Source organism: Hyperoodon ampullatus (genome assembly GCF_949752795.1).
Source record: "Hyperoodon ampullatus genome assembly, chromosome: 9".
NCBI lineage: Eukaryota > Metazoa > Chordata > Mammalia > Artiodactyla > Ziphiidae > Hyperoodon > Hyperoodon ampullatus.
The window spans coordinates 57,571,827-57,716,005 of record NC_136922.1 but is presented as its reverse complement, the minus strand read 5'-3'; the positions used below and the strand labels follow the sequence as shown (position 1 = coordinate 57,716,005).

At 39.9% G+C, this 144,179-nt stretch overlaps 2 protein-coding genes and 1 pseudogene across 4 annotated transcripts in view; 1 reads left to right on the top strand and 2 right to left on the bottom strand.

Moving 5' to 3' along the window:
* Window positions 1-49,788, top strand: part of GSDME (gasdermin E) — a gene marked incomplete at both ends in the record, with an annotated part of 60,783 nt that extends 10,995 nt beyond the window's left edge. The window contains 8 exons of the mRNA XM_079711113.1: window positions 5,433-5,625; window positions 27,512-27,683; window positions 29,282-29,402; window positions 35,461-35,625; window positions 37,593-37,720; window positions 38,438-38,633; window positions 46,199-46,272; window positions 49,558-49,788. Of these exons, the coding sequence (XP_079567239.1) occupies window positions 5,433-5,625; window positions 27,512-27,683; window positions 29,282-29,402; window positions 35,461-35,625; window positions 37,593-37,720; window positions 38,438-38,633; window positions 46,199-46,272; window positions 49,558-49,788 (1,280 nt within the window). The remainder of the gene's footprint in view (window positions 1-5,432; window positions 5,626-27,511; window positions 27,684-29,281; window positions 29,403-35,460; window positions 35,626-37,592; window positions 37,721-38,437; window positions 38,634-46,198; window positions 46,273-49,557) is intronic.
* LOC307057924 (telomerase RNA component interacting RNase-like) lies at window positions 15,508-22,023 on the bottom strand (annotated as a pseudogene). The gene is made up of 2 exons: window positions 21,788-22,023; window positions 15,508-16,069 (listed from the first exon to the last, which is right to left on the bottom strand). The product of its transcript is annotated as a telomerase RNA component interacting RNase-like (transcript).
* A 13,072-nt stretch (window positions 49,789-62,860) lies between the features above and the next one.
* On the bottom strand, window positions 62,861-112,133 carry PALS2 (protein associated with LIN7 2, MAGUK p55 family member; the record flags this gene model as incomplete). 2 transcript variants are annotated; one of them, XM_079711395.1, is made up of 12 exons in its annotated part: window positions 62,861-63,143; window positions 69,848-69,976; window positions 70,948-71,150; window positions 76,398-76,559; window positions 78,504-78,572; window positions 78,909-79,008; window positions 80,867-80,998; window positions 82,718-82,759; window positions 91,131-91,358; window positions 92,389-92,541; window positions 96,467-96,619; window positions 112,014-112,133. In XM_079711395.1, 12 exons carry the CDS (start codon window positions 112,128-112,130, stop codon window positions 62,967-62,969), a joined length of 1,665 nt encoding a protein of 554 aa, XP_079567521.1. In that variant the 3' UTR covers window positions 62,861-62,966. The 2 variants fall into 2 exon arrangements, with proteins under 2 accessions (XP_079567521.1, XP_079567520.1); XM_079711394.1 differs by lacking the exon at window positions 82,718-82,759 and having other exon boundaries at window positions 112,014-112,130.
* Window positions 112,134-144,179: the final 32,046 nt, after the last annotated feature.

Genomic DNA, 144,179 nt, shown 5'->3' with positions numbered 1-144,179 from the left:
TTTTGCTGTCTGCCCCCACAGGGTGAGGTTGGTTCAGTGGCTTGTGTAGGCTTCCTGGTGAAGGGGACTAGTGCCTGTGTTCTGGTGGGTAGGGTTGGATCTTGTCCTACTGTTGGGCAGGGCTGCATCCAGTGGTGTGTTTTGGGGTGTCTGTGAACTTAGTATGACTTTAGGCAGCCTCTCTGCTAATGGGTGGGGTTGTGTTTCTGTCTTGCTAGTTGTTTGGCATGGGACGTTCAGCATTGGAGCTTGCTGGCTGTTGGGTGGAGCTGGGTCTTAGTGTTGAGATGGAGATCTCTGGGAGAACTCTTGCCGATTGATATTACGTGCGGCCAGGAGGTTTCTGGTGGTCCAGTGTCCTGGACTTGGCCCTCCCACCTTGGAGCCTCAGGCTCAACATCCGGCTGGAGTACCAAGACCCTAACCCACACAGCTCAGAAGAAAAGGAAGAATGAAAAAGAAACAAAAAGACAAAAACAAAAAAACGGACAGAATCCTAGGACAAATGGTAGAAGCAAACCTACAGAGACAAAATCACACAAAGAAGCGTATACAAACACACTCACAAAAAGAGAAAGAGTAGAAAAAATATATATATATTAAAAAAAAAAGGAAGAGAGCAACCAAACCAATAAATAAATCCACCAATGATAATAAGCACTAAATATTAAACTAAGATAAACATAAAACCATCAACAAATCAGATGCAGAGAGCAAACCCCAAGTCTAGGGTTGCTCCCAAAGTCCACTGCCTCAGTTTTGGGAACATTCGTTTCTATTCAGGTATTCTTCAGATGCAGGGTTTATCAAGTTGATTGTGGGGATTTAATCTGCTGCACCTGAGTCTGCATGGAGAAATTTCCCTTTCTTTGTTCTCACAGTTCCTGGGGTTCAGGGTTGGTTTTGGCCTCGCCTCTGCGTGTATGTCACCCTCAGGAGTCTGTTACTCATCCTTACAGAAAGGGATTAAAGCAGCAGCTGATTAGGGCTCTCTTGCTCTCTCAGGCCGGGGGAGGGAGGGGTTTGGTAGTCATAATTGGAATGCGAGGTGAGCCTGTGGCGGCAGAGGTCGGCATGATGTTGCAACAGCCTTAGGCGCACCATGTGGTCTTCTGGGGAAGTTGTCCCTGGATCATGGGACCCTGGCAGTGGCGGTCTGCACAGGCTCCTGGGGGGTATGGATAGTGACCTGCAGTTGCACACAGAATTCTTGGTGGCAGTGGCAGCAGCATTAGCAGTTTATGCCTGTCTCTGGGGTACAAGCTGATAGTCGTGTCTCGTGCCCGTCTCTGGAGCTCTTTCAGGCGGTGCTCTGCCTTCTGTGGGCACACTGGGAAGGGATCCCCTCTCCTCATGCATCCCAAAACAAAGGTCTCGCCTCTCTGGCAGGTCCAGACTTTTTCCTGGATTCCCTCCTGGCTAGCTGTGGTGCACTAGCCCCCTTCAGGCTGTCTTCACGCAGCCAACCCCAATCCTCTCCCTGGGGTCTGACCTCTGAAGCTCGAGCCTCAGCTCCCAGCCCCCACCTGCCCTGGTGGTTGAGCAGACAAGCCTCTCAGGCTGGTGGGTGCTGGTCGGCACCAATCCTCTGTGCGGGAATCTCTCCGCTTTGCCCTCCGCACCCCTATTGCTGTGCTCTCCTCCGTGGCTCTGAGAATTCCCCCTGCCCACCCCCTGTCCCTGCCAGTGAAGGGGCTTCCTAGTGTGTGGAAACTTTTCCTCCTTCACGGCTCCCTCCCACTGGCGCAGGTCCCATCCCTATTCTTTTGTCTCTGTTTTTTTCTTTTTTCTTTTGCCCTACACAGGTACGTGCGGACTTTCTTGCCTTTTGGGAAGCCTGAGGTCTTCTGCCAGCGTTCAGTAGGTGTTCTGTAAGAGTTGTTCTACATGTAGATGTATTTCTGATGTATTTGTGGGGAGGAAGGTGATCTCCACATCCTACGCCTCTGCCATCTTGAAGGTCTCCCTTTTTTCTTATTGAGATATAGTTGATTTACAATATTATATTAGTTTCAGGTGTACAATATAGTGATGCAAAATTTTTATAGATTATACTCCATTCATAGTTATTAGAAACTATTGGCTATCTTCCCTGTGCTGTGTAATATATTCTTGTAGCTTATTTCGTTTGTACATAGCAGTTTGTACTTCTTAATCCTCTACCCCCGACTTACCCCTCCCCCACTTCCCTCTCCCCACTGGTAACCACTAGTTTGTTCTCTATATCTGTGAGTCTGTTTCTTTTTTATTATATTCACTAGTTTTATTTTTTAGATTGTACATGTTAGTGATAACATACAGTGTTTGTCTTTCTCTGATTTATTTCACTTGGCGTAATAGCCTCCAAGTCCATCCATATTGTTGCAAATGGCAAAATTTCATTCTTTTCTATGGCTGTGTAGTATTCCATTGTGTGTGTGTGTGTGTGTGTGTGTGTGTGTGTGTGTATGTATACCACATCTTCCTTATCCATTCTTCTGTTGATGGACACCTAGGTTGCTTCCATATCTTGGCAATTGTAAATAATGCTGCTATGAACATTGGGGTGGCATAGATTCGTGAAGATAGAATTACTGGACCAGAGGTTGGGAACTTTTCGAAGACTTTTGGTACTTATTCCTATGCTACTTTTTGGAACATGGTGATATATGAAAGCACCATCAGCTCTTAATTTTTGGACTAGATGATGTTTGAGTCTTCTTTCAGCCCTAAAGTTCTCTAATGTTGTGATTGCATCTCCCTTAAAGGGAAAAAGTGATAGAGGAGATAATATGAGTTGACAAATCCCCTAACTTTCTTCCAGCCCAGCATTCTAGCCAATACTTTCTTCAGCCAGGCTCATTATCAGAGCTGTCAAGCAATGGGCAAGTGAATTGATACTAATTTTATGTCATATTTTCCCCTGGATGTCTGGTAGAACTCTTATTGAGTAGTGTAATAACTAAATATAAGGAAAGGCAAGAGAAAAAAAAATCACAGAACAGACCATGGACCCCTGAGTAATTGTAATTTCACCGCTCTGTGCTGTTGAGGTGCTTCTTTGGTGGTGTCCTGAGAGCTGTTGTTAGATGGGTCAGGCCAGTTGCAGTCCCTGCAGATTAGGAAGTCCAACATATGCTCATCATCTGAGGCCAGAGCTCATGCCTGGTTCTGTGTCCTGTTGCTGTTAGGGCTGTGATGAGAGGTGCCCTCTACTTTGTCTTCTGAGCAGATTCATGATGCCTCACCTTTGTTATTCTTGCCCCTGGCAACAACACTGGAGTGTTATGTTGCCCAGGGGTGTGGAGGTTGGAGGGTGGTGACTTGGTTGTCCTACCGATGGCCTGTTGGCTTCCTCACTTTTCCCTTCCACCTGCAGCAGTGGATAACTCAATGCAGACGTGTGCACAAATGACGTCTGTTTCGGAGGTGTGTCTAGTGTGGCATTTTGCAGTACACAGACAGTCTTGATTGTCCTTACCTGCTGTGGGATCCAGTTTTGGGGTCAGAGTTTTCAGGAGGGGTAATAAGCCTGATTGGGACCGGAACTGGGATCTAAGGGTAGAATTTCTGTCTGTGTAGTACTTTATACAATCTAGGACTGTCCTGTTTATCAGGAAATGATGTTGCTTTGGCCCAAACCCAGTGGATAGATTGAGCACTTGCTATGTGCCAGGCTCTGTATTACATGCTTTACGTACATCAACTTCCAGTAGAACCCATCAGGTAGGTATTATTAATTATCTCCAAATTATATATGACAAACCTAAGGTTCAGGGTGATGGATGTTACCCAAGGTCTCCCAGCTAGGTATATTAGACTAGTGATAAAATCTTGAGCTCTTAACAGCTGCTATATGCTGCTTCCGAAAGCACTTCCCAGAGTGTTTGTGTTCTCAAGATGTGACTAGGAGAAGGCTGTGACTCGGGGGCATTTTCATAAGCTTCTTATTTTTCATGGAGATGATTCTCTACTTTGCAAATTTCACAGATAATGAATGGTGATTAATTCTCATTAACCCTGGTTGAGGTATAGGTTTTGTTGCCTGGGGTGAAAGAAATACAGGTGTTGGGGGCAGTGGCTGGATGGAAAGAAACGTTTCAGACTCCAGTTGGATTTGAATCCCTTATGAAGTACCGCCAGGAGCCCAGGAGAGCCTTGGGTCAGGAAAATGGAAAGGGCCAAGTATGAAGTTCCTAAGAGACTCTCAATGTAACCTTCCTGAATGATGGTGACTGAGACCATTTTTATGGTAGTATTTGGTTCAATTAAAAATGAGAACAGTAGGGCTTCCCTGGTGGCGCAGTGGTTGAGAGTCTGCCTGCTGATGCAGGGGACACGGGTTCATGCCCCGGTCCGGGAGGATCCCACATGCCGCGGAGCGGCTGGGCCCGTGAGCCATGGCCGCTGAGCCTGTGTGTCTGGAGCCTGTGCTCCACAATGGGAGAGGCCGCAACAGTGAGAGGCCCGCCTACCGCAAAAAAAAAAAAAAAAAAGAGAACAGTAGAAATCTGGAGACATGTGAAGGCTAGCAGTTCATGTCTGAGATCCTCAGATATTTATCTTTAGTGTTCAGACAAAAAAGGGCAGATCCTGAAGGCAATCTGATAGCAATCGCCTGGTATGACCAGATGAGGAGCGTGGCAGTTTCCAGGGGAGTTGATTGAAGCTGGGACACCAGCTGGGTGGGGGCATCTTTCTTAGTGTCTGGGAAGCCAGGAAGGAAGAATGGAGAGTCTGGAGCTTGTGTGTTCCAAGATGGTGTTTGAAGCAGGGAGGAAGGCCATGCCCACTGACTTTATCAGGAACACAGAGATAAGGAATTGCTTGATAAGGTATTGAAAGACTGGGTAGAGGTCAGATATAAACAGGTAAATATGGGGAGAACTGTTTCAATGGAGACGGTAATGAAGGCCAGGGGAGTGTTCTCCCAGGCCACCAGTGAGAAGGGAGGATGCCCAAGGACAGGTTCAGGCACCTGACCTGCCAGATACTGAATCAGGCAGGCCACTCCCTGGGTGGGTGGGCAGGGTGCTGGGCTGCTATCTTCTCTGTGCTTTGGTGTCATCCTCATCTAGTTCCTTCATCCTGGAAAAGCACATAGTTAACATGTCCTATTTCTTTACCTGGATAGTAGTTAAACAGATGTTTGCTTTAAAATTATTCATGAAACTCTATAGATACTTTTTGTGCACTTGTCTATATGTGTGTATATTGGAATTGAAGGATGAAAAAAAAAAAGTGCCCAGTAGAGTCCCTGGCCACCAGGGCATGCCATGCTCTTAGCACCCAGGTTCTTTTGCCCATACACACAGCGCGGCCACCGGCTTTCCATTTTGGGTGCAGACCTCGTGTTTCCCACAGGTTTCTGCAGGATTGGAAAGCTAGGTGACCCGAGGCACAGAGGTGGCCGTTTTGTCATTAGATTCCTCTGCATGTCTCATTCACTGTAGTGGTCGTGGAGTCGGACTTTGTGAAGTACGAGGGCAAGTTTGAAAACCATGTGAGTGGGACCCTGGAGACGGCACTGGGGAATGTCAAGCTGAACATTGGTGGCAAAGGCCTCGTGGAGAGTCAGTCCTCGTTTGGAACCCTGAGGAAGCAGGAGGTGGACTTGCAGCAGCTCATTGGAGCTGCCCAGGAGAGGTAATGGGAATTCTGCTTGGCATTTTGGATTTTGACATGTCTCTCATTGAAAGGTCGTTCTGTGGGGTGTTGGCTAGAAGGGTGACATTGGGATCTTGGCCAATCAGCAAACATTACCAAATGCCCACGTGCTGAAACTTGATGAGCAGTGCATCCTTTAGTCTGGACGTTGACTGTTCTTAGCCTGAGAGGGGAGACTTGGGAAGCATTTTAAAAGGATGTTACTTCAGACAAATGTGTACTTTAAGGAAATCATACGATTTATAAAATACCAACAGTGAGAACGCTCCGTCCTACATTTCTGAATATTAATATCAGAAGTAGAAAAATCCCCCTTCTGCCCTGGCTCTTTATGATTTTCTGATTAGGAAAAGGAGAAAGCAGGTGTGGGGGGCTTCAGGGGAAGAGCTGGTTTTTAACTCTGAAGTCTTAAAGAAAACCCCACGTTTATTCGTTGTTTAGATTTCAGTGAATACATTTTACCCCAGTAAAATGATAATACCTCATTATTTTTACCTTATGTTTATTCAACATTCCATAAGTAATTTTGCTGAGTGCCTACGATGTACCACATACTGTTCTACATGCTGGGGATGCTGCAGTGAACAGAATGCCAACATTTCTGCCCTGTATTCTAGGGGGGAGAGACACAAAACATGCAACTAAGTGAAATATGTAGTAGGTTGATGGTGCTCTCTGGAATGGAGAAAAATGTAGCAGAGACGGAGGATAGAACGTGCCAGGAATGGGGGCTATGATTTGAAAAGGTGACCAGAGAAAGCATCCTGGAGAAGATGGCATCAGAGCAAAGACCTGAAGCTGGGGATGGGAGCGAGCATAGGAGTGTCCTGGGCAAGAAGGCTGTAGGCAGAGGTGGTGTGATTGGGGCTGAGTAAATAGGTCAAGGGCAGGTGAGGTCAGAGGGGGTAAAGGAACGGTAGCAGGTCCCGTAGGACCTTGCAGGCCACTGGAAAGATGAACTCTTCCTCGGAGTGAGGTGGGAAGCCACTGGAAAACTTTGAGAAGGGAAGTGACAGGATCTGACTTATGTTTTAGAAGGATCCTTCTGGCCGCTGGGCTGAGGAGAGACTGGATGGGTGGGAGCTGGGAGTCCAATTGAGAGGTTATTGTAGTAATCCTGACAAGAGATGATATTTCCATTTGTACAGTAACATAGGTGCATTTTCATGTGCAATTTTATCACCCTTTTTCTTTTAAAATGGAAAATGTCAACCCAAATAAATTAAGAGAAAACTCACTTGTGTTAAGTATAGGTAGCTTATCTCCTCTTTTCCAATGTTCTTAGGATTATATGAAATATAAAATAGGTTTGCTCATTGAATAAAATAATGTTTAAAAATTAATGAGTAAAAAATACCATAAAACTCATGTATCAAGCATTTGGTGGGTGGATTTTGTACAGATATCGAGGATGCTTGGGCAACTGAAGTCTTCAAAACCCATTCACCTCTCCACTAAGCTGATGCTTAATGGAGTTGAAAGACCATGGTTGTTATTTGACTATTGCCTCCTGGCACTTTCTAGAACTCCAGGACTCTACTGAGTTAGGACTCAGGCAGGAATTCCCTTTCTCCGTCAGGGTCAGAGAACTTTAAGCTCTCTCTGGTGACACCAGGTGGAAGGGACAGCCACCTCTTTCTCTGATAGACATGACCTTAATTATCTTTTCTCTACTGCTCTTCTTTGCTAGAGAGGCATTTTCCTTCTCTACTACAACACTGGAAAGATATTTGTTGTTTGTCTGAAAATGAAATTTAACTGGAGGTCTTATATTTTTATTTGCTAAGTCTGGCAAATAAGGGGGAAGAGGGACAGGAGGGCTGGCTGTTCCCTCAGTCTTTAGACAGCCCTCTATAGCGTAATCCTATTCTGCAGTCTTGTTATTTCTGTTTGAAAAACCACAGTTTGGCAATGCTCTATAATCACGTTTCCCGTTATAGGTTTCTCAAACACTCTTCGTGATTCAGGTGTAGAAGATAGTGCCAATAGGAAGCATATGGGGAGAAGTCAGTGAGTAGAGATGGGAAAAAGTAGTCTCAGAGAAAGATGCTAGGGCCAGCAGTTATAAGGGGGAGAGAGGGAGGGGAAGGAGATAGGCATCTGCTGAGTACCTACTGTGTGCCAGGCACTTTGTAGACGTCATCTCATTTACTCTGCACAGCTGTCTCTTTTTAGGTTTGAGGATTTAAAGCTCAGGGAAGGAAGTGACTTGTTCTCAGTCCCGGAGCTCAATTTGGGTGCTGCAGCTGATATTCATCCCAGGATTTTCTGGCTCCCAAACTCCTGTTCTTTCCTCTACATGATTCTTGAAGTGACTGTGAAGCAAAGGAATTGGCTGAGATAAAAATAGTTAAAATTATAACAGGAGATATAAAGGCAGAGGCATGAATCTGGGCCCCCAGTGAGAGTACCTAGGGGGTGTACAGTGTTCCAGGCACTGTCCTGAGCAAGCACATGTGAATAGCTGGTCTGCCCACCTGGAGGTGCCCACACGAGGGCATGAGATCACTTGGGGAGAGTTTAGACATTCTGTTCTTTCTACAGGTGATTGGGAAAGGATGGCCTGGGTAGGGGAAGAGGGGTAGGGGCAACACCAGGAACATGGTAAAGAACAAATTTAAAGTCTAGAAATGGAAGAGGTATCTTATCACAGAGTCACCGCTTCCTTGTTTTGTTGCTAAGAGGTAAAGTTGAGCAACAGGGGAGAGAAGAGGAGGAAGACTTAACCATAGGATGGAGATCATGTAAAACTAACATTCTTGTTACTTCACACTGGAATAATAAATTCTAATCTACATGGTCTGCCTGTTTTTGGACTCCCACAACATCATCAGATTGATAAGGCTGGCTGTTTGACACGCGTAACCTTAGGGGTGGTGATTAGTAATGCTTAAGTACTGTCTTTCTCGAGGGCTTATCTGCCATCATTTTTTTTTTTACATCTTTATTGGAGTATAATTGCTTTACAATGGTGTGTTAATTTCTGCTTTATAACAAAGTGAATCAGTTATACATATACATATGTGTATGTATATCTGCTATCATTTTTATTTCAGGTCATTTAGATAAGTTGTCATCTGTATACAAGTTATTTTAGCCCTCGGAATTCAGAGTATTTGTTTTATTGTCAGTGAGACGTGTGCACATCTCAAAAACAAACTTCATCTGTCCTTGATAAACCAGGTGCGTTCATATATAACATTTACGTAGCATTGCTGAGCATGAAGGCAATCCATAGGACCACAGGACTTAACTTTCCAGGCATGTGGACGTGACCCCTTTGAATGAGAGCTCTATGTTTATCTTAAAACATTCTTGATGGAAAACAGGCTAAGACCTTTCCATAATGACTCAGGTTCACGTTTTATTCCTTAGATCCAGTATTATTCTGAGACAAACTCTTTAGTTTTTCCATCGTCAGCTGCCATTTGTCAGTGCTTTAAGTGTAACCGCCATACCCTCCCCATCTCTGCCACTGATTATTGCTTCTAATCTCCTAGTGTTTGAGGAAGTTTATTCCTGGAAAATAACTTCTGCAGACATGCTAGGTCGCTTCTGTCCCTGCTAGGTATAGGTGGAATAGTTGGACTAGAGGATCTTTGAGGGTTTTCTCTGGGCTAAATGTAGAAGTGAGTGGACTCCGAGTGCACACATCAGTTCCTTCCCCTTGAGTTCAGGGCCTTGGTTTCAGCTGATTTCCAGAGACGGTGCCATTTTGTGCTTTCCTGACTGTTTAGGGGTTAAGGGGGGGTGTTATGGTACAGGCAGATCCCACTTTCATTCTCTGGTTCATTGTAAGGCAAATTGTGGTAAAGAAAAGATTACATTTTTCTACGAATACATGATAATTAGAAGTTTGGTTCTTCATTAAGAATTCTAACTTATAAATTATATGAAACGAATATATCATGCAAGCAATGGTATGGCAATGATGAACCTTCATAATTATTTAAAGTATTTTAAAATTACACCCGCAAAGTCTTACTATATCTAAATATTTACAAATTGTACAAGTTTTACACACAAGAAAAAATTTTAAATGCTCCTATTTGTTATGGCCCACATTTGACCTCTAAAGTTACCACAATAGCTCTCCTGAGTGAAATTTCAATGTGCCATCAACTCTTTATTTAGGAGTATTTTGAGGGGAGGGATTTGGGGGCCTATCTCTTTCTTGAAAAAAAAAAAACCATGCGGGCTTCCCTGGTGGCGCAGTGGTTCAGAGTCCGCCTGCCGATGCAGGGGACACAGGTTCGTGCCCCGGTCCGGGAATGTCCCACATGCTGCGGAGTGGCTGGGCCCGTGAGACATGGCTGCTGAGCCTGCACGTCCGGAGACTGTGCTCCGCAACGGGAGAGGTCACAACAGTGAGAGGCCCACGTACCACAAAAAACAAAAACAAAACAAAACAAAAAAAACATGCAGCAAAGTTGGAACTGGTCTTTTCTACTTGATATCTTTCCCTGTGGCCAGCAGATGTTTTGTTTTTTAAAAAAATTTATTTGATTTATTTATTTTTGGCTGCATTGGGTGTTTGTTGCTGCATGTGGGCTTTCTCTAGTTGCGGCAAGTGGGGGCTACTCTTTGTTGCGGTGCACAGGCTTCTCATTGCAGTGGCTTCTCTTGTTGCAGAGCATGGACTCTAGGTGCATGGGCTTCAGTAGTTGTGGCCGGTGGGCTCAGTAGTTGTGGCTTGCAGGCTCTAGAGTGCAGGCTCGGTTGTTATGGTGCACGGTCTTAGTTGCTCCGTGGCATGTGGGATCTTCCCAGACCAGGGCTCAAACCCATGTGCCCTGCATTGGCAGGTGGATTCTTAACCACTGCGCCACCAGGGAAGTCCCCAGCAGATAGTTTGAAATGATTCTGTTTACCTTTGCACTCAATTCAGTGCTGGCACCATCTTTTAAAAAATTTTTATTTTGTATTGGAGTATAGTGGATTTACAATGTTGTGTTAGTCTCAGGTGTACAACAAAATGATTCACTTATATATATACATATATCTATTCTTTTTCAAATTCTTTTCCATTTAGATTACTACAGAATATTGAGTAGAGTTCCCTTTGCTCTACAGTGGTCCTTGTTGGTTACCTATTTTAAATATAGTGGAAGGTATATGTCAATCCTGAACACTCCCAGTTTATCACCCCCCCTTTCTCTTTGGTAACCATAAGTTTTCTAAGTCTGTGAGTCTGTTTCTGTTTTGTAAATAAGTTCATTTGTATCATTATCTTTAGCTTTCGTATATAAGCAATATCATATACTTGTCTTTCTCTGACTTACTTTACTTAATATGATAATCTCTAGTTGCATCCATGTTGCTGTAAATGGCATTATTTTGTTCTTTTTTATGGCTGAGTAATATTCCATTCTGTGTGTGTGTGTGTGTGTGTGTGTGTGTGTGTGTGTGTGTGTGTGTGTATATATATATATACACCACATCTTCTTTATCCATTCCTCTGTTGATGGACATTTAGGTTGCTTCCATGTCTTGGCTATCGCCAGTAGTGCCGCAATGAACATTGGGGTGCATATATCTTTTCGAATTATGGCTTTCTCTGGATATATGCCCAGGATGGATGCTGGATCATATTGTAGTTCTATTTTTAGTTTTTAAGGAACCTCCATACTGTTCTCCACAGTGGTTTTACCAATTTACCTTCCCACCAATAGTGTAGGAGGGTTCTCTTATCTCCACACCCCCTCCAGCATTTATTGTTTGTAGTCTTTTTGACGATGGCCATTCAGACTGTTGTGAGGTGGTACCTCTTTGTAGTTTTAATTTGAATTTCTCTAATAATTAGTGACATTGAGCATCTTTTCATGTGCCTCTTTGCCATCTGTATGTCTGCTTTGGAGAAAGGTCTATTTAGGTCTTCTCCCCATTTTTTTATTGGGTTGTTTGTTTTTTTAATATTGAACTGCATGAGCTGTGTGTATATTTTGGAGATTAATCCCTTGTCGGTCGCTTCATTTGCAAATATTTTCTCCCATTCTTAGGGTTGTCTTTTCGTTTTGTTTATAGATTCCTTTGCTGTGCAAAAGCTTTTGAGTTTAATTAGGTCCCATTTGTTTATTTTTGTGTTTATTTCCATTACTGTAGGAGATGGATCAAAAAAGATATTGATGTGATTTATTGTTGCTGCCCACTGGCTTTCTCTAGTTGTGGTCAGTGAGATTGTTTCCTTAATTTCTTTTTCTGATCTTTCAGTGTTAGTGATAGAAGTACAACAGATTTCTGTGTGTTAATTTTGTATCCTGCAGCTTTACTGAATTCATTGATGAGCTCTACCAGTTTTCTGGTAGCATCTTTAGGATTCTCTATGTATAGCATCATGTCATCTGCAAACAGTGACAGTTTTACTTCTTCCTTTCCAGTTTGGATTCCTTTTATTTCTTTTTCTTCTCTGATTCCTGTGGCTAGGACTTCCAAAACTTTGTTGAATAGAAGTGGCGAGAGTGGACATCCTTATCTTGTTCCTGATCTTACAGAAGTGCTTTCAGCTTTTCATCATTGAGAATGATGTTAGCTGTGGTTTTGTCATATGTGGCCTTTATTATGTCGAGCTAGGTTCCCTCTATACCCACTTTCTGGAGGGTTTTTTTTTTTTTATTGTAAATGGGTGTTGAATTTTGTCAAAAGCTTTTTCTGCATCTATTGAGATGATCATATCATTTTTATTTTTCAGTTTGTTAATATGGTCTATCACATTGATTCATTTGCATATATTGAAGAATCCTTGCATCCCTAGGATAAATCCCACTTGTTCATGGTGTATGATCCTTTTAATGTATTGTTGGATTTGGCTTGCTAGTATTTTGAGGATTTTTTAGTCTGTGTTCATTAGTGATATTGATCTGTAATTTCCTTTTTGTGTGGTAGCTTTTGTTTTGGTATCAGGGTGATGCTGGCCTCATAGAATGAGCCTGGGCATGTTCCTTCCTCTACAATTTTTTGGAAGGGTTTCAGAAAGATAGGTGTTAACTCTTCTCTAAATGTTTGATAGAATTCACCTGTGAAGCCATCTGGTCCTGGACTTTTGTTTGTTGGAAGTTTTAAAATCACAGTTTTGGTTTCAGTACTTGTAATTTGTCTGTTCCTATTTTGTACTTCTTCCTGTTTCAGTCTTGGAAGGTTTTGCTTTTCTAAGAATTTTCCATTTCTTCTTGGTTGTCCATTTTGTTGGCGTAGAGTTGCTTGTAGTAGTCTCTCATGATCCTTTGTATTTCTGTGGTGCCTGTTGTAACTTCTCCTTTATGATTTCCTTTTTTTCTTTCTTTTTTTTTGTTTTGGCTGCTTTGGGTCTTTGTTGCTGCCCACTGGCTTTCTCTAGTTGTGGCAAGCGGGGGCTACTCTTTGTTGTGGTGTGTGGGTTTCTCATTGTGGTGGCTTCTCTTGTTGCATAGTATGGGCTCTAGGAACGCGGGCTTCAGTAGTTGCAGCATTCGGGCTCAGTAGTTGTGGCATGTGGGCCCTGGAGCATGCAGGCGTCAGTTGTTGTGGAGTGTGGGCTCAGTAGTTGTGGCTCATGGGCTCTAGGGTGCATGGGCTTCAGTAGTTGTGGCACACGGGCTCAGTAGTTGTGGCTCATGGGCTCTAGAGCGCAGGCTCAGTAGTTGTGATGCATGGGCTTAGTTGCTCTGCGGCATGTGGGATCTTCCTGGATCAGGGATCGAACCCTTGTTCCCTGCATTGGCAGGTGGATTCTTAACCATGGTGCCACCAGGGAAATCCCTCCTTTTTCATTTCTAATTTTATTGAATTGAGCCCTCTCTCTTTTTTTTTTTTTCTTGATGAGTCTGGCTAAAGGTTTATCAATTTTATTTATCTTTTCAAAGAACGGGCTTTTAGGGCTTCCCTGGTGGCGCAGTGGTTGAGAGTTCGCCTGCCGATGCAGAGAACGAGGGTTCGTGCCCCGGTCTGGGAAGATCCCACATGCCGTGGAGTGGCTGGGCCCGTGAGCCATGGCCACTGAGCCTGCGCGTCCGGAGCCTGTGCTCCGCAACAGGAGAGGCCACAACAGTGAGAGGCCCACGTACCACAAAAAAAAAAAAAAAAAAAGGAACGGGCTTTTAGTTTCATTGATCTTTTGTATTGTTTTCTTTGTCTCTATTTCATTTATTTATGCTTTGATCTTTCTGATTTCTTTCCTTCTACTAACTTTGGGTTTTGTTTGTTCTTCTTTGTGTAGTTGCTTTAGGTGTAAGTTTAGGTTGTTTATTTTTAATTTTTCTTGTTTCCTGAGGTAAGATTGTATTGCTATAAACTTCCCTCTTAGGACTACTTTTGCTGCATCCCATCCATTTTGGATTGATGTGCTTTCGTTGTCATTTGTCTCTAGGTATTTTTTGATTTCCTCTTTGATTTCTTCAGTGATACATTGGTTGTTCAGTAACATTGTTTAGCCTCCATGTGTTTGTATTTTTCACAGTTTTTTTCCTGTAATTGATATCTAGTCTCATAGTGTTATGGTCAAAAAAGAGCTTGATGTGATTTCAGTTATCTTAAATTTACCGAAGCTTGATTTGTGGCCCAAGATGTGATCTATCCTGGAGAATGTTCCATTTGTACTTGAGAAGAAAGTGTATACTGCTGATTTTGGATGGAATGCTCTATAAATATCAGTTAAGTCCATCTGGTGTTATGTGTCATTTAAGGCCTGTTTCCTTATTGATCTTGTGTCTGGATGATCTGTCCATTGGTGTAAGTGATAAAGTCCCTCACTTTAACACCTGTTGATTTCTCCTTTTATGGTTGTTAGCATTTGGCTTATGTATTGACATGCTCCTATGTTGGGTTCATATATATTTACAATTGTTATATCTTCTTCTTGGATCGATCCCTTGATCATTATGTAGTGTCCTTCTTTGTGTCTTGTAATAGTCTTTATTTTAAAGTCTGTTTTGTCTGATATGAGAATTGCTGCTCCAGCTTTCTTTTGATTTCCATTTGCATGGAGTATCTTTTTCCATCCCCTCACTTTCTGTCTGTATGTGTCCCTATGTCTGAAGTGGGTCTCTTGTAGACAGCATGTATATGGGCTTGTTTTTGTATCCATTCAGCAAGCCTGTGTCTTTTGGTTGGAGCATTTAATCCATTAACATTTAAGGTAATTATTGATATGTATGTTCCTATGACCATTTTCTTAATTGTTTTGGGTTTGTTATTGTAGGTCTTTTCCTTCTCTTGTGTTTCCTGCCTAGAGAAGTTCCTCTAGCATTTGTTGTAAAGCTGGTTTGGTGGTGCTGAATTCTCTTAGCTTTTGCTTGTCTGTAAAGCTTTTGATTTCTCCATCAAATCTGAATGAGAGCTTTGCTGGGTAGAGTCTTCTTGGTTGTAGTTTCTTCCCTTTCATCACTTTAAGTATATCGTACCACTCCCTTCTTGCCTGCAGAGTTTGTGCTGAAAAATCAGCTGATAACCTTATGGGAATTCCCTTGTATGTTATTTGTTGCTTTTCCCTTGTTTCTTTTAATATTTTCTCTTTGTCTTTAATTTTTGTCAGTTTTATTACTATGTATCTCTCTCTGTTTTTTTATTTTTTTTACCAGCACTAAGTCAAGTTCTTTACTTCCCAGAAGTGATGGCTAAAGGGAGGGGAGGGTGATAAGAGGAAGACAGAAAGAATCAGAAAGAGGGAGGAGATGGGAAGAGAGGGGACAGTAGACCACTGTTCTGTGAAGTCTCAGGAGGCAAGTGCTCAAGGTAAAAAAGAGTCCTGGAAAATCATCCACAGCTGTGGGAAGCATCTCGGTTTCTTTCTGTATATAAGTCCTTGGGGGGAAGGCTGCTGTGCTGCTGCATTACATAGTTATGTACATTGCAGAGAGACCCAGGCCTTGGCCAGGTAGGGAGGGGGGATCATTTCATCAGGTGCCGAGTTTTATCATCATCTCTGCACTGGTGGGGCTTTGTAATTTTTCACCTCTGCCATGTACTTGGCCCATGCATCACCTTTACTTGTTAATACCTCATTCTCCATCTTCTTCTTGGCTGCTATTCCTGTCTTCAGGGCTAGTTTGTTCCCACCTCTGCACTTGCCCATGATGCTGAGCGTGGGGCCTGGGCTGCCCTTCCTCTTCAGATCCCCAGGACCTGTGGTCGCGGCAGTGGCCGGCTGGTTGGGTCACTGTGAGCCTGGGGGTGGCTCCTCCTGCCACTGCTGCTGCTCCTCTCCATCTTTCACTTGAACAGCTCCAGGAAGCTGCTGCTGTTGGTGAACAAGTTCACACTGTCCGACACTGGGCTCAAACCTCTGCCCGACACTTCATCATCCCCGCTCTCGGGTGACGTCCTGGGCCCTGACTCAGCCCATCGGCTCTCGCTGCCACCACTGCCTGCGGGGCCTGGTGCCTCCTGGCCTGGAGGCTCCACCCGTCTCCCTTGGGCAGCTATTTTTTCACCAGGTGCCGTGCAAAGGACTCTGGGGAGGCCACTCCGGCCCTGCGCTTGGAACCCGACTTGCCTCGTCCTGGGCAATGCATCTGATTACTTTGTGTCTTGGCATTTTCCTTCCTGGGTTTATGTTGCCTGGGATCCTGCGCTTCCTGGACTTGGACTGTTTTCTTTCCCATGTTATGGAAATTTGCAGCCATTATTTCTTCAAATATTTTCTTAGGCCCTTTCTCTCTCTCTTCTTCTGAGACCCCAATAATGGGAGTGTTGGTGCATTTAATGTTGTCCCAGAAGTCTCTTAGATTGTCTTCATTTCTTTTCTGTTTTTTAAAAAAAATATTTATTTATTTATTTGGCTGTGCTGGGTCTTAGCTGCTGCATGTGGGATCTTCATTGCTGTGTGCAAGGTCTTTTTAGTTGCTGCAAGCAGGATCTAGTTCCCTGACCAGGGATTGAACCCAGGCCCTCTGCATTGGGAGTGTGGAGTCTACCACTGGACCATGAGGGAAGTCCCTGTCTTCATTTCTTTTCATTCTTTTTTCTTTATTCTGTTCTGCAGCAGTGATTTCCACCATTCTGTCTTCCAGCTTACTTATCCATTCTTCTGCCTCATTTATTCTGCTATTGATTCCTTCTAGTGTATTTTTCATTTCAGTTATTGTATTATTCATCTCTGTTTGTTCACTAGATCTTCTAGCTCTTTTTTAAACATTTCTTGTATCTTCTTGGTTGGTACCTCCATTCTTTTTCCAAGATCTTGGATCATCTTTACTATCATTACTCTGAATTCTTTTTCGGGTAGATTGCAGCTGTTCCTCTGGGGTTTTATCTTTTTCCTTCACCTGGGACATATTCCTCTGCCATCTCATTTTGTCTAACTTTCTGTGATTGAGGTTTCTGTTCCACAGTCTGCAGGGTTGTAGTTCTTCTTGCTTCTGCTGTCTGACCCCTGGTGGATAAGGCTGGTCTAAGAGGCTTCTGCAGGCTTTCTGATGGGAGGGACTGGTTCCTGCCCACTGGTGGGTGGAACTGGGTCTTGTCTCTCAGGTGGGCAGGGCTGTTTCAAGGGGTGTGTTTAGTGGGCACCTGTGGGCTCAGGAAGACTTTAGGCAGCCTGTCTGCTGATGGGTGGGGCTGTGTTCCTCCCCTGTTGGTTGGTTGGCCTGAGGCATCCCAGTAGGCTGTTGGGTGGGGCTAGGTCTTGGTGAGAAAATGGCCACCTCCAGGAGGGCTCACGCCAGTGCTTCCCAGAACTACTGCCAACCAGTGCCTTTGTGCCTGCAGTGAGTCATAACTGCCCCCCACCTCTGCAGGAGACCATCCAATACCAGCAGGTAGATCCAGCCTAGGCTCCTATGAGGTCCCTGCTTTTCCCCTGGGTCCTGGTGCACACAAGATGTTGTGTGCACCCTCCAAGAGTGGAGTTGCTGTTTTCCCCAGTCATGTGGAATTCCTGCGATTAAACCCCTCTGGCCTTCAAAGCTAGATGCTCTGGGGGCTCCTCCTCCCAATGCCAGACCCCCAGGCTGGGGAGCCTGATGTGAGGCTCAGAACTTTCACTCCTTTGGGAGAACCTCTGCAATATAATTATTTTCCAGTTTGTGGATCGCCCACCCAGGAGGTGTGAGATTTGATTTTATCGCAGTTATGCCTCCCTTACTGTCTTGTTGTGGCTTCTTCTTTGTCTTTTGATGTAGGATATCTTTTTTGGTAGGTTCCAGTGGTTTTTTTGTCGATGGTTGTTCAGCAGTTTAGTTGTGATTTTGGTGTTTTCATGAGAGGAGGTGTGCTCATGTCCTTCTCTGACACCATTATTTTTATTTTTATTTTTTTAGCATCTTTAATGGAGTATAATTGCTTTACAGTGTTGTGTTAGTTTCTGCTTTATAACAAAGTGAATCAGCTATATGCATATGCATATCCCCATATCCCCTCCAACTTGCATCTCCCTCCACCCTCCTTATCCACCCCCCTAGGTGGTTGCAAAGCACTGAGCTGATCTCCCTGTGCCATGCAACTGCTTCCCACTAGCTATCTGTTTTACATTTGGTAGTGTATATATGTCAATGCTACTCTTTCACTTCATCCCAGCTTACCCTTCCCCCTCCCTGTGTCCTCAAGTCCATTCTCTGTCTGTGTCTTTATTCCTGTCTTGACCCTAGGTTCATCAGAACCATTTTTTTAAAAAAATTCCATATATATGTGTTAGCATATGGTATTTGTTTTTCTTTTTCTGACTTACTTCACTCTGTATGACAGACTCTAGGTCCATCCACCTCACTACAGATAACTCAGTTTCGTTTCTTTTTATGGCTGAGTAATATGCCATTGTATATATGTGCCACATCTTCTTTATCCATTCATCTGTTGATGGACACTTAGGTTGCTTCCATGTCCTGGCTATTGTAAATAGTGCTGCAATGAACATTGGTACATGACTCTTTGTTATTTATTTATTTATCTATCTATCTATCTATCTTTATTGGAGTATAATTGCTTTACAGTGGTTTATTAGTTTCTGCTTTGTAACAAAGTGAATCAGTTATACATATATCCCCATATCTCTTCTCTCTTGCGTCTCCCTCCCTCCCACCCTCCCTATCCCACCCCTCTAGGTGGTCACAAAGCACTGAGCTGATCTCCCTGTGCTATGCGGCTGCTTCCTACTAGCTATTAGTTTTACATTTGGTAGTGTATATATAAGTCCATGCCACTCTCTCTCTCACTTTGTCCCAGCTTACCCTTCCCCCTCCCCATGTCCTCAGGTCCATTCTCTAGTAGGTCTGCGTCTTTATTCCTGTCTTGCCCCTAGGTTCTTCATGACCTTTTTTTTTTTTTTTAGATTCCATATGTATGTGTTAGCCTACGGTATTTGTTTTTCTCTTTCTGACTTACTTCACTCTGTATGACAGACTCTAGGTCCATCCACCTCACTACAAATAACTCAATTTCAATTCTTTTTATGGCTGAGTAATATTCCATTGTATATATGTGCCACATCTTCTTTATCCATTCATCTATTGATGGACACTTAGGTTGCTTCCATCTCCTGGCTATTGTAAATAGTGCTGCAATGAACATTGTGGTACATGACTCTTTTTGAATTACGGTTTTCTCAGGGTATATGCCCAGGAATGGGATTGCTGGGTCGTATGGTAGTTCTATTTTTAGTTTTTTAAGGAACCTCCATACTGTTCTCCATAGTGGCTGTACCAATTTACATTCCCACCAACAGTGCAAGAGGGTTCCATTTTCTCCACACCATCTCCAGCATTTATTGTTTGTAGATTTTTTGATGATGGCCATTCTGACCAGTGACACCATTATTTTTAATAGATTTTGTGCCTAACAATTTAAAGACCCCTGGCCACATGTACTTGGAGAACAAGAGTTTCCTGAATCTTGGTCTTTTGCTTATTCTCTTATTTCTTTGTTTCTTAAAGGCAGCCTTTAAGTAGTCAAAATAAACTAGGTGAAGGCATCTCGGGGTCTGGGGGTATCAGTGTCAATCAGCACCTTTTCCTGCTCTTCTCTTGGTGTTAGTGTTGGTGGTATTTTTAGGCTGACTAGTAAACTTCAGGCTTAATATTTTTTTAATGAAAAAATTTGTTGTGGAAATATAGAAGTATATAACAAACACTAATAAACCACCCCCCAACTCCTGGCTTAAAAAAGATCTATTTTTTTAAAACCAAGATATAGGAACCATCTTTTTCTGCCTTCACCGCCCAGGATTTTGTTACTAAAATGGGATTCTTGTTCCCAAGGAGTTTATGTGAGAATTAAATGAGGGCATATAAACAAAGCATGGCACATGGCAGGTTCTCAAAAATTGTAGCTATTAGTGTGAACACTTCCATAATTATTGCTATTCTGACTAGCCCCCAATAGAGCCTGTTTACAGAAGCTGGGAAAGGTCAGAGCTGTGGGAAGGTAAGGGGTAACTTAGCATTTGGTGGTGGGGTGGGAGAGGCAGTTTCAGAAGAGAAATTAAGTGAAGCCCTTGGGGTTTCTGATGCTGACGTCTTGGAGCCCTTGTTTCGTTCGTCTGTGGAGGGGAGACAGGCAGCCGTGTGGTCTGCATCGTGAACCCCACCATGGAAGGACTCACTACCTTCAGTGAGTCAGAGAGGCTCTGGTTCCTGCATGTGGCAGCAGCCTGGCTTCCCCCCAAGTGAGAGTGGACCCAGGCATGTGCTGTGCCTCAGAAAAGTCTGGAAAGCACGTAGGCTGTTCTCTCAGAATGTTTCGTTTGTCACAGGAGATGCTTGTTCAGTTCTTGAATCAAGATGTAAGAAGCTCTTGAGCAATATCAGTAACATATTAATGGGCCCTGTCTCTCGTCATATTCTTTTTGGGAAGAGCAACAGTGAAGCTCTCAAGGCCCCACCGAATCCACTCTTTTTAAAAGATGTCTTTCCTGAGACCCCCAGGCCATACCCATCTCTGTGATGTCTGAAAGTCAGTCAGTTTACTGCTGCTTTAAAAATTTTTCCCCTAGATTATTCTGTCTCCTGGTTTGGGTTTTAGTTCTTAGGATTGGGAGCTTCTAAAAGGCTGCTTGACCTTCTATTGTTTTTATTTGAGCTGAACCCCTCCTGTGGGAGAGAGGGCATTCTGAGCATTCTTTCCAATATTCGATCCCAGGAGTAGTTTTTGTCTTTTTACAGAAATCATCCTGTCCTACGAGCTTTATTGTGAAAGGCTACTTCAGATCTTTTTGGAACTAGGTAGGATTTAAGTCATAAGGAGAGACATTCACGTACTATTTTCTTCTAAGGTTGATAGACATTATTTCGTCAAATCCAAGATTTCATCCATCGTAAGAAGCACCACTATTTTATGTACCACTAAGAAAGAACACTGCCAACTAAACCATGTCATTTGAAAAACATCCTGATTTCAGAGATGTGAAAAACATGTGTGTTTTAAAATTGACAAGATGTGATGTATTGATACAAAACTGTGTTGGCTGGACTGAGTCAGGAATTAGAGTTCAGGCGAGCAGATGTTTATTCCACCAGGGCTTTCACATCATGTCTGACGCCCATCACTGAGCTGCTCGTCTCTATACCCGCTTTGCTGCCCGACTCCCTCTGAGGTGCCGGTTGCTGCAGCATTAAGTCCAGTTATCTCAGCCAGAAATCTGAGCATCAGGCGGGGCTCATTCCCTCCTTTCCCTCCCATACCTAGTCTCCCGCTAGTTGATTCTGCCTCTTGAATATCTGTCCTGCCTGTTCCCAGTGTCCCAGCCTCACAACCAGTGCCCTGGTGCCGGTTTCCACCGTCTCTCACCTGGATGTCCCAGGAGTCTCCCGGCTGGTCCCTCTGCACTCACTTGATTCTCTGCACGGCAGCCCGTCGGGTGGTGTCCCTGCCTGGCATGTGCCCTTCTGTGCTCTTCACTGCCCTGGGATGACATCCACGCCCTCCTCCCCTCACACACTCCAGGCCAGTCGCCTGAACGTATTTCAATCGCGGGCGTCGACGCCCCAGGCTCTCTCTCACCTCCTAGCCCTGTCTGAAGGCTCCGTCACTCCCATCCGCACAGGCACACAGAGTCCACACGCAGACTCCGTCCCTCTGCTTCACCTGCCCAGCAACTCAGATGTGCTGTCATTTCCTTCAGCAGCCATGTCACGCCACGGTTTCCCTACGGGGGCACCAACCCCGTTGTGGGGTAACGCTTGTCATAACTGCCCGATTCCGTGTCTGTGTCCCTCCTGGAACATCCTCTTTTGCTCACCTTTGCACCCACATGGTGCCTGCAGTACAGTCAGCACCATTGGGTTGGAAGAATACTTGGTTCATCTTCATTTTGCATCTGAGATGCAGAGGATAATTAATTTGCCTGGACTCGAGATGGAAGCCCAGGTCCACAAAACACGTGATTTTTCCATCCAGCTGTGATGCACAGAGCTTGAAAGGCAAAACCTGGCCCACAGGCTCCCGCGTGAGCTCAACTCCCTGCATCAGCCTCATTCGCATTTATCATCTCTCAGACCTGCTGCATCTGCAGGTGGCAGTGAATTAGTTACTCCATCTGAAAGGCTGAAAGGCTGTAATGGCTTAGTCCTTTTCTCCTTTCTCTCCCTGGTTTTGAGTGAGTGAGATAAGGGATTGAATAGACGGCGGTGTGCACAGAGGTGAGGGTGACCCCGTCACTTTGCTAATAATGTGTGGTTAGCGTTGTGCCCTGATTTTGATTTTTTTCAGGCAGTTTACAGTCCTGAAGTCACAGCCCTGTGACACAGAGCAGGGTTTTCCTCACCATGTGGAAGTGGAGCCCCAGGGCAGAGCAGCTCAAGTTTCTAGAGACTTCCTGGCCCTGGCTCCAGCTCCAGGTCGATCATCTCTGGTGGGTGTGTGGGAAGTTCCTTTTATGGTTGAAACGGAGACTTTGTTGGCGGGAAGGAGCCAGCCGGTGGTGGCTGCTTGGGTTTCCCAGAGGATCTGCTGCTAGTCTCTGGGGAGCTTTCCCAGGAGGGTTGAGTAGAGAGGCTGCTTGTTCATTCTCGAGCACACGTGAAGCACCTTCTGTGTACAGGGCCCAGAGGAAGTCAAGGAGGGAGATGGAAGATGGAAAGACATAGGGCTTCGGGGTTGGATAGGCCCAGCTGCATTCTCCCTCTGGCCCTGGTCAGCTGTGTGCCTTTGGGTCACTGGCTTACGAGCTCTCTTTGCTTCTGTCCCTCTGTAAGATAAAGGTAACAGTAACTTCATGGACCAGTTAGAGTGTCTTTAGTTGTAAAGAAAATCTGTTATTACCTCACATAAGAAAACATCCCCAGGTAGGGTGGGTCACCTTCACCTGAGGTTCCCGGTGGCTGGTTAATCCAGTGGCCCCGTGGAACCCCTTTGTGGTAGTCTCCATGCATTTCTTGTCCCAGCTGCCCAGTTCACCTTTTGGTGCCCAAATGACTGCATTGCAGATGAAGCCAAGAGGCAGAAAAGTAGTCTGTTCCTTGTGCTTCTCTTTAAGAGAGAGAAAGAGCCTCCCAGGAACCCCCAGCAGACTTTTCCTCAAGTCTCAATGGCCAGAACTGCCACGGATGGCCCATCCTCCCCAATCCCTGACCAGAACAGCAGAGTTACCAGGAAGGGCCAAGACTCATCTGTGGGTCTGGGCTACCCCTTCCACGCCCTTGTACCAGGCTCCCAAACCTGAACAAAATCGGGGGAGGCAGCTAGTGGTTCATCACACTCAGGGGGTGTCAGAGCCCTCCAGGCCGCCGGTTCTCAGTGCGGTGCCTCTGCAGGAACAAAACGGACGTGGTGGAAGTGCTCCCCCTCCCCTGCCCACTCTGGGAGCGTACAGACTCCAACGGGGCAAGGACTGTCCCCCGGGGGATAAGCAGGCAGTGGAAGAAGCAGAGGCACGTGCTTCAGGGTTTGAGGAGGTGGTCACCGAAATTAAACTCTAGTCACGGCCTTGGTGGGGTGTTTTGCCAGGTCTCTAGACTAGAGGAGGCTGGCTATCAAAAGAGAAGCAGACTGGGCTTCCCTGGTGGCGCAGTGGTTGAGAGTCCACCTGCCGATACAGGGGACGCGGGTTCGTGCCCCGGTCCGGGAGGATCCCACATGCCGCGGAGCGGCTGGGCCCGTGAGCCATGGCCGCTGAGCCTGCGCGTCCGGAGCCTGTGCTCCGCAACGGGAGAGGCCACAACAGTGAGAGGCCCGCGTACCGCAAAAAAAAAAAAAAAAAAAAAAAAAAAAAGAGAGAAGCAGACTTTGCTGCTTAATGAAGTGTCAGAAGAGCAAAGCCAAGTTTACAAGCAACGTGCGTGGACCTAACCTCCACAGCCTTTCTAATTTTTCCACTGTACAGCTGGTCTGCGAACACACTTCTCCTTTAGTGTTAGCCAATAAATCAAAACCCTTTAGGAGAAATACCGAAATTGCTAAAGCCTTAATCGTCAGTACATAGCTGCATTTCTGTGGGTTAGTAATTCTTGCTTAATACTTTTGCAGTATCAGGCCAGCCACCATCTTTGGGCTCTTTATAATGTCCCAATCTCTGTTCCTGGAGAGATGGTGGAACAAACCCCCTGCAGTCTTGCACGGTTTCTTCAGAGTGCCTTTGTACCCTAGCCTCTTGCCGTCAGTTTTTAGAGCAGTGTAGTGGAAAGATCACTGGTCTGAGAGTCAGAAGATGTGTGCCGTGGGATCCAGGCCAGTCTGTGACCTCTGAGGGCCGCAGTCTCCCTTTCTGAGCACAGACACTGGATTAGATCCAGGTGATCAGGACCACGTCCCCTCCCAGGCCTGTGCAGACGTTGCGAGTCAGTCATGGCTTCCTCGCTGCTCACTGCCTCCTTGCCTAGACCCAGTCTTAGAATCCTTTCCCAGTAGCTAGGCAGCGATCATTGATGGATCCATCAGAGGTGGTATTCAAGATGAAACTGGTTTTCTACCTCAGAACTAGTCGTCCCCTGGGGCCCTTGTAGTTTCATAATTTCTCCACGGAAGACAGGTTAAGAGCTGATTGCCCCTACTCTGTCATGACGCACATTACTTTTTGAAGAGCCTTATCAGAACTCCATTTGAAGCCCTATTCCTCTAGGACATGTTATGATCAAGGGCTATTACACAGGAGGGTCATGGCAACAGTGATCACCTTGGTCTTGCTCACTGAGAATCTCCAGCATTTAGCCCAGAACATAATAGGACCCAGTTATCTGTGGAGTGAATGAGTTTGGGATGGGGGTCTGCTCGGAAAGCATGCCCTCCCCTTGTCTCTATGGGAGGGGTCCTGGGGGCTGCATTATGTGTTGGGAAAGAAAACCGTGTCCCTCCTTTTGGATATTGTTAGAGTTTTAAAAATCTTCTCTGGGTTTCTTCTGTCTGGTTTGCATTTGGCTTTCCAAGCCTTAGAAGTAAAGAGAATGGAAATTAAAGCTTCAGACTGGGAAGGAGGCAGCTTCATTAGGGCTGGGCCTGGGGAGCTTTCAGGTACCTTAGGAGAGGAGCCTCTGTTCCCGCTGGCGTCCCTGGCCCACAGCCTGGTCCCTGGCAGCCGTGACGGGCGTGGAGCCACGCTTCCTAGTGCATCCCCACCTGTTGCCTCCGGCAGCTCCTGCCTGCTCTCCTCCCCCAGGAGCTCCTGGCCTGTATCCGGGTAGCTGTTTTCTTAGCTGCTTGGAGGGTCTGCTCCCCGGCTGAAGGCTCCCCTGAAAACTGTGGCCATATCTCTGGCCAGCCTGGAGAGGGAACTTGATTTGGCCTCCCTGCCAATAGTGGAAGGAAAGAAACATTTTCACACGGGTACAGTGTGGGTCACCACAGGTAAGCCTCGTAGCCAGCCCTTACTTTACAGATGTGCAGACTGAGGCTCAGAGATGAGAGGCAGTGACCCAGCGAGGAGGAGATGAAGCTGGGACCCACCTGCACGTTGACTGCAGGTGTCTGTGTTGCACAGAACTGCGGGCACATGGGAGGCAGGTGATCTCATGGGAACGGGGTTGGGGGGAGCAGCAGTTCCGCTGGGTGAGGAAGGGGCGCTCTTCTCCCCCATTCAGTGTGTACTCCCCTGCCCTCGCCTCCAGATGTGTTCTTTTGGGTCCAGCCCTTTGGGAGCTGGCCGCAAAACCGCAGGATTGCTTCAGGCCCTACTCTGGTTCCGGGGGGCAGGCTGAGCCTTTGGTTAGTTCTTCTTCCTGATTGGAAATTAGAGTGACATGTGCCCGTCCAAACACCTAGAGCTAGTCTCTCATTGGTTCCCCCTCTTCCCGTTCATCCTCTGGACAAATTGCAAACTGTACGAAACAGGAGGTTAAAGGTGCTGATTCTCCTAAGTTGGGAGATTGTTAGTAAAGTGGCTGGAATGGCGAACCCGAGCACCAGGAGATGAAAAATGAGGTGCGTTTTAGAAACCTTTCCTGATCACACGTGTACTATCCTCTGGGTTTCCCATGCACGCATTTCTTTAAGTTTGTAGCCAGATTTCATTGTTGTTGTCAATTTATCTTTATGACTTATTCAATATGTGTGAAACATTGTTATAATTTGCATTTCTTTGACCACTGCTGAGATTGAAAAGTCTTTCCTGTCTTCACTTTTTTTTTATTGTGATAAAATATAAAATTTGCCATTTTAACCATTCTTAGGTGTACAGTTCAGTGGCATTAAGTACATTCACACTGTCATGCAGCCATCACCACTATCCATTTCTAGAACTTTTTCATCACCCTAAACAAAAACTCTGTAGCTGTCAAGCAAGAACCCCACATACTCTCTCCCTCAGCTCCTGGTAACCTCAAATCTACTTTCTGTGGCTCTAAATTTGCCTAGTCTAGTTATTTCATGTAAGTAAAATCATCCAATATTTGTCCTTTTGTGCCTGGCTTCTTTCACTCAACATAATGGCTTCAAGGTTCGTTTGTGTTATAGCATGTGTCAGCTTTATTCCATTCTGCGGTTGAATAAGGTCCCATTGTGTGTATGGACCACGTTGGCCTATCTGTTCATCTGTTTCTGGATACGGGTTGTTTCCACCCCAGGCAGCTTTTTACGTGGAGACAGGCCCTTTCCAGCTACTTGCTTCTGTTGTGGGGATGCTTGCTGAAGTCTGGAGAACCTGCGTCTGCCCGCGGGGCGGGGTGACCACCACTGTTGGGGATGGTGGTGAGCTTTCAAGGTAACTAACCTGGGATTGTTTAAAAAGCACAGGATGAACACTGTAATTGTTCTTGTGCTGACACTAACTCTAATTTGGTTTTCTTCGTGTCCACTCCATAGACTCACAGCATGGAACAAGACCTCCAGAGGGGGCACTTCATCGTTTGCTTCTAAGCAACAAATCATCTTCCGTAGATGGAAATTTACCTTGTTCTTGAAGTTCCCCAGAGGAGCCACCTGGGAGCCCCAAGTCTCTGCTGGGTGACCTGGGCAGGCCACGCCTAACTGGCCTCAGTTTCCCCATCTGTAAAATGATGTAAAATCCCTTCTAAGAGATTACATGTCCTTCCTGGACAGACAGATTAAAAAGTACCTTTTAAATTCAAGTCCAATTTTTTCCTTGCTGTTCGTGCTTCAAGCCTGTTCCCTTCTCCTCTGTGAAAAGCACTGGTCAGCATTCCCCCCAGAGTAATCCTGTATTTATTGCCCACACCTGTGATGTCTGTGGTCCCGCAGCCTCTGGTTAAATGACAGGGTGGAGTCCCCGGTGTGGGCCGATGGACCGCAGCTGCCATGCCCGCTGGGTTTCTTTCTTGCTCCTGTTTGACAGGTGCCTCCCCCGCCCCCCGGTGTCCAGCCTTTCTCCGGAGGCTTGGCAGCTCTGAGGTGGCCTTGGGAGACTTTGGTTTCTGCCTTTCCGGATGAACTGCCCCCTCTCTCATCACTGGAAAATAAACGATGCTGGTTGTCACCTGTTTGCTCCTCAGCCGCCAGCTGTGCGAGAGGCGAAAATTCACGCTGCATCAATCTCCCCTGAGGCACGAGGCCACTCACGGGCGTTTTTCTTTTTCAGAACAATAAATCTGAAGAATCCAGTGCTGCAGCAGGTGCTGGAGAGGAAGAATGAGGTCCTGTGTGTCCTGACACAGAAGATAGTGACGACGAGGAAGTGTGTGATATCCGAGCACGTCCAGATCGAGGAGAAGTGCGGTGGCATGGTGGGGTTCCAGACCAAGACCGTGCAGGTGCGCACCCAGCGGGTGGAGGTGCCGGGTCAGAGGCCACGGAGGCCTCGGTCAGGGGCCTCTTTGGGTGGGGTCTTCATTCGTCAGGATTCTTTCTGTAGTGAGTTAACAGAAATCCAACTCAAATTGGTTTAAACAAGAAAGAATTTATTGGCTTATGTAACTGAAACATTTGGGGTGATCTAGCTTCAGCCACCTCTGGATCCAGGACTCAAGAGAAGGTTGTGGCTGCTTTCCCTGGGGTAGATTCCCTCTCATATAAGCTTGTGGGGAGGCAGCTCCTGGCTTTCTTCCCACCTCATCCCCAGTGGAAAGAGTGCTTCAGGGCTGGCACTCACTGGACCATCCCGGTCCGTGCTCACTCCTGAAGTAAACCCAAGGCCGGGGTGATAGGACACTTGGATGGGCCATGCAGGGTTGGATCAGGTGCTTTCCCAAAAGAAAATGGGTCAAATGAGCATTGGCTAGGTTGATGCACAGATGACCCCTAGAGCCCCTCAGAGCCAAGGGTCTCAAAATGATTCCTTTGCTTTAGCTGCCTTAAATCCCTAATGGATTGAGTTAGGGAAGGTAAAGATCTGTACATATGTCTTTATATACATACACAGATGCTTCTGGATTAAGTTACAGACAGTCTTACCAAGCTGATCCCTGAGCTTCAGTGGAACGGAACTGGGACAGGAGGCTGCAACCCCAGACTGTCTCCCCTCCAGCTTGCCATGGTGCCCGATATTCTTTTCTTAGAGATTTACTTCTTGGGGTAACTTTCAAATTATACTAGAGGACCCAGAAAAGTTGTATGTAGGAGGTGGAGATACAGGTCTGGGGCTGGCCTCTCCCTGGGGTGGGCAGGCCGGACAGAGTGATGAGGCCTGATGGGAGATGGCTTCCGCTGGCCCTGCCGATGTTTCTATCCACGGTGACCCCCACCAAAGGCCTGGAGCCTGCCTGGGAGTCAGGAGACCAGCTGGCATCACACTGTGACCAGGATCAAGTTGCTAAAGATGTCTCTGATCTCCAGCACTTGGGCAACGACTAGCTTCTCATCTTCGTCTGCAGGCCATGGTGGGCAAGGGTCGTATTTGTGACAGGGTTGGAAGGAGAGAGCTTTGGTGCCCGACTCGGCGTTTCCTGCCCACCCTTCTCTCATCCCTGTGCGTCTCCCCTGGTTTTATCTGACTGCACAGTGTGCCATCCACGAGGTCCAGGAGGCAGTGCTCGGGGGTCTTGCTCTCAGCTAGGTTCTCCTAGTCAGGCTCTCTTACCACTGAGGATTTTCTGAGGATTTCAGAGTTGTTTCCATAATCCTCCATGAGGGAAATGGGAAGTTACCTTGTTTACTGTCTTCTTTATTCAGCACCATAGACCTAACTTCATTGTATCCCAAACTGGGATCTCACCTTTGTGCCACCAGGTTGGCCATTGACTTTGGAATACGTGTAGGACATCATGAGGCCGAGAAGGATTAAATCCTGACCCCTGCCGGCTGGTCCCTTTTTCTGCTCCGTTCTACGGGCATTTGCCTGGCACTCTCTGTGCACAGGCGCTAGGCTGGCCACATGGGGGCAGGAGAAGCCTGGGGGAGCCTGAGCGCACAGGTGTCAGCGGCGGAGGATGGGAACATCATCAGGGACAGCAATGTGGTGCTGGAAATCCCGGCTCCCACCACCATCGCCTGCGGCGTCATCGAGCTGTACGTGAGAGCAGACGGCCAGTTCGGTGAGTGCGCCTCAGCTCAGAGCTCTCTGGAGGCGGTTGAGCCATCGCGGAGGGACACCCCATCTTCTCCTGAGGCACACACTTGTAGAGGATCCCCCTCTGCTCTGGGGATTGAGAAGAAAGAGGGATCGGAAGAGTTTGGGGATGTCTCACGACAAGTGAGACGGAGGGCCGCGGTGGGAGGGTGTTGGTGAGGAATGCCCGGATGTCGGTGTGGGGCGTGCTTCACCGACAGAGCACAGGGCGAAGAACGTGGGCTCTGCAGTCGGACGGACTGGGCGTCGGCCCCAGTGCCCGGGGTCCTGTGAGGTCGCAGGCAGCTTGCTGAAGCCGCCTGGTCCTCAGCTTCCCGTGTCTGGCAGGGGAAAGACATTCCCTCACAGGGCTGCGGTGAGGACCAAGTTAGACGAGGTGTGTGAAGTGCCTGGTACAGCGGTGGCTTGTTAAGTACTCACCTTAGCTATTAATAATACTGTCATTGTTGTGATCATCTTACCTCCCGTCCCCTGTAGGGAGTCCAAAAAGCTGCACTTGACCTTGCTGTCTGATCAGCAGTGTGTTCAAAGCCGGGAGGTCACTGCATCACTTGGAGAAAATAGGGTTTTATAGTTGGCGTGGCTTGTCTTAGATACTCCCGGCTCTTCCCTCACACTCTTCCCAGGAAAAGGTTGTGTCAAACCCAAGAAAACTGTCTGACTGCTTTTTGGGGACATGAATTAATATATGTAACACCATAAATAATTAACTTTTTTGGGCATGGTCACATTGTTGTGGTTATGTTTATGAAAAGCGTCATCTTAGTTTTTACAGATTTACAGTGAACTCTTCACAGATGAAATGGAAATATGTCTGTGGTTTGCTTCAAGCACGATGGCGGAGAGTGAGGTGTGTGTGTGGTGGGTAAAGGTGGGGGAGGTCATCACAGCCGGTCGATGCATGTGCGGAGGCTCCCTGTACTACTTACTCTCTGCATCCCTGTGCACTTTCAATTCTCCATGATGAGAACATTGTAAAAGGGCGCCACGACGGGCCATACATGTCTGTGGCTGCCTCCTGCCCTTCCCCCAGCTGTTTTCTGTCAGGTGGCGGCGACCAGGCCAGGGATGCGGGTGTCTTCCAGGAGTCAGCCTTCTGCTCACTCGGCCACGCGAGGTACCACCATTCAGCTACAACCATGGGCGCTTGGAATGCTGACTGTCCTATGGGACAGTGGACAAGCCCGCGGGTGTGCAAGGGACGTGAAGGGCAATCACCGACCCTCCCTTTTTCGTTTCGCATGTAGAGCAGCCTGTGTTTCAGGGGGGAGACAAAAAGTGAAGGTGCCAGTTGTAGGAAGTTGGTCTAGGGGTGGGCCAGGGACGCATGGGATACCAGGAATCCCAAGAATCGTGACCAGCATCCTTTAGGTCCAAGGTTCCAAATTTGTGTCATCCTGGGCATGATGATTATTCTTTCTCTTTGAAAGACTATCCATCCACTGAACAAACTGCCTATTAGATGATTAAGTTGCCCCTCCAGCTTTTGTCATCAGCGTGTGATAAGCTGTGTGACCACGTGGGTTTGTATGACTCCAGCCCAGGCTGCTGAGGCCTTGGTTATCCTGTCCAGATGGATTGGTGGTGGAGGTGTTGCTTTTGTCAGGCTCTTGGGAAGCTTGGCCCGCACCGAGGATGCCCATGAGTGCTCTGAGGACCCTTTGGTGGCTGGGGGCCAGGCTGGGGTTGCCATTCTAGGCTTTGGGGCCCCCGGGAGCCCCTCCCTGTTTCTCCGAGGAGGTGGAGGTGCTCTGCCCTGCATGCAGTTCTGTTGGGGCACCTGCCGCTCCCACAGGGGGCGTCTCTTTTCTCAGATGGGGTTGGAAAGACAAAGCCTGCCTGGCGAGGCTCTCCTGTTTGCATTTTAGTTTCAAGCCTTTTATCTTGGCTTGCTTCTGCTGTCTTGAAAAAAAACTCTTTGTGCTGCTGAGCCAGAGGTGCCTTGGGGAGTTCTCAGGGTTCCTCTGGCTCCCTTCCCACACCCTGGCCTAGGAAGCCCTCTCCTTTGCCCTCTCCTGCTGCTGCCTGCCCTGCCTGTGCAGCTTGGTGGTCAGGCCCTTGTTCGTGTGACACACAGCCTGATTCTTAAGCCAGTTCTGCTGCTTTTTCCCATCTCTGTGTCTTTTTTTTTTTCTTTTTTGGTACACGGGCCTCTCACTGTTGTGGCCTCTCGCGTTGCGGAGCATAGGCTCTGGATGCGCAGGCTCAGTGGCCATGGCTCACGGGCCCAGCCGCTCCGTGGAATGTGGGATCCTCCCAGACCAGGGCACGAACCCGTGTCCCCTGCATTGGCAGGCGGACTCCCAACCACTGCGCCACCAGGGAAGCCCCCCCATCTCTGTTTTATGTTGCTGTTCCTGCAGAGCGTTCTGATCCGGCTTCATAAACAGCCCTACAGGGGCTGGAAGGGCCCTTAAGAGGCTGCTTGATCTCTCCTCCCACCTTCTGGGTGGGAGTACAGTTGACGAGGATCCTGGCTGTCCTCTGAAACTTCGAGAGGAGGCCACTCCCTCCGTGTCCCTTGGGGGAGGCATCTGTGAGCCCGTCCTTGACGAGGGGTTCTCTCAGCCACGATCCCTCCCTTTGCCAACAGACCACCCCCCCCCGCCTTATGGCCAATCAGAAACATCATGTTATTGTCTTGAACTTTAGCCTTTGCTTTGTCGAATTAGGCATTTACCAGTGTCCTTTCAGCACGAACTTCTGATTGGGCACCTGTGGACGTGAACCTGTGCTTCCCACCCTCCTGGGTCTGTGCACTTCTCTGCAGGTCCAGAGGCCGACACCGGCACCCCTGCTTCGTTCCCATCACAGACTCTTAATTGGCTCCTCTGCTTTGAATCTTTCCCATCCTAGCATTGTAGCTGATGTGATTGTTTAAAAATACACATTTGGGGCTTCCCTGGTGGTGCAGTGGTTGAGAGTCCGCCTGCCAACGCAGGGGACACGGGTTTGTGCCCCGGTCCGGGAAGATCCCACATGCCGTGGAGCGGCTGGGCCCGTGAGCCATGGCCGCTGAGCCTGAGCGTCCGGAGCCTGTGCTCCACAACGGGAGAGGCCACAACAGTGAGAGGCCCGCGTACCGCAAAAAAAAAAAACAAAAAACAAAAAACATATTTGGTCACTTCACTCACCTGCTCAGACACCCTTCTGAGGCTCCCTTTGTCCCAAGATAAAGTCTGCCCTTCCAGGCACGTCGTGTCCAGCCTTGCTTCTCATCACCAGCGCCTCCCAACGTAGTGATCCAGCCCGGGTTAACCCACCGTCTGGGAACCCTCCACTCTCGCTTATCCTGAGCCTCTGGAGTGTGCTCCCTGCCTCTTGGCCCAGCTAATTCCTACCAGGCTTTAGGGGGCTACTTAGATACTGCTTCGTCCAAGAATCCTTTTCTGCTTCTTTCTCCACACCTGCCACTCTGGATTCAGTGACCTGTCTGCCTCTTCCACTCATATCACACTTACTGTCAAGGCCTAGGTTGTGGTCCTGTTGAATCTCTGGCTCCTTGCAGGGCCTGATGCTGCAAAGAGGGAAGGAGTTGGCAGTGCCTTCAGGGGGGCTGTGCATATGTGTAAAGGAAGAGTGGTGCTAGGGTCTTGGACTCCCCAAATATGGTTAGGAGCCCCACAGGGCTCTTGGCAGGATTTGAGGCTGTGTTAATGGTCATGGTCCTTGTCCTTGGGGAGCTTTCCCTGGGGGTCAGTTCACGCTTATCCACCTCGGTGCCTGGTGCATAGGGTGGAGTGAGCCAGGGGCATCCTGGATGACTAGGAGTGTGGGTGGGTCCTCGGGTGAGTAAAGGAAAGCTTGTTTTCTTTGTCTTTAGACAGCCGTCCTGTCGTTATGGATGTCATTAGTGTCCACAGCAATTAAAAATACGTGCTAATACCCATGCCTTTCACGTGTCATGCAAGTACTAGGCTCAGCCACATTCTCATTCCATAGCCTGTACACAAATTATTAAATAGAAGCATAAAATGAACCTTCATTCTTTTTAAAAAATTTTTATGGGAGTTGATTTACAATGTTTTGTTAGTTTCAGCTGTACAGCAGAGTGATTCAGTGATACATATATCCACTCTTTTAGATTCTTTTCCCATATAGGCCATTACAGCGTACTGAGTAGAGTTCCCCGTGCTATACAGTGGGTCCTTATTAGCTGTCTATGTTATATACGGTCGTGTGTACATGTCAGTCCCAAGCTCCCAGTTTATCCCTCCCCCCTTCCCCGGTTAACCATAAGATTGTTTTCTACATCTATGCCTCTATTTCAGTTTTGTAAATAAGTTCATTTGTACCATCTTTCTAGATTCCACATATAAGCAATATCATACGATATTTGTTCTCTAACTTCAGTCAGTATGACAATCTCTAGGTCCATCCGTGTTGCTGCAAATGGTATTATGTCATTATTTTTTATGGCTGAGTTATACTGCATTGTATATATGTACCACATCTTCTTTATCCATTCCTCTGTTGATGGGCATTTAGGTTGCTTCCACATCTTGGCTATCGTTAATAGTGCTGCAGTGAACATTGGAGTGCATGTATCTCTTTGATTTATGGTTTTCTCTGGGTGTATGCCCAGAAGTGCGATTGCTGGATCATATGGTAATTCTATTTTTAATTTTTTAAGGAACCTCCATACTGTTCTCCATAGTGGCTGTATCAATTTACATTCCCACCAACAGTGCAAGATGGTTCCCTTTTCTCCACACCCTCTCAGCATTTATTGTTTGTAGATTTTTTGATGATGGCCATTCTGACTGGTGTGAGGTGATGCCTCATTGTAGTTTTGATTTGCATTTCTCTAATAATTAGCAATATTGAGCATCTTTTCGTGTGTTTTTTGGCCATCTGTCTGTCTTCTTTGGAGAAATGTCTATTTAGTTCTTCTGCCTATTTTTTGATTGGATTGTTTGTTTTGTTGTTGAGTTGTATGAGCTGTTTGTGTATTTTGGAGATTAATCCCTTGTTGGTCGCTTCGTTTGCAAATATTTTCTCCCATCCTGGCGTTGTCTTTTCCTTTTGTTTATGGTTTCCTTTGCTGTGCAAAAGCTTTTGAGTTTAATTAGGTGCCACTTGTTTTTTTTTTTTTTGTTTTTATTTTTATTACTGTAGGAGGTGGGTCAGAGGAGAACCCTCATTCTTGAGTTCACACAGTTTTTACTTAGCAAGGACACACTGTTGCATTTTTACCTACAACTTAGTTACCTTAGTTGGGCCCTCAAATATGGAAGTATTTAAGGGGCATTTCTTTTTATAATTTTTAAAAACTTTTTATTATGGAAAATTACACACGTTCAGAACTACAGATAGTAATATAATGAACCCCATGTACCTACCATCCAGCTTCAATAACTAGGGCAATTCATGTTTCATCTATAACTTTCCCACCTCTCTCCATTCCTACTCAATTGTTTTGAAGCAAATTGTAGGCATTATATTATTTTGTCTATAAATATTGAAATATCTCTAAAAGATAAGGCTTTAAAAAAAAGACTAGTCTCTTCATACAGATTCATATAGAATATATTCTTTTGTGTATGGATTTTCCTCTCAACATGTTTGTAAGGTTCGTTCATATAATTGCAGAAAAGTTTATTATGAAGAATAACTGACTCTCCAAGAGCCACGTAACCACTTGTGCACCTAAATATATTGTCAATAATTCTGTATCAGTTCAGTCAAATCAGATTTATTAATCAAATTCCAATTTTCTCAGTTAAATATGGTGGGTTGTTTGTTGGAGTTGGTTTGTTCCAGTCAGGCTAAGGAAGTACTTCTGATGTTTGAAAGGTTGCTTCCTGCCTGTTCAAAGAACCTTATGTTAAGAACAACCTTTCTCCTGTATTTGTAGGAAGTGGCTGAGTTTTGGTCAAATAGCATAATGTGTAGGAAGTGGGTGTATGAGGAAGAGGGTGGACATGTCCCCCTGCCCTGCTTGATTTAGGTAAAGCCCGGTCTGGGATGTGCCAACTAGGCTGACCCTAATGCGCAGCTTGTCCTTTTCCCCCGCATTACAGAATTCTGTCTCCTGCAAGGGAAGCACGGGGGCTTCGAGCAGGAGAGGAGAAGTGACTCTGCCTTCCTGGACCTCCTGCCCTTACGAGAGTTTGCGTTCTGGGACGTGCCAGATGCTGGGCAAGGGCTGCCTGCCTCGGATGGGCCACTGAGTGTTTTAAAACAAGGTATTGCCAGCAGGCTGGGGCATGGTGAGCTGCTGGGTAATTGAATGCTGTACCCCAGGAGGTGATGCGCCCTTCAGAAGCAGTGACTCCTTAGTGACTTCATGGAAAACATTTGAGGACAGACAGGACGGTGCCTGAATCAGTTCTAGTTCACTCATCAGGACTCACCTTGGTCAGATCTTAGGGAACCTCAGGTCTTGGATGGCCTGTTTTAAGGAAGGGGTAGGAGGCTGAGGAGGGGAAGAGTCAGGGGTCTAACATTTTCTTTCATCTGAACCACAGGAGTCTTGCTGACTACAAAGAAGAGCTAGTCAGCAGCAAGGAGAGAGAACCCAAGTCTTGCATTTGTTTCATTTATTCCAGGCTTCATTGCCAAGGCAGGCAATGCTTCGTTAGCATCGCAAAATGCTCTCTTGGAGGCCCTTATCCACATGGCATGAAGCCATGTGATGCCAAGGCATCCAGCGAGGAGGAGGGCAGTACCTGTGACTTGCCTGCAGCAATTCCTTTCGCTCCCCACAGCATTTTGTGTTTTTTAAAAAAGTTTCTTGTAGGGGGTAGGGCAGGAATTAGTAGGAGTGCAGTATATAGTGGAAGAGGAGATGGACAAGGAAAAAGAGAAACGAATAATTAAGAGCTTAGGGAAAAAGAGCTAGGACCAGCTCAGAATGTCTCTGGCTTGGAGGGTAAGAGGAGAGACTCATCAGTGGGGCTTCAACGAGTCCCAGACCAGAATATAGATGCTTTTGTTTCTGTAGCAAAAATATCAATGTTGACAGAATTGACAGTGAAGGCCCAATCTTAAGGCTTTCCCATCTAATTTAGGGCTGCAGGCCCCCTCCCGGTCATTGGGTGTGATTTTCAGCTGCCACTTAAGCGATGTCAATGTCACGGGTTAGAATCACATCAGCAGTGGTGCTACACCCTTGAACTGCACTACAGGGAAGTGACAAGACAGGCTGAGCTTTCTTATAATTTCCTTACCCACCAGTCCACCCTGTAAGTTGGTCATTCCAGTCAGCCTGGCATGGAGTGGGGAGGCTGGGTAGTTTAGGCAGGAGTAGGGTGGGCGCCCACCTCTGTGCACTTGGACCCTAGACCAGCCAGGACAGCCCTTCTCTCCAGGCTGGGGCTGGCGAGGAACTAATTGTGTTTATAGAGCAGTTTTTGAGTATAACTGTTGTCTGGAATTTGACATCAGCGGAGGGTGCATTTATGTATTGGTCTGCATCCCTGTATATGAAAGCTTTGGTTTATCAAATCTTGTTTTTAAATTCCCACTGGGCTTAAATTACTAGAAACTTTTGACTATCTTAAAATGAAAACGGAAGATTTTAAGGGGAGAGGCTCAAGCATCCTGAAGAGGATGTTAGTAATCCAGCTGGGATTCTAACCCATTCTCCAGAACTGGTGAAGAAGAATGGAGAAAGTGGAGTATCTGTGTTTGCCCAATGAAAATTGTGCCAGCCCCTTGAAAAGCATGCATTTAATATTAAGGGATGCAAAATCCGTAGTGTATTAGAAAGATATGAAAAAGAATGTATTTTGGAATTTGCACAATGACTCTGAAGGTTTGTAAAAGTCCTGATGTTTAGTAATTCAGCCTTGATAATTTAATAATTCTAAATGACTTTTCCAGAAAATAACTGATTAATGTTTAGTGAGTCAGCAGGAAGATAAAGTCTGAAACAAAACTTGGCTTCCCTCTTTTCTGTCTGTATTTTTGTCTCTTTCTGTCTCCCTTCCCTCTCTTCCCTTCCCTCCTTCTTTCTTCCTTTAGTAGTTTGACTGGTTAGTGAAAAACATGCAGGGTGGTATTTAACGTGTCCTTTATTTCTGAATTCCAAGACTGTGCAGCTGGAAGTGTTTATGAAAGAACAGAGGACAATTAGCTATAAAAAGCAAGAGTTACTGGTCCTCGTTCTGAGATAAGTCACGAGACTGGGTATGTTCTGCTGCTTTCACAGCCACTCTGTTCTTGGAGAGGAATTTCCATCCCTTTGTGGAGCTGCCAGAGCAGCAACAGAGAGCTCTGAACGATGTCCTCCAGGCGGTCCTGTTTGATGAAGAATTACTCTTGGTTCTGGAGCAAGTGGTAAGACCGGAGGCATCTCAAGGTAGTGTCTCCGCATGGTTTTCTGGAGATGTGGACGGGCTAGATCTCTTGGGATAAGGCTTTGAGCTGGGATAAAATGGTGTTTAAAATTTCCCCACCTCCTTTTAACCCTAAAGCTTCTTTTTTTTTTTTCTTTCTCCCAGGTCCTTAGTTTTCTAACTGCAGAAAGGTAGTCGATGTGATGAATAGAAGGGTGTATTAGTTTCCTAGGGCTGCTGTAACAAATGACCACAAACTCCAATTTACTCTCTTACAATTCTGGAGGCCACAAGTCTAAAGTCAAGGTGTCATTAGGGCCATGCTTCCCCACAGGCTCTAGGAGAGAATCCTTTTTTGCCTCCTCCAGCTTCTGGTGGCTCCTGGCATTCCTTGGCTTGTGGCCACATTGCTCAAATCTCTACTCTGTCTTCACATGGCCATCTCCTTTCCTGTCTCTTAAAGGACACCCACCATTGGATTCAGGGCCCACCCCAATCTAGGATGATCTCGAGATCCCTACCTAAATTACATCTGCAAAGATGCCAAATAAGGTCTCATTCTGAATCTCCAGGTGGACCTATATTTGGGGGACCACTCCCCATCTCACTACAAGGGTTGTGTGTCATGGGGCAGAGGCCTGTGTTGTGCCCATCTTGGCCTGTGGCTTTACTAGATCTGTCTCTTTTCTCTTCCCCGCCCCCACATCTCTCCCCACAGTGTGAGGACATAGTCAGCAGCCTGTCACCCTCATTGGCGGTGCTGGGGAAGCTGAAGCCTTCACAGCAGCGGGACCTTGTGGCCTTCCTGCGGCTAGTGGGGTACAGTGTGCAGGGCGAGTGTCCAGGCCCAGAGGATGTGGTCCACAACCAGAAACTCCTTTCTACGGCCTACTTCTTGGTCAGTGCGCTAGCAGGTATGGAAAAAAAAGGGGAAGAAATGCTGTTGCCCTGAAATTACTTTGCTTACTTTGTGGACGATTTGGTACATAAGGTTCCCTCCCTTTCAAGCAGTGCAGGGATGATAAGCAGTGGAAGACTGAGGAAGTTAACAGGATTGCCGTGAAGTCATGGACTTGAGTATGAAGGAGGCCTGTCTGCTGCCAGCCTCCTCCACTCTCTTGGAGAGAGGACTTCCTTTTCCTCCCCCAGCGAGGGCTGTCTGTGGGCACACTCCCTCACAAACACAGGAAATCAATTTCCCCAGACACAGCCAGTGATTCACACTTGCTGCCTGGCAGTGCTGAGTGGCCATGGCTTTCATTTGGCTACTGCTCTCTCCCCCAGTGTTTCGTTCCTTCTGATCCTCTTGTTCCTCTTTGCAAACTTATGGCTCTACCCCAAGTGCAGCATTGTGGCCATTAGGGCAGGGAGGCTGTAGAGAGCATCCCAATGCACTAGGTTGCTGGGCCCAGCAGCTCCACAACTTCCACATGCATCCTGGCCATCCAGTTAGTATTGAGCAGTGGACCCCACCTGACTCTTCTTTGCCAACTCCCATCCAGAACGCACCTTGCCAGAGGGTCTGTGGTACCAGAAGGTGGTCATCCTGTATGAGGAAGCTGGGCTTTCACTTCCTTCTCAGAAAGGCAAGACCTGGCAAGGCAGCCCAGTCTTAGTCCCCACAACTTCCCTTCAAGGTGACGTTAGTCAGGGCACTGAGCTCCTGATACATTCAGAGTTCCTCCCCAGCACCACATGGGAACAAAGGCCCAGGAATCTCCAGTTTTTAAACAATTAATCAGAGCAAATGCCTCTCCCAGCTCCCTATGCCAGTGAATGTACACTCTATGCCTTATTCCAAGTCATGGGTAAACATTTTGACTGGGATAGGACATAAGACAGCCCTGTGGAACTCCACTGGAGACCTTTTCCCAGTGTTAATTGGTATATCAGAGAGTTTAATTACAGGCATTCTATCAGGAGCTAATCTACAGGCCAGAGTTCTCTAGCTTGCGAGAAGCCCTTTCTTCACATACCCTATTACTTATTGAAAATTTTTTTTTACATCTTTATTGGAGTATAATTGCTTTACAATGGTGTGTTAGTTTCTGCTTTATAACAAAGTGAATCAGTTATATACATACATACATCCCCATATCTCTTCCCTCATGCATCTCCCTCCCTCCCATTCTCCCTATCCCACCCCTCTAGGTGGTCACAAAACACCGAGCTGATCTCCCTGTGCTATGTGGCTGCTTCCCACTAGCTATCGGTTTTAATCTCAATAGGCTGGACCAGTGATGTCAAATATGTAACACATGGCCAACACTGTGAATGCACCACAGTCCCCTTTTTCCTGAGCCTGGACACAGCCTCAAATTCTCTGCAGCCTTGCACACAGGCAGCCACTTGGGGTTGACACATAACATGAGACTTACCTGCTGTGTCTGAGCTGGAAGCTCAGGGATAGTGAAATCTTTAAGTGCAGCTGAAAATATCTGCAGCCTATTTCTAAACCAACAGTGCTCTTCTGCATCTCTGTGAACTGAGATCTCATTTATGTGTCAGTCACTGTGGAGCTCGGATTGGTGTAAGCTCTTTCACTAATGCTCTTGTTTATTCTTGGCCCTTCTGAGTTGACCTTTTCCTCCTACAACAGTCTTCTCAGAATCTGGGAAAGGTGCTAGAACAGAAAATGGCCCCTTTTTGAGGCCTGTTTCCAGCTTTCTAAATAATAACACTAGTTTTTTCTATAGCACTTACTTTAAAAAAAAATTGAGATATAATTGACACGTATATAAATTAATTTCAGGTGTACAACAAAATGATTCGATACTTGTATATATGTCTCATTAACTATGTATGCATCACCATACATAGTTAAAAGTTTTCATCACAAGAAAAATAAACTTTATAAGATTTACTCTTAGCAACTCTCAAATATACAGTACAGTATTATTAACTCTAGTCACCATCCTGCACATTACATACCCGTGACTTATTTTATAGCTGGAAGTCTGTACTTTTTAACCATCTTCACCCATTTTACCCACCCACACACACACACCCCTCCCAATCTGCTCTATGAGCCTTTTTTTTTTTTTTTTTTTTTAATTAATTAATTAATTTATTTATTGTAGGCTGTGTTGGGTCTTCATTTCTGTGCGAGGGCTTTCTCTAGTTGTGGCAAGCGGGGGCCACTCGTCACCGCGCTGCGCGGGCCTCTCACTGTCGCGGCCTCTCGTTGCGGAACACAGGCTCCAGACGCGCAGGCTCAGTAGTTGTGGCTCACGGGCCCAGCTGCTCCGCGGCATGTGGGATCCTCCCAGACCAGGGCTCGAACCCGTGCCCCCTGCATTGGCAGGCAGATTCTTAACCACTGTGCCACCAGGGAAGCCCTGAGCCTTTTTTTATTTTAAGACTCTGCATGTAAGTGAGATCATACATTGTCTTTCTCTGACTTATCTCACTTAGCATAATGCCCTCAAGGTCCATCCATGGTGTCACAAATGGCAAGATTTCTTTTTTTACTGATTAATAATAGTCCTCTGTGTGTGTATCACGTATCTTTTATCCATTCATCCATTGGTGGACACTTAGGTTGCTTCCCTATCTTAGCTTTTGTAAGTAATGCTGCAATGAACATGGGGGTGCATCTTTTCAAGTCAGTGTTTTCATTTTCTTTGGATAAATACCTAGGAGTGGAATTACTGGATCGTATGGTAGTAAGACTTTTAATTTTTTGAGTAGCCTTAAAAAATTCTCACCAACAGTGCACAGGGGTTCCCTTTTTTCACATCCTTGCCAACACTTGTTATTTCCTGTCTTTTTGATAATAGCCATTCTAACAGATGTGAGGTCATACCTCAGTGTGGTTTTGATTTTAATTTCCCTGATGATGAGTGATGTTGAGTACTTTTTCATGTACCTATTGGCCATCTGTGTGTCTTCTTTGGAAAACTGTCTATTCAGATGTTCTGCCCATTTTTTAAATTTTTAAAATTTATTATTTATTTTTGGCTGCGTTGATCTTCATTGCTGCACACGGGCTTTCTCTAGCTGTGGCGAGTGGGCTTCTCATTGCAGTAGTTTCTCTTGTTGTGGAGCATGGGCTCTAGGGTGTGTGGACTTCAGTAGTTGTGGCACACGGGCTCAGGAGTTATGGCTCACGGGCTCTAGAGCACAGGCTCTGTAGTTGTAGGGCATGGGCTTAGCTGCTCCGTGGCATGTGGGATCTTCCTGGACCAGGGCTCGCACCCGTGTCCCCTGCACTGGCAGGCAGATTCCACTGTGCTGCCAGGGAAGCCCCTTCTGCCCATTTTTAAATTGGATTTTTTTTTGCTGCTGAGTTGTTGTATGAGTTTTTTTATATGTTTTGGATTAACCCCTTATCAGATATATGATTTGCAAATATTTCTTTCCCCATCAATAGGCTGCCTTTTCATTTTGTTGATGATTTCCTTTGCTGTGCAGAAGATTTTTAGTTTGATGTAGTTTCACTTATTTTTGCTTTTGTTGCCTTTGCCTTTGGTGTGAAATCCAAAAAATCATTGCCAAGACTGATGTCAAGCAGCTTACTGCCTATGTTTTCTTCTAATTTTATGGTTTCAGATCTTATGTTTAAATCTTTGATCCATTTTGAGTTAGTTTTTCTGTATGGTGTAAGATAGTGGTCCAGTTTTCCCAGCACCATTTATTGAAGAGACTGTTCTTTCTCCCTTGTATATTCTTGCCTCCTTTGTTGTAAATTAATTGACCATATATGCATGGGATTATTTCTGGGCTCTCTATTTTGTTCCACTGACCAATGTGTCTGTTTCTATGCCAATACAATACTATTTTGATTAATGTAGCTTTATAATATAATTTGAAATCAGGGCATGTGATATCTCCAGCTTTGTTCTTCTTTCTCAAGATTGCTTTGGCTCTTCAGGATCTTTTATAGTTTTAAACAAATTTTACAATTGTTTGTTCTATTTCTGTGAAAAATGCCATTGGCATTCTGATAGCGGTTGCACTGAATCTGTAGCTTGGGTAGTATGAACATTGTAGCAGTATTCTCCCAATTCATGAACATGAAATATCTTTCCATTTATTTGTATCTTATTCAATTTCTTTCATCAGTGTCTTATAGTTTTCAGTGTACAGGTCTTTTACCTCAAATGTTGGTCTGCTTGATGTTGTAGCATAGTTTCTTAAGCTGTGTTCACTTTTTTTTTCACCTTTTCTTTTTCCTGCTCTGATTGGGTGAGTTCCATTGCCTTGTCTTTGAGTTCAATGATCATTTCTTCTGCTTCATCTAGTCTGTGGTTGAACCCCTCTAGTGTCTCTTGTGGTTCATTCATTGTATTCTTCATCTCTGTGACTTCTATTTGGTCCTTTCCTATATTTTCTCTTTCTTTGTTGAAGTTCTCACTGTGTTCATCCATTCTTCTCCCAAGCTTATTAAACATTTTTATGATATTTTGAACTCTTTAGCAGGCAAATAAATCACTTATATGCTTTTCATTCAGGACCTTTTCTGAGCTTTTATCTTGTTCCTCTGTTTGGAACATATTTCTGTTTCTTCATTTTCCTTGACACTCTGTGTTTGTTTCCATGCAGAAGGTAAAATAGTCTCCTCTCACGTGAGGGAGTGGTCTCATGTAAGAGAGGACCTTATTCAACCTCACCCTGGCTCTTTGTTGTCTCTCAAACCTTTGTGATTGTCCAAGCAGCCTATTTTTAGTGGCTCCCAATAGTTGAGGGTTTGTCAACACCTGTCAGTGCCCCAAAGAGGATCTCAGTCAGCACCTAGATTTAGGCTGATTAGAAGCCAGACCTTCAGGCAGCAGTTTTTAAAGAATACAAGTATATACAGACCACAGTGTAAATCCTGCTAGCCAGTAGAGCCAGGTGACCTAGAAGTGTCACTGGGTGGCAGTCACAGAAATCACAAGCCAGACGATTGTATAAGCTCCTTTCCAGGAGATACCAGCAACCTGGAATGAGGCAGATGGAGAGCACAAAGGTAGCATCCGTTGGCCTCTTTTCCGAGAGCAGACCCCTAGACGTATGTCAAACCAGAAGCTTGCCCCTCAGGCCAAGCAAATGGGCCTCTTTCACAGAAGGACTAGGGGTGTATTTCAGTTTGCTGTCTGACAGTGCCTTGGGGGGTGGTAGCTGGCCAAGAACAGTCTGATTGTTACAGTCCCGAGGGACCCAGGAATGCAAGCCCTGCTGGCTATGAGAGCCAGACGATCAAGGGGTGTTTCCTGGGTGGCAGCCACAAAAACAAGGGCACCAGAGATGTGTCATAGCCCTTCTCTGGGAAATATTGGTGCTTTGAAGTGTGGCAGAGGGAGGGTGCAAAGATGGTGTCTGATGGCCTCGGTCCCCAGAGAGTACACCAGCAGGTCCCTAGGTGTGTGTTAAATTAGACGCCTACCCCCAAGCCGATGCTTTATGATAACAAATAAGCCTCTTTCATAGAGAGTATGGGGGTTTTTCAAACAGCTGCTTCTGTGCTGGGTCCTAGGAGTGGGTAAGTCCCCGTGCAAGCCCGTTAAGAATGATTTCTCAGTTCACTATAGGCTTGTGGGTCTTGTGGATGTGAGCCCCACTGGTTTTCAAAGCCAGATGTTTGGGGGGCTCGTCTGTCTGGTGGTCTTAGAAGTTAGGGTGGGGTTCAAATCCTTCACCACAGGGAGAAGCTCGGGCTTTGAGTTCCCTCCTGATTGTGGGTCACTGCACCAGGGGTGTGGGGTTTACAGGGAGACTGTGGCTCAGCCTCTCCTACCTGCTGCCATGGGTTTTTTTTCCTTGTTCACCTGATGTATGGGAGTCGCTCAGGTAGTTTGGGGTTTCTTCAGAGGAAACTGTCCCATATGTCGCTGTAGATTCAGTTTGTCCACGGAAGGAGGTGAGTTCCAGATCTTCCTACAGTGCCATCTTGAACCGCCCTCCTCCTGTTTAAAGCACTTCAGTCTCAGCATCTAGCCTATCTCCTGGAACACTTCCCCTACCATTTTGTGACCTTAAGCATGAACTTCCCAGGTTTCATTTGTAAAATAGTTAGAATATGAAAGATCAAAAGAAATCATTTCAATTCCAGAAATGCTGAAGAAGCCTCTACTGTGCTTTAGGCACTGCTAGATGCTGAGGTAGGAGAAAATCATCATCCCCACCCTCAAGGGAACTACAGTCAAGCAGTGAAATTAGGTGGTAAGCGCTGTAAAGTAGAGCTGTGTCCCTAGCACTATGCTCAAGGTAGTGAATGACCATTGAGTAACATAGAAGTAAAGTATTTACAAGAATTAAGGGATGATGATGATTACATGGACTTGGGAGTCACCTGAGAAGTGAGGAATAGAAACATGAACGGGTGAGATGACTTGTGACGGTAGCTCCGCCAGGACATCAGGTCCCAGGGGACTCTGTCCCTGCCCTTCATAGCCCTGTGGATCTTTCCACAAGGCCCCATACCTTTACCATCTTCATCTTCCTGATTTGGGAACCAGGCTTCCTTGAGGATCTGTTGAAAACGGTGGGGACTCTCTGGAGACAAAAGCACATTTAAACGCAATTTAGGGGGTTCTCTGGCAGGCTCAGGCCTCGGGGCTGCCCCACCACCCTAGCAGCCTTCTGCTCTTGGGAGAAGGCCGTGTTTCGTTGTGCTCTGTTGGGCCACAGCCTCAGTGACACGCTGCCATTTATATAAATAAGGCTGCTAATTAATGCATGAGATGAGGGGGTTCATGAGTGTTCCCTGTGCCAGATGATGGAGCAGACGATTCTTTTCTCTTTTGCCTTTTCAGTGCAAAGGTTGTATCCCAAGGGATTGGGTCCTTTTAGCAACTGCATCTGTTCTGCCTTGGGAGGTATTTAAAACTGGTTTTGACTAACACTGATCTGGATTTCCTTTTCCTGGGGCTTGGCAGGACCCATCTGGGGCAGCCCCCAGCCTTACAGAGCTCTGTGCCAATGTTCTCTGCCATTGGTACCCTTGTGTTGAGCTAGCCGTGGGCCAGGGGGCCCTGCACAGTCCTAGGCTCAGGAGGTCTGCTGTGCCACCCCTTGACTAGACCACATTACATCTTTCTCCCCCAAATGATTAGTGACCTAGGTATAACCCTTTATAAAAAAAGAAAATCTATAGTATGCAAATGAGGAAACGTGCTGAGAAAGGTATACCCAAGGTTGCTCCCAAATATTTAGTGGTGCTCAAACATAGCTCTTCTGTCACCAAACCCCAGGTTCTTTCTACTTTTCCATGCTGATTCACTTTTCCCTGAGTCTGTACCGTTCTTTCTGATTGGCACATTGCGTGTAAGAAATGTCCTCTGGTGAACACAGAGCTGGTTACCTGGTCCCTACATCTATTTTCTAAAAGGCCTTTGCTGCCGGTTTAGCCCCATTCATTCATTTATTCTACAATTACTGAGCATATCCTCTGCCCGACTGGTAGATGATATATAAATTAGGTACAGCTTGGGGGCTGGCTCTGTTTCCATGGGTGCTTTTTGATGGTGACTGATTTTTTTTTTTTTTTCTCCTGCAGAAATGCCAGATAATGCAGCAGTTCTGCTGGGCACTTGTTGTAAGCTCCAGATTATTCCTACACTGTGCCATCTGGTAAGAACCTCCCAGAGAGGACCTGGGGATGGGCAGGAACAGGGAAGTGATGAGGAGATGGACACCTAACAGCTGATAAAACTCACTAGGCTTTCTCATCCACAACAGCCCTTCAAAATAGGTTAAAACAGGTATTACAATCTCTCTCTTTTTTACACCCTGCCCACATCACACACCCCATAGGAAGACTAAGGCTCAGAGGGAAAGGAGTTATTTGAAGAACTTGCTAGCAGGGCTAGGACTCAAGCCTTATATTTATACTCCAAATCTCATGATTTTTGCATTTTTTGGAGAGAATTTTGGCCAAGGCTTGGTTCAGTGTTGCAGGGAAGGGGCCTGACACCACATTATTTGCAATGGCAGTTCTGTGGCTGGACCAGTTTGATTCAGCTCTGCATCAAATTCAACAGGGAGGTACTCAAGAGGACTGCTTTGTCTCAGGGAGACGTTTCATTTTCTCCTAAGAATATCATTAGCTTCATGCCCTCAGGAAATGCCATGGCAAGATCAAGAGCTAGGTAATGATGAGCTTAGCCCTGAAAGTCAAGGTTAAGCTTTTCCTTTTTAAATTACAAACTGGGTCATCAATAGAAGGAACCATCAGTAGGCTGGGGCAGCTCCTCTGTTGTAGCTTCTGCAGGTGTTGCTCAGCCTAGGGCAGAGAAGCAGAGGATACCCAGCTGTTATTTTGAGGCCTGGTTACTAAGGGCTGAGGCCAGCATGCTATGTAGACCCAAAGGACCAAAGCTCAGAGCTCTGCCCCCAGATCTGGGAAGCAGGTATTGGGGTAGACTGCCTAGATAGGACCCTGCAGTTTGTTATGCATCTACTCTGGGAACTTTGAGCACTGTAGTTAGTGCCTTTGGTACTTCCTGGCATAGCAAAGACATCCAGAGACTGCAGCAAGGCTTCATTCCAAGGAGCAGTTTAGATATCATTCACAACCGAAAGCAGATTCTACCTCTGCAGAGGAATGCTGTGTTCCTGTACTTTGACCACAAAAACTGAACTACTTGAAAATGAGCCAGCATGCCACTGTGGTGCAGCCAGCTGAGGGTAAAGGCTGATGGCGCAGTCTGGTCATGGAAACAATATGTATCATTATATAATTGTCTGCAACGACAGTAACTCTGCTTTCTAGCTTAGCTCCCTTTTGCAGCAACTAAGTATTTAGCATTTCCCAAGTCAGCCCTCACCATGTATTTACAAAGTCATCAACTGCATTCAGGAAGTATATAAAAAAAGAAAATACTGCTGAGACTGCATTAGCTAACTAACTCCCTCTCCCAACCAGCTGACAGTTAGTTGTCATCCTCCCTGCAGGTCTGCTCTAGGACTTGATCTTTGGGTTGCTTCCAAGTTCTGCTCTGTTGGTGTTCCGGGAGTAGCCATTAGGACGCACTTGGAGTCCCAGCACAGCTGGTATACTACCTTGGTGCAAAACTACCCACCCATAGAGTCATCTGTTTGCCTTTGTGGGCTGCTCAACATAAAGAAGTAGTTTTTCTTTATGTGAAGACACTCAGGAAGGTCTTTAATCTCCCCTAGAGCTCATAACAACGTTTGTTAGGACCGCAAGGCTCCTGCCTCCTGAAGGAATTTGGGTATCTTATGTTTCCTATAGGTATTTACTTAGAGCAGGGTACAAATATCTCCTTGCATGCCTGTCTTGTCTTGTCTGGTGGCCAGAGTAACTTTGAGAGGCTTGCTGAAGGGCTTTTGAAAGAACAGCGTCAGATACACAAACACATTTGCAAACTGGTGAAAGAGCTGGTAAGAAAGTAAGTTAGAATCATCTGGAGGGAATGTTAATTTCACCCCCCCGCGCCCCCCCCACCTCTTTGGGTGACTGTAATCTCTCTTACACCGAGAAGTGCCTCTGGGCACTTGGGGTTGGCACATGTTCAGAGAAGAAGGCAGGATGTTGCTGGGTGCTTCTCCACCAGACCCAGGACACAGCCCGCTGTGCTGCACCCGTGGAGCTCATTCTTAAATCACCGGATGTGGTGCTCATGCTTAAAGAAGCAGGCCAGATCCACTCTCTAAAGCATCATCTACAATTTACGGTCTAGGCCATGTGGTAACGGGACACCTGTGGTTACACTGTGTGAGTTGCATGGGGTGAATCTACAAGGTGTAGATCTGTAAGGCTGATTGTGATAACAGACCCACGAGTTCCTTTATATGCAAATGAGTGCTGCACTTCAGCCCCTGGGACAAGTTGCTTATTACTTTTAGTAAGAAAGAGTATCAGTGCTCAGAGCATGTCTGCAATTCTTTTGGATTCCCTTCAGATTCAGTTAAAATTCATGCATACCTTATAAGTCTTCATTTTTTATTTTAAATTTTACTCTCTACATTATTAATCTGATCTGGTTCTGAGTGCCTGTTTAAAATTCAAATCTACTGGCAAATTTGTAATTACTAAAGATTAAAAACAACTGTGTCAGAGGCACTGCTCAAGACCCTAAGAGCAAAGTTTCACAGGTTCTGAGCAGTTGCAATTAGAGCACTGTTTGATGTGACCTCTCTGAAGAACTAACATTCAACTGAGGGTCGATGTTCTAGGCAGGGTTTAAGGTAAGCACAACGGACCAGGTCCCTGCTCTCCTGGGCAGCTTAGGTTTTAATAAACAGAGTAAACAGGGAATGTCAGGAAGATAATTTCAGATATAGTAAGCATATGAAGACAATAAAATAATGTAATAGTGGCTGGGATAAGGGGGGAGCCAGTGGCTGGATGGAGAGAGGATTAGGAAAGGCCCTTCTGATGTGGCATTTCAACCGACAGCTCAGAGATGAGAAGGAAGGTTCTGCGGGGAGCTCTGGAGGAAGGATGTCGCAGGTGGAAGGAAGAGCAAGGGCAAAGGTTCTTAAGGCAAAGAAGCATCACTAAATAAACCATGGTACCTAACCTTTGAGGGGTTCATGCAGACATGTAAGACATTCTAATAGGTGAATTAAAATAAAAAGAAACAAACCTTACATACTGTGTGTCTAAGAAAGGTATATTCTGACCTTTCTAATCTACTGGCGTTAGTGGATCCAGTAGAAGATAAGAGTTCAGAGAGTAGGGATTTGGTCAGAGGACTCCAGGCGAAGTGCAGGTCCTGGCCTGGGCCAAATATATCCTGTTACAGCTTAAGGGTTTTCCCTGCTCTATTTGGGGAATGTAAACAACTTAATTTTCCCCCCATAATTAGTCAGATGTGCTAACATTATTATCCAATGATGTCGATTTTCTATCACCTTTTTTGGTGGATTTGTTTACATGTGTCATTTCAGCTCCGTGCTCTGTCTGATGATGGTGTGTCTGATCTTGAAGACCCAGTCTTGGCTCCACTGAAAGATACAGAAAGGTTTGGGATCGTGCAGCGTCTGTTTGCCTCAGCTGACATTAACCTGGAGAGACTGCAACCTTCTGTGAAAGCTGCCACCTGGAAGGACCCTAAGGTTTTCCCACTGATTCTTTACATAAGCCTGAATGGACTCGGTGCTTTGGGCAGAGCACAGTAACAGTGTCATATGTGGATTACAGGTACACCTTGCTTTATTGCACTTTGCAGATAGTGCACTTTTTTTTTTTAACAAATTGAAGGTCTGTGACAACCCTGAGTCGAGCAAGTCTATCAGTGCCATTTTTCCAACAGCATTTGCTCACTGTGTCTCTGTGTCACATTTTGGTAATTCTCCCAGGATTTCAGACATTTTCATTATTATTATATTTGTCATGGTGATCTGTGATCTTTGATGCTACTACTGCAAAAAGATTACAACTCGGCTCAGATGATGGTTAGCATTTTTTAGCAATAAAGTATTTTTAAATTAAGGTATATACATTGTTTAGACATAATGCTATTGTACACGTATTGTACACGTGATAGACTATAAGATAGTATAAATTTTATATGCACTGGAAAACCAACAAATTTGTGTGACTCGCTTTATTGCGGTGGTCTGCAACCAAGTCCACAGTATCTCTGAGGTCTGCCTGTACGCGTTATCAGCCAAGCCTGGGTATTTTTCAGCATCATTAAGATACTGCCTTTGGGGCTTAGATCACCACGTTAAAGGTTGATCTAGGAGATGAATTTACTGAACAGTTTAATAAGTGGTGACTTTTTGCATATGAATCGCCTCAAATTTAGCCACCAGGTACTCTGTGTACAGTGTCTTTTTCACAGGAGGTCCTCTTGTGCTGGTAACCCAGTGTCCATGTTAGACCCCAGCACATAAAGAGCTGGAGGAGGGTTGAGAATTGTAAGCCAAAGTACATTCAGACCTTTTCTCTGCAGAAAAATGGGTCCATCTAGTTCCCACTTCCTGTTAAAAATAGATGAGGCTGATGCTTTGATCCAAAAATTTCTGAATGCTGTGGGGAGGAATTTCTCTTCATAGAAGGCTCCATTTTGAATGTGCTGTATGCTATGCAGTGATTGATTGATTGAAAAATGAACTGTAAATGCCACTAGAGTACAGAGGTTATTGTTTAGCAGAAGACTCTAACAGCAGGACACTATTCCTTAGGGTCAAGCTATATCCGGTTTGACTTTGCCCTGCTTTGATGAATGTACCAATCCTATGTCTAGAGCAATGTGTGGATTTCCCATGCATTCTGGATGTTTAATTTGTAAAAAGGAAACTTTGAATTGTGTATATTCCTCTTCTTTATTCTGCTTTCCTATCCTTCTCCTATTAATAGCCTGGACTGTCTCCTGATGCCATTGGGGCTCTGAAGCCACTTCTGCTTTCCCTTAGCAAGAAGTTGCTGAGACCTACTGCTAGAATTTCTTACTTTAGGAGCAGGAGGGTAAGCAGTTGTTAGAGACATTCTATGTTACTCAGTACCTGTTTTTTACCTCAGCATCACTTACTTATTCCCTTTCTGCACTTGAGCTTTTAATGAATGTTTAATAAGGAAGAAATGAAGGAAATAACCCTTTCATGACCTCTATTAAAATGAGACAAAATTATGTAAATACTTATGATATATAAGAAAAAAAGGACACAGAGTGGTGGCAACAACATAGAAAGTAAGCACCTTATTCACAAATTGGAAAGGAACATGCAAAAGTCAAGATAGTTGTGTTAAGATGGTGGTACTATACGTGCCTCTTGTCTGGTTTTCTGAAATAAGTATAAAGAACATACTACAGACAGAATGTGTGATATGAATCTACTTGTGTGAAAAAGATATACATGTATCACAATGCATGGGAACTCTCATTTAAGAGTTCACAAGAAACAGGAAAGGATTTAGAGGTTGGGGCAAGAGGCACTGGGGGGAGTGGTTCACCCTTCTATTCCTGTTGGAATTGTGTATGTCTTAAAAATAACAACAAAAAACCCAAAACATCAAAAACTAAAGATAGGCTTAAGACAGAAGAAAAGATGCCATCACCTAAGCAAGTGCTGGAAGTTTGGGTTACATCAAACAGCAACTAAGGCAATCTGTCTAAGACTGGCCAGTTATCCTGCTGGACTGTGTTTTAGACATTAGCTATTGAAAAAGATACAGCCAGAAGCAGCCGCACAGGGAGATCAGCTCAGTGCTTTGTGATCACCTAGAGTGGTGGGATAGGGAGGGTAGGAGGGAGATGCAAGAGGGAGGGCATATGGGGATATATGTATACATATAGCTGATTCACTTTGTTATAAAGCAGAAACTAACACACCATTGTAAAGCAATTATACTCCAATAAAGATGTTAAAAAGATATAGCCTTATGCTGCTACAGCAGACCCCCATTGGGATCTGGTGGGTGAGGTAGTAAGTAGTGCTGGACTACAGTGAGGGCGAGACTGGGCCTCCAAAAGGTTCTTCTAACTAACTAGTTTCCTCATCATTAAATATTATTAATTTTAAATGTATGTTGATTTACTGCTTGAGATCCAGAACCATACTACTTTTAATAATTAGATTTGGAAACAAGTTCTAGTATCCCAGAACACCTAGAAAACAGATAGTAAATACAGTAGTATTTCCTAGAACAGAACCACCACCTTAACTCTGATGTTTCCACAACCACTTCTGTTTCATAAATGGATATAGGAAGAAATGCTGACATGATTAGCTGGTGTGGCCTGATAATGGCCCCTAAAATGTGTTTCATGACCTAATAAATCCCTAGAACCTGGCAAACTCAAGGTTGTGGACCTTGAGATGGACAGATTATTCTGGATTATCTGGGTGGAGCCTTAAAAGAAAGAAGGCAGAAGGGTCAGTGAGAGAGGGATTTGGCCAAAGAAGATGCAGGAAAGATGAGGCATGAGAAGAATTCAGTGCTGTCACTGGCTCTCAAGACAGAGCGGGCCAGTTCAAGGACAAGAGAGCAGTCGGTCAGACAGCCAGCAAGAAAGTGGGGACTTTGGTTCTACAATTGCATGGAACTGGAGTCCACTAACAACATGCAAGAGCCTGGACACAGATTCTCCTCCAGACCTGCAGGTAAGAGCCAGGGTAGGGCCTGGGAGACAACTTCACTTTAGCCTGGTGAAACTTGGGTTGGACTTCAGACCTACAGAACTGAGATGATAAGTTTGTATTTTAAGCTGCTAAGTTTGTGGTAATTTGTTACTGCAGTGATAGAAAACTGACAAGTAGTATTAGACGGAAGAATGAACCACACACAGTTGGACCCTTGAACAACAGGAGTTTGAACTGCACAGGTCCACTTATATGGGGACTTTTTTCAATAAATACTACAGCACTGTATAATCCACGGATGCCCAACCATGCATACCAAGGGATGACTTTACACAAAACCTATTTTTTTTGGAATATAGGTGAAACAATCTTTGACATAAAGCATAACTATTTTCTTGCATCAGTCCCCCAAGGCCAAAGAAATAAAAGCAAACATAAGCAAATGGGACTGAGTTAAACTTAAAAGCTTTTGCACAGCAAATGAAACCATCAACAAAACAGAAGGCAGCCTATGGAATGGGAGAAAATATTTGCAAATGAGGCTGTCGACAAGGGGTTAATATCCAAAATATATAAACAGCTTATACAACTCAATCATAGAAAAAAATCCAATCAAAAAATGGATAGAAGACTTGAATAGATATTTTCCCAAAGAAGACATAGGGATGGCCAACAGGCACATGAAAAGATGCTCAACACTGCTAATTATTAGAAAAATGCAAATCAAACCCACAATGAAGTATCACCTCAAACTGGTCAGAATGGCTATTATCAAAAAGCCTACAATAACAAGTGTTGGAGAGGATGTGGAGAAAAGGGAACCTTTGTATACTGCTGGTGGGAATGTAAATCGGTGCAGCCACTACAGAAAACCGTATGGAGGTTCCTCAGAAACTAAAAATAGAACTAACATGATCCAGCAATCCCACTATCTGGAAAAAATGAAACCATTAATTTGAAAAGATACATGCACCCCAATGTTCACAGCATCATTACTTACAATAGCAAAGACATGGAAGCAACCCAAGTCCCCATCAACAGATGACTGCATTAAGAAGATGTGGTGTACAGATGGAGAGATATACTATGTTCTTGGATTGGAAGAATCAATATTGTGAAAATTACTATACTACCCCAAGCAATCTACAGATTCAATGCAATCCCTATCAAATTGCCAGTGGCATTTTTTACAGAACTAGAACAAAAAAATCTTAAAATTTGTATGGAGATGCAAAAGACCCCAAATAGCCAAAGCAGTCTTGAGGGAAAAAAACGAAGCTGGAGGAATCAGACTCCCTGACTTCAGACTATACTACAAAGCTACAGTAATCAAGACAATATGGTACTGGCACAAAAACAGAAATACAGATCAATGGAACAGGATAGAAAGCCCAGAAATAAACCCACGCTCCTATGGTCAACTAATCTATGACAAAGGAAGCAAGGATATACAATGGAGAAAAGACAGTCTCTTCAATAAGTGGTGCTAGGAAAACTGGACAGCCACATGTAAAAGAATGAAATTAGAACACTCCCTAACACCATACACAAAAATAAACTCAAAATGGATTAGAGACCTAAATGTAAGACCAGACACTGTAAAACTCTTAGAGGAAAACATAGGAAGAACACTCTTGGACATAAATCACAGCAAGATCTTTTTTGATCCACCTCCTAGAGTAATGGAAAATAAAACCAAAAATAAACAAATGGGACCTAATGAAACTCCACAGCTTTTGCAAAGCAAAGGAAACCATAAACAAGATGGAAAGACAATCCTCAGAATGGGAGAAAATATTTGCAAACGAAGCAATGGACAAAGGATTAATCTCCAAAATATATAAACAGCTCATGTAGCTCAATATTAAAAAAACAAACAACCCAATCCAAAAATGGGCAGAAGACCTAAATAGACATTTCTCCAAAGAAAACATACAGATGGCAAGAAGCACATGAAAAGCTGCTCAACATCACTAATTATTAGAGAAATGCAAATCAAAACTACAACGAGGTATCACCTCACACCAATTAGAATGGGCATCATCAGAAAATCTACAGACAACAAATGCTGGAGAGGGTGTGGAGAAAAGGGAACCCTCTTGCACTGTTGGTGGGAATGTAAATTCATACAGCCACTATGGAGAACAGTATGGAGGTTCCTTAAAAAACTAAAAATAGAATTACCATTATGACCAGCAATCCCACTACTGGGCACATACCCAGAGAAAACCATAACTCAAAAAGACACATGCACCCCAATGTTCATTGCAGCACTATTTACAATAGCCAGGTCATGAAAGCCACCTAAATGCCCATCAACAGACGAATGGATAAAGAAGATGTGGTACATATATACAATGGAATATTACTCGGCCATAAAAGGAATGAAATTGGGTCACTTGTAGAGACGTGGATGGATCTAGAGACTGTCATACAGAGTGAAGTAAGTCAGAAAGAGAAAAACCAATACCATATATTAACGCATATATTTGGAACCTAGAAAAATGGTCCAGATGAACCAGTTTGCAGAGACACAGATGTAGAGAACAAACGTATGGACACCAAGGAGGGAAAGTGGCGGGGGGTGGTGGTGTGATGAATTGGGAGGTTGGGATTGACATGTATATGCTGATGTGTATAAAATAGATAACTAATAAGAACCTGCTGTATAAAAAAAAAATTCAAAAATTCAAAAAAAAAAGATGTGTATATATATGTAATGGAATATTACTCAGCTATAGAAAAGAATGAAATACTGCCATTTGCAACAATGTGGATGGACCTAGAGAGTATTATGCCTAGTGAAATAAGAAGGACAAATGTTATATGATATCACATGTGGAATCTAAACAATAATACCAATGAATGTATATACAAAACAGAAACAGGCTCACAGACATAGAAAACAAACTTGTGGTTACTAAAAGGGAGGGGGGGGAGGGACAAATTAGGGATAAGATTAACAGATACAAACTACTATATGTAAAATAGATAAGCAGTGAGGATGTACTGTGTGGCATAGGGAATGATACCCAGTATCTTGCAATAACCTATAATGGAATATAATTTGTAAAAATACAGAATCACTATGCTGTACACTTGAAACTAACAATATTGTAAAGCAGCTATACTTCAATTAAAAGACAAATTCTTTCAGAAATACCAGAAATACACTAGAGTAGCAATTTCTGAAGTATGAGGTATAGAATCCTGGAAACTAGCTTGGGAAAGAGTTGCCAAAGTACCTTTTCTGGAAACAGGTTTCCTGCACTCACCCACATTCACGCCTCCATCCCTTGGCCAGTCTGGTGGGTCCACCTCCCTTTCTCACCGCAGGCTTCAGGGCTGAGCTGTGTGCCACAGCAGGCACTGTCTTTCCCACCAGGGTTTCTCTTTCTTGGCTAGCTGGGAAATGGTCCTAGTATTCCATGCCATCTAAGCTTAGAGGTCTTTTCTTGATCCTGTATTTTAACCTTCCCTGTCTCTGGAAATCTTTCCTTGAGGAAGTCGTCTTTGAAAGCCACGGAATCTTTGGGCTGGGATAGATGAAACAATAATTAGGATTTCCTTGTGAAAAGAGGGAGGCAGGTGAAAAATTGATCTATTTTGGTGCAAAAATCTAAAATAACATTAGAGGCTTTTAACAAAGACTATTAGCATTTAAAAGAAATTGGTGAAGCTAATCTGATACTCTCTGTATTATCTCCAAGCCTTAGTTCTACCTATAAATGAAACACTTCATTTTCCCAATATTAAATATTTATTTCTTTACATATACAAAAATATTTTACCAGGAGTATGCAATCTCACAGATTGGACATTTCAGTAACTTTCATTTTGGACAACATATGGAAATAATGTGAAAAGAAAAATTTATAGGGACAGTTTCTGAGAAATCAATACTTAATTGTACTGCAGGAAAATTTTATTTATACAAGGACAGCAATAATGTTTCTTTTATACAGGAACTAGTAATACAGTTACTTGGAAAGCAGTAGCAATTAATTTTATTTTTAAACTTTTTCACCAGAAACTTACTTTGGCAGCTTGTTCAGCTTTGATTTTTTGGTTGCTAACAAGCATTTTGCCCTCCATTAAAAAACAAACAAAAACAAAAAAGGTCTCTTCTACAATCATTTCAAAGACCAGAGGTTAAAAGGAGCAAGCATATGTGTTCAAAATAAATATATACCAAGAGAGATGGAAAAAAAGTCCCCCAAAGTCTTCACATCCAATTCTCATCATGGGCTCTAACAGAGCTAACATAACATGGAAATTATACCAGCTGCTGAACCCCAGTGCTCATTCTTCTATAGCAAAATTCAAGACACCACTTTCTTAAAAATCAATGTTACTGAAAAAACAGGAGTCAGCAGCTGTTTTTTAAAGTGGACACAGCCAAAGAAAATATTTATCTTGTATTTTCAGTTACAGATGGAGATCAGCTGTTCCTCAAATCAGGTTTTACTGAAAAGACTAAGGCATCTCTCAGTTGGACCATGTTTACCAGAACAAGGTTTATGTCTCCAAAGTAAGGTTACTCATACCACTGCCTGCCTCTCCTATTTAAGATGAGAGCCACACATTTTAACTGCTAATAACTTCTGGGTTAGTAATACATAGCAGAGGAGTTTCCCTCTTCCTCCAAGCTGCCAGGCCACCTTGACTGATGTGAGGAAGGTCAAATTTCAGGCATGGCTTGTCATATTTGTATGTTTCTACACCTGGCATGCTGTTGCTGAAGTGCAGTGAAGACATCTATCTCCAACTTTTAAAATAAGACCTTTTGGCTTCTACTCTGTGGTAGTGACAATACCTGTTCAATGGGACTCAAGACAGGTTTGCAAGCATTGAGGCATTTAATCTGTCAAGTTGTAAGTGGCATTTACATTACCTGTAGATGTGTTCATTCGGTTTGTGCCAGAGATTAGAAAACAGTAAAAGCTGGTAGGGAAAAAAAAATTGTCACTTCTGACCGACTTTGGCATGTGGAGGCAAGTTAGATTTATCATAGCACTACAGTATCAGCCAATGACCCTGAAGCAATTAGAGAACAAATCTAAAATGCATTCATGTTGGATTCAACGTCCCCTAACTGGACCTAACTGAATGTGTTTCCCCTTTTAAAGAAACAGATGCCTTTTAAACTTACACTAAACAATAGGGCTGCAGTGATAAACTTCAGGCATAAGGTAGGGCAGCTATAAGGGGCAAACATCAGAGTGTCTTCGGATGCTTACTTAAATTGTGGATTGCTTACTTAAATTTTGTTTGACTTGTGAGTGGTCAAGGTAGCAAGGATTTGCTAAAGGTTTGGACTTAGAGTAGGATTCTGAACTCAAGACCTCCTGACCAGGACCACTAAGAGAGCAGAACACATCCTCTTCCAGGCTGGAACTATCAATGCATCCTCAGAGCTGCTTTAAAACTGAAGGTAGAATTTCTGAATGGTGTGCACCAATCACTATGTTACCTCCAAAAGAGGTACATTTTAAAAGAACTAAAAGATAAGCAACCTCAGGGTAAGTGAATAAACAGATAAAGTAGCTTAATAAGGATTTTTCAATTTAGCATTTATCACATCAGAGTTATAAATTACTTCTTGTAATTTAAGGTGAAGACAAATATTAAGTTAGCCTTATTTAACAAGTGTAATATTAAAAATAAAGGGAGGGCTTCCCTGGTGGCGCAGTGGTTGAGAGTCCGCCTGCCGATGCAGGGGACACGGGTTCGTGCCCCGGTCTGGGAAGATCCCACATGCCGCGGAGCGGCTGGGCCCGTGAGCCATGGCCACTGAGCCTGTGCTCCGGAGCCTGTGCTCCGCAAGGGGAGAGGCCACAACAGTGAGAGGCCCGCCTACCGCAAAAAAAAAAAAAAAAAAAAAAAAAAAATAAAGGGAGATATAAATTTTATCAAAGGTCACATGGTCAAGAGTCAGAATTAGGATCTCAGCCAGTAGAAGTACACCAGCTCTATTTTTATCAAGAGAGAGACTATTTTAAAGAAAGCAGTACAGTGTATTGCAGAAGTAGTGCAAACCATGCTTTTAAATTCTTACCTTAGAAATGAGATATCATTCCTTCACTTTCTAGTGTTTTTAAGGACTCATTTTTGATTCTGTGCATTAAATCATTCCAGGAGCACACAAAGTAACATGATAAATTATGGGAAATATTAAAAATGAATAAAACTTGAAGCTAACAAAAATGCAGTTAAAAAATAATCTTACCTTAAAAAAATTATATAATTGTTATCTTCCGCAGATACACAATGTATATGTAAAAACTCGTGAATTACTAGTTGACTGTATTCTTAAAAGTCTGTGAATAATATTAACTTGTACTATATACAATAATCCTATTATTTAAAATTCTGCATTTCTCCCAAGAACTCCAAATCCATTACAGATGTTATTACATGAATTCTCACAACAAATCCAATGAAACAAGAGGAGGACAGGTACCATAATCTCTAAGCCTGAACCATATCACAAACTCATTTGAAGGTTTAAATAAGTATTTCCCAAGAGCCTTCCATCTAGGACTCTATCCTTTTTCCCTAAGGAAACTAAGTTATAATAATTTTATGAGATTAATTCCAAATATATTTTTCAGAAAGGGGATTAGTATCTGCCTCAAGGTAAAGCCAGAGCCTATGAAAACAATGTGAAAAAAGTTTCTTAATGTCTAAGAATTGTAATTAAAAATGCACTAGTTATAATTACATGGGTAAACAGATTTTACTATTCATGTATCTGGGGAGAATTTTACATATTATACACATAGCTGTGTGTGTGTGTGTGTATATATATATATATATATATATAATATATATATTATATATGGTGACTCAAACATTTAAAAAATGACCTGCTATCTATACACATAAAACTTCAGGATTGCTTTTTCCATTTTTAGTATAAAGATTCATTACTATAAAATTATTGGCTCCCTAGCCTGTGATTTCTGGAAAACGGGGTGTTGTTTCAGAAGCCGCGTAAGTACAATGTTAAGTAGGTCATTATTTTGACCAGTTTTCAAAACTTTTATGTTCAGTGTTTACAAATTTAAAATAATTGTACCTAACTCCATGGCTATCCATCATAAAAATCAACCCCAATTACTGGATCATGACACTTACTGTTATCCATAAAAATAAGTACAAATTTAAATGAATCTTTAAAGCAACGATCATCCTCTACTGTCATTGGGATATTACGGTCAAAGCAGTTAGTATCTGGCCAGTCTATAATGCTACACTAACATATTTTATTGCTAATTTGCATTATTTTCTAAATTTGTGTTAATGTCCAATTTGCTCTTTTAAAGAAAACTTGTCCTTATAAGCTATTATATTAAATTTACTAGATTCTAGAATCTAGGGTTCAGGCTACTATTGCTGTACTGGGTTTATGATACGATTTCTACTTTAGAAAGCTATCTTCAGCAATGGTATGGTTAGACTTGGCAAAAGTAAACAAAGTTCTGATGTACTGGATAGTATTTTATTTGATACTATCCAAATATCAAACAGAAATTGAGACTGCATCATCGAGGCATGGCTGTAATAAAAGTAAAATTCTACTTGAGTGCATCACATATATTCTACTACTTACGGTTAAATGATTTATCCAGGGACATCAACTCTATGGATATGGGGTATTTGTCTATTTAAAAATAAAAAATATATATAATATTTAGCTGTATATAAATAGTCATGCCCTGAATGCTGAATGTGGATACTCACCTGTCCACAAGGAATCCTCAGGTGCATTAGTGTACTGGCACATTGTTTCCCAAAAGCATATGCACGTGCATGTATATTTTAACTATTACCAATTGTTCAACATCACTTTAAACTGTTTTCTCATTAGTAAAGCTAATTATCTTAGACCTTTCCTACAAGAGAAGTTCACATTTCGTTGATCACAACTATACTCTCATTGCCTCAGGAGAATCCCAGAGCCTCTGGGACTCCTTGCCCCAGCAGAGCTCTGCTGGTTCCTGCAGACCCAGATGGGACTTGAGTTTCAAGTTCAATGACTCTTTACTGAGATAAACGAACTTTTCTAAATTTATTCTCTTCAGCTCTGGCGTCTCGACTGAAATGAAATCAACTGCACTGTTCCATTTTATATTAGGAGGAATCTCATATTAACTAAGTAGTTAGTCATGAATACCATTTATAATAGAAATAATTCCTTTAAGTGTAGTCTGTTTTCTAAATAATGTGCATTTTATACCATATGATAAGGCTTAAGATATATATGATGTAAAAATCATCTCTATTGTGTCAAGATGGGTAAAATATTTTGTGTATAAACTTCTTGAGCTGCTACAATGATTCCAAAGAGGCTCCACGCAGCAGCATGAAGGCACACCGCAGAAGACAGCACATTTCCTGAGAATGTGGAAGTAAAATTCTCTTAAAGCTTACAGTGTGTTGAGACACTAAGTCCTGGGACATCATCTCGACACTGTGCTTTGATTCATGTTGCTTTGAGAAGCCAAGAATTTGATGTAAATATATGTGATTTAAAAGTTACCGAAGTTATTAAAAGGGTGTGATCCATTCTGCCACCAATTTCCTATCCTAGGACAAAGAACATGAATTTGTGTTCTGGATATGAAATGCTGGATTAAAAAAAACAACTATGGATTTCCAATCTTAACCATACAGCAACTTGGGTGTTCGGTCTCATTGTGAAGAAGGACAGTGTGTGCATGCTGCTTAATGCCATGTATTTTCTCTTCCCTCTGAGTCCTCCCGGCCACATTCTGTGTGACAGCTTTGGTGAGGGGAAAACAAATTCAGCAGCCAGGTGTCTGGTGCCTAGCACCAGACAAAGATGACCACCAGTATTTAAGCACCTAACCCTTTAAGTGTGAATACTGTTTATGTGAAAAGCTAGCAGCAATATAAAATATGGCTAAATTAGTTTAATGATGACCTGCATCTCTGAATATGTTTTAGGAAGAATTTATACCATCTAAGAATCCTAAAAGAATATACTGAGATTAATTTTGGAAATTTGTATAAGTTAATGCATCTAAAGACGGAGAACTGTTTTCCCAATCATTAAACAAAGAAGTACATTTCCTAACAGAAATGTAAAAAATATATAATACATTATTTAATATATATTATATAATACATACAATGTACATATTATATAATGTATATATTATATTGAGATAAAACAGCTGACAATTATTTCCAAATTTCATAAATTGTTCAGTGAATTCGGTTCACAACATAACAAACTGAAAAAATACCCTAATGATCACATCACACTTCAAAAGCACACTGATTGTTCACAAAACCCCCCAACTGCAAACTTGGAGGCATTTTTCAGCGTCACAGAAATTTTCAGAGGCGTGATACATTTGCTGACCATATCCTAATAAAAAAACTGTATAAAGCAATAGGTTCATTTTTGTCAGTTAAACTTTTACATGTACAAATAAATCAACTTTCAGAGTCATTTTGCTGTAGGTTTTGCAGGATAAGGCACTCTCTCAGCCAGCACGGCCTTGCTTGCTGTGTACATGTTAACGAAGCATCAGCCCGTCACTGCAACAAATGAGAGTGCAAAGTATTGCTCTTCATTTTTTCACAAGAGAGAGAATGAAAGGAAAAAACTAATATAGCTGTGTAAATTAAAGTGGATAGCCATACATCTCTGTAATAATGAAACTATGTAGCATTGAGCAGACTCCTGATGTCAGTATTGGATGGTAGTAGACTAGCTGTAGCACTGACATTAAAATTCTGCTTCTGTAAGAAATTATACATATTAGGAAAGAAGGCCAATAAACCATTGTTTTCTCCTAATAAGAGTAGCTGACCCTTCACTAAATACTGAACTAAATAACAGCTTTACAAAACTATTTCAAGTATTCATTATCACAGTGAAAATGTGAGACCAATGTTAGAGTGAATGATTTGAAAATTCCTTTGATGAAAAAGGCAAGGGTACTAAATCAAAACATATACAAAATGCTTCAACGCATTTCTTTATGTGATATGAATAGAAAGATTATTCATAAAAAGTTAGAAAAATTAAGATAAATTATATATTAGTACACCTTCCCAACCACATTTTCTATAAAAATCCAGAATAGTGTACTGGTACCTCAATCTACACAATAAAAATGCCTGGACTTGGCAGATATCTTCTATCTGTGCATGTATTTTCTCAGTAGAAGGTTTATTTGTTGCAGTCACTTTTTGAAAGTTTTATTTTAATTGTGAACCTTACTGAATCATCAGTAAACCCAGCTGATTGGGACCCACTGTGGCTCCATTCTCAGTTTCTCTATGGCAGTTTGTAGTTTCTCAAAGGCTTTGTCTAGATTGTCATTTACAATGATCAGATCAAAATAGTGGTTGTATGCTCTTTGAATCCGTGCACTTTCATCCACTGTTTTCTTCAAGTCAGAGTCCTGTCAAAGAGTTTTAAAAGGAAAAGTTTACATAATGTATATTTAATTGCTCAAAACCAACTCAAAGTGAAATAAGTAGGTTGGATATTTGTTTGTTGTGATTCTGATACTAATCCTCAAAATCTAATCTATATAGATTGTTAAAAAAGACATTACCATCTGTTCATATCCTAGTCTTTCGAGCTGGCACTCGTGTTTGAATTTACGAGTATTCTGTGTCTTCTGTTTCACTGATAGTAAGGTAAGATTCCTGATTAAAAGACTGCTGACAATATCTTGGAGTGAAACCCAAAGTAATAAAAGAATTCTTGTAGGTGACTGGTCTCTAGCCCAACTGCATCACCCTTTTCAAAGTATTTTTATCGTATGGATTCTGTAACTCATGGAACCCAACCTGCAGCGGCTGTTAAGCTCAAAGCCAAATTTGCTGCCTTTCTCTAAGAAAAAGAATCTCAGAAATGTATTTTGAAGGCTGCCTGTCCATGCTCCCCACCCCCAACAACACACACACACTTTTATCTATTTTTTTAGCTAGTACTGTTTATATTTCATAAAATATTTCTAGTCATTTCGGAACAATGTGGGGGAATAAATAAGTATTGGGTTTTGCATGAGCAAGTAAAGCTTTTCATTAAATTGCAAGTGTTTTGAAATTTCATAATGCTTCTACATGTTTTTCAAATACTGAGTTCCTATTAAAGCATCTACTATATTTCATAATTTGTGGATATAAAAATGAATAAGAGAGAATGGGCTCCTACCCTCCAGTGGAGGAGACAAATAAAGGGCAAATAAACAAAAACCTGCAAGTTGTAATAAATACTATGAAAGAAACCAACCAGGAACAAAGAATTTTAAGAGATCTACTTTAGAGTGCTTACAAAGACTCTACAAATGAATAAATGATATTTAAACTGAGTAAATGACATTTAAACTGAGAACTATAGTGGGAGAAAGACCATTCCAGGCAGAGGAAATAGCAATGTAAAGTTCAGGAGGAAAATGACCCTGATGTGTTTAAGATACTGAAAGACCAAGATGGATGGAGGCTTAGGGAGGGTGGGTAATAAGTTGAGATAGCCCAGGCTAGGTCATGGAGGACCAAGATGCAATGGAAAGACACCTCCGGATTATGATGGTGGCAGAGGAGATGGAAATGACACCAGACTAGAAATATATTTTGGTGATAAAATCATCAGGATTAACTGATGGGCTGGATATGAAAAGTGAGGAATATGAATGAGTCAAAAATAGCTCGAGTTTCTAGCTTGAATAAATTGGTGGTTGCAGAAGATGCAGAGTTGGGGGGGAACACGATATTGGTGAGGGGAAACAAAACATTCTACTTTGTTTGTACATGTTAAGTTTAACATGTCTGTGAGACATCCAAGTGCAGATGTAATGTTAAATAGGTAATGGTTATATAAGTTGGAGCTCTGAGGTCTGGGTTATCTACATATAAATTAGGAATCATCAGCATAACAACGATATGTAAGTTAATGGATTTGGTGAAAACACCTAAAGGAAAGTATATAGAGAGAAATGGGTTCCCAACTAAGCCTGAGGGATACTAGTACTATAGTTAATATTTTCACTAAGGTTTCAAAATCAATTTGAAACAACTAAAATATCTTTTATTATAGATGTATAAACAGGCCACAATTCAACTTGTAAACAAATCTTACCTAGTACAGTCATTAGCAATTTGTCTTGTTAAAAAAAAAAAGTTCTTTTTTGACAGTTAACAATCCTGTAACAATAATGGAGTATACCATAAAGATGGAAAAATGAATTAAAAAATCTCTCCCTATGTATGGCTCTAGAATGATCTCCAGAATATATTAGTAAGTGAAAAACGCAGGCAGACTACTGTATGGAATAAGCTACCTTTTATGTAAGGAATGGGGGAGGGAGGATACACATACATACTTGCTTGTATTTAAAAAAAAACCTGTAAAAATGACTACCTATGTGGGTAGGAGGTAAGAGTAGAGAGGATAGGGAAAAGCTAGATTTTTTTTTTTTTTTTTTTTTTTTTTGCGGTACGCGGGCCTCCCACTGTTGTGGCCTCTCCTGTTGCGGAGCACAAGCTCCAGACACACAGGCTCAGCGGCCATGGCTCACGGGCCCAGCCGCTCCGCGGCATGTGGGATCTTCCCGGACCGGGACACGAACCCGTGTCCCCTGCATCGGCAGGCAGACTTTCAACCACTGCGCCACCAGGGAAGCCCCTGTTTGTTTGTTTTTAAGATTTACTTTGGAACTATGAAAACGTATAGAATTATATTACAACAAAATCAAATTCAAATAAAAAAGAGCAATACCTAAAAAGCAAAAGCAAAATGAAACAAATCTGTGTTTCAAGTTGATGCCTTAACCACAGAAAATAATTATTTTAGCGACTTTAAAATAAAATAATACTCAAGGGATATATCAGAAGAACAGTTTTTTAAAAAAAGTTTAAGTCTGAAACTTAAAACTTTTCAATAATCGTACTGTTAATATTGTTACTCAGAAATTATATATATAGTATGTGCTTAGTTTATACATGTAAAGTCAGAAATTATGTTAATGTCATCAGGAACCAAGACTTTCAGCATAGGAGGAAAAAAAGATAAACACAGTCCAAGAAGTAAAAATGTAAAATGTGAGTTGGAACTATCAAACTGAATTAATGATGTGTATTTTCCAAAAGGGGAAAATATATTTCCTTCATCTGGCCACTGGGAAGACCTAGAAACAATGACAAACTAAGTTGAATGCACACCTTTAGTATCTGTATTATCTCTAAATACCATTTCCCACTAAAAGGAACCAGGCCTTTTGGAAGGCTGGTTCCAGATCTGGGCCAAGAAATGTGTAAGGATAACCTGGAGCAGCTCGTCATACCAGGAAGCACATCAAAGTTTATGGGGTTCTGTTAAAAAGACTCAGAAAACAAGATGAATAGGCTCCTCTTAGCTGAAGACAGGACAATTTAAACATCAGAGAGTAATAGTTGACCTAAGTACACAGAGAGACAGTATTCCAAGTGACTTTAAAACACAGCGATTTGGGCTTCCCTGGTGGCGCAGTGGTTGAGAGTCCGCCTGCCGATGCAGGGGATACGGGTTCGTGCCCCGGTCTGGGAAGATCCCACATGCCGCGGAGCGGCTGGGCCCGTGAGCCATGGCCGCTGGGCCTGCGCGTCCGGAGCCTGTGCTCTGCAGCGGGAGTGGCCACAACAGTGAGAGGCCCGCGTACTGCAAAAAAAAAAAAAAAAAAAAAAAAAAAAACACAGCGATTTGGGCTTCCCTGGTGGCAGTGGTTGGGAGTCCGCCTGCGGATGCAGGGGACACGGGTTCGTGCCCCAGTCTGGGAGGATCCCACATGCCGTGGAGCGGCTGGGCCCGTGAGCCACGGCCGCTGAGCCTGCACGTCCGGAGCTTGTGCTCCGCAACGGGAGAGGCTGCGACAGTGAGAGGCCCGCGTACCGCAAAAAAAAAAAAAAAAAAAAAGAAAGCAGATGCAACAGAGCACAGGGACATCAGCTCCGTGCTTTGTGACTGCCTGGAGGGGTGGGATGGGGAGGGTGGGAGGGAGGGAGATGCACGAGGGAAGGGATGTGGGAACAGATGTATATGTATGACTGATTCACTTTGTTATAAAGCAGAAACTAATAAAAAAAAAAATAAAAAAATAAAACACAGCGATTTGATTTGACTGTATATACTTAGTGGGATAAACCCTAAGGAGAAAGAGACAGTTCACAGTAATCATACCTGGTAGTATTTGTACATTTATTTTCAGACTGTAGTGTGTGTACTGTGAGATAAATCAAATGAGCAATTATGTGCTATATTCTAACACTCCCAGTGTTTTTGAGAACTGGGATACTCAGCCTAGGAGAATGGAGTTATATATATGAAAGAGGTTAAATAAAACCCTGTAATCCTGAATTTGATTGGGAAGTATCAATATATATTCATGATATAGTTTCCTTCAAACATACAAACAGAAAAGCATATAACCAAACTAGTTCTGTCTACCTAAAAGGTGCATTTAGCTAGAAACAATGATCAATCTTGCGACAATGTGCACCCCTAGTATTACGGTCCTAAAATACCATTTACTCTAAAAGGAACCAGAGCTTCTTGGAGAAGTAACTGATTCCTGGCCTGGAAGAGAGAATGTACAGGATGAGCCTGGAGCATTTGTCATATAGCAAGGAAGCTATCTGAGACGATTAGGCTCATGAAATAGGTCTCAAGGGCCAACTTAAGCCCCTGTTGGTCAAAGATGGGGCAATTTGAACATCAATAAGAATAATAATTGCAAAAGAGTAAAACACATCAAGTAAGTTTAAATCCATGTGCTCATGATGAAACTAAAAAAACCACAAACCTTATTTGGTCACCTGTCGCCTCTGGAGACTGTTAGTGAACAAACCCATTATTCTGAAAACTGACCCTTAAAGGGGAAGTATCAAGCATTATGTTCTGACTTTCCTATATATACTCTACTTCAGAGTCATCAACTAGTTGATAAGGAAAAGTTATTATTTAGAAGAATTCTAGTTTATAAATGCAGAACAAATGACAAACTTGGAAAACCACCACTTCACAATTCCTAAAAAATTAACTGAGCCAGGCAAAGATCAATAAAAATTGCTAAGATCATTAGGTAAAGAGCTACTGAGGACCTTTACAGATCAGGCCCCATTTTTTCTATGACCCAGTTTTTTTTAAACAACTAAGTTAGAAGGTTAAAAGAGAGGGGAGGGAGGCAGTGAAGACTTACACATTAAAACAGTCTAAAGGGAGAGGTCTGCTTCCAGCTAATATGCAATAACAGGTAGCAGACTAACCCTCCTGCCTGACAACTAAGACCAAACGTATGGAACAAGACTTTTTAAGACACTGTACATCAGGTAATGGAAGACAGGCATTCCAGAGAGACAGGAAACAAATGAGGTGAGCCCTATGATTACCCCAGGTTACTGGCTTGAAAGAGTTTCCAAGCTGCAACACAGTGAGGTGGAGCCCAGGAGGACACTCCTGGACTCTAAGTTGGGACAGAGCTGAGAGCCCAGGGAGAAACAAAGTAGCAGGAGTCTGCAGGACAGAATATTGGATAGAGTAGCAGTATGGAGAGAGAACTCTGGAGATATGTAAAGGTCCCCCTCCAGCATTCAGCTGAATACCAATCTGTGCACATTACCACTACCCAGGGTCGCCAAAGAACCACCAGAAAGGATGAGAGGTATTCTTTCTGAGCCAGGAATAGTACCCATGCCCACCAGGCAGAACAGAAAACCTCATGTCGCATGGGCCATCTGGGAGAGTGCTCAAACGGGTCTTGCCTCAGTAGTGAAGAATAATTGCCCCTAGAATGAGAACTGCTCTGGTTCTACCTAACAAATTTTTAAAGCAAGATCTGAAAGGAACAAACTGTTTCCACGTAACTGCATCCCAGGACAAAGCTCACAATGTCTGGCATCCAATAAAAAATTACCAGGATTGCAAAGAAGCAAGAAAGTAAGACCCATAATGAGGAGCAAAGTCATTCAGTCAAAACCAATCCGGAAGTGATGCAAACGTTAGAATTTGTAGACAGTGATATAAAAACATTGATAACTATATCTCAGATATTCACAAAGTTCAGTAGAGACATGGAGCAACCTGAAAAAGAACAAAGAGGATTAAAACTACCTGATCTCAAGGCTTATCACCTATAGTGTGGAAGAGGTAGAAGGAGGAGGGAGGGATTCTGAAGGGGCACAAGGGAACTTATGAAGACGAGGGACATGCCTGTTATCTTGACTGCGGTAGCTTCATGGGTGTATACATATGCCCAAGCTTATCAAGTGGTATACTTTCAACATGTACAGTTTATGGTGTATCAATTATACCTCAAGCTGGGGGAAAAAGATTTAGAAGACAACAGGTAAATGCAACATGTTAATCTTGCTTGGATCCTGATTTGAACAAACTGTCAAAAAAAAAAAAAAGATAAATACTGAGGAAATTCAAATACAGACTGTATACTGAGGATATTGAGAAGAAGCTGCTCTTCCTAATGTTTGATATGCTAATGGTGTTATGGTTATGTCCAAAAAGTCTATCTTTTAGAGATAAATACTAAAGTACTTATGGTTGATATCAAAGATTTGCTTCAAAATAACTCATGGTAAGGGAGGAAGTGAAGAGAGGTCTAAATGAAACAAAATTGGCCATGTATTATTGAAGCTAAGTGATGGGTACTTGGGAGTTCATTTCTTCCCTCTTTTGTACATATTTAAAATTTTCCGTAACATGAGAAAAGAGAGGAAGAACAAGAGAAAAAGACACATAACAACTAAAAGTCAGAACACCTAACTCTACCAATAGTAAACCTTATGATTAACATACTTGTTATTGGTCTTCGGGACCAGTTTCCACATTAGTAAAATGAGGGAGTTAGATTAATATGCACTTTTTAACATTGGCCCATTTCATTTACATAGGGGGAGTAAACTTTTGTTTTAAAATAGAGTGAACAATGGTTTCTAAGTAAAAGCAATACTGTTCCAAATCCTAACTACATCTAGGGAACAAATTTTTATTCTCTAACACCTTATACAGTGTGTTTATTTCATAAATATGGATAGAATTAAACATGCCCAAAAGAAAAAGGAACAATTTTAGGAGGAAAATAGTATTGTTAGCCTGAAAAGAACTGCTTACCGTCAAAAGCTTGGTAGTGATACCAGCATCCACTACAGCCTTGTGCATGGCACGTAACGTCTCTAGTTCGGGAGCAGCAATAAACACAACATAGGGCATGAACTCGGATGTCCTCAGCACTTTCAGGGCCTGTGTAGAAGAACAATTACAAACCAATTTATACAGGATTAGAATTTGAATTATGTTACCCTTTAGTTTATACTAAATAATCAAAGTCCATCTGCCCTCTTCCTCAAGATAAAGGACATAATTTAATACTTGCTATCTGCCCCCCCTCCCTTCTATCCCTTTGATTCCATACAGTACTTTCCTAAAATGGTGATCCATTAAATTTTGTTCTGACCTCAATCTCACTACTTTTTGGTACCCTTGAACCAAGGAAAGTATTAAACTTAATGATCCCCAAATCATCCAGAATGATGTAAATGCTTTCCATGTTAATTGTAGAATTCTGTTAATATTGACAAAGCAGAAATAATTTCAGTGTCCATTAATTGGAGTGGTTATATAAATAAATATATATCTGCACTATGAAATACCATGCAGCTATTACAAAGAACAAAAAAAGCTCTACAGTACCTAACATGAAAAGATCTTCAAGAAATACTGTTTAATGAAAAAAGGTTAAAGAATCTGTATAGAATTTTTCCATTTATGTATAAGAGAAACAATAACAAAAATAGAAAACCCATTGGGTTGAGTGTAGAATGGTGAGAAGGGGTCAATAAGGGAGACATGGAATGAGAATGAAATGAATGGTGAGTGGGTGGGTGTGTGCTGGGTGGAAGGGGTGTGACTTTAATTTTTATTCCTTATGTTTCAGCCTTGTTCAAATTTTAAATTTAACATTTCCTAACACATGCATTTATATATTACTTAAGCACATAAATAAATACTAAACTTCTATCAAGCTTCTATAGCTATCCATGCCTCTGTTGGCTAATAGATCAGAGATTTACTTAACTAGCTGTTGATGCATAATAAGGTTCTCTATCATCACAGGTAATAGAGGGAAAGAGCCACCCTCATAATCTGAAGAAGAAACAAAAACTCCACAGGAAATAAAACTTAAAAAATAGCTTTGGAATCATGCAGCTTACTTGTGGGTTGACATCCAAAATGCAAGTTCGTCCAGTTTGGACAACTTCAAGAATAGAGTCAATCTTGGTTCCATAGAGATTTCCTTCATATTCCCCATGTTCCAAATATTTTCCAGCTTTAATATCTGCTTCCATCTCAGATCGTGACACAAATTTATATGCCTGGCCATCTTTTTCATCTTCCCTTGGTTTCCGTGAAGTAACTAAATAAAATAGCGTTGAGAATTTGTACAGAGACAGTGCAGGCTACTAAAAAACAAACTAAAAGGCACAGGGTAGCCTAAGTCTTTTCCATTTAGTGCAGGGGTTGGCAAACTATGGCCTATGACCAAATCTGGCCTGCTTCCTATTTTTGTAAATAAGTTTTATGGACCACAGCCATGTTCATTCATTTTATCGCCTATGGTTTCATTCGTTTTACAATGGCGGAATAGTTGTGACACAGACTAGATGGCCTGCAAAGCCTAAAATATTTACTATACGTGGCCCTTGAATAAAAATGTTTGCTGACCCCTGATTAGGAATGTTTTAATAGGTAGTCTCCAATATACAATTTATATCCAAAAAATGTGCTTTATAAAGTCAGTTTGAAACTCAAAATATATTTATTTACCTAGAAGCAGAGCCCTAAAGTTAAATTCTTAACTATGGTGAGAGCTAATAAGTGTGAGGTATATTGCAAGTGAACATCTTTTCCAGCTGACCAGCACTCCCCTTCTCCTTAAGGAATATCAATTACAGCCTTTCTTCACACTTCTTTGAACATTTCCTAATTGAGTGTCCAACAGATGAGCAAAATTCTATTCTTAGTTGGTATTATCAATTTTCTGAAGTGTAGTTTTACCCATAAATTACCTATCCTTTATCTTGCCCCAGCACCAAACTTTTCTTCTAGCTTCCTTCTAATTAACATTCCCCAATGCTAATTGTTTTGTGTTGCACCTCGGTGGACCTAGCCACCTGGATGTTATTATGGTCTAGTAACTTTCTCTACTCTGACCTGAAGTATTCTGAGAATGAGAGAGAAGAGACCAAGTCAGAAACTTAAAACATCCTTTTGTCAGGTATTTTAGAGACATACAACTCCTTTGCAACTTGGCCGTGCTAGGAGTGGACGATTATCACTTTTCAAACTGTTGCAAAGCTGCAGAGTTAGGTATTCTCTGCCAACTTGCTAGCACTCCCTAGGAAGAAAAGTAATTTGTGTATGTGTGTGTGTTATTTTCAAGTTTAGCCTTAATCTGAGTTTGCCTAGATTAGATATAAAACAGTATTCTACTTCTATTAATCAAGTACTTATACATGCAGAATATCTGACAAAATCATTAACCACATGCAATTAAAGTTACAAAGTAATCAGATGAAAAACTGACAGAATTTTGACTATTTGAAATAAGCACAACACATCAAGAAAACTTTTATAAGAAAAAAACTTTAAGTTCAAGCTCAATAATAAGGGTCTAATTCATAAATAAGATTATTATGTACAAGAGGATTCCCTTTTTCCCCTGCTGTTTTCTGGCTCATTCCAGACCACTGTGGAGAGATTTATAAAGTCACTTAAAGAGCTTCAAGATGCTATGATGGCTTTTCATATTCAAAAATGTGTGATCTCTAAGGTTTCTGGGATTATTCACCAAAGGTGGTATGATAAAACTCCTAAGGCAATTTTAAACTCCCCAAATACATACTAGGACTTGGCTTAATATCTGTAAAGATAATTTTAGAAGAGTACGACTTTTGGGGAGGCACTACAGTGAAACCATATACAGGAACGTGCTGCTTGAAATAAATATGTACAGGCACACACACTGCCCCCCGCCCCGCAACACTACCTCCAACATGTGGAGGGAATCTTAAATTCTTGGTGAAATGTTTTTAGTTTACAAGTGAATTTTAACGACAATACCATTCTCTAGTGAAGACCCAAAAAAGAAATCTACATTGGCACATAATTAAGCCCCTTTCCATTTCTAGAACAGAGAAATTAGAACAGGGTGGATTGACTACAGCTGATTCCTTAGGCTTATATGCTAAGCAACTAAGTAATGCGATTGCTTAGAATTTAAGTTTTGTGATTGATAGGCAAAATTCTAATCTTTAGTAGCTCTTCAAATAGTCAGGAAATAATCAACAAAGTAACATTTTATTTGTTAACTATCCCAAGATATATTAAAGGGAAAACATGATTCATAAGGTAGCTTGTCCACCTGGGTTAATAATTTTTTATATTTTATTTTAGGACCATTTCACAATATAAAGAGAAAACTAAGTCAATTTAATCCAACACCAGCATTTACTTCCTTCCCTATGAGACTTCCCCAACCAGCCCACCAGACAATGTGTAGCACAAGATTGTGTATCAAAAATTAGGCAAACTTGTCACACTTCATCAGTATTTTTTGTGTGTGTGTTGATTCTGAGGCTTAAAACAAACAAACTAAACACTATATAAATATGAATGATTTAAAGAAAAGTAAAACACACCTACATTATATGAAGAAGTGATACTTGACAATGTATGGATATACATAAATCTTTCTATATAAAAATTCAGACTCGAATCTTTACTAAAAGTAAGTTTTGAAAGGTAAAATAGTATCTCTTCTGGAAATTAATTTGGCATGAAGAAATCAAGAAGTTGAAATAAATATATTTAATACTTCTAATTTATAAATCTCTCTATACATCCTTTGGTCTAATAATTTTACATCTGAGATTTATGTATACACATTTTATCATCTCTTTATTTATAACAAAAAAGCCACCCAAACCATATAAATGGGTGATAACAGTAAAGCATGGTGTACCTATATGCTGGAATATTAAAAAGCTAACACAATTAATTTTTTTAGTGTTTTTTAATCATGATAAAATATACATAAAATTTATCATTTTAACCATTATTAAGTGCACAATTCAGTGGCATTAAGTACAATAACACTGTTGTGCAACCATCACCATTATTCATCTCCAGAACCTTTTTATCATCCTATAGAAAAAAAAAATTACACTCACTACTTAATATTCTTAGAGATACAGAAGAGATAGCTCCCACAAACAGATGATGCTGTAGGAAAAAACAGGAAACAGAAAATAATCCTAAGATGAAAAATATACTACTTATGATAAAACATTGATGAGACAGAAGATAAAGAACTCAAGGTAATCTTTTAAAGAGTAGAATAAAAAGATAAAGGGTTGGACAACATGATTTCAAGAAGTAAGAGACTGAGGAGATGAATCCAGGATGTTCAATATCCAGCTAATAGAAATTCTAGAAAAAGTGAATAGAGAAAACAGGGAGAAATCATCCAAGAAATAGTAATTCCCCAGAATTGAATGACATGCATCTCTAGTCTGAAGAGCTCACTAATCATCAGCACAATAAACAAAAATAGATGCACACAAAGGCACATCATTATTAAATTATAAAATAATGAAAACCAACAAAATAAAAAGACTGAAGGAAAAATCAGGTCATGTATGAGAGGACAAAAATTAGAATGACATTAGACTTCTTAACAAAACTGGGTTAAAGAGTAACATCTTTTGGGTTTTACAATCTAGACTTTCTATTCTCAGATAATCAATCAAATAGAAGACAAAAAAATATACAACTTCAAATACAAAGATGCAGAAATTACATCCCATACAGCATTTTTTGTCAAGTTACAAGGCATGTGCCGTAGCAAAACAAGGCAATAAACCGAGAAAGAAAAAGAATGGGACCCAGGAACAATAGCTTCAACCCAGAACAGCAACAAAGGGAAACATCCCTATGTGAACGTGGGGCAGCCAGAGTGGAGAATGTGTACCCTCACTGAAGCAGGAAGACTGAGGGTTGTGGGACAGAGGTCTCCAAGAAAAAAGCATGACTTACTAAATAAGAGGTTCTTTGGTTTAATACAAAACTATACGCATGAACACATAAGACAAGATAAAGAGGGGAAGAAAAAAATGAACTCTAGAAATTGCTGGGTTGGGGGAGAGGAAGAGGCTGTTCAAGAAAGTGAAACTGAATTAACTGCAACTAGAGCTATCTTTATGCTGGGAGGATACTCAGGAAGTCAGGAGGTAAGGCCTACACTGGACAGAACAAGAAATAGCAGAATGAAGACATTATTAAGAAATATGGAAGACTAACAAAATAAATAGCAGAAAGATTGAAAAGTGACTGTTTCTGGTAAGTAGGCCAGAGGTGGGGTAGAGGAAAATGGAGTTATTTTTCATTACATATTTTTAAGAACTACTTGATTAAAATATGCTACATGTATTAATTTGATAAAAATGAAAAACTTTAATTAAAATACTTAAAATACTTTGATCACAGTGAGATTTTTATTTTAACTACTTGACTATGATTTGTCTGATTTAGTGATTTACAGTGCCTACAATGGAACTCCAAGTCTTACCCTGAAGGGATTACAAACAGCACATGAGGACAATGACAGCGTTATTGCCCCAATACACCCCTAAAAATGTTAGCAATAAGATTACTCACTGAGAACTAAATGTCAAAGAATACTGGATGAAAGCAGAGAAACTCTAAAACTCATCCAAAAGAGATGGAGTGATGTTAGGCTAAGATTTGACATGGAAAGCTTAAAGGCATTAAAATACCTACAGAAATTCTGTGTTAATCTAAAGGGGGCTTGGTCAGCAATGGAAGCACAGAAAGGGGACTTATAAAGGCAACACTGGCTTGTGTTTAGGGGAGAGCGCATGTAAGTTCCCACAAGTAAAGGCTCATATATCTCCAAAATGAATGCTATCACTGCCTTATTATAAGGACTAATATACCTTTGTATTTAACTCCTTGCTCTAACTCCATTCTCATCAAGCATGCTTCTGACATGATTTAACTTTCCTTGTAAATATGCAAATAGAGAAAGAACACAAAGATCATAAAATGAGTGGTTCATTTAATGGTTATATTTCCCATCAGTATTATTGTATTTTGTATATAAATAAATGTGACCTTCATTAATGCTGCCTGCTCTGGAAGAGGAATCTCTCTTGCTGTGCTATCAAAAATCAGGTTTAGGACCTTACAGGACTGAAAGCTACAAGCCAGATCACGAGTGTCAGAGGATCCAGCAGGTTTCCCCCGCTGGATGAAAATGGGTGAAACTACAACTTTTCAGATACACATCAACTGTACAAGAAAATGCAAAGTTAATGCTGATTTTGCCACAACTCTTAATACTTGCATTTAACGAACACTTCTGGATTGAAGAGTTTGGAGAAGCAATTGCCACCAGGCAGCCAGCTAACAGGGCCCACAGTGCTATTTCAAGACAGCTGTAGAGTCGCCAAGTTTTTCAATATCATCTGCTTGTTCATTTTCATTGGCATAATTAGAAATTACTTGGGAATAAAATAATAATAATCCGCCCCACCCCCACTCCTTCTTTCCAATTAAATAGTAAAGGAAACGGGAAACTTACATGGCACTGTGGTTCCAAATCTACTGGGATTCAACACTATGAACCTGTTTTTCAAGCTTCTTCGTCCCACACCTTGAGCTCCTATCAATACTAATGTCTTTCTCTGGAAGGGAGGCATTTTGGCTACCTCCTCATATATCTGGATTTCATGACGATCAAATTCTAAAAGTAAGGAAATGGGAAAACATCACATTCAGTTATCTTTTATTTTTTATTTTTATTATTATTTTTAAATTAATTAATTAATTAATTTTTGGCTGCATTTGGTCTTCATTGCTGCATGCAGGCTTTCTCTAGTTGAGGCGAGCGGGGACTACTCTTTGTTGTGGTGCACGGGCTTCTCACTGTAGTGTTTTCTTTTGTTGTGGAGCACAGTCTCTAGGTGTGTGGGTTTCAGTAGCTGTGGCACGTGGGCTCAGTAGTTGTGACTCGCGGGCTCTAGAGCACAGGTTCAGTAGTTGTGGCACATGGGCTTAGTTGCTCCGCAGCATGTGGGACCTTCCTGGACCAAGGCTCGAACCCATGTCCCCTGCATTGGCAGGCGGATTCTTAACCACTGCGCCACAAGGGAAGTTCCTCAGTTATCTTTTATATGGATGAAAAACCTCTGCTATTCTGTTCAGTAATGGCTTAGTTGTCTTGATAGTTAAGTATCACTTGAATTGTACTGACTTAGTACAGATTTTTAAAAATAAATTTGGTAAAGTACAATAAATTATTTTGTACCCTGATTTAAACACCTGCTTCTATTCATTTGCCTTAAAAAATTGTCTAACAAAACTAGAAAAATACCCTTAATTTATCCTTATCAGATAATCTATCCCTTAAAACCTGTTTCTTATCAATTCATCAGTAGAAATAATTACTTAATATAATCAAATTGCAAATTAGTTTATGTAATCTATTCCACTAAAAAGTGAGTATCAAATATGGAGGATAGCAGTACACTTAGAGTGGCTGCTTAAATAAGTTTCATAGAATGAGTATCCCCTTCCAATGATATAAATGAATAAATACTGTGTGGTGAACTCTGCAAATATTAGTTTGATTAATAAAATGCATATAGACAACATACTAACATTTAAATATTAAGATTCTAAATTTATGTATAAAATAAAATGTTGGGTCTTAACTATTTTCAGTAGAAACACATTCCAAAATTATGATCAATGGGAAAATTAGAAATTTTCCATTTTGCAAGAAAGCTTTAAGAATATATATTTAATGAACAATAAAGCCAGAGGATTTGAAATATTATATTACCTATTATTATGGCTATAACTCTCAATCTATAGTAATAACACTTCTTCCTTAGGTTATTATCTTAACAGCAACACTTTCTTTGCACAATTTCTCCACAATAGATTAAGGGAGAGTCTAATTTCCCCTTATTATAATGTTATTATTATAGTACATTATTAGATTATTTCCTTTCTAATGTGCTATTTAGTTTATTACCAATATAGAGGTAGCTCTGAAGTCAAGAAAGCACTTTAAAATTATCAATTCTTTTGAGTAAGCCTCCAGAGCCTTCTAAGAGCTGCATTTCACTCCTATCAGCCTTTATAACTGAAAGGAATAACTGTGGTAGGTGTCATATTTATCTTTCTTTAAGTCTAAAAGATTTAAGAAAGAATCCTACTAGATCAGGCTAAGATTTGTTTGGTCCAGTATTATTTTTCCAAAAGTATCATGGACAATGTTATGGCAGAATATGGTTGCCCTTAATCATAACTCTTTTATTATCTTTATAAAGGCATTCTGTTCTGTAGAAATGACACAAGTTTCTATCAAAGTTCTTGAACCAATAGTTTCAACTGTCACATTGTTTCTTCATTAATACAAGCATAAATCCTAACCAATTCATTTTATTATAAACTATGAGTATAAAATAAAGCACACTAGTGATAGTGCAAGTATATATATCAGGATTTAAATAATGCCTGTATATTATTGTACCAAGTGTTCACATGGCAGTCCCTTGCAGCTGGGTACTAATCTGAATTCATTTAAAATTATACATTTAGAGTGTATGCCACACTGAGTAATGATATAAAGCTATTTCATACTTCACTTGGATTTCTCAAAAATATATTTAAAACATACCTGCATTTCTGGTTGTGAGATACATCATCTTTTTCTTTTTTTTGCTACTTATGGTTCCACAAAAAGGTCCTGAAGGATGACAAGGCAAATATAACTTAAACAGTATGTCAGACTATATACATTGCCCTGTGGTGTTCTATAGGGGTGGGAGAATTATCTTCCCAGTGTTGCATCCTACAAAGCAGAAGCAGGCAGGGGTGAGTTGAGCCACTGAATTCTGATACAATACCAGCAGGTGGCAAAAAGGGAACAAAAAGTTTACTTTTGAGAGCAGTACACTAAAGCAGATGAGAGGGATTAATTCTAGATATATTTTAAATAAATTCATCAGCTAATTCAGATGAAAGAGGCAAAGAAAGGTGGCCACAAAGGACAACTTGTCACTTATTGTATCGGGTTCATCACCTGAATTGTCCCAGTCTCTTCTAACAAATGCCTTTCTCTTCTCTTCCAGGAACTGGCTTGGAATGAGACCAGCGCTTCCTCCCTCTTTTACATGGCTAGCCTAGAATCAAATTAATGAATTGTATATCTCAGTGATCAAAATTTGAGACCACATTCTAATAAGTAGGACAAGCAATAGTCAGTTAAAAAAATCACATTTGATCTTAAGAAATTGACCTTGATATTTAAATCCATGGCATTGTCAGGATATTGAAACACTTTAGTACCAAGGAATCAATGGGTACCTAACCAGTGTGCTATTTAGTAGTGAATTTTTAGACCAAAATACAAAGGTATACAGGCTCTTTAAATTACTAAAACTTTTTATTTATAATACTAAACTAGTGAGAATGGAAAGGAATAAATGCTGTTATGTGTTGGCACCTAGTTAGGTGTTTGTTATCCAATAATCCTACTACGTTGGTATTTCCTGAGGCCAAATCAATGGGGAAAAAAAAAAAAAGAGAGACAGCACTGGGAGAACAGAGTGGAGAGTTTAGTTCATGCTACCAGGAATCTGAATATCCTGAGGGGGAGTAAGTTTAAAATAGGTAAAACCTCACCTACTGTCAACAAACTAACTTAAAATGAAACCCAAAGAAGTGCTATTTCAAAATAGTGGCTGGAGAACTGGCTACTAACAGCTTATCCCACAACATTAGTGACTTTATCCTTACAGCTAGCACAGAAAAATCCAGTATCATTTTTAGCAATTAAAATCCTGAAAAATACAATTAGAGTAATAGATGACAAACATGCAGGAAGAGATTGAGATAGATAATGGTGACAGGGTTAGAAGAGAAAACTAACAGATGGCATTCACAGAGAAGGGAAAAAAGAGAAAACTGGGAAAGTTTTGAAAAGGACACTGCCACAGAAAGATTTTTTAGATGAGTTCTAAGAAATTCAGTGGAAACCTCTTGAAATCATGGATTCCATTTAAATTACTCATTTCTTAGTTCTCTCACCACACTGTGCCCTTATACATCATAATGTCTTAATTTAAATTTAAGGACATATTAGCAAGACTGTTCTTATTCTTATAATTCATTCCCCCTTAGAAGTCAATATAACTTATTAGAGCTAATGTGAGTTACTAATATCTCCATTTAATTCAGAACTTAGTGCTAGGTACCAGGTCCTTTTCTTTCACACTTTGTTCCTTAGTGAGACTCTCTTTTGCTTTTACAGTTTAAGAGATTTTAGACTTTGTTTCTCCAGTTCTGAATACTGTGGTTGCTAGTCGATGTGAACAATTACAAAACCGGACTTATTACTTATGCTAGAGTTTTCTGAAAACTGTATTAGTGGAAAGGAAAAGGAAGACCATCACGCACATCTTCTGGAAAATGGAGGGGGGAAAGACAGTGATAACACACATCCCTTTCCATACACACAGATTTCAATCCAAGACCAAACAACACGGATGATAAAGCAAGCCTTCATTTCTCAATTACTGAGAAGACGTGGGCAAATGGATTTAAGACCTTAAGAAATTACGTTTTATTTGTCGTGAATGTATACATAGAGGAGACAAGAGGAAGATTACTCTACCTACAGTAGAAGACTCCTAGTTAAGAGGAACAAACACTAAAAAGGGATGACCCCCAAGTGAGTTGTTCCTACCCAATACTATATTTTACTGTAATCATATGTGGAAGAACTGACTGGTCTAGTCTCTAAACCAAAGGAAGAGCACCACAGGCTAGTTAATTCTGCATTTATTAACAGCTACTCACAAATTCCCTCTCAATTTGGTCTTCTGTCCACAAAATTAGCAGCCATGAAGCAGGAGCTGTTCATGCAGGAAAAATCATTGGAACAAATGCTAATACCTTCTTCCTGAATATTCAGATATTGGCCAGATCTAAGATTAAAAATAAAAAGGCAGTTGAAGAAATTTTGAGAAGCATACTAACCTGCCACCAGTTTGGGTCTTCTCTGTTTACAATCTGAAGAATTTCTCCTTTTGAAAACTTCAATCCTGCTTCTTTGCAGGGTATCAGGTTATCATTGTATGGATTATAATCAAAATGACATTTCACAAATACCTAAAACACAGCACAATTAAAAATACTAGAGATGTATCATTTGTCACGGGATTTCTGAAATCTTTTTCAAAGCACTGTGATTTAATTGTAACTGACAATGTATTAAGCACTTCAACTAAGGAACTTGTTTTCCTTAAGTAAGTATAAAATTATTAGAACATTAATAATTTGGTATCAGAGAAGAAAATAAGAAATAAATGTTACTACTACATTAAGTTTTTGTTTCTATTTTTAATTTCTAATTGTAGATCAACGGAGTTTGACAATTGTTTTCTTCCACCATCCTTACTCTTTCTCCCAATCTTTTCATGTGATTTTCCAACCAACACTGCGTAATTTTTATGCAAGTAAATGCTACTTTCTAATTAACATTCTGAATTAATATATGCAGCTGATTTAAGGCATGTATTTCAGATATAATAGGATTGACTTCTTAAAAGTTTCCTGAAGCAAAAATTACATACTAAAAGTTCATATTGAAATCAGACCTGAAATATATTTATTAAACTTAAAAACAAAAAACAAAATACAACCCACTTTCATCCCTGGTAATAACATATATTTTTAATCACACAGATTCACACTAGCCAAAATTAGTGTGGAAAATACTTTTCTGGAATCATCTTGCTTTGATGTAAATGATCAGCATTAAATTAATTGTAAGACAAATACTGAAAAAGCCTTGAAATTATTTTCCAATTTAAATTCATTTAACCACACAAACTTCCTTCAAATCTGTTTTATTAATAAAAGTATGTCAGTTACCACTATTAGTTATGATCTCCAATATCCAAAATATTTAGTTTATTAATTTTAATTTGAATTCTAATTAAGTTAAGCATTTTCAGTATTTGATGGCAAGTTCAGAGCAATTACTTTCTTAATACAGACTTTTTTCAGGCATATTTATAGAAATTCAAATTTTATCTGCTAAGGAACTGACTTAGTATTAATCAGCAGGTAAACTAGCAAGCAGGAAAGCACATAATTAGTCAAAATAACAATGTTATTTTTCTATTTATCATACTTCTATAAATATAACCAAACAAGATATTCAAATAACACAAGCAGATATATTACATTATTAGTGTACTAAAATGTAATGTGATAGATGCACATTAAAATAATTTAAAAATAACTAAATTTGGGAACATGACAAAATTTTAGTTACTTACAACTAGATGATTTTGATACAAAGCATTCAGAATATTTTCAATAACTTTTGAAAGGCTAAATATTAATGCTTAAAAATCAGTAAGCCAATAATTTTTTTCCTGATATACAATTTTTTTTTTTTTTTTTTTTTTTTTTTTGCGGTACGCGGGCTTCTCACTGCCGTGGCCTCTCCCATTGCAGAGCACAGGCTCCGGACGCGCAGGCTCAGCGGCCATGGCTCACGGGCCCAGCCGCTCCGCGGCATGTGGGATCCTCCCAGACCGGGGCACGAACCCGTGTCCCCTGCATCAGCAGGCGGACTCTCAACCACTGCGCCACCAGGGAAGCCCCCGATATACAATTTTAGAAATATCTCAAAGGCAAGCATACAAACAGTATTAAGATCGCTAAAATGTGACAATTGGCTAACTTGACAATGGCATGCAGCTCAATGTTTTGGCAATGGAAAAAACCCAAAATGATTAAGTGTAATTAAGGTAAATTTAGCTGGCTGGTAAGACAGAAAAACAGAGTACCAGAGAATGTCCTGGAATGACATCATACCTGACGGACGTGTGATGGATGCCTCTCCATATTGATGCAACTCTAAAAATACATTTTTCATTGCATAAATAAAGCCAGACTTTAAACTGATAATAAATTAACAAAATACAAACAAACTACTGGCCCATTTTTACTTCACTCATTTGGTAAAGCAACTACTTCCCTAATTAATTGTCCATAGGCTATAACACCTGAAAATGATACAAGCAAAAGTTAGAGGTGTTTGAGATGAGGCAGAGAAGAAGGATGGATATGCAAAGTTGTAAAAATACTTGGATACTCCTTACTTCTCAAGAAAGCTGCACTTAATTAATAGTAAGAGGATCCTGTCATCTAACCATGAATGTGTTTATTATTCTTATCTGTGGGACAGAATATATTTTGTAACAAAAGGCTCAGACTTTCTGAGTTAGTCCAAGTTTCAAATATTCACTTCCCTACTCTCATCAAATTGTTCTGGAAATGTCATTATTTGTCAAACAAACCACATCTCTCCAATGTAAAAGATTTCTGGAAGAAGCAATTTTATTTTTTCATTAACCAAATTAGTTTTGGAACATTACTCTCAAGCTCAAAAACTCAGATTAAACTAGTTTTACTCTGAACTTTGAAAATTTGTCTGAAAAATCAATGAACCCAACCTTTGATCTAAACATTTTGTAATGACCTTTAAATCACAGAGTTTTGACTAGATTTAGTATAACTGTATTTTATTAAGTACATTTTAAAGTGTTTCATTAATAGGCTATGGATGTTAACTGTTCATTGGTTATTAAGAAGTTACTAAATACAACCAGCTAATATATTTCAATCTCATATTCTTATCTCTAACAGAACTGAGTAACCAACAATCTAAAGTAGAAGGAAGAGAAAAAAGAAAGTACAAATGGCTTTTAAATACAGGAGGAGATGTTAACCTCACTCAGAGTAGAAATACAAATTAAAACTATATTATAATAACATTTCCTTCCTGTCACATTAGCAGGAATCCAAATATTTGATAACATTCTGTAGATAGGAAAATGCCTATTGGTCCATAGTCCTAACAGGTTGGTGGAAGAACTGGTTTAATCCCTTGGGAGGACAATTCAGCAAAGCTATCAAAATTATAAATGCAAAAAACTTCTGACCTAGTAATCCACCTCTGGGAATGTGTTCAACAGCAGTGTTACTCAGATATGTGCAAAATGACTTATGTAGGGGCTTCCCTGGTGGCGCAGTGGTTGAGAGTCCGCCTGCCGATGCAGGGGACGTGCGTTCGTGCCCCGGTCTGGGAAGATCCCACATGCCGCGGAGCGGCTGGGCCCGTAAGCCATGGCCGCTGAGCCTGCGCGTCCGGAGCCTGTGCTCCGCAACAGGAGACGCCACAACAGTGAGAGGCCCACGTACAGCAACAACAACAACAAAAAAAAAAAAAAAAAAAAATGACTTATGTAGAAGACTATTAACAATTGAATATGTCCCAATCACAAAAGATTGGAAGCAATCTTCACTGTTTAACAATAGGGAGTGAGGACTAGACTGGTAGTAGATTAGGAGGGAGATTTCAGCTGAATACATATTCCTATTTCTTGACTTCTAGAACCACGGGAATGATTCACCTATTCAAAAATTAAATTCTTATGGTAATGAAAGTAGAGATAAAATGACTCCCACTTCTGACTAAGAGAAGTAACAAGGGCTCACCCTCTAAACTGAAACAACTAAAATACTGGACAAAACATATGAAATGTTTGTCAAGACATCAGACAACAAAGACAGTGATCCCTAAAAACTGGAAATAAACAAGATGAACTACACAATTGCCCCAATTAACTGCACAGAAAAAGTTTCCAGGTTGTAACCCAGGAAGGGGGACTCTAGGTAGAGCCTGGTGGTCTCCAAGTTGAGGAGATGAGCTGAGAGACAGGGAGATCAAGGGGGTTACAGTACACAGAACACCTATTAGAATGGCTAAAATTATAAAGACTGACCACACCAAATGCTGGTGAAGATGTACAGTAATTGCAACTTTCCTATAGTCCTGGTGGGAATGCAATTAGTACAACCACTTTTTTTTTTTTGGCGGTACATGGGCCTCTCACTGTTGTGGGCTCTCCCGTTGTGGAGCACAGGCTCCAGACGCGCAGGCTCAGCGGCCATGGCTAATGGGCCCAGCTGCTCTGCGGCATGTGGGATCCTCCCGGACCGGGGCAAGAACCCGTGTCCCCTGCATCGGCAGGCGGACTCTCAACCACTGTGCCACCAGGGAAGCCCAGTACAACCACTTTTGAAAACAGTATGGCCATTTACAAGTTCAACATATACCTACCAAATGACCCGGTACTTCAACTCTTAGGTAATTTACCTGAGGGACTTACATGTAAATGTCCATAGCATCTTTATTTATAATAGCCCCAAACTGGAAACAACAAAAATGTTCATTAGCCAGTTAGTGGATAATCAAACTGTGGTACAGCGATGCAATAGAATACTACTTGTTAATAAAAAGGAATCAACTACTGATACACATAAAAACATGCATAAATCCCCAAATAATTATGCTGAGTGAAAGAAGTCAGATTTTTAAAAAAAGCAAAATCAAAGGATTCATGTTGTACGAATCCATTTATATAAAAATATAGAAAATGTAAGCTAACTTATAGTGACAGAAAGCAGAGCAGTACTTGCCTGGCATGAAGGTTGGGCTGGGGGTAAGGAGCAGGCGGGGAGGATTACAGCGGACCCAAGAAAACTTCTGGGGGTGATACATACTGTCACTGTCGCGACTGTGTTGAGGGTTTCATGGGTACATAATAGATATGTCCACATTTATTAACTGTATGCTTTAAGTATATGCTATTTATACAAACTTTACCTCAAAGGTACCTTTAAAAAGGAAAGCTAAAACTAGTCAAAGTACTGACAAAATAAAATATTGCACAGGAGTATGCTGCGCCTATGCAAAGGATAATAATTAGCAGAAGAAGAAAAATCATCAAATGGATGAAAGGCTGGAGAAACATCTCCAATCATGACCTTTGTCGTAAATCAGAAGGAGGCTGGTAATTCGTTTGGGAATGTGCTGACTGAACATGGTACAAGTGCTGCGTACACACTCTCAGTCTCAAACCATAGTTTCAGGTCCACCTGAGTTTACACATCAGAGTAAGTGACAAGGTAGTGAATGCAGTGATCAGAGTTGCTAAGAAGTTCTCTACAATAGTAACAGATAATTAAGGGAGAATGTTCTTTTTCTAAAGATTTTCAATGTATGAACTCAGCCTATTCAAATGCACACACACAAACAACATATTTTGAGATCAGCAAGGAAACTAGATTATATATTTGGTTTAAAAAGCTTTCAGGGGAAGTTCACACTTATGTATGGTAAATAACCATATGTGGGCCACAAGTTTAAGCTTCTGTTAGTTAAAAAAAATACATTTAAAAAAATTTATTAACCTGGCTGCTCTGAAATCATACTACTAATAATTCTTAATTTACATTACATTTGAGTCATTAGTTCATGCAAGGCCTGCTTTTATTTTTTTATTTTGTTAGTTTTAACAATATAATAAAAGCCATGAGCTTGCCACTCAAAGCAGAGGCTAGAAACCTACATGGTCCTCCTGCCCACATTCCATTCCATCCCACCACCCTCGCTTCCCAACAATGAAGGTAACCCTCATCCTGAATCTTGTGTCCACAAACTCCTTGCTTTCCTTTTTGTATAGTTTTATTAAACCTATATGTAATCTGTAAAAGTATATATATATAGTTATTTAAAACTTAAAATAGATAGTATCATGCTCTGTGCATGTACTCTTTTGGGGAACTGACATGCTTGTTAACATGTTTCTAGCTGTACATATTGCTCTAAGAAATTATGTGTCTTGGTATATGTAAACATTCAACCCTAATAATGCTAAACCTTTTTCCTCCCAACGTGGTTATACCAATTTGCACTGCCACCAGCAATGTAGAAGAAATACTCTATATTCACAGCTACATTTTTTGCCAACTGAATGTTATAAAATGGTATCTCACATTGTGACTTTTAATATCTCTTCATATGTTTACTGATCATGTTATCCCCTTTTACTTGATTTGTGTATGTAGAGTTTCATATATTATCCCGTGAATAATCAATTTCATTCATTGAATAGTCTTTCTCACTGAAAGACATATCATCTCTGTCAGATATCAAAGAAATGTATGTGTGTAGGTCTCTTTCTGAACTCTCTCTTCCATTGTTCATTCTGTCTAGTCCTAAGCCAATAATACCACCTATCTTAATTCCTACACATTAATAATAAGCCCCTTCTTCCTGCTTTCCTGCCTCAAAAGTGTCTTGGCTATGCATCTTATCAAATACCATGAAAAAACTTACTGAACTTTTCACTGGAATTTAACTGAATCTACAAGTCAATTTAAGGAAAACTGATATCTTCATAATATTGTCTTCCTGTCCATGAACATGATATATCCGTTTACTTAGATCTTACTAATTTTTTGTGCATGGAGGTCTTGAATATTTTTGTCAGATTTATTCCTAGACATAAATGTGACATTCTCTGACTCTATTATAAATGTCCTAGTTAATGTCTAGATGTTTACTTATGGCATACAGAAATGCAACTGACTTTTGTATATTAATCTTATTTTCAAGTATCTTGCTAAATGATTTCTAATAATTTATAGTTTGGGGGGTTTCAAATAAAAAATCTTACTATTTGAAAATAATATTTTATTTTCTCATTTCCAAGTCTTTTGCTTCCATAATTAATTTATTTTTTTCTTCATGCACTTATGGAACTTTCCATAAAATGTTGAACATAAGTGGCGCTAATGAATATCCTTCTCTAGTTCTGAATTTTTTTAACAAAGCAATGACTTTATTAATCCTTGTTTTAAAACTTTATGTTCTGGCTTCTTTGGCTTAATTAACTGCAAATAAATAACTGTATAAACAATAATTTTAAAAGCAGCAGTGTCCAAGAGCCTCAGAATTTAAAATATTACAGGTTTCGATATTTCACTATATCCTAAACAAAATTTTTTAGGAGTCAAAATTCTTGAAGTTTCGTTTTTTTTTTTTTTTTTTTAAAGAAGTGGTCAATTCCCTTTGCTTCACTGTTGGAAGCCTCATCAAAATTCTGAACAAGATCACCCTCCTCCCCAATAGCAAGTGGAGCTTTTCCATCCAGCTTATGCCAGGATCTTGAAAACTTGTTGACATCAAGCTGGTCTAAGATTGGGGTGACCTTTCGGTCAAGGGCTTTGTCTCAGCATGGCTGGTAATGGTAAAAGTGTTTGCTGCCAGAGACCTCTGAGCGTTAGGACTGTTAAGGTGGATCATCACTCCTTGGTTTGCAAATATATTTACCTCTTTAAAAGTCAGAGATACTGTTTATTCCTAGTTTCTTTAAGGAGAACTGAAGATTTTTTATCATCTGTGGTAACAGATATTTGTAATATCATCTGTTACTCTATATATCATCTGAGGGTGGTTCCTTTTTATCCTCACAATTATGCCTGAAGTTTGGCAAGTTCTCTTGGTTTATGGTGGGTTTTTCTCATCTTAGGGTGGAAAGTGGGCTTCACAGGGGCCTGGGGTTGGCACTCAAGTAGTCTCAGGCAGACCAGCTTAGACTCCAGTTCCTGATTTTAAAGAGAAATGCTTCTAACAGTCAACTATTGAGAATGTTTTAGGTTTTTTAATTAAAAAAAATAAGATTAAGGAGGTTCTTTCCTGTTCCTAATTTAGTAATCTTTTTTTAAAAAAATCATAAATAAGTATTGAATTTTATCAAATTCTCTACTGATATTTTTCTCCTTTAATCTGTTAATGTGTTTGGTTACATATATGGATTTTCTAACACGAAACTATCCTAGCATACATAGGATAAATCCAACTTGGACATGTTGTAGTATCTTTTTTATATATTGTTAAATTTCATTTGCTAATATATTACTGAGAATTCTTACATGTATATTCTTGAGTGAAATAAAACTGTAATTTCTTTTCATAACATTTTTGGCACCTGGGTCATAATGGCCTCAAAGAGAATTCCCATCAATTTGGCCTTAAATAAAGAAATGGAATTTTAAACAGCCTTTGGAAACCCAACATACATGTAAGTTGGAGAACTTCAGAATTAGCTGCAACTTCTAACCCATCCTGATCTTCAAATTAAAAATATAGATTCTTAGGTCTCATGAAAGATTTTGGATTTTTAGTAAGCACCTCAAATGTTACTGATAAAGATGATCCACTGACCATGCTTTGAAAAACAGCACCCTGGTATGGAGACTTCCTGGCTTCCATCTGCTCTCACGGCAATAAGAGAACGAGTTAAGACAGGCCCAGCAGGACTACATGGTGGAGCTTCCAGTGAGTGAAAGAGGGGCAGAGTTGGAAAAGCTGAAAGCCCTTGATTCCCATTAGTGTCTCTTCGTAAGAGGACCACAGTGTGCCCAGGACAGTTGTATTCCAGCATAATTAGTAATCATTCCCCCTCTCACTTTAAAAATGTCCCAGTTTGGCTGTGTTTTCTCTCTCCTGTTGGAAGGCTTCATGTTAGAGTCTTCTTTTTTATGGTAAGATAGGTCTGAGACTGCCTCAGGCTTGGATGGAAGGCCTCTCCTTCCCCATTTCAATGCCCTCTCCCAGTTCTGAAGGCTAAATAAAAAGCAGAATTTAAGAAGGCACAGGATGGACAAAAATGTATGCCTAAGATAGGGCTAAATACCCTTGCATTTCACATCATTCAGACAATTCACGAGGTGCAGAACCTACAAAGGAATTTGGGCCAAAGCCCTAGCTACTAATATCACAAAACTTACTTTTTCCCATAAAAGTCCATCATAGCCATGGTGAGCTGGTAGGAATTCTGAAGTGTGAACCACAGGGGGAAAAAAAAAATCTTTCTAACTATCACAACTAATATATAATTTAAAAATAAGTACATAAATCTTAAGTTCTACTTTTCCAATCTACTCAGGTGTCAACTGAGCAAAAAAGGTAGTCTGAGAGGTACTAGTTATTTAAAATGTCTACTTTCTAACACCAGTTCTTTCATGATTCTTTTCCTTGAAGTCAAGGTCTCTACCCTTCATTTGAACCAAAGTTCACTATAAGCTTCTGAATTTTCAGAAATCCAATTTACATACTAAAATTCATGACTGACTATTCTTATCCTCCAAAGAATATAAAGCAGGTATTCAACACACCTTATTTCAAAGAATTGTATGGAAATATAAACACTAGTCTTTTAAATTATATTATCAATATTAAAATAAAATATACTGGCAGTACCTTATGTAAAAGACCTATAATTTTATTCACACATGAAATAATAAATTTATGAAATAAACCTCAATAATTAAAGGCATCTAAAACATTGATATTTCCTATGTCTTCAGTATCTAGATTCAACAACCCTCTCTCTCCTCAGTTCCAACATGCTTACCATAATTGTCAACTGTTCCTTTGCCATTACTTTATTACTTTTTCCTTCTTTACCACTTCTTTACAATCACAACACCACCACCTCATCGCCAGCATCACAACAATAGCAGCAGCTACTTGCTGAGCACTCAGGATGTGCCAGGTGCTGCTGTGAGAGCTTAATGTCAATTAACTCATTTGATCCTTACAACAATCTTTTAAGAAAAGAAATATCCCAACTCTACAGATGAGAAAACAAAGCACAGAGAGAATAATCTAATAAGTGGTGGCACAGGTATCTGAACCAAAGCAGTTGTCACAGCCTTCCATTAGAGTTGCCTTTCACAAATTACCCCACACCTTCAAAAATCTGCTTCCTGACTACACGATCTCATCTCTCTCCTTTTTGAAATTCACTCAACATAATGAGGTTAGATGATCACTGTCATTAAAACATTCCTCTGCTTAATAATCTATTTTACCTAAAAATTAGTTACAAAATGTAGATCAAATGCATACAAATCAGGTGTTCAAGATTCTTTTCATTTTGGACCCATCCTCTCTCTCTGGACTCATTCTCTATTTAGCCCATCACAGGAACACTTAGCTAGAGGTGATCAGGACTACATGCTTATTTTCTCACACAGCCTGGAACATAACAGGTGTCAAAAACATTTGCTAGATTAATGACTAAAAGGCTTTATGGTTTTTCTCATACCTAGCTGTAGGTTACTGAAATGCTAGGGTTCATGGTGTTCACAAAGAGATTTCTTTCCTAATTCCTTTTGAATAGTAAGATGATATTGTTTAAAAATCCAAAAATTCACCCATGATGAAATAAGGCACTTTAGAACAATTAAACCAGATAGTTTTTTCTCTTCTCTTCTCCTTAGCAAAAAAGTAGCAACTGGTGGCTCTACCCAACAGTGTGATTAAAGAAATAAAAGCATTCTTAATATTAGCAAGAACTTTATTACTAACCTGTTGAGGAATAATGGTATCTCTATAGCTTGGTAAAATTTTCAGGGTGACACTTCCACTAATATTTTTCAGTAATTCTTGTAATTCCTTTGGATTGTTTCCAACCTCATGGCCATTGACTTCTTTAATGATATCTCCCACATGAAGCAGACCCTGTCGATCTATCATCCCTCCATGAAGGATTCGGGCAATTACCAGATCATTATTTTCAACCCTAAATGTTACACCCTGAAGGAAATAAGGAATGGAATTATTGATTTTAGGTTGTTAAGAAGAAATCTTAAATAGTCATGAACATGTATGTATAATAAAATAATTCCAAAAGTAGGTAAGTGAATCATTCCTACTTTTCCCATGTTCTCTCCTGACTCAATACTTTAATCTCATTAAACCATGTGCAACTGTGACAACATATACCAGGGGTCCATGGCCTGTTAGGAACCGGGCTGCTCAGCAGGAGGTGAGTGGCGGGTGAGGGAGCAAAGTTTCATCTGCTGCTCCCCATCGCTCCCATTACCACCTGAACCATCACCCCCAACCCCATGGAAACACTGTCTTCCACAAAACTGGTCCCTGGTGCCAAAAAGGTTGGGGACCGCTGACATATACCATCCCTTAAAAAAGGACTTCCATGGTAAGGGTAACTCTGAAAATGAAACATATCTTAGGTTGCATTCCACAGGATAAAAGGAAGCTTGAAGGAGCAAGAAAACGTATTTGTGCATTCTGATGGCCTTGTTCCCGGCTTTTCTCATTTTTCCACTTCACTGTTCTTATAGTCAGAGCCCAGAGGTGAGCATGTTAGCAGGAAATTGTAAACTTCATTACTTATAGAGTCCTACCAATGTCTTCAATTTTTGTTAATTAATTTTTATTGGAGTATAGTATAGTAACTTCAATTTTTCATAACAACCTTCTTCTGTGTTCTGATACTATAGTAAGCAACCTGAGTTTATTTCTTCAAAGGGTATTGGAAAAAAATAGTTATCTTTTGAAATTTTTGCTACTCATCAGCAAACTTCTTCTCACCTCTATTTCAGTTTAACTTTTAATTTTGGTTTAATTTTGCATGCTAAATCAAGTTGAGGGAGCATCAGCTGTGTATTTTATACACAGGCCAAAAAAGACTGATAAAACAAACATGAATAAAGTTTTCATGACACAAATTATGAAAGAGAAAAAAAATGAGATAGAGTAGTGACTCAGCCACAAGTATGTCAGATTTCAGATTTAAGAGGGCACTGACTTATCAACTCACCAGTGGTTCCCCAGCTCTTTTGTGAATACCAAGAATACGAATGGCATCTACTGGTAATAACTGATTATTGATAGAAGAATTATTCATTTCTGGGCTTGATGGAGGTGACTCGTAACACTTTGATGCCACAATATCATGGGCCTCCAAGAGTGACTAGAAGGATTCAAAACAGCCTGTGGTTATTAATTACAGATGGAATAAGTTATTAAAATATAACTTAGTTCATTATCCCAGTAGAGTACTAAAAATTTCCAAGGCACAATTATTAAATTCCCAAATATGAGTTAAATCAAGCACAGAATCTTTTTACGACACATAAGCATGTATCATTTTACTTATTATCAAAAAATACTGTATTCCTTGTTTTTTTTTTGTTTTTGTTTTTTTTTGCAGTACGCAGGCCTCTCACTGTTGTGGCCTCTCCCGTTGCGGAGCACAGGCTCCGGACGTGCAGGCTCAGCAGCCGTGGCTCACGGTCCCAGCCGCTCCGCGGCATGTGGGATCCTCCTGGACCGGGGCACGAACCCATGTCCCCTGCATCGGCAGGTGGACTCTCAACCACTGCACCACCAGGGAAGCCCTGTATTCCTTGTTTTAAAAGATCTGAAGAGACTGATAGAGTTTTGTGACTTTTTTTTAAAGTCTTATGTTTAATGGAAACTGAACCTAGATGTCCAAGTGTGCTGCAATAGAGGCAATGAATTTCATTGCCACCACTGTCATCACCATCACTCAATATTTATCAATTCCTATTTGTTAGTTATCATACAAATTCAAATGGCAAGGACCGTAAATTTTATCCTAAGCCTGTTGTTAGCAACACCACATATTTTTCACATGTACAAAATGTCTGGATATCTTAAAAAGATATCCAGTGAATAAAAATTAGTATCTTATATCAGTGATAGGAAATTTTATATTACTAATAAAGGTATAAAATTTACATTTTTGGGGGGGAAAAAGAGCCAGTAATGGTTCTGAATATAATACACTTTTACCTCCTACATTTACTGTATATGTGCTATCTTCATGGATGACTTTGATCTAGCTTTCCAGGAATTTCTTATAATTTGGGGGGTTATATTTATTTTTATTTTTCATTTATACTGTAATTGTGTATACTCAGCTTAAACCTAAATTAAAAAAATTTTTTTGAATGGTGGGAGTGCAAATTCAAACAAAAAAAAGATCAAAATAAAAGGGGGAAAATGTCAACAGGTTCAGAACAGAAGCAATCAGTATACGGGTTTAATTGGTAATTTTTGGTCATTTCATGAAAATAGTATAAGAGACTGAAGAAAAATATTCACAAATCCATATATAAGTATTATTCCTATAAATGCTGGAAGTTACTCAAATCACTAATCTGGGCTGCTTAGTTTTTACCATATATACTCTTCTTAGGCAATATTATCTACTCCTGTGACTTGAACCACTGCTTATATACTGAGAACTCCCTTGGTCCAGAAATCTCATGAGCTTCAGATTCATATACTAAAAATTTGCCCACAACTGGTCAAAGTCATGATAATTTGACAAATCAAAACAAAACAAAACTAAGGATTGTAGAGGATTGAAACATACTGAATTAATGAAAACTCCATTAAGTCCACAATGCTATTTAAAAAACAGGACTGAAAAAACCTCCTTTGTTACCATTTGAGATTGCTATTTTAAACAATTCTTTACTTTGAAAGTTGGTAAAGAAAAGAATCTAGCATTTCCCTAACTTTTCAGTAGGAAATGCATTACAGGTTAACTAAACAGCTCAGTTGATGAGGAAAAGCTCTACTTTATATAAGAACACCAGCTAATAAATATAGAATGAGAGAATTTGAAAAATGTCATTTTGCAACCTCTAATGAAAATATTGATTCAGGCAAGGATTATTAATTTATGTTTGTCAGTAGGTAAATGGTGAAAAGGAAACAGCATTTGTATAATGCTAGAATAATAACATACTAGATTACTTCTTACTTCCTAGTGGAAAGGCTTTCAAGGGTAGGATCAGGCTGTCATTGCTCTTAATCAAGGACTAATCTCAGCATCAAGAGTGATGGACCAACCAGGTATTATACGTTGTCTGATGTAGATTAATTTATGTTGTATCACCTTACTTAAGATGCATTCTAGTTCCAAATAATTAATTTGAATCATCTTTTAGGTAAAACTTCTGTTTATAAGAAATAGAAGGGATAACTAAACAACACAGCAGGAAAGCAATCAGATAAATCCAGGGAGTAGATTCTGCAGGAAAATGGCCTGGTCTCTTCCATGGGTCAACATCATAATCAAGGGAAAAAGGGATGGTCCACCCAGATGCCACACATGGACCTAGGTTGAAAACTCATATGCACAAAGCAGCTATAAAGCATATTGTGGGGGAAATGGAGATGTGTGAATATAGAATGTGTACTACATGAGACAGAGGTCCACTGAAATAAAAAAGTGGAAATCAACAACTGAAAAAAAGGGTAAGTTACAAAATAGCTTGTGCAAAATGAGCACAATCAGTAAAGGAAAAAAATATGTATGTACATTTATGCCTAGAAAAAGTATGGAGGAATATGCACTATGGTAGTACAGTAGTGGATTGGGTAGTAGAAATGCAATGTCTTAATTTTTACTTGTTGCCATTTCATAATTTTACGTATTTATTAAACTTTATATAAATTTATGCATTAAATTTTATATACTCATATAAAAAATATAGCGTGCTTGAAAACTCTACCAGATGCTTCTAAGGTATTGCAAACTTAATATGGCCAGTTATCTTAACATTAACATGTCCAAAACAGTTCTCCTAGAGTGGATGCCATCAATTGTCTGTCAGAAATCCTGTCCTTATCAACTTCCCACATTTCTCTTCTGCAGCTGTCACATGTAACCACTCACTAAGCCCTATTGATTTTGCTGCTTAGAACTTGAAAATCCTCACATTTCCCACTATCTGTACTGCCGTCACAACTTCTTGCCTTGGTACAAAACCATCTGGCTCCACAATCTGACCTCTCCCTGTTTAATAACCACCACCACCCACCCACCGCCGCAATCCCAAGCCAAAGTTTCCCAATGTCCTCAGGATAAAGTCCAAATAACTTAGTATGCCTTATAAGGCCTCAACTAACTGGCCTCTTCACAAAGGTGTCTTTGACATGTGTTTGTATTTTTTGTACCTAAGATACAGATTTACATAGGAACCATCTCACTATAAATGTACATAATTTTTGCAGTAACACTGTTAGAGAGTCACAGAAAGTCTCTGAGAAAAAGCAAAGGGGTGTTGCCATTTGATTTTTAATGCTAAGATGTGCAATGGCAAGCAGGTGACACTTTATCCCAGGACCATTTATTGAACAGTCCATTCTTTCTCCACTAAAATGTAGTATCTCGGTCATAAATCAAGTTGCCATTTGTCTGTGGATGTATTTCTGGGGTTTCTATTTTTCTAATACTGCCCCAATACCATACTGTCTGAATTACAGGTTTATAAGAAGTCTCCTCGACCTCCTTTTCTTCTGAAACTGATTCTTCTTTGGTAAACTGATTAACTCTTCACCTACATAGACAAATGCTTAAATTGCATTTATTTTTATTTTTTTTACCTATGGAAAGTATGCTATGTCATAGTTTCTATCATCATACAGCTCTCTTTAGTTCCAAGGTCATCAACTGCACCCCAGTCTTAGAAGCAATACTGAAAATGTATACAGCTGGTCACAAGGAGGGCTGGGAAACAGTGGTAGTGAGGAAGAAAAATGCACTATCACAGGGAGAAAAACGTCCCCAGCATGTGGTGTGATGGTGAAGCAGGGCTGTTGTTGTTGTTTTTTAATTACACAAAGAAAAATCCATTCTGATGTATTTCTGTGACAGACCCTATACATCTGTATAGTATGTGTGTCTGTTTACGTAGTCCCAGCAGAAAGGGATATTAAAATATCTAAGTTGTAATTTGCAAAATATGGCCCTAAATAATCTTTAAAAAAACATCATCTTAAACTGAAACTTAACTACTAAAGGAGAATATTTTGGGAATATAGGGGACTTGGAAAGAAGAGCAATAGGGAAAGTTTACCTGGAAGTGAGGCTCTTTGAGTATACCAACCAGTTCTGCCACATTTTCATCCACATTTATTAGAGGAGTGATATCTTCAAGAATTTCGTTGACTAATTCCAAGTTATTATCACTGACAGCTTCTAGTTTTGAATCTTCTAGCCTCTCGTGAGCCTGAAAAGACAACAGTATATTAAAATAATAATACACACTGTTTTGCTCCAGACCGCGGTTTTCTTCTTGATTTGTTTCCTTTTTATAAAGAAAGTTTTAAAAGATATTACTTGAAGGTTTGATTCATTGCAACCAAATCTTTCAATGAGAGGTAATATATAGATTTCAGAGTAAATGTTATCATGTAATATAATAAATCTTGGCCTCTATTCCTACCCTAAAAGTAATGGAAAACTCATTTTTATAACTAAACCATGAAAAAATTGAATAGGCCAATGATAATTTTAAAAATGTATTATATTTCCTACTTGACAGAATTTCCTAATGACTTTCTAGTCCAGACTCAAACTCTAAATGATACTGTTTATGCTTTATTAAATGATTAAGCATAATAAAAATAAAAAATAGGAACGTAATCGTTATATGGATTGTCATTAAAAAATAATGAAAATCATTTTGAGAACCCCAAATGATAATGCTAAAGCTACCATTTTCCAATTTTGAAAATTCAGCAGAAAAAGGCAATTCAGGAAAGGCAACTCTTGAACTGAGCCTTGAAGGGCCATATGATCTCATTAGGGGAATGATCTCCTTATGTCTCCATATCTTATGCTGATCTGTTTTTTTTAATCTCACAACCTTTTCCACAGAAAATGAACCATGAATCATACTGTCACAGGAAATACGTAGTCCTAATTATCCTTTAATAGTGGGAGTAAAGCAGAGTTTTAAATTCAGACTTAGAATGAACACTAAGCAGTCTCTATCTTTTAAGTGTTGTTTTTCTGATAAATGGTTGCTGTCCGATTTTGAAGACAGGTAGAACATAACTATAAAGATTTAGTTTATAAATGAAAACATGCAAGATGACAAATCCCACACTTAACATTTTAAGATTCTATTCAGTAAGTGACGAAAAATCCAAATTTCAAGCGGCAACAGTATCAAACTTTAACTTATCCCTATAATACTTTAGATGTTATTTCTACCATACAGAGTGGATCCTTCAGAGTTCGAACACATCTTCTAATTTTTTTTATTTTTAAATTATATTTAAACAAAAATATCATTTCACATGTATCAATGTAAAATTGTTAATGAGCCATCTAACAATCTTGGTTTTTGTATGTCATCTTCTAAATGATACACTTTCTAATTTTAAAAATGCATTTTTACATTTAAATATATTTTTCCAGGTAATTCACAAGATTGAAATAAGTTTAAGTAGAAGAGAGGGGCTATACATTAGCAACATTTTAAAGAAACACCTCTGAAAAAGAAATTTTAAGTCATACGAAAATAAACTGATACAGAAGAAATTATAACTGTTATAAAACAAAGCAAAATGTCAAAAGACCAAATGTTATTTATTTATTTATTTATTTTGCGGTACGCGGGCCTCTCACTGCTGCGGCCTCTCCCGTTGCAGAGCACAGGCTCCGGACGCGCAGGCTCCGCGGCCATGGTTCACGGGCCCAGCCGCTCTGCAGCATGTGGGATCTTCCCGGACCAGGGCACAAACCCGTGACCCCTGCATCGGCAGGCAGACTCTCAACCATTGCGCCACCAGGGAAGCCCTCAAATGTAATTTAGACAGAGGAATGAGTTTGTATTAGATTTAGATAAGAAAAAAATTAAGAAGACTAGAGAATGCCACAAAGAGTGAGAATAGGTAAATCTATAATTTTCTTAAAGTGTAATACGAGCCTAATAAAGACAGGATGATGAAGACATTCAACATATGTCACGGAATGATTATCACCATTGGGAAAAAAAGTAATGTACACAATTACTTAACTCTTACAAAACAAGCTAGAATTGCTAATTGTTTTAATACAAATATTCGTTGTTAATAAATCTAATGTAGCATCGTTAACCTTGCAAATACTTTTAATACTCTTATGGTAGCATAAGAAATCTTTAAAAAAAGGAAGAAAAGAACTTTAACATTTATTGAGGGCTTTTGTTTTGTGCCAGGAACTATATTCTCAGCACAGTATGAGATTGTGTGTGTGTGTACTCAGCAAAGGTAGGTATGTTATTATCATCTTTACCTTATAGACACAGACACTGATGATGCAAAATGAGATAGAGTAATAGCTTGAGTTCACACTACTGGTAAGTGGCTAAGTCAGGTAGTCCAACATCAAGGCTTGAGCTCTTACATACTAAAGCTTATTCAACTTTATCACTATACAGCCAGCTACTCTATCATCATCTTGCAGTTATTTAATCTAAAACATTATGCATTACTCTCACTCATTTAAATGTGTGATATATGCTCTCATTGACTGCTAGTTGAGTTGTTGCTTCTTAGCATGGCTCTTCCAGTCTAGATGTGTTAAGTTATACTCTTATGGTTCAAGAATACCACCCACCCTTTTCAACCTTCACCTGTTTGCTCAAAGAGCTATAAAGATCACCTGTTTCTCCAGGGAACAGATAATGACTGGCTTAAAATTTTCAGGTACTAAGCCAATATAGTTTCTACAATATCCTATGTTACTTTACATATTGGTAGACTTTGATTAAATTCAAGTCTTTGGGAAAAGTAAAGGAACAGAATCGATCATTGACTTGATAACTCTAATACACTTCCCCTCCTTTCTATGTTCACTTACCTTATTGCTCCCAAATTCGGAGAGAACAGGAGGGAATGTGGAAAGACTGATGGCAAGAGAGAAAGAGGAAGTCAAGTGGAGGGCAGATTATGCTATAAAAACAAATATACCTGAAGGTTTTTGCACATCAAAAACCTGGTACAGACTGGTTTTATGGTAGGAAAAAAAATCTCACCACACAATACATAAATTCTCAGAGGAAGAAAAAGTTTTTAAGTGAAACTGCAGCTATAATTAATACAGAAAATTAATTTCTGAGATATTGTTGGGTTCAATCAAGATCAATTTTAGTTTTTCCAAGAAAGCAAATACAGGTCCATATTTGTTAATATGTAACTTTTTAAGTTCTAGGATAATGTGAAAGAAGTTGAGACCTTTATTCACTTTAAAGTCAGAATTTATTTAGTAGCTTTCAAGAGGCAAGTACCAACTTGAATTTAACTAACCAAACAAACAAACAAAAAAGACAAAGGAAATACTGAAAACGGACCAGAGAAACAGATATGAATCACATGCTATTTGAATAAATGGGACTTGCTTCCTTTAAGAAAAAGCATTATTAGAAAGCTAGCACAACTCAATAAAAATATATGTCACCTGCCACAAGTGCTTGGAAGAACATGCCATGACTGGCTTTGTAGACTTGGAGTTGATACAAATATAGCCTAAGCCCTCTTGTATGTCCAGTTCTGAGAATCCTATTCACCACTGCACTTTAGAAAAATGAACTGCAGAGAAGAAAAGTTCTTTCAAAACTTCTGGGTATTTTACCCAAGCACAGTCCATCTATGCTTGCAAACAAACAAAAAATTTTAACAAAAGTTATGCACTATAAGTGACAAATAACTGGTAATGATAATGGAATTGCGATTATGTGTAGTAACCTTATCTTTCTCCCTTAAAAACAAAAATATCATTAATTTTGTTTCTGTCTTCTTAGAACATGGTTAAGTATATTGTAGTTGCTCATTAAGTATTTCTTGAAAAAGCTAAGTAAATAGGAGATAAGATTGACTGTGGTCAAGAGACATCCTCTTCTTTTATTCTAGAGACTTTTGAAAAAAGATAAAGAGAAGTTCACAAGTAACCAAAAAATAAGAATTTGAGCAAAAAGTAGAAATGAGACAGAGAGAATGGAGAATTCAATTTTTATTTTGCTTCTGCATACATGATATCAAAAAGGATGAGATCTGTTCTGTTGAAAAAAATGGATGAAATAAGTGTAACTAAATTAGAACTGAATTCTCTAATGAGTAAAGAACTTGTCATCTAGTTAAACAAAAAAAGTTCAAATTCTTAGATTAGATAAACTATATCTCAAGGCACTCAGGGAGCTAAACCACTCTCAGAGATACCTGTAGAATTAGGAGACCCACACAGATGTCAAAAAACTAAAAATGGGAATCTTATACTTTTTAAAAGGAGAAAGGGCTTTTTAAAAAGCTTGGCTTTAATAGTATTCAGAGAAAATATAAAAGAATCTTTTTATAATCACTGAGTGGGAAAGACATAAATATAATGCCAAATCCGGAAGCTATAATTTAAACAAACAAAAACAGGCCCAATAAAATAAACTGCATTGAACATTTAAAATTGAACATGTAAAATTTCTTCTTGTCAAAAATCAGCAAAGTCAAAATACAAATGACAAACTAGGGTCAAAATACTTATGAATCATATTGCAGACCAAAGGTTAATTTCCATATATATAAATACACACACACACACACAGAGAGAGAGAGAGAGAGAGAGAGAGAGGATTTCTATAAACCAGTAAGAAAAAGATCAGCAACACATTAAGGAAAATGGGCAAAGAATATGAAAAATTCACAAAGAAGGAAATTCAAATACTTCTTAAACATATGAAAAGATATACAGCCTCCTTCATGATAAGAGAAGTGCAAACTAAAACTACACTGAAATACTTTTTTTAAAAAAATGAGATTGGCAAGGATAAAATTCTGGTAACATACCATGATGGTGAGAATATGGCAGAAGACAGGCATTCTCACACATTCTTTTCTGGTGGGAACACTCTAGTGAGCAGTTTGACTATATCTACCAAAATTACAATGATTCTTTTAAGATTTATCCTAGAGATATACATACATATGCAAAATAACATGTAGCAAGACTGCATATTACAGCATGACTTGTAAGTGAAAAAGTCACCTAAATATCTACCAGAAGTTTGACTAAAAAATTTTTGTTATATTCATGCAATGGAATATTATGCCACTTTTACAGAGAACGAAGGTTCTCTGTAGGTACTGATATGGAATCATATGCAAAAAAAATCAAATTTTAGAACAGAAAGTATAAACCCATAGCTACTATTATATTTAGTAGTGAATAATATTATATTTAACACGTGCTTTTCCCCTAAGATTGTGAACAAGATAAGGATGTCTGCTCTCATCATTCTATTGAACATTTGTACTGAATCTTCTAGCCAGGACAATTAGTCGAGAGAAAACCAAATAAGAATATAAAAAAGAATGTATATGTACAACTGAGTCTCTTTGCTGTACTGCAGAAATTAACACAAAATTGTAAATCAACTATACTTCAATTAAAATAAATAAAAAAGAACCAATGAAGAAAGTTTCAAAGAAAAAAAATAAATAAAAGGCATTCAGATAGGAAAGAAGTGTAGAATGAAGAAAACTTACCAACCTAGAATTATATCTATACAGTCAAATTATCCTTCAAAAATGAAAGAGAAATAAAGACTTTTTGTCAGACAAACAAAAATTGAGGGAATTTGTTGCTAGTAGACCTGCCTTGAAAACAATGTTAGAAGAGGTTCTTCAGAGAGAGGAATATAGGTTCAAAACTCAAATCTCTGTAAAGAAAAGGGCATTAGAGAAAAAATACATGAAAGTAATAAAATCTTTTAAAAAAGTCTTAATTAATCTAGTACATTAACTCTTCAAAAATAACAGCAACAGTGTATTTGATGATTACAGCTTATGGATAAATGAAATGACTGACAGCCTGCTATAACGGAGAGATTGGAAATACTCTGTTATGAGGTAGTTACTTCACATAACTACTGTATTATTATACTACAGTGAAGTAATATAGTGTTATTTGAAAGTGCACTTAGATTAGCTGTAAATGTGCACTGCAAAATCAAGGGGAAACCACTAAAATCTTTTTAAAAAATACAACTGATATAAGTTAAAAGAGGAGAGACAAATGAAGTCATATAAAATGCTCAATTAAAACAGATGGCAGAAAAGAGAAGACCAAACAATAAGAAAATAAGACTCAAGTACATGTTGTCTACAAAAAACCCACTTTAAATATAAAGACACGGGTAGATTAAAAGTAAAGATAATGAGGAAGACATACTATGCTAACATTAATCAAAAGAAAGCTGGAGTACCTATATTAATTTCAGACAGAGCAGTCTTCAGAGCAAGGAAAATTATCAGGAACAAAGAGAAACATTACATAATAAAGAAGACATAACAATCTATAACGTAAATGCTCCTAACAACAGAGCATCTAAATATGTGAAGAAAAATTTCATAGAGCTTCAAAGAGAGACAGATTAATCCACTATTGTAGTTGGAGGCCTCAACACTCCTCTATCAGCAACTGACAGATCCAGCAGGCAGAAAAATCAGAAAGGACAGAGTTAAACTGAACAGCACTATCAATCAACTTCATCCAACAACAGTAGAGTGCACATTCTTCTTAAGCTCACATGGAACATTCACCAAGATTAACCACAGTATGGGCCATAAAACATACCTTAACAAGTTTATAAGAATAAAGATTATAAAAAGTATAATAAAAATCCCAGCAACATTTGTTGGAGACAAATCAACACACTTCTAAATAAGACATGAGTCAAAGAAGAAATCTCAAGAGAAATTTTGAAAAAATCTGAACTAAATGAAAATGAAAATACAACTTATGAAATTTTGTGGGATGCAGTGAATGCAGTATTTAAAGGGAAATTTATAGCACTGAATGCATATTTAGAAAAGAAGAAAGATCTAAAATCAATAATCTAAACTTTCAGCTTAGGAAACTCAAGATAGAAGATCAAATTAAATCCAAATTAAATAAAATAATAAAATTTAGAGCAGATATTAATGAAACTGAAAACATGAAATCAAAGAACCAAAAGCAGGTTCTTCGAAAAGATCAATAAAATTGATACACTTCTTACCAGCTTAACTAAGAAAAAAGGGATAAGACATGAATTTACTAATATCAGAAATGAAAGAGGCCATCACTACTGATGTCTTGGATAATGAAGGAATGGTATGAACAATTCCATGCACATAAATTTGATAACCTAGATGAAATGGACCAATTCCTTGAAAAACACAATCCACCAAAACTCATAAAAGGAGATACAGATAATCTGAGTAGCCCTATATCTGTTAAAGACATTACATCAATAATTAATAACCTTCCAAAACAGAAAGCACCAGGTCCAGATGGGTTCACTGGTAAATTCTACCAAACATTTAAAGAAGAAATTATACCATTTCTTTATAGTCTCTTCTAGAAGGCAAAGGAAACACTTCCTAACTCAATCTATAAAGGCCAGCATTACTCTAATACCAAAACCAGAAAAAAGACATTACATGTTATTATACATGCATCAAAACCCATCAAATGTACAACACAAAGAGTGAACCCTAATGTAAACTATGGACTTTAGCTAATAAGGCTTTAGATTTATAGAAAAACTCAGCAGAAAATACAGAGAATTCCCATATATCTGCTCCCCTACCCCTGGTTTCCCTTATTCATATCTTGTATTAATGTGAGAAATGTTATAATTAATGAGCCAATATTGATACACCCTTATTAACTAAAGCCTATAGTTCACATTTCCATGGATTTTGACTTTTATGTTGTACAGTTCCAATGGTTTTGACAGATGCATAATGTCACTCATATACCTTAAAAGTATCATACAGAATAGTTTCACTGCTGAAAATGTCCTGTGATGCACCTAGTCATCCCTCCCTTATACTCCCCAAACTGTCAACTACTGACTTTTTTGATACTGTCTCTATAGCTTTTGCTTTTTCCAGAATGTCATATAGTTGGAATCATACAGTGTGTAGCCTTTTCAGACAGGCTTCTTTCACTTAGCAATAAGCATTTAAGGTTACTCCATCTCTTTTCATGGCTTTATAGCTTATTTCTTTTTATTGCTGAATGATATTCCATTTTATGGATGTACCACACTTTGTTTATCCATGCACCTATTGAAGGATATCTTGGTTGCATACAAGTTTTGGCAATTATGAATAAAGCTACTATAAACATTCATGTGTTTGTTTCTGTGTGGACACAAATTATCAATTCACTTGGGTAAATGTCAAGGAGCACAATCACTGGATTGTATGGTAACACTATATTTAGCTTTGTAAGAAACTGCCAGACTGTCTTCCAAAGTAGTTATACCATTTTGCACTGCTACCACCAATAAATGAGCAGCTTCCCTTTTAGGATATATGTTCTGCAAATATTTTCTTCCAGTCTGTAGCTCACCTTTTCATTTTCTTAATGGTGTCTTTTGCAGAGGAAATCTAATTAATCAAAATTTTCATTATGCCTTATGCTCTTTATGCTTATCTAAGAAGTCTTTCTCTAATCCAAAGTCACAAGGAGTTTTTCCCTTATGCGTCTTTTTAGAATTTTTTTAGTCTTAGCTCTTACATTTAGATCTATGATCTATCTTTAGCTAATTTTTGCATATAGAGTGGGGAAAAAGATAATGTTCATTTTTTTGCATAAGAATATTCAATTGTTTCAGGAACATATATTGAAAAGACTATCATTTCTTCATTGAATTATCATAGTGCTATTAACAAAAATCAGTTGACCATGTAAGTGGTAGTCTCTTTCTGGACTCTATTCTGTGCCATTGATCTGTATGCTGATACTGCATTGTCTTCATTACTGTAGGACAAGAGTAATCCTTGAAATCAGGTTGTGGAAGAGATCATATTGTGTTCTTTTTCAAAATTGTTTGTCTGGTCTAGGTCCTTCATCATCTTGTCAGTCTGAAATTTTGGCTGGGATTATACTGAATCTTTAGCTTGGTTTCCAGAGAATTAACATTTTAAGATTATTGAGGGGCTTCCCTGGTGGCACAGTGGTTGAGAGTCTGCCTGCTGATGCAGGGGACACAGGTTTGTGCCCTGGTCCGGGAAGATCCCATATGCCATGGAGGGGCTAGGCCCTATGTATGTATGTATGCCTTTAATTTCAGCAATGTTTTGTAGTTTTCAGTGTACAGGTCTTGCACATATTTTTAAAAATTTATTTCTTTTTCAGTAAATTACAATTTCCAATTGTTCATTGCTAGTATATAAAAATACGATGGATTTATATAGATTATTCTTTTATCTTGTGTCCTTGCTAAACTCACTAATTAGTTCTAGAGGGTTTTTCTTTTTTCTTCTTCCTTCTGGTAGATTCTTAGGATTTTTGGCATAGGTGATAATGTCATCCTTGAATAAAGACAGTTAATTTTTTCCTCTTCAATCCGTATGCCTTTTATTATTTTTTTCCTCGCCTTTTTGCTCTAGCAAAGACTCCCAGTACAAAGTCGAAAAGAAGTGATAACAGTTGAACAGAAGTGATCTTAGAAAGCATTCTATCTTCCACCATGAATTACGATGTTAACTGTAGGGTTTTTATAGATGCCCTTCATTAGGTTGAGGCAATTTTCTTCTATTCTTAGTTTGCCGAGTTTTTAGCAGGAATGGATATTCAATTTTGTAAAATGCTTTTCCCACAACTATGAACATCATCAAATGATTTTGCTTATCATGTCATTAAAATGGTGACATTTATTGGTTTTCAAATGTTAAGAAGCTTGTATTTTTAAGACAAAACTCACTTGGTAATGAGGTATTATCCTTTTTGTATGTTGCTAGATTTGATTTGCTAATATTAAGAACTTGAAGTCTATGTTCATGAGGGATACTATTCTGTAGTTCTTTTTAACTGAACTGTTTTTAGCTGGTTTTGTTATCAGGGTAACACCAAGACTAGTAAAACAAAATTGGAAATGTTCCCTTCTCTTTCTTTTTTCTAGAAGAAATAATGTAGAATTGGTATTATTTCTTCCTTAAATGTTTGATAGAATTTTCTTTTGAAGCCATCTAGGCTGGAGCTTCAAGTTTTTTTTTTAAATTAATTAATTAATTAATTTATTTATTTATTTTTGCCTGTGTTGGGTCTTCGTTCCTGTGTGAGGGCTTTCTCTAGTTGCGGCGAGCAGGGGTCACTCTTCATTGCGGTGTGCGGGCCTCTCACTGTCGTGGCCTCTCTTGTTGCGGAGCACAAGCTCCAGACGCGCAGGCTCAGTAGTTGTGGCTCACGGGCCTAGTTGCTCCGCAGCATGTGGGATCTTCCCAGACCAGGGCTCAAACCCACGTCCCCTGTATTGGCAGGCAGATTCTCAACCACTGTGCCACCAGGGAAGCCCATGGAGCTTCAAGTTTTAAACTGCAAATATTCAATTATAAAAAACAGATATAGTGCTAGTCAGGTTATCTACTCTTATCTAGGTTTTAGTCATCTGTATCTGTCAAGAAATTAGCTTCATCTAGTTATCATATTTATTGCCGCCATAAAGTTGTTCTTATTTCTTATTATTCTTGCAATGTCTGTAGGATTTGTAGCAACGTCCTCTCTTTCATTTCTGATACTGATAATTTGTGTCTAGCTAGAGGTTAACCAATTGTATTAATATACTAAGAGTTATACTGATTTTTTTCTATTTGTCTTTTTTATATTCACTAATCTTTATTATTTACTACTTTCTGCTTATTTTGAGCTTAATTTGTTCTTTTTCTATTTGCTCAAGGTGTACACATGATCATTGATTTAAATATTGTTCTTTTCTAATATAGGCATTTCCCTCTAAGCGCTGCTTTGCTGCACCCCACAAGTTCTGACATGTATTTTCATTTCATTCAATTCAAAATATTTTTTATGTTTCTTTGTGATTTCTCCTTTGACCCATGGCTATTTCGAAGTATGCTGTTTAATTTCCATATATTTGGGGATTTGGGGAATAACTGTTATTAATTTTTAGTTTGATTTTGCTGTAATCTGTACTAGTTTCCTAGGTCTGTTATAACAAACTGAGTGTGAACTCTGCCCAATGTCCCGCATGTTATGAGGACTTTCCACTCAGGGTGGTGGGAATGTCAACTAAACTACTCTCCATCCCTTTTGAGCCCTGGAAGTTGTTTGGCTTACTGTGCTTTCCAGTGGGTCTTTCCTTGGACTCTAGAGCTGTGCTTCACATATGCACAATCAGCACTCAGCCAGAGATTTGAGGGCACCCCTAAGCAAATCTCCTTAGCTTCCTCCTCCCTGATACTCTGCTACACAAATTCCAGTCACCTCCACCTCCCCAAATGCCAAGCTCTACTAAGACTGCTGGGCTGTTTGTGCTTCTTCTTTCTGCACTGCAGTATGGAAACTACCCTCAGTTTCATAATGCTCACCTCATTTCTTTCCTTTCTCTCAGACATCACAATCCTGTGCTGCCTGTTGTCCCATGTCTGAAGATGGTCACCCCCCTCTACCTTTGTGCTAACTTTTCTAGTTTCTGGAGTGAGGGTAATTCAAGTCTATTTTCTCTCCCTTACAGCTTGGGTGGAATTTATTCATTCTTATAATTTTACTTTTGGTGGCTACCCTAGAGATCTCAATATGCATCCCTTTTTTTAAAAATTTATTTTATTTTTGGCTGTGTTGGGTCTTCGTTGCTGCACGTGGGCTTTCTCTCGTTGTGGCGAGTGGGGGCTACTCTTGGTTGCAGTGCGCAGGCTTCCCATTGTGGCGGCTTCTCTTGTTGCAGAGCATGGGCTCTAGGTGTGTGGGCTTCAGTAGTTGTGGCACACAGGCTCAGTAGTTGTGGTGTGTGGGCTTAGTTGCTCTGTGGCATGTGGGATCTTCCCAGACCAGGGCTCAAACCCATGTCCCCTGCATTGGCAGGTGGATTCTTAACTACTGTGCCACCAGGGAAGCCCCGCATCCCTGACTTTTCATACAACATTAAAGACATTACTTAAGACATTAAGACATTACTTTTACCACTTCCTGAATAATGAGAGCATCTTACAATTGTCTGAATCACTAAGTCCTTCCTTTTGGGCTATCATCTGCACATATTTCATTTATATACATGCTATAAATGCCACAAGACACTACTATTATTTCATCTTAAAAATCAGTATTATTTTATATTTACTCACTAATGTTCCCTTTATTTTATCATTCTTTCTGCCTGAAGAACCTCCTTTTGCATTTATTGTTGAGTAAATGGAGACAATTTTTCTCAGATTTTGTCTGAAATGAAAATCCTTATTTTGCTTTCATTTCTGAAGGTTGCTTTTGCTGAAAAGGGATTTTTTTTTTTTTTTTTTTTTCCAGTATGCGGGCCTCTCACTGTTGTGGCCTCTCCTGTTGTGGAGCACAGGCTCCGGACGTGCAGGCTCAGAGGCCATGGCTCACAGGCCTAGCCACTCCATGGCATGTGGGATCTTCCCAGACCGGGGCACAAACCCATGTCCCCTGCATCGGCAGGCGGACTCTCAACCACTGCGCTACCAGGGAAGCCCTGAAAAGGGAATTTGAGGTTGGCAGTGTTTTTCTTTGAGCACTTTAAGGATCTCAATCTACTCTGTTATGACTTCCATAGTTCCTGTTTTATTGCTAACCATTAGTCTTAGTGTTTCTCCTTAATGTGTCTTTCTTCTCCAGTTGCTTTACAAATTTTCACTTTATCTTTGATTTTCAGGAGTTTGTGATATTCTGAGGAATGTTTTGCTTTGTATTTTCCCTGCCAGGGGTTCACCTGCCTTCTTGAATCTATCAGTTGATGTTGTTGTTCATTAGGTTTGAAAATTCTTGGCCATTGTGTCTTGAACTATTTCTTCTGTCCCATTCCCCCTCTCCCTCTTTCTGGGATATTAATTACATGTGTATTTGATCTTTTTGAGAATGCCTCATATATTGTCTTTTCCAGAATGCCTCATATATTGTCTTTTCCAGAATGCCTCATATATTGTCTTTTCCAGAATGCCTCATATATTGTCTTTTCCAGACATACTTTTCTATGAATTTCAGTTTAGATGTTTTCTGTTGACCTGTCTTCAAATTCACTAATCTTCTTTTCTGCTGTGTCTAATCTTCTATTGGCTTGGCCAAAAGTTCATTTGGTTAACAAATATGTTGTTCAATAAAATTCCTGGTGAAGATGAAAAATGTGTCTTTTATTTTTACTTAAAACCGAATGAACTTTTTTGCCAACCCAATATTAAACCCATCAAATGAGCTCTTAACCAGATATTGTATTTTTGAGTCCCTGAATAACCATTTGATTGTTTTTGATTCTTATTTTCTAGTAATATTTTAAATGTCTTCATTTTTTCCCGCTTTTTTCTTCTATTAAAAATATGCTATTTAGGGACTTCCCTGGTGGTCCAGTGGCTAAGACTCCAAGCTCCCAATGCAGGGGGCCGGTGTTTGATCCCTGGTCAGGGAACTAGATTCCACAAGCCGCAACTAAGAGTTCGCATGTCTCAACTAAAGATCCCACATGCAGCAACTAAGACCCAGTGCAGCCAAACAAACAAATAAATAAATAAATATTTTTTCAAGCCTCCAAAAACAAGGTATCACGTAAAAAAATATGTTATTTAAAAATCTTTGTTTATAAACTTTAATAAAAGGGTCATCTATGGGACTGCTTCTGTTGTTTTTCTCATGATTATTAGTCACATGCTCCTGCCTTTCCACAGGTCTAGCAGTGTTTGGCTCGCTGTTTCCTCAGCAATTTATCCATTTTTCTCCCTACTTGTGCTGGGAGTGTTGGCCTGCTGTGACTTATTTTCTCTTTCCTGGAAGAAGGTCCTCCCTTCCTCCTGGGATTTCTGTGCCTTCAATGTAAGGAATACCCAACTACCATTGCTTTTATTTTGTGAGAAGCTGCTTGAATGTCGGATACTACTGGGTGATTCTCTTCCTAATTTCAATTTTATCTTCAAAAGATTACAGTAGCACTTCAGCTGCTCAAAAGTCATCCAGCCATTTCACTTGTTAAGAACAGTGAACAAGATAATCTTCTGAAAGGCCAATATCAGTGACACAAAAGCCAATAATTTTTTACGCACATAAATTCTTAGGAATACACACACACACAGAGACACACAAACACAGCTTGTGCTGTGGTAGAAAGAGCACAGAATTTGAAGAAACAAGATCTGGCCTAAATATTTTTGTCATTTACTAGCTAAGTGACCCTAGGCAAATAATTTTTCTATTTTTAAAACTTAGTTTTCAATTCATAAAGTTGTTGCAAAGATGAAACGGTATATTTTAAAAACCCTTATAAGCAATAAGCACATTGTAAGATGCCTTACATAATATTATCTAGTTTTGAAATCTACATCTAAAAGTTGTAAATTAAATAAACATGGGGATGGGGTGTAATAGATACACTGGCAATAAAAAACTGATAACCAACAGTAAGTATGATATCAAGGGAGAAGTAAACACTACTTTTAAAGTAGCAATAAGAGCTCAGGGTGAGCAATTTAATTAACAGGCTTAAACAGCCCTTACTTATTTCAACAGACCCTGAAACTATTACTTTATCTCAACACAGTATAGTGACTGATATTTGTGACAAGAAGCTTGTATCTGAAGGAAAATCATATCTTATATATTATTATTAAAGGAATATCTAATAAATTTTTGAAAGACTACAATCAAAAATGACTAAAATAAAAATTCTAGTTAGGTGATATACAAGTGGATAAGTTTCTACTTAGAAACCAAAGCTTTTATGTCATATGGCCTTAGAATGATTACACTGATGAATAAAATGAAGAATCTGCATCATTAACTCACTCCTACTAATAGAACACTTTGTAAAAAGTATGATTTTTCAGAACTCTTAGAAGAAGACAAGTAAGAGACTATGACTAAAAAATGATCACAGGAGAGGGTGAAATCAACATTTTAGGAATGACAAGATGGTTACATGAAGAAAAGGTCAGAGACATAAACGATAAGGTCCTACTGTATAGCAAAGGGAACTATATTCAGTATCTTGTAAGAGAAATAAAAGGGAAAAAAAGAAAAAGTCAGAGAGGGTATATGGCACAGGTTCTTGAAAGCAAGAATCATCTGAAGAATGGAAGAGCACGGTTGTGAAACAGTTAATACACTAAGCTTTAGTGACATTTACAAAGATTATTACAGGGAAATAGTATAACTGAAATGAAACTGGGCCAAAAATGGTTGTAAAAATATATTTATGGATGAGTTAAAAAGATTACTAGAGAGTTGATTATGGAAACAGACTCAAAATGTCAGGGTTACCAAGAAAAAACAAGATTTCAAAAAGTACTATATATAGGAAGTCAAGAACTGAAATGAAAAAACAGGTACATGGTCCAATGTAAAAGAAGAAAGTCAGTACCTTGTTGTTGAAAACGGAGACAGGACCAGAATCTTTTCCACAGACCTCCATTATAATACGACTGTTCAGTTATTATTTCCCTAAAACTTTAAAGTCAGCATAGAAAAGGCAAAAGTGGTCTAACTTCTGTGTACAGTAAGATCTCATTAACTGTTAACTGTTACTATTTGCTAACAAAGCCTAAGGTATATTAACCAGGTTCTAAAACAGTAATCTGAAAAGACCTCTGTAAAAAGAATTAAAAAAATAATTTAGTTATCTTATGAATAAACCAATATACCTTAGCAAGTGATTTTACAATAGGATTCTCCATTATCCCCTTGAGGAAAATTAGGTCTATTTCTTCTGCTCCTGTAGATGAGGGCAGCTCCGTAAGGTTATCCAGCACTTGCTGCATTGCTGCTGAGATAAAAGCAATAGTCAAAAAAAAAGCAAACTTTAAATTCCAAGCTATTACGGAATACAACTATAAAATAATTCAAGTAAAAAGACACTATCAATTAACACTCTTTTGAAAAGTCACATTTAAAGAACTGAATTGTTCAATAGTAGAAATTTCAAGTGGACTTCCCATGAATTAGCCGCGGGATAGGTTTTTACATGCAATTTGGGGTTTACCAGACTATATAATGCATACTTAGAACCTTATACTTGTTTTTTGTTTTTCAAATTTAAAAACATTACTCAAGAAGAAATATAAAATTGTAATAGAGCAATAAAAAAAAAGATTAATCAAGAAACTTCCAACAAGCCCAGAACCAGATGACTTCACCAGTGAATTCAAGAACTAAAACCATTACTTCACAAAGTCTTCCAAAAAAAAGTAGAAGAGGAAGGAACGCTTCCCAACTATTCTGTGAGATCCTGATACTAAATCCAGACAAAGAAATCACAAGAAGACTACAGCCAATATTTTACAAGTACAGAGGCAAAAATCTTTAATAAAACACTAGCAAACTGAATCCAGCAACGAATGAAAAAGGATTGTACACAATGACCAAGTACAATTTATCCCAGGAGTGCAAGGGTGGTTTATCAACATATGATAATCAATCAATGTAATACACTGTAGTAATAAAACAAAACCACATGGTATCTCAATAGGCACAGAGAAAGCATTTGACAAAATCCAATAACCTATCATGATAAAAAAAAAACCAGACTTCCGGGTAAGATGGCGGAAGAGTAAGACGCGGAGATCACCTTCCTCCTCACGGATACACCAGAAATACAGCTACACGTGGAACAACTCCTACAGAACACCTACTGAACGCTGGCAGAAGACCCCAGACCTCCCAAAAGGCAAGAAACTCCCCACATACCTGGGTAGGGCAAAGCGGAGAGATTCCTGCACAGAGGATCGGTGCCGAGCGGCACTCACCAGCCCGAGAGGCTTGTCTGCTCGCCCGCCGGGGCGGGCGGCGCTGGAAGCTGAGGCTCGGGCTTCGGTCAGAGCGCAGGGAGAGGACTGGGGCTGGCGGCGAGAACTCAGCCTGAAGGGGGCTAGTGTGCCACAGCTGGCCGGGAGGGAGTCCGGGAGAACTCTGGAGCTGCCGAAGAGGCAAGAGACTTGTTCTTCCCTCTTGGTTTCCTGCTGCGCGAGGAGAGGGGATTAAGAGCGCTGCTTAAAGGGGCTCCACAGACGGGCGCGAGTCGCGACTGAAAGCGCGGAGCCCAGTGACGGGCGTGGGACGCTGGGGCTGCTGCTGCCGCCGCCAGGAGGCCCGTGTGTGAGCGCGGGTCACTGTCCACACCGCCCTTCCGGGAGCCTGGGCAGCCCGCCACTGCCGGGGTCCCGGGATCCAGGGGCGGCTTCCCTGGGAGAGCGCGCGGCGCGCCTCGGGCTGGTGCAGCGTCACGCCGACCTCTGCCGCTGCGGGCTCGCCCCGCACTCCGTGCCCCTCCCTCCCGCCCGGCCTGGGTGGGCCAGAGTTCCCGAAGAGGCTGCTCCTTTGACCCTTTCCTGTCTGAGCGAGGAACGGACGCCCTCCGGCGACCTGCACGCAGAGGCGGGGCCAAATCCAAAGCTGAGACCCGGGAGCTGTGAGAACAAAGAAGAGAAAGGGAAACCTCTCCCAGCAGCCTCAGAAGCAGCGGATTAAAGCTCCACAATCAACTTGATGTACCCTGCATCTGTGGAATACATGAATAGACAACAAATCATCCCAAATTGAGGAGCCAGGAGTCAGTACTGTGCCTCTGAGGTGGGAGAGCCAACTTCAGGACACTGGTCCACAAGAGACCTCCCAGCTCCACATAATATCAAACGGCGAAAATCTTCCAGAGATCTCCATCTCAACACCAGCACCCAGCTTCACTCAACGACCAGCAAGCTACAGTGCTGGACACCCTATGCCAAACAACTAGCAAGACAGGAACACAACGCCACCCATTAGCAGAGAGGTGGCCTAAAATCATAAAAAGTCTGCAGACACCCCAAAACACACCACCAGACGTGGACCTGCCCACCAGAAAGACAAGATCCAGCCTCATCCACCAGAACACAGGCACTAGTCCCCTCGACCAGGAAACCTACACAACCCACTAAACCAACCTTAGCCACTGGGGACAGACACCAAAAACAACAGGAACTACGAACCTGCAGCCGGCAAAAAGGAGACCCCAAACACAGTAACATAAGCAAAATGAGAAGACAGAAAAACACACAGCAGGAGAAGGAGCAAGATAAAAACCCACCAGACCTAACAAATGAAGAGGTAATAGGCAGTCTATCTGAAAAAGAATTCAGAATAATGATAGTAAAGATGATCCAAAATCTTGGAAATAGAATAGACAAAATGCAAGAAACAGTTAACAAGGACCTAGTAGAACTAAAGATGAATCAAGCATCGATTAAAAACACAATAAATGAAATGAAAAATACTCTAGATGGGATCAATAGCAGAATAACTGAGGCAGAAGAACGGATAAGTGAGGTGGAAGATAAAATAGTGGAAATAACTAATGCAGAGCAAAATAAAGAGAAAAGAATGAAAAGAACAGAGGACAATATCAGAGACCTCTGGGACAACATTAAACGCACCAACATTCGAATTATAGGGGTTCCAGAAGAAGAAGAGAAAAAGAAAGGGACTGAGAAAATATTTGAAGAGATTATAGTTGAAAACTTCCCTAATATGGGAAAGGAAATAGTTAATCAAGTCCAAGAAGCACAGAGAGTCCCATACAGAATAAATCCAAGGAGAAATACGCCAAGACACATATTAATCAAACTGTCAAAAATTAAACACAAAGAAATCATATTAAAAGCAGCAAGGCAAAAACAACAAATAACACACAAGGGAATCCCCATCAGGATAACAGCTGATCTCTCAGCAGAAACTCTACAAGCCAGAAGGGAGTGGCAGGACATAATTAAAGTGATGAAGGAGAGAAACCTGCAACCAAGATTACTCTACCCAGCAAGGATCTCATTCAGATTTGATGGAGAAATTAAAACGTTTACAGACAAGCAAAAGCTGAGAGAGTTCAGCACCACCAAACCAGCTTTACAACAAATGCTAAAGGAACTTCTCTAGGCAAGAAACACAACAGAAGGAAAAGACCTACAATAACGAACCCAAAACAATTAAGAAAATGGGAATAGGAACACACATATCGATAATTACCTTAAATGTAAATGGACTAAACGCTCCCACCAAAAGACACAGATTGGCTGAATGGATACAAAAACAAGACCCATATATATGCTGTCTACAAGAGACCCACTTCAGACCTAGAGACACATACAGACTGAAAGTAAGGGGATGGAAAAAGATATTCCATGCAAATGGAAACCAAAAGAAAGCTGGAGTAGCAATTCTCATATCAGACAAAATAGACTTTAAAATAAAGACTACTAGAAGAGACAAAGAAGGACACTACATAATGATCAAGGGATCGATCCAAGAAGAAGATATAACAATTGTAAATATTTATGCACCCAACATAGGAGCACCTCAATACATAAGGCAAACACTAACAGCCATAAAAGGAGAAATCGACAGTAACACAATCATAGTAGGGGACTTTAACACCCCACTTTCACCAATGGACAGATCATCCAAAATGAAAATAAATAAGGAAACACAAGCTTTAAATGATACATTAAACAAGATGGACTTAATTGATATTTATAGGACATTCCATCCAAAAACAACAGAATACACATTTTTCTCAAGTGCTCATGGAACATTCTCCAGGATAGATCATATCTTGGGTCACAAATCAAGCCTTGGTAAATTTAAGAAAATTGAAATTGTATCAAGTATCTTTTCCGACCACAATGCTATGAGACTAGATATCAATTACAGGAAAAGAGCTATAAAAAATACAAACACATGGAGGCTAAACAATACATTACTTAATAACGAAGTGATCACTGAAGAAATCAAAGAGGAAATAAAAAAATACCTAGAAACAAATGACAATGGAGACACGACGACCCAAAACCTATGGGATGCAGCAAAAGCAGTTCTAAGAGGGAAGTTTATAGCAATACAATCCCACCTTAAGAAACAGGAAATATCTCGACTAAACAACCTAACCTTGCACCTAAAGCAATTAGAGAAAGAAGAACAAAAACATCCCAAAGTTAGCAGAAGGAAAGAAATCATAAAAATCAGATCAGAAATAAATGAAAAAGAAATGAAGGAAACAATAGCAAAGATCAATAAAACTAAAAGCTGGTTCTTTGAGAAGATAAACAAAATTGATAAACCATTAGCCAGACTCATCAAGAAAAAAAGGGAGAAGACTCAAATCAATAGAATTAGAAATGAAAAAGGAGAAGTAACAACTGACACTGCAGAAATACAAAAGATCGTGAGAGATTACTATAAGCAACTCTATGCCAATAAAATGGACAACCTGGAAGAAATGGACAAATTCTTAGAAATGCACAACCTGCCAAGACTGAATCAGGAAGAAATAGAACATATGAACAGACCAATCACAAGCACTGAAATTGAAACTGTGATAAAAAATCTTCCAACAAACAAAAGCCCAGGACCAGATGGCTTCACAGGCGAATTCTATCAAGCATTTAGAGAAGAGCTAACGCCTATCCTTCTCAAACTCTTCCAAAATATAGCAGAGGGAGGAACACTCCCAAACTCATTCTACGAGGCCACCATCACCTTGATACCAAAACCAGACAAGGATGTCACAAAGAAAGAAAACTACAGGCCAATATCACTGATGAACATAGATGCAAAAATCCTCAACAAAATACTAGCAAACAGAATCCAACAGCACATTAAAAGGATCATACACCATGATCAAGTGGGGTTTATCCCAGGAATGCAAGGATTCTTCAATATACGCAAATCAATCAACGTGATACACCATATTAACAAATTGAAGGAGAAAAACCATATGATCATCTCAATAGATGCAGAGAAAGCTTTCGACAAAATTCAACACCCATTCATGATAAAAACCCTGCAGAAAGTAGGCATAGAGGGAACTTTCCTCAACATAATAAAGGCCATATATGACAAACCCATAGCCAGCATCGTCCTCAATGGTGAAAAACTGAAACCATTTCCACTAAGATCAGGAACAAGACAAGGTTGCCCACTCTCACCACTCTTATTCAACATAGTTTTGGAAGTTTTAGCCACAGCAATCAGAGAAGAAAAGCAAATAAAAGGAATCCAAATTGGAAAAGAAGAAGTAAAGCTGTCACTGTTTGCAGATGACATGATACTATACATAGAGAATCCTAAAGATGCTACCAGAAAACTACTAGAGCTAATCAATGAATTTGGTAAAGTTGCAGGATACAAAATTAATGCACAGAAATCTCTGGCATTCCTATATACTAATGATGAAAAATCTGAAAGTGAAATCAAGGAAACACTCCCATTTACCATTGCAACAAAAAGAATAAAATATCTAGGAATAAACCTACCTAAGGAGACAAAAGACCTGTATGCAGAAAATTATAAGACACTGATGAAAGAAATTAAAGATGATACAAATAGATGGAGAGATGTACCATGTTCTTGGATTGGAAGAATCAACATTGTGAAAATGACTCTACTACCCAAAGCAATCTACAGATTCAATGCAATCCCTATCAAAATACCACTGGCATTTTTCACAGAACTAGAACAAAAAATTTCACAATTTGTATGGAAACACAAAAGACCCCGAATAGCCAAAGCAATCTTGAGAACGAAAAATGGAGCTGGAGGAATCAGGCTCCCTGACTTCAGACTATACTACAAAGCTGCAGTAATCAAGACAGTATGGTACTGGCACAGAAACAGAAAGATAGATCAATGGAACAGGATAGAAAGCCCAGAGATAAACCCACGGACATATGGTCACCTTATCTTTGATAAAGGAGGCAGGAATGTACAGTGGAGAAAGGACAGTCTCTTCAATAAGTGGTGTTGGGAAAACTGGACAGGGACATGTAAAAGTATGAGATTCGATCACTCCCTAACACCATACACAAAAATAAGCTCAAAATGGATTAAAGACCTAAATGTAAGGCCAGACACTATCAAACTCTTAGAGGACAACATAGGCAGAACACTCTATGACATAAATCACAGCAAGATCCTTTTTGACCCACCTCCTAGAGAAATGGAAATAAAGACAAAAATAAACACATGGGACCTAATGAAACTTAAAAGCTTTTGCACAGCAAAGGAAACCATAAACAAGACCAAAAGACAACCCTCAGAATGGGAGAAAATATTTGCAAATGAAGCAACTGACAAAGGATTAATCTCCAAAATTTATAAGCAGCTCATGCAGCTCAATAACAAAAAAACAAACAACCCAATCCAAAAATGGGCAGAAGACCTAAATAGACATTTCTCCACAGAAGATATACAGACTGCCAACAAACACATGAAAGGATGCTCAACATCTTTACTAATTAGAGAAATGCAAATCAAAACTACAATGAGATATCATCTCACACCAGTCAGAATGGCCATCATCAAAAAATCTAGAAACAATAAATGCTGGAGAGGGTGTGGAAAAAAGGGAACACTCTTGCACTGCTGGTGGGAATGTGAATTGGTACAGCCACTATGGAGAACGGTATGGAGGTTCCTTAAAAAACTACAAATAGAACTACCATATGACCCTGCAATCCCACTACTGGGCATATACCCTGAGAAAACCATAATTCAAAAAGAGACATGTACCAAAATGTTCATAGCAGCCCTATTTACAATAGCCCGGAGATGGAAACAACCTAAGTGTCCATCATTGGATGAATGGGTAAAGAAGATGTGGCACATACATACAATGGAATATTACTCAGCCATAAAAAGAAATGAAATTGAACTATTTGTAATGAGGTGGATGGACCTAGAGTCTGTCATACAGAGTGAAGTAAGTCAGAAAGAGAAGGACAAATACTGTATGCTGACACATATATATGGAATTTAAGAAAAAAAAAGGTCATGAAGAACATAGGGGTAAGACAGGAATAAAGACACAGACCTACTAGAGAGTGGACTTGAGGATATGGGGAGGGGGAAGGGTAAGCTGTGACAAAGTGAGAGAGCGGCATGGACATATATACACTACCAAACGTAAGGTAGATAGCTGGTGGGAAGCAGCCGCATAGCACAGGGAGATCAGCTCGGTGCTTTGTGACCGCCTGGAGGGGTGGGATGGGGAGGGTGGGAGGGGGACGCAAAAGGGAGGGGATATGGGAACATATGTATACATATAACTGATTAAATTTGTGATAAAGCAAAAAATAAAAATAAAAAAAAAAAAAAAAAAAAAAAACCAAAAACATTCAACTACGAATACAAGGAAATTTCCATTTCCTCAAGGGCATCTATGAAAAACCCATAGCTAACATCATACTTAATGGTGAAAGACTGGATGCTTTCCCATAGATCAGGAACAAGGCAAGGATGTCTACTCTTGCCATTTCTACTCAACACTGTACTGGAGGGTCTAGCCATGGCAGTTAGGCAACAAAAAGAAATAAAAGGCATCCAGATGAAAAATGAATAACTAAAACTATCACTTTTTGCAGATGACATGATCTCATATATAGAAAATCCTAAGGAATATATACAAAAGATTTATTAGAACTAAATAAATGAGTTCAGTAGGGTTGCAAGATAGAAGATCAAAATACAAAAATCAATTGTATTTCTATACACTAGCAATGAACAATCTGAAAATGAAATTAAGAAAACCATTCCTTTTATAATAGCATTAAAACAATAAAAATCATTAGAAATAAATGTAACAAAAGAACTGTAAGATTTTTACAGTGAAACTATAAAACATCATTGAAAGAATTAAAGAAGACTTAAATAAATAGATACCCATATTCATGGATTCTATAGAAGACTTACTATTGTTAAGATGGCAATATTTCTCAAATTGATCTACGGGTTTAATGCGATCCCTGTTAAAATCTCAGCTTCCCTCGCCCTTTCTGGTAGAAACTGTTATATAAGCTGATACAAAAATTCATATGGGAAATGCAATGAACCCAGTATAGCCAAACAATCTTCAAAAAGAACAAAGCTGGAAGACTCACACTTACTTCAAAACTGACTAAAAAGCAACAGTAATCAAGACTGTGTGGTACTAGCATAAAGACATATAACTGGGCTTCCCTGGTGGCGCAGCGGTTGGGAGTCCGCCTGCCGATGCAGGGGACGCGGGTTGGTGCCCCGGTCCGGAAGGATCCCATGTGCCGCGGAGCGGCTGGGCCCGTGAGCCGTGGCCGCTGGGCCTGCGCATCCGGAGCCTGTGCTCCGCAACGGGAGAGGCCACAACAGTGAGGGGCCCCCGTACTGCAAAAAAAAAAAAAAAAAAAAAAAAAAAAAAAGACATATAACTGAGAGTCCATAAATAAATCCACTTTACGGTCATTAGATTTTCAACAAGAGTGGCAAGACAATTCAAAGGAAGAAAGAACAGTCTTTTCAAAAAATGAATTTGGGACAACTGGATATGCATATGAAGAAGGTACAGCTAGACCCCTACTTCATTCAATATCATAGCCTTAATTTTATTCAGATTAGTTTTATTAATTTTATTTTCCCTTGATGCTTCTTTAGAATAAGTCTACTAATAGTTCAGTTTGTTTTTAATATTTTCATTTTTTATTAAAATAAAACGTTGTCAAAAGTCAGATTGTATTACTAAGTGGCTTATAATGAAATACAGCAGTTCTCTGTTCCATGCTGTCAGCCTCCTTCCCAACTTATCCTATTCTACAGAAGCAACTACTTTGAATTTGTTGTTTCTTTTAATCACAGCTGTATTTCTGGGTAATGTGCTAATATTGCTTTTTGATTTACCCATTTTATACATTATTTATTTTTGTTAGAATAGTACTATTGTGATGCTTTTACTTCCCCCTATCTCCACACTGGCAATTTTTATTTATTTTTATTTATTTATTTGTTTTGGCTACCCCATGCAGCATATGGGATCTTAGCTCCCTGACCAGGGATTGAACCTGCACCCCCTGCACTGGAAGTGCAGAGTCTTAACCAATGGACCGCCAGGGAAGCCCCCAGACTGGCACTTTTTAAAATAAAATCAACAGTTAGTGCTTTTCATATAGGACTCCTACAAGTTTTTTCCCAAATGTTCCAACAAACTTCTCCCAATTCTATCAGTTTTTCCAAATGCTCAAATATCAGAACTATTCCCTGACTTCTAACCCTGAACTCTCTCGCAAGTATTTTTCTCTCGCACTTTACTTGGAACAGGTTCATTTTTAGGTCTCCTTCTCAGTATGTATAAATGAGTGACAATTTTGGAAGTAAAGAGGTAAACAGGAGAAAAATGTGCATTTACAGCAAGCAGAAGGAAAACTGATATTGAGGTAAGATGAAGAAAGAAGACACTAGGAAATAAAGAATATAAGCAAAGTTTACTTCATAATTTTGCTTGAAGTCCAAAGTGTACTCTGGGCAGGGAACAACAGAATCAACAATCTGTAGAAGTATTCTTACCCTGTGGCTATAAACGTAGTTAACTCTACTTTTCATGAGTACTTTTTTCTTTCCTTTGACATTCTATGTATGTCTTTATTTTTATTTTTATTGCGGAAAATTCCAAACATACACAAACGGAGACAATAACACACCCAACAATGATCAGCTCTAGCAATTAGCAACTCATGGCCAATTTTGTTTCATACCCCCATATACTTTCTAACCTACATAACTTTGAGGCAAATCCCAGATGTCATATTTCAGTGTTTATGTCTACAAGATCAGGACTCTTTCTAAAATGTAACAATACTGTTAGCACACCTAACAAAATAACAGTAATTACTTAGTATCATCAAATATATAGCTGGTGTTCAAATTTCCAGTTGTACTGAAGATTTTTTTTTTTTTTTTGGTGGTACGCGGGCCTCTCACTGTTGTGGCCTCTCCCATTGCGGAGCACAGGCTCAGGACGTGCAGGCTCAGTGGCCATGGCTCACAGGCCCAGTCGCTCCGTGGCATGTGGGATCTTCCCGGACTGGGGCACGAACCTGTGTCCCCTGCATCGGCAGGCAGACTCTCAACCACTCCGCCACCAGGAAAGCCCTGTACTGAAGATTTTTTTTTTTTAATGTATCTTCTATATTGGTCTTGCAGCATTTGAATTTTTATATCTGTGCTTAATTAAGTGGGAAGAAAAGTGGCAGAGATTGTGAAATATACCCTTGGTTATTTTGAAGACCTCTGTAAGTTGTTACTGATTCTTTAGTATATGAAATTTAATTATAAACTAGTAAGTCTGTCAATACCCCATGTCCTGAAAAGGGAATCTAGATTATAAAGTTGCCAAACATTCCCAAACTAATTGGTATATTTAATGGAGCTTTAATAAAAATACAGTAGACCCCCTATATAACCATGTTTTCAGGCCAATTCTGGCTTGGTCTTCCCTCCACTAAGGAAATGGCCTGGCTGGGGAGCTCCAGGGAACTTGGGCTGAGGAGGCAGGGCAGTGGGGTAAACTGATGCAGCTCTACACAGGTTAAGGAGGCCAGTCTGGAGTGAATGTTGTGCTGGTGAAGGTCGACAGGAATCTGGTATTTTTACTGCCATTTATTTTTGTGAAGAAGTAAATCATGAGCTTCGCAATGAAATCTTGAAGGGGACCTCATGTCCCTGAGGGGTACATGCCCCCAAAATCTTCAAATAGGAGACTGATATTCTACTGTCCAGACTTTGGGATATCAAGTACAAACCTTGACTCCTTGTGGAGAATGGTCCAAGACTGCTATAGCTGGAAACCCAAGGAAGTCAGAATTGCTACAACTACCTGCATAGGATGAAACTTATGGACACCATCTGTGCCTCTGAAAACCCACTTCGAGCTGAAGGCTGGCATCCCTATTCCTTAATGGGCAAGATTTTTGGCTCCTATCTGCTAGATCTTCCGAAACACTAGTAATCCTTTCAAGGGTGTCTGCAAGCCCTTCATTGACACCCTGCTGGATGGCTGAGACAGCCTGCCATGGGACATGGGTCTGTGGCCGGAGAGAGTACCTGTGCTAACGGGGGCCCTGACTGAGCTGGCCCTGTGGTCAAAGCTCAAAGTGGGAGCTCTCAGCAACACCTCCGTCAGCAGCCAAAGACCTAACCCAGTCTCCTGAAGTCTCCCAACAGCCATCAGGTGACATACCTCCTCTACAGTCAGAAGAGTAAACATGCCAAACACTTCCTCAAACCAAAGAGCTTTAAGGACAACTACAGTGGATCCTTGAACAGCATGGATATGAACTACTCAGGTCCACGTATGTGTGGACTATTGTCAGTAAACATGTACTACAGTACTCATCAGCTGTTGGTTGAATCTGCCAACACGGAACTGTGGAGACAGCATAAGGGGATTTTCCACTGTGTGGAGGGTGGGTGCTGTTGTTCAAGGTTCAACTGTATAACACATTGGGGAGTACTCTGCAATGGAACTGAAGGACCTCATGGGAGACAGAGACAGACACACTGCAGTGTGCTTGCCAGGCAGCCCACAGGTCATCTGGTTCTGCAGGCCCAGAGTGGGCCAGCTGAAGCCCCTTTGAGTCTAGAGCTCTTAGAGCTCATACCTAGAGGATCATTCCCTAGCCCTTTCTTACGGGCAGTTTCAGAACATGTGCTAAGACTTGATTTTCCCCTGGTAGCACTCTTTTCTGGAGTTGAATTCAGATGTTATTCTTAATGTTTACTGTCAAAAAGTCCTCACTTAGTTCACTTGCCTTGTTCCAGGCTATTTAGTTCCCCGTTCCAGGCTATTTAATTCCAAAGGTGAGAGCTGGGGTGAGGGGACTTGCTATTTTCCATATCTTCCCCTTTTGAATGGAAACTATTTGGGTTTAGGGGGTCCCAGAGTTGACAGGTGGGAAAAGCAGACAGGAACTGGTGAGGAGGTTAGGTGAGGGGGTGGGTGAGTGTGGAACAACCCACCCTGGTGCTCCGGTTACACCAGGATGTCAAACATTAGCATAACTTCCCAGGCATGCAAGGATCTGCCCTAACACCTTTACTCCATACTCCGTCATGAATAAAATTAGTAACGTTCGAACACCTGGCATAATCCCAATCTCCCACGTTTATTGGGATATTATGGGACAGGGTGAAGAAATAATTGCCCCTCACAAGCCAACTCACTGGCTTATAAATTAGTTATCTAATAACATTAACTATCAAAAAAAAATACAACAGTTCTTTTTAACTAAATCATCCTAAAAGCATATGAAAAAAATAAACAATATGAGAAAATTACAACAAAGAGCAGTGAGAGAGAATTAACCTCATAAAATATTAAAACATAAACTAAATCTGGGACTTGCCTGGGCACAGTATTTAAGAATCTGCCTGCCAATGCAGCGGACAGGGGTTCGAGCCTGGGTCCAGGAAGAGCCCACATGCCACGGAGCAACAAAGCCCATGTACCACAACTACTGAGCCTGCACTCTAGAGCCTGCGAGCCACAACTACTGAGCCCACAAACCACAACTACTAAAGTCCGTGTGCCTAGAGCCCATGCTCTACAACAAGAGAAGCCACCGCGATGAGAAGCCCGTGCACTGCAGTGAAGAGTAGCCCCACTCACTGCAACTAGAGAAAGCCCGTGCGCAGAAGCAAAAACCCAATGTAGCCAAAAAATAAATAAAATAAATAAATTAAAAAAACATTAACTAAATCTATAATAACCACTCAGACACGGATTACCAAAAGGCAACTCTTGTATGTGAAAGCTTAATATATGAAACAGGAAGCTCTCTGTAGTGGGAACCTTGCAAAGTTGAGCTGGAGCCAGAGAAGCAGGGAAGTGTCCCAATTTACTCAGAGATTCCAGGAAGAAAGGAAAGTCCCAAAACTCAGAAGGTAAGTTTCCTCCAAGTTCCACTCCTCCTCCTTAATTACGGGAGGATGGACTCTTTAATCAGAAGCCAGATTCAATGACATACAAATGGGGTTCCTATTTAAAAAGGAGAAAATTTAATATATTTAATCTAGACCCTTCAATTACAAATATGATCACTACACATCAAGGATCACTACACATGAATACTAAAAGCGTGAATGCAACTCATCAAATTCAACAAATAAATATTAACTGCCAAAGAAACAGACTTACTATCTACCAGGGGATTAAAACAAAAGAAAAGAAAGAGCAAAAGAAAGAAAAAGATTAAATCATAGGGTGGGTTGTGGGTGGGAATATCAGGGATCAAACTGAAGAATTTTCCCACTAGAAAAGGGCAAAGTGTGAGAAACCTGCTATGGATCATGAAAGAACAAAATTTTCAAGGTAATGGGAGATCCAAAAATAGAAAGAATTAAAACAGAAAGCAGAAATTAATCCAAGAAGAAAAAAAAAAACCCATAGATTTGATCAATCCCTGCTGGCTGTTTCAAAGGTCCAATAAAAAGAGACTGATACTTGGCTAGTCTGATCAAGAAAAGAGAAGACACAAATAACCTTAGGAATGCACTGAGAAAATAACTGCAGGCATGAAGAAGATTCAAAAGAAAACACAGTGAACAATGTTATTGTAAAATCCAGTCGAGTAGAGATTTTCTAGGAAAATGTCAATTACTGAAATTTAGGAAAAAGAGTAAAAATTAAAACAGATCATAATAGAAGAAATTAAAAAGGCTTTCAAAAATCTACTATTTTAAAAAGACATTAGGCCTCATGTATGACAAACCCACAGCAAACATTATTCTCAATAGTGAAAAACTGAAAGCATTTCCTCTAAAATCAGGAACAAGACAAGGATGTCCACTCTCACCACTATCATACAACACAGTTTTGGAAGTCTTAGTCACGGCAATCAGAAGAAAAAGAAATCAAAGGAATCCAAATTGGAAAAGAAGAAGTAAAACTGTCACTGTTTGCACATGACACGATACTATACATAGAAAATTCTAAAGATGCCACCAGAAAACTACTAGAGCTAATCAATGAATTTAGTAAAGTCACAGGATACAAAATTAATACACAGAAATCTCTTGCATTCCTATATACTAACAATGAAAGATCAGAAAGAGAAATTAAGGAAACAATCCCATTTACCACTGCAACAAAAAGAATAAAATACCTAGGAATAAACCTAACTAAGGAGGAAAAAGACCTGCATGCAGAAACCTATAAGATTCTAATGGAAGAAATCAAAGATGACACAAACAAATGGAGAAATATACCATATTCTTGGATTAAAAGAATCAATATTGTGAAAATGACTATACTCCCCAAAGCAATCTACAGATTCAATGCAATCCTTATCAAATTAGTAATGGCATTTTTTACAGAACCAGAACAAAAAAATCTTAAAATTTGTATGGAGACACAAAAGACCCTGAATAGCCAAAGCAATCTTGAGGGAAAAAAATGGAGCTAGAGGAATCAGACTCGCTGACTTCAGACTATACTACAAAGCTACAGTAATCAAGACAATATGATACTGGCACAAAAACAGAAATATAGATCAATGGAACAGGATAGAAAGCCCAGAGATAAACCCACGCACCTATGGTCAACTAATCTATGACAAAGGAGACAAGGATATACAATGGAGAAAAGACAGTCTCTTCAATAAGTGGTGCTGGGAAAACTGGACAGCTACATGTAAAAGAATGAAATTAGAACACTTCCTAACACCATACACAAAAATAAACTCAAAGTGGATTAAAGACCTAAATGTGAGACCGGACACTATAAAACTCTTAGCGGAAACCATAGCCAGAACACTCTATGACATAAATCACAGCAAGATCTTTTTTGACCCACCTCCTAGAGTAATGAAAAAAAAAGGGGGGACGCAATTAAACTTAAAAGCTTTTGCACAGCAAAGGAAACCATAAACAAGACGAAAAGACAACCCTCAGAATGGGAGAAAATATTTGCAAATGAAGCAACTGACAAAGGATTAATCTCCAAAATATACAGCTCATGCAACTCAATATATAAAAAAACCAAAAAACCACCCAATCAGAAAATGGGTGGGGACTTCCATGGTGGCACAGTGGTTCAGAATCTGCCTGCCAATGCAGGGGACATGGGTTTGATCTCTGGTCCAGGAAGATCCCACATGCCACTGAGCAACTAAGCCGGTGCACCACAACTACTGAGCCTGCACTCTAGAGCCCGCAAGCCACAACTACTGAAGCCTGCGGGCCTAGAGCCCATGCTCTGCAACAAGAGAAGCCACTGCAATGAGAAGCCCGGGCACTGCAATGAAGAGTAGCCCCACTCACTGCAACTAGAGAAAGCCCGTGCACAGTAATGAAGACCCAATGCAGGCAAAAATAAATTAAAAAAGAAAAAAAAAAGAAATCCCAACAGGATTTTGGGGTAATGTTTTTCTAAAATTTACTTGAAAGAGAAAATATGTAAAACCAACCAATACATCTGGAAAAAAGCATAACTGTAAAGGAGGTGCCTGTGCTATTAAGTATAAAAACACTATAAATTAAACTAGTGCAGTACTGGGACAGCAACAGAGAAATCTTGAATAACTAAATAGGAGTTAATATATGCAAAAGGTGACATTTCAAATCAGTGGGAGGTAGGGTTCAGTTAAATATGGTAGATTGACTACTTGAGTTTATAGTCCTTCCCTTTAGAATCTCTATTAAAACAGCAGCAAAGTATTAATAAAGGTTAAAAAAGGAAAACCCACAAGAAAAAAGAGAATGGCAAAAGAGGAAGAAAAACGGACCAAAAAATAGCAAAAATATTTGAAAGTATGTAAGTGGTAGGAATAGAAACTAACTTGGAGCAAAGAAGCAGTAGATTCTACCTCCTAAATATTTCTGGAATCAAATAACATGAGTCCTAGTCATCATCATTTCTTGCTCAGACTATACAAGAGCTTCCTACATATATACAGATTTCTTATCAGTGATATATATCTCACCTACAAGGAATTAATTAAAATGTAAATTTTATGGTCAATGAGCCTTTAAAATACACTACTAGGTTAAACAATCTGCACCACCCTTTGTAGCTTTAGCCACACCAATCCTTCCCCTGTCCTGATGCAAAGTCCTCCCCCCAACTTACCACCACCTTGGTGTACCTAATTCATACGCATCCTTCAGGAGCACAATTTCTATGTCCTTGGCAGCACCAATTAGTATAAATTCTCCTAATATATACTTTTGTAGTAGTCTATGCTTTATAACTCTGATCAACCTGTAATTAAATATTTTGTTATTTATTTAATGTATGATTTTCTTTCTAAACTCTTAGGTCTGATGAGTGCAGAAATCTTATCTGTCTTGTTCAAACTTACATTCCCAGCAACTAGCCCACAGTCTGGTACATCACAAGTCCTCAATAATAGAGTGTCAGTCACAAAAATGTAATATATTTCTGTTACTAAAATGAAGAATAGTTTTCAAATTATATATTGTTATTTATAAATAAAATGTCTGTATAATACTTGGAATCAGTGAAATGTGGTATGGGTTACAAAGCAGTAATCTTAAAGCTATTAACTTTCCACAAATTGCATAACAAGCAACAAAGATAGAAGTGATATCTTTCAATGCTTAGTCTACTAAAATGGCAAGCTTTTACAGAACTTCTTACATATAAATACATTTCTAACTTTCTACAATATAGATCAGTAAGAAGACAAATTTAATAAAATGAATGGTATTTGCCCACATATATTCTGTTCCAAAAGCTTTCTAGAGTTGTTTTACAAAAGCATTTCTTCCCAGTTTTAGCACTATAAGTACTTAAATGAACTGTTTTTAATAAATTAGGACTAGAGTCTATTTCAGTATTAAAAATCCTTTTGTAATCACATTTGTGGTATATTCACTCCCATTTAATTCAACAAACTGAAATCCCCAGTGGAAATATGACAGGTAAATTAAGTTTTCATAAGATGTTAAAAATTATTTCTGCTCTTATACGTTGTAGATAGAATAACAGTTTTTTTTGACAGAACCATACTGCATAATTTGCAGATTCAGAAAATGAAAAACAAAACCTTATTCTGTGTGCATTTGGAAATATTTAAGCAAAAATTTAAAGGAATTATCTAAGTCATTTGGACTACTTCTAATGTATTTTCAATACAGCATGAAAAAAAATTTTAAATACATTTCCAGGAAATGGTACAGAAAACTGGATTGAAATTGAAATTTTGATTGACTTGCCAGCAAGACAGCAGTGTAGAAGGCTCACCCCTTCTTACAAAAACACCAAAATCACAACTAATTGCTGAACAACCATTGACAAAAATAAAAACAAAAACAAAAAAAACCTCTGGAACCCACCAAAAAAGATACCCTACATCCAAAGACAAAGCAACAACAAGATGGTAGGCCACCCACTGGGTGGGCAACACATGAACTGGAAAATAATTATACCAGAGAAGTTCTCCCACAGGACTGAAAGTCTTGAGCTCCATATCAGTCTTCACAGACTGGGGGACTGGCAACAAGAGAGAAGAAGCCTTATCCACTAGATGAAGGCAGACAGCAGAAGAAGAACTACAATTCGGCAGGCTGCAGAACGGAAACTGCAAGCACAAAAAGTTCAACAAAATTAGACAGCAGGGGAATATGTCCCAGATGAAGGAATAAGCTAAAACCTCAAAAGAACAATTAAGTGAAGTAGAGATAGGCAATCCACCAGAAAAAAAAAATTCAGAGTAATGATAGTGAAGATGATCCAAGATCTTGGGAAAAGAATGAAGGCACAGACTGAGAAGATACAAGAAACTAGAAGAACTAAAAAACAAACAGAGATGAACAATACAATAACTGAAATGAAAAATACACTAGAAGAAATCAATAGCAGAGTGACTGAGGCAGAAGAACAGATAAGTGAGCTGGAAGACAGAATGGTGGAAATCACTGCCATGGAACAGAATAAAGAAAGAAGAATGAAAAGAAAGGAAGACAATATAAGAGACCTTTGGGAAAACAATGAATGCACCAACATTCACACTATAGGGGTCCCAGAATGAGAAGAGAGAGAGAAGATGTCTGAAGAAATAATAGCTGAAAACTTCCATAACATGGGAAAGAAAATAGTCATCCAAGTCCAAGAAATGCAGGGTCCCAGGCAATATAAACCCAACAACGAACATGCCAACACACATAGTAATCACACTGACAAAAAGTAAAAACAGAGAGAAATATTAAAAGCAATAAGGGAAAGGCAACAAGTAACATACAAGGGAACTCCCATAAGGTTATCAGTTGATTTCTCAGCAGGAACTCTGCAGACCAAAAGAACAAGGCACAATATATTAAAGTGATGCAAGGGAAGAAGCTATAATGAAGAATACTCCACACAGCAAGGCTCTCATTCAGTTTTGATGGAGAAATCAAAAGCTTTACAGACAAGTAAAAGCTAAGAGAATTCAGCACCAACAAACCAGCTTTGCAACAAATGCTAAAGGAACTTATCTAATCAGAAAAGGCCACTACTAGAAACAATAAAATTAAATGGAAAAGCTCACCAGTAAAGGCAACATCAAGTAAAGGTAGGAAAACATCTGAACACAAATATGTTATCAAAACCAGTAACTGTGAGAAGAGGAGAGCACAAATGCAGGCTACTGGAAATGCATTTGAAATTAAAAGACCAGCAACTTAAAAGAATCTTTTTTATATACAGACTGCTATACCAATACATCATGGTAAGCACAAACCAAAAATCTACAATGGATACTCACACACAAAACAGGAATCCAAACACAACACTAAAGTTAGTCATCAAATCACAAGAGAACAAAAGAGAAAGGGAAGAAAAAAGACCTACAAAAACAAATCCAAAACAATTAAGAAAATGGAAATAGGAACATACACATCGATAATTACCTTAAATGTAAATGAATTAAATGCTCCAACCAAAAGACACAGACTGATGGAATGGGTACAAAAACAAGACCCATATACAGGCTGTCTACAAGAGACCCACTTCAGATCTAGGGACACATACAGACTGAAAGCGAGGGGTTGGAAAAAGGTAATCCATACAAATGGAAATCAAAAGAAAGCTGGAGTAGCAATACTCATATCACACAAAATAGACTTTAAAATAAAGAATGTTACAAGAGACAAGGAAGGATGCTACATAATGATCAACGGATCAATCCAAGAAGAAGATATAACAATTGTAAATATATATGCACCCAACATAGGAGCACCTCAATATATAAGGCAAATGCTAACAGCCATAAAGGGAGAAATCGACAGTAACACAGTAACACTGGGGGACTTTAACACCCCACTTTCATCAATGGACAGATCATCCAGACAGAAGATCAATAAGGAAACACAGGCCTTAAATGACACATTAGACCAGATGGACTTAATTGATATTTATAGAGCATTCCATCCAAAATCAGCAGTATACACCTTCTTCTCAAGTGCACATGAAACATTCTCCAGGATTGATCATATGCTGGGCCACAAAGCAAGCCTCAGTAAATTTAAGAAAATTGAAATCAGATCAAGCATCTTTTCCCAACAAAATACTGTAAGATTAGAAATCAACTACAAGAAAAAAACTGTAAAACACACAAACACGTGGAGGCTAAACAATATGCTACTAAACAACTATTAGATCACTGAAGAAATCAAAGAGAAAAATAAAAAAATACCTGGAGACAAATGAAAACAAAAGCACACCGATCCAAAAACCTATGGGATGTGACAAAACCAGCTCTGGGAGGAAACTTAATAGCAATACAACCTTACCTCAGGAAACAAGAAAAATCACACAAAAACAACCTAACCTTATACCTAAAGCAACTAGAGAAAAAAGAACAAACAAAACCAAAGGTAGTAGAAGGAAAGAAATCATAAAGATCAGAGCAGAAATAAGTGAAATAGAGACAAAAACAATAGAAAAGATCAGTGAAAATGAAAGCTGGTTCTTTGAAAAGATAAACAAAATTGATAAACCTTTAGCCAGACTCATCAAAAAAAAAAAAAAAAGGGAGAGGGCTCCAATCGATAAAATTAGAAATGAAACAAAAGAAGTTACAACCGACACCACAGAAACACAAAGGATCCTAAGAGACGACTACAAGCAACTATACGCCAATAAAATGGACAACCTGGAAGAAATGGACAAATTCTTAGAAGGGTGCAATCTCCCAATACTGAACCAGGAAGAAATAGAAAATATGAACAGACCAATCACAAGAACTGAAATTGAAACTGTGATTAAAAAACTCCCAACAAACAAAAGTCCAGGACCAGATGGCTTCATAGGCAAATTCTAACAAATATTTAGAGAAGAATTACCACCTATCCTTCCAAAACTATTCCAAAATATTGCAGAGGAAGGAATACTCCTAAACTCATTCTATGAGGCCACCATCACCCTAATACCAAAACCAGACAAAGATACCACAAAAAAAGAAAATTACAGGCCAATATCACTGATGAACATAGATGCAAAAATCCTCAACAAAATACAAGCAAATAGAATCCAACAATAGATTAAAAGGATCATACACCATGATCAAGTGGGATTTATCCTAGGGATGCAAGGATTTTTCAGTATCCACAAATCAATCAGTGTGATACACCACATTAACAAATTAAAGAATAAAAACCATCGGATCATCTCAATAGATGTAGAAAAAGCTTTTGACAAAATTCAACACCCATTTATGATAAAAACTCTCTAGAAAGTGGGCATAGAGAGAACTTACCTAAACATAATAAAGGCCATATATAACAACCCTACAGCTACCATCATACTCGATGGTGAAGAGCTGAAAGCATTTCCTCTAAGGTCAGGAATAACACAAGGATGTCTACTCTCAGCACTTTTATTCAACATTGTTTTGGAAGTCCTAGCCAGAGCAATCAGAGAAGGAAAATAAAAGGAATCCAAATTGGAAAAGAAGAAGTAAAACCATCACTGTGTGCAGATGACATGATATTATACGTAGAAAATCCTAAAGACGGTACCAGAAAACTACTAGAGCTCATCAATGAATTCAGTAAATTCAGTGAAGTGGCAGAATACAAAATTAACACACAGAAATCTCTTACATTTCTATGCACTAACATCAAAAGATCAGAAAGAGAAATTAAAGAAACACTCCCATTTACCATCACATCAAAAAGAATAAAATACCTAGGAGTAAACTGACCTAGGTAGAGGCAGAAGACCTATACTCGGAAAACTATAAGACACTGATGTAATCAAAGATGACACAAACAGATGGAAAGCGATACTATGTTCTTGGATTGGAAGAATCAATATTGTCCAAATAACCGTATTACCCAAGGCAATCTACAGATTCAATGCAACACCTATCAAATTACCAATGGCATTTTTCACAGAACTAGAACAAAAAATTTTTTAATTTGTATGGAGACACAAAAGTCCCCGCACAGCCAAAGCAATCTTGAGTAAGAAAAACGGAGTTTGAGGAATTAGGCTCCCTAATGTCAGACTATACCACAAAGCTACAGTAATCAAGACAGTATGGTACTGGCACAAAAACAGAAATATAGATCAATGGAATTGGATAGAAAGCCCAGAAATAAACCCATGCACCTATGGTCAATTAACCTACGATAAAGGAGGCAAGACTATACAACAGAGGACAGTCTCTTCAATAAATGGTGCTGGGAAAACATGACAGGTACATGTAAAAAAATAAAATTAGGGCTTCCCTGGTGGCGCAGTGGTTGAGAGTCCGCCTGCCGATGCAGGGGACACGGGTTCGTGCCCTGGTCTGGGAAGATCCCACATGCCGCGGAGCAGCTGGGCCCGTGAGCCATGGCCACTGAGCCTGTGCGTCCGGAGCCTGTGCTCCACAACGGGAGAGGCCACAACAGTGAGAGGCCCGTGTACCGCAAAAAAAAAAAAAAAAAATGAAATTAGAACATTCTTTAACACCATACACAAAAATAAACTCAAAATGGATTAAAGACCTAAATGTAAGACTGGATACTATAACCCTCTTAGAGAAAAACATAGGCAAAACACTCTTCAACGTAAATCACAGCAGTATCTTTTGTGAGCTGTCTCTTAAAGTAATGGAAATAAAAACAAAAATAAACAAATGGGACCTAATTAAGCTTTTACACAGAGAAGGAAACTATAAACAAGACAAATAGACCACCCTCAGAATGGGAGAAAATATTTGCCAACAATGCTACCGACAAGGGATAAGTCTTCAAATTTTACAAACAGCTCATACAGCTCTATATCAAAAAAGCAAACAACCCAATCAAAAGATGGGCAGAAGACCTAAATAGACATTTCTCCAAAGATGACATACAGATGGTCAACAGGCACATGAAAACATGCTCAACAGCACTAACCATCAGAGAAATGCAAATCAAAACTACAATGAGATTATCACCTCACATCAGTCACCCTGGCCATCATCAAAAAGTCTACAAACAATAAATGCTGGAGAGGGTGTGGAGAAAAGGGAATCCTCTTGCACTGTTGGTGGGAATGTGAATTGGTACAGCTGCTATGGAGAATAGTATGAAGATTCTTTAAAAAACTAAAAATAGAACTACCATATGATCCAGCAATACCACTCCTGGGCATAAATGCAAAGAAAAACATGTTTTGAAAGGATACATGCACCCCAATGTTTATCGCAGCACTGTTTACAAAAGCCAAGACAAAGAAGCAATCTAACTGTCCACTGACAAATGAATGGATAAAGAAGATGTGGTACACATATACAATGGAATATTACTCAGCCACTAAAAAGAATGAAATAATGCCATTTGCAGCAACGTGGATGGACATGGAGATTATTTTACTAAGTGAAGTAAGTCAGACAGAGAAAGACAAATATCATATGATACCGCTTATATGTGAAATCTTAAAAAAATGATACAAGTGAATTTACAAAACAAACAGACTCATAGACTTAGAGAACAAATTTATGGTTACCAGGGCAGAAGGGTGAGATTGGGAGTTTAGGATTGACATGTACACACTATTATATTTAAAATAACCAACAAGGACCTACTGAATAGCACAGGGAACTCTGCTCAATATTCTGTAATAACCTAAATGGGAAAAGAATTTGACAAAGAATAGATATATGTATATGTATAACTGAATCACTTTGCTGTACGCCTGAAATTAACACAACACTGTTAATCAACTATGCTTCAATATAAAATAAAAATTTTTTAAAAATTGGGTCAAGTTAGGTTTCTTTATGATAAAATTTTGACACATGACTCGTGACTGATTTGACAGCAAGAGTTCATCTAAATCGTTAGGTCAATAAAAACACTTATTTTCTATAAAATGACAATATGCAGTCAATACCTTAGTTCTCAAAATAGTATCTCAAAATTCTAGTTTAGTTATATTGAATCAAAGAAGAAAGTTAAACTTTAAATGTGCTCAGCTAACTTACTCAACATTAGCCGAGTGCTTATAGGCCAGGCATGATGGTTGATGCTGAAGAAAATAGAGACACACTATCTTTCCTCCAAAAACTACATCTAGCAGAGTAGACCAAAATGTGTAAACAAATGAATAAAGCATGATGATAAGAACACTATGAAGGAATCAGAGAATTAAGTGATATAGCATAGTGGTTAAAGGCCTGGACACTACCACTTAACTCGTCCTGAAAACCTGAGTATATGACTTAACCTCTCCAATTCAGCTTCTTTCAAGTGTTAAATGGGGAACGGCAATAGTTACCAATTCTTACAGGGTTGTTGCAACTAAGTAATACGTGGCAACTCCTGCAACAATACCTTCTAGTGCATTATTAACACTGAGTGAATACTGGAAAGGAGTAAAAGGTTAACTGGTTCTTTGATGGGAGTGGTGGGATGATAAAATGGGAGACACCCAGTGGAAGGCATCCCAGTGCAAAGAACCAAACAGTTCACCCTACTGAAAATCTTAAATTTATGATCAATGTTTAAAACCTTGAAACAAAACATGGAGCTCTATTTCCCAAAGCATTCCTAGAGAAAATCTAAGCCTGGAGCCAACAAAAGAAAAGGGCAGGCACAGTGAGTGGATGGGCAGCCACTCATAGCAATTAAGGAACCCCATACACAAGGGCACACTTTTTGGCCTAAGTACCACAGAGTTCTTTCCAGAGACAGTGGGCACATGTCTTGCATGGGAAGGGTTCCTTACATGTATGTGGGGCCTAAACAAAGAGCAGAGAGGCTGAGGTGCATCTGGTTCTTCACAACAGACACTAGATGAGGAGGGGAGGGGGAAGGGAGACTATCCCACAGTGAATGCTCTAAAGCAGTATTTCTCAAACAGGAGACTATTGGCATAATCCTTTTTGCAGAGGATTGTTCTCCACCAAATGCCTACAGTGTTCCTCAGGTATTCTGATAACCAAAAAATTCCCCTCACCACACTGCCTAACACTCCTAGGGGTGGCCCTGCCTTCTCCCCTTCTGTTCTTCCAACTTACAGCCTTGTACCAATATGTTCCAATGCCAGGGTAAATTCCTCCTCCTTCTTAATTTAGCTATTTGAGGGTTCCCAACTTGCTCACTAGTTCTCTGCCTAGATATCTGAAGGAGAAGCCCGCCATTCCAGACAGAGGGCTGGGGGGTGGGGGGACAGCCTATACAACTACAGAGGAAGTCCTCAACAGAGGTATATTCTGGATTAATCAACCTAGTCCTTCATATAAATATAAACCAACCATTACTGACTGCCAGACATCTGAAGAAAACATCAGTGACAAGGGACAAAGTTGAACAAACTAAACTACAGGGGAAACAGATGATGCTGAGAATAGAACTTAAATTTTTAATTTTTATTAGCATTCTCAAAGATATGAGAGAGGCTACTGCATTCATAAAGGAACAGGCTGCTAAGAGGCAGATAATGGAGCAACCAGAAAAGAAGAAAAAGTTACTGGCAGTTAAAAACAATATTGTCAAATTTAAAAAAAAAATCAAACAGCAGACTAAATGATAGAGTGACAATGCTGAAACTGCTAATCTGGAAAATCAAGTCAAGGTAAACTCCCAAATGCAGAACAAAGAGGAGAAGATGAAAAATATGAGACACTTAAAATACATAATCAAATCCAACAGTGCACATCAGGAGTTTCATAGGGCAAGATCAGAGACAAGGATGGGAATGAAATAGTTGAAGAAATAATAGTAGAAAATGTCTCTGAATTTAAATGACAAACAAAACTTCAGAATGAATGCAAAAGACCCAGATCTGGACACCTAAGTGAAATTTCAAAATGTTGAGGATTAAAAAGGGGGAGATGAATATTTCCAGAAAGAAAAGAGTTTGTAAAAGTAACAATAATCAGACTTCCATGCCACTTATTACTGGTAATATTTAATACCAGAAGATAATGGAGTAACAATGTCAAAGTTTTGATGAAAAATGAGTTAAAAAACTTTACATATGCTATTTTTAAAAACTCAATATATAGTTACACATGTATATATATACAAATGTGTATATGTGTGTATATACACACATGCATGGTGAAAGGCAGTTTAACTATATTGAAATATTTTAAAATAAATATAAAAATTGATTTTCTCCAAAGAGATTTTCTTTCTAGCCGTCCCAGCAAAATTTATCCCTGTATTTGAATATATCCTTTTTTATTTACATGAATGATTGTTTTATTAATAAAATATCTTAGCAATCTTTCCATACTGGAGTTCATTCTTTTCATTATATCTAGCACTTCACTATATGGATGCATCAACATTTATTTAGTCTGTCCTCTATTGAAAGATATACAGGTTGCTTCCATTTTTTGCAGTTATAATCAGTGTTACAATCAACACCTATAATTATACACACATACATAGTTACATACACATCATTAGTAAGTAAATACTAAGAGTAGAATTGCTAGATCAAAGGATATGTGATTTTTCAATTGTCAGATAGTGTCAAACTGTCCTTTATAAACAGGTTGTATCAATTACATCTCCATTAAGAGGTCCTCATTTCATTATTTGTTATAATAATGAATTGCCTCATAAAGACATATCAATATAAATGCTGAGAACATGTGCAGCAAAAAGTGATTAAAACAGAGCTAAATTCTGAATTTTAATCTTTTTCTCCAGTATAGCATTGAAGAAAAATTTAACTACATACTTATTTCCTTATCTGTAAAAAAAGAAATGAGATTGATATAACTCATGAGGTTATACAATAAATTTAAATGACTGATCTACTAAAAACATATAAATGCTAAATATTCTGCTTTACCTAACACTCTGCAATTCAATCTCTTCAACCATCTCTCATCGTGACTACTGTTATTTAAATTGTCAGTGAAAAATGAATCTTGAAAACAGCAATTTATTACAATTTTCCCACCTTAAAAACAATGGTTTTTTTAAATGAACATAGTTGGGTTTTCCCTCTAATTTAATGTTAACTGACCCACTTTGTACTGTCATCCTCTGATGACAAGTTTAATTCAGAAAGGAAAGTGAACTACCATTTTAAATGAACTTATCAATCTTCCTACTATGAACTAAGTAAATGCCTTGCAAAAGCAGCTAGTGTAACTTCCTGGCACTCTTACTTAGAAACAATTTTCTATTATGTGAAATGCTTTCAGAGAGAAGTCCTCTCAAAAAAAAAAAAAAAAAAAAGCAGCAGGTTCTTGGAGAATAGTTTCACTGGATTTACACCCACCCCTGGTATGTTTAAAATATTGTTTCACTTCCTTCTGGCCTCTATGGTCTCTGATGAGACATCCACATTCATTCAAATAGTTACTCTATTACTGGTTTTCTGTTTTTTGCCTTCTGTATTTTTTTCTTTGTCTTGTTTTCAGCAATTCCATTATGTTGTTTCTGGGCATGATTTCACTGGGCTTATGCCTCTTAAGGTTCAATGAACCTCTTGAGTCTACAAATTAATGTCTTGCACTAAATTTGGGAAGTTTTCAGCCACTACTTCTTCAAACACTTGTTTCTGTACATATTCTTTCTTTTTTCCTTCTCAGTGTCTCATGAAACATAACGTTAGACCTAGTATCATCCCATAGGTCCCTCGAGCTCTTCTCATTATCTTTTTTTTTCAACTATTTTTTTCTTTGTTTTTCAATTTGGATAAATTTCTACTGATCTACTTTGAAGTTCATGGACTGTCATCTCCATCCTGCTTTTGTGCTTGTCCAGTAGGTTTTCTGGTATCATGTTTTTCAGTTCCAAATTTCCCATTTGGTTTTTCTTTTTCCTATTTCTTTACTGAGACATTCTATATTTCCATTCATTTCAAGATAGCTCACCCTTAATTGTTGTAGCATATTTATAAAACCTGCTTTAAATCTTTCTCAGATGATTCCCACATCTCTGTCATCTCAGTATTGGTGTCTCATGATTATCTTTGCCCATCTGAGTTAAAGTTTCCCAGGTTCTCCATATGCCAAGGAATTTGGGACTGTATGTTGTACAGTTTTAATAATATAAGACTCTGCTGGACTTCTCTCGTGGCGTAGTGGTTAAGAATCCGTCTGCCGATGCAGCAGACATGGGTTCAAGCCCTGGTCCAGGAAGATCCCACATACCACGGAGCAACTAAGCCCGTGTGCCACAACTACTGAGCCTGCGCTCTAGAGCCTGTGGAGCACAACTGAAGCCCGCGAGCCTAGAGCCCGTGCTCCGCGACAAGGGAAGCCACCACAATGAGAAGCCCACGCACCGCAACTAAGAGTAGCCCCCACTCACCGCAACTAGAGAAAGCCCGCGCACAGCAATGAAGACCCAACGCATCCAAATAAATAAATAAATAAAGACTGTCTTGTTGAAATCTTAGGGAGAGAGTTGATATTTTTGTTTCAGCAAGCAATTGACTCAGCTAAATGCTGACCCTCTAAGGTACCAGTGCCATTTTAGTTTAGCTGTCCATGCTTATCTGCACCCTTATTTGTGAACTTGTTTTCATTTCTCTTAGGTAAATACCTAGGAATGGGATTGCTAGATCACATGGTAAGTGCATATTTAACTTTATAAGAAACCAGTAAACTTCAAAATTTCCGCAGTGTTATTTGATCAGTCCCATATATGTACCACTCACTAGCCAGTCTGGGACTTGGTGGTCTATTGGTATTTCAGTACTAAACATCTATATGTGTTCTTTAGGGTCAGATCCACATATGCACCTCTCAAGGATGAGCCTAGGAGTGCATAACAACTTTAAGAAGTCTCTTGCCAAAGCTCCTCTGCAATCTGCCTGGCATTTTGGGTTCTCTGGGATGTTCTTTACTGATCCTCCAGAAATCTGGGGCATAAGTTAACCCATTCTGCAGTGTACTTGCTATAAATGGGCTCATGACCTGGTTCAGGCAGCCAGAGAACAGAGGGAAAAAAAAAAAAAAAACCCACAAAAAAAACCTGACAGGAACTACAATCCTCCAATTGAAGAGGAAGGTTTCTTGTTTTGGAGTTTTAGTTATGCTCCCCTTAGCTGTTGTAGCTGCTTCAACAATGCTGCCAAAGGACTTCCTGGGGGCTGGGCGGGGAGAGAAGGAGAGAAGGAGAGGGAGAGAGAAGAGAAGAGAGAAGAGGGAGGAAGAGGGAGGAAGAGGGAGGAAGAGGGAGGAAGAGGGAGGAAGAGGGAGGAAGAGGGAGGAAGAGGGAAGAGAGAGACTGATTGATTTCTGCACTCCTGTTGAGCATCTTGCTCTTTAAACCAGAACCAGCAAGTTTTTGGAGTTCTAGCTGTCCATTCTGATGCTCTAGGGTTTGGGGTTAGGTCCAGGGATAACAAAGCAAAACAAAACAAAAGAACAGTAAACTCACCGTTGATTCAATGGTACTTAAATTTCTGGTTGTCTTCTCTAACCCGGCTGATACTATTGACTTTTCAGAGTCTGCAAATAGCTACTCCTGTATGCTGTCCAGTTTATGGCTGCATTCAGTGGAAGAGACGGGGTATTGTGTGCTTACTCCATCTTACTGGAACCCTTTTTATTATTTTCCACCAAATCGGGGGGGGGGTGCCATTATTTCTTCAAATATTTTTTCTGTCCCTTCTCTCCTTCCTTTCTGTCTGGAGCTCTCATTACATCTATGTTGAAATGTCTGACATTGTCCCACAGGTCTCTGAGGCTCTGTCCACTTTTCACAATATTTTTTTTCTCTCTCTCTTCTTTGGAGTACTTTTCATTGATCTTCAAGTTTTCTCTGACATCTCAAATCTGTTATTGAGCCTATCCAATAACAGATTTATTGGATAAATAAATCTTATCCTATTCATTTCAATTATTGTACTTTTGAAATCTTAAATTTCTATTTCATTCTTCTTTTCTAATTTGTTTCTCTATTGGGACTCTCTGTTAAGTGTTGCTAATATACTGTCCTTTAATTCTTTGAACATATTAAAAACAGCCAATTCAAAGTCTCTGTTAAATCCTACATCAAGCCCACTCACAGTCAGTTTCCACTGACTCTCGTGATTGTGTCACGTTTTCCTAGGTTTTATTTTTTCTTTTTCCATGTCCAGCAGTTTCTGTTTGAAAACTGAACCTTTAATATATTATGGTAATTTAATTTATTTTATTTTTCAGAGATGCTGGGGCTTTTTTAGTAATTCATCTGGACTTGAACTGAAGAATCAGTTTCCCTACATTGTATGCAGTTGGGACGTCTCTGTTCAGTTTTTTAATTCTTACTTTTATATTTTAGCCTGGCTTCCTAGTGGGTGTGCCTATGTCTGTATAGCTTAATGGTCAGCCAATGACCTGGGCAATGGTTGTGCTCAAACATCTCAAGCCTGTAAGATGTCCAGCCTCTGCCAGTTGATTTGTGTATAGACTGGGGAATGCATTCAACACTGCAGCCAGTTCTCTAGTCTCCTTTGGGTTGAACTTTTTGGGTCTCCCCTCTCTTGGGTCTCCCCTTCACATATGTAGCTTCCAGTCAACCAGAGCTGTATCGAGAACTTACCTCAGCCCTTCTATGGTTCTCTCATTTCTGGGATTTCTCTATTAAATTTCTTCTGGTCCACTGCTCACCCTAAACCAGGTCCACAGCGTTGAGCTAGCAAGGTAGCAGGTTTTCTCCCTCTCTTTCCATCCGGACCCACCACTCTGTACTTGCAAAGCCACAGGTTTTTGTGTCCCCTCTCACTCCTCCCTTCCCTGAATCAAGTTACTTCCCCATGGCCACCTCTTTGGCAGCAAAGCTGCTGGGTTTCTCAGCTAGTCCCAAGCTGGTAAAGCTTCAGTTTTCATCAGCTGAGGAGGGTGGGGACAGCAGGGCACGCCTGAGGAGGTATCTGGGAAGGGCCCGGGCCAGAAGGCCACAGACTCACACTGTTCTCACCCCAAGCCCTAACAGTTGTGCAAGATCAAGTTTTTTTAACTACCTTTGGTCAATTTCCAATACCCCTAAATGGATGTTTTTGACAATTCTGTCCGGTTTTCTATTTACTTTCTGCAGAGGGGAACTGCCAGCCTCTTCATGCCACCATTACCAGAATTCAAGTAATGTTTCTAATTAAAAAGAAAAATCAAAGTTTTAACTCTACTAAACCTTCATCATCACAACTTATTATCAAGTGAAAGATCGTCATGATAATTGGTAATATTGCTTCTAATGAGGCACCTTTTTAGGATGCTCATTGTGATGTTACTGGAAAACACGGGAAAAATAGAAATAGCCTCAATGTTCCTCATCAGGGGAATGCCTAAATCCCCATCCTATGAATAATCTGCAACCGTTAAAAGAACGTGATTTTATATGCACTCACATGTAAAACCCTCCAAAACACGTTTGTCTGTGGAAAACAGCAAGTGTCATAAAGATAGTATTGTCATATAGAGAGAAATGAAGCACACAAAACTTTATCTTTTCCACAGGTACAAATATGCAAATATACAGGAATCGGTCTGGAAAGATATAAAGCAAAGTATAACAGGTATTACCCCTGGGGAAGGAGCAGAGATTGAAAGAAGGGTTAGTTAAAAGGGCTCTTGGCTCTACCTGGTAATATCTTAAAATTGTTACCAAATTAATATATTTATGCATACCTGTGTAACAAAACAATGACTGAACAAATGAGCTGCTCAAACTATGAACTGTAAATCTGGAGAGTCAATATCATGAAGGTTCCTAGAGGTTTCTGTACAGACTTATAAGGATTAAAGGAAACCACCTTACCTAATAAAATTAAGTAGCCTTATATACAAGATTTTATTAGGTAAAAATGCTTAGCCTCATTTCTCAAGTCATGGATTTGTCTCTCCAAAGATAATCTCCTTATATAGAACACTTCATCCCTTAAATACCTCATGCCTTATGTATTAGTTTGTACTTTTTATCATGGATTTCTTTCCTAGTAAGCCATTTCAGTCCATGTCACATTAAATAATACCTTTTCATAATTTTAACAAGAGCACTTTAAGTGATGAGACTATTTTAATGCCTAGAGTTAAGCATTACAATGAATGAAACTCACTGACAGTTGCTCTTAATTTTTTACATGTTCATTCTATAAATCAGATATTTTTTCCCATTTTTACCTTAATCACGACCTTTATAAATTTCAAAACAAAGCCTCCAAGCCACTGGGGGAATAAATGAAAACAACTTACCTTCCACTGTTAGCCATGCACACACACAATGAAAACTGTAATTTCTGCATGTAGCTCCAGGGTATTTGGTATGAGATGACTAAGATTTTCTATATTGATTCTTGATAACTATTTATCAGGCTTCTTCTCTTTTATAATACTGTATTACTCTCACAACTGTAAAATGACAAAATAGACCATCTTTTCTATTTGTACTAAGTGATTAAGGATGAATTTCTTACTATTGCTGCTTTAAGGAGCCCCTTTTGTAAAAGCTCTTTTAGGCTTTTCTGCTCATATAACACACCCACACACGCTAATTTAATCAAAGCCATCAAGTGGTGTCAGTATAAAAGTCTTAAATCCCTTACTCTTTACAACTCCTCCATCATTGAATCAAGCCTGCATACCACTGTTATTACATTTTCCTACATTTTCTATCCC